General features: G+C 47.7%; 3 protein-coding genes across 12 annotated transcripts; 1 reads left to right on the forward strand and 2 right to left on the reverse strand.

Moving 5' to 3' along the window:
* Positions 1 to 1,103: 1,103 nt before the first annotated feature.
* On the reverse strand, positions 1,104 to 89,933 carry ERICH3 (glutamate rich 3). Of its 3 annotated transcripts, XM_072129054.1 has the most exons (16): positions 89,686 to 89,933; positions 61,364 to 61,457; positions 60,883 to 61,008; positions 52,674 to 52,745; positions 51,559 to 51,684; positions 49,603 to 49,764; positions 48,261 to 48,458; positions 47,669 to 47,849; positions 45,910 to 46,096; positions 42,650 to 42,957; positions 21,819 to 22,049; positions 19,552 to 19,650; positions 17,100 to 17,522; positions 6,467 to 6,583; positions 3,065 to 6,182; positions 1,104 to 1,385 (listed from the first exon to the last, which is right to left on the reverse strand). In XM_072129054.1, the coding sequence occupies exons 1-15, from the start codon at positions 89,703 to 89,705 to the stop codon at positions 3,097 to 3,099; spliced, it is 5,430 nt and encodes a 1,809-aa protein (XP_071985155.1). In that variant the 5' UTR covers positions 89,706 to 89,933; the 3' UTR covers positions 1,104 to 1,385; positions 3,065 to 3,096. The 3 variants fall into 3 exon arrangements, with proteins under 3 accessions (XP_071985155.1, XP_071985156.1, XP_071985157.1); XM_072129055.1 differs by lacking the exon at positions 19,552 to 19,650 and having other exon boundaries at positions 89,686 to 89,932; XM_072129056.1 differs by lacking the exon at positions 17,100 to 17,522 and having other exon boundaries at positions 89,686 to 89,932.
* A 3,729-nt stretch (positions 89,934 to 93,662) lies between these two features.
* On the reverse strand, positions 93,663 to 101,835 carry CRYZ (crystallin zeta). Of its 7 annotated transcripts, XM_072129244.1 has the most exons (10): positions 101,678 to 101,765; positions 101,550 to 101,591; positions 98,247 to 98,363; positions 97,963 to 98,115; positions 97,578 to 97,741; positions 96,803 to 96,854; positions 95,766 to 95,915; positions 95,570 to 95,671; positions 94,687 to 94,782; positions 93,663 to 93,898 (listed from the first exon to the last, which is right to left on the reverse strand). In XM_072129244.1, exons 3-10 carry the CDS (start codon positions 98,355 to 98,357, stop codon positions 93,737 to 93,739), a joined length of 990 nt encoding a protein of 329 aa, XP_071985345.1. In that variant the 5' UTR covers positions 98,358 to 98,363; positions 101,550 to 101,591; positions 101,678 to 101,765; the 3' UTR covers positions 93,663 to 93,736. The 7 variants fall into 7 exon arrangements, with proteins under 7 accessions (XP_071985345.1, XP_071985347.1, XP_071985346.1 ...); XM_072129246.1 differs by lacking the exon at positions 101,550 to 101,591 and having other exon boundaries at positions 101,713 to 101,835; XM_072129245.1 differs by lacking the exon at positions 101,550 to 101,591 and having other exon boundaries at positions 101,636 to 101,716.
* Positions 101,836 to 101,847: 12 nt separating this feature from the next.
* On the forward strand, positions 101,848 to 108,656 carry TYW3 (tRNA-yW synthesizing protein 3 homolog). 2 transcript variants are annotated; one of them, XM_072129252.1, is made up of 7 exons: positions 101,848 to 102,457; positions 102,566 to 102,774; positions 103,064 to 103,144; positions 103,302 to 103,400; positions 103,541 to 103,612; positions 105,267 to 105,400; positions 108,142 to 108,656. In XM_072129252.1, exons 1-7 carry the CDS (start codon positions 102,394 to 102,396, stop codon positions 108,353 to 108,355), a joined length of 873 nt encoding a protein of 290 aa, XP_071985353.1. In that variant the 5' UTR covers positions 101,848 to 102,393; the 3' UTR covers positions 108,356 to 108,656. The 2 variants fall into 2 exon arrangements, with proteins under 2 accessions (XP_071985353.1, XP_071985352.1); XM_072129251.1 differs by having other exon boundaries at positions 101,848 to 102,774; positions 108,142 to 108,655.
* Positions 108,657 to 144,179: the final 35,523 nt, after the last annotated feature.

Raw genomic sequence — 144,179 nt, forward strand, 5'->3', positions numbered from 1 at the left:
GTCATCCCAGAAGTTTATATTAGAGACCCCGAGAAAGTTCTACAAGGTCATCCCAGAAGTTTATATCATAGACCCGGAGAACGTTCTACAAGGTCATCCCAGAAGTTTATATCAGAGACCCGGAGAACGTTCTACAAGGTCATCCCAGAAGTTTATATCAGAGACCCGGAGAACGTTCTACAAGGTCATCCCAGAAGTTTATATCATAGACCCGGAGAACGTTCTACAAGGTCATCCCAGAAGTTTATATCAGAGACCCGGGGAAAGTTCTACAAGGTCATCCCAGAAGTTTATATCATAGACCCGGGGAAAGTTCTACAAGGTCATCCCAGAAGTTTATATCAGAGACCCGGGGAAAGTTCTACAAGGTCATCCCAGAAGTTTATATCAGAGACCCGGAGAAAGTTCTACAAGGTCATCCCAGAAGTTTATATCAGAGACCCGGAGAAAGTTCTACAAGGTCATCCCAGAAGTTTATATCAGAGACCCGGAGAAAGTTCTACAAGGTCATCCCAGAAGTTTATATCAGAGACCCGGAGAACGTTCCACAAGGTCATCCCAGAAGTTTATATCAGAGACCCGGGGAAAGTTCTACAAAGTCATCCCAGAAGTTTATATCAGAGACCCGGAGAACATTCTACAAGGTCATCCCAGAAGTTTATATCAGAGACCCGGGGAAAGTTCTACAAGGTCATCCCAGAAGTTTATATCAGAGACCCGGAGAAAGTTCTACAAGGTCATCCCAGAAGTTTATATCAGAGACCCGGAGAAAGTTCTACAAGGTCATCCCAGAAGTTTATATCAGAGACCCGGAGAAAGTTCTACAAGGTCATCCCAGAAGTTTATATCAGAGACCCGGAGAAAGTTCTACAAGGTCATCCCAGAAGTTTATATCAGAGACCCGGAGAACGTTCTACAAGGTCATCCCAGAAGTTTATATCGGAGACCCGGAGAACGTTCTACAAGGTCATCCCAGAAGTTTATATCAGAGACCCGGAGAACGTTCTACAAGGTCATCCCAGAAGTTTATATCAGAGACCCGGAGAAAGTTCTACAAGTTCATCCCAAGGTCTATTCCGAGACATTCAGAGAAGATACAAGTAACATTTGTATGACATTGATTCATTTATTTCATTGGACCCTTAGACTTCATATAGAAAACACGGGAGGATTTGTAAACGTATAGAAAGTGCTTTTAGTCTGCGGTTTCATAAAAAGACGGAATAATTCATATAGAATATAGATTTCTCATCTGGTAAACAGAACAATCTATAAATACTTATTAAAAATAGATATTTTCGGGATTGTGCTTCTCCTTCCTGATTCTCTTATATTTCTTCACCCAGAATCCTCTGCTCTTCTCCATCTTCTCCTCAATTTAGAGACTGGAAATAAACATAATGATAATTGTAGACACATTTTATAATAAGTGATCGCTGTATGAGCCGTGTGGGGCCCTTAGACGCTCTGTTCTCCTTACATCCGTTAATAGTTGCCGCTTCTCACAATACGACACAGTTGGAATTGTCTCTCTATCCATCGCCCCCTCCTGAGGGATCCTAAATATTCTCTCTACTGTCAGGTGGGTGGTCCTTGGCTGGATCAATCAACCTGGCACCGCCCATCTGACTATAGAAAGCATAATAAGCCGATTTGGGCTGAAACTAATTACATTGATTGCTCTGGATGATTGGAGAAAAAATTCCAACTAATGCAGAATGGGGGGGGGGGGGCATTGCCTATTTTCTGATGTACAGAAGGCGTTAAATGTTAACAGTAATGTAATTAGGCAAATCCCCTCCTCAGCTGTTGTCATAGGTTTCGAAACGCAATTAAAATGCAACGTGTGACCTCACCCTTACAAGTGACCGATACATTTTTAAAAAAATGTAAATGCAAAAATTTCAGAATTTAAAAAAATAATAATAATAATACTTTATTATCCCAAAAGGAAAAAACAGGTTACTGTGCAAAATTATAAACATTTAAAGCAGGTGAAATAATTCCAATTTACATGTTAAAAAAGGGTCCATGAAAAAATCCTTCCTTTGCACCTGCCCTGGACCAGGTGCAGATTTTTGCCTAAAAAGTCGCAAAAATAGGCCAAAAAAGTGATACATAAGTGAAAAGTCGCACGGAACATCTGGGAAAATATGATACATAAGGCACAAGGTGCAGACCAAGGCGGACTTGAAAAATGACAGAATAAAATGTTGCAAAAAAGTCGCAAATACGACAAAAGTGAAAAAAAAATGAGACAATTTGACCAGCAGAATGAATGATACTTGCCCCCCCTATGTGTCTCTGTACATATTGGGGCAGATTTACTTACCCGGCCCATTCGAGATCCAGCGGCGCGTTCTCTGCGCTGGATTCGGGTCTTCCAGCGATTAACTAAGGCAGTTTCTCCGCCGTCCACCAGGTGTCGCTGCTGCGCTGAAGAGCATCGGAACGCACTGGAGTTCACCGAGCCGGGCTGAGTGAAGGTAAGCGCGTGCCGAGCAACACTTTTTTTTTTTAAATGCGGCGAATCCGAATCCGTCGGGTTTTCGTTCGGCCACGCTCCCCGATTGCCGCCGCGTGCATGCCAGCGCCGATGCGCCACAATCCGATCGCGTGCGCCAAAAACCTGGGGCAATTCAGGGAAAATCGGCGCAAATCGGAAATATTCGGGTAACACGTCGGGAAAACGCGAATTGGGCCCTTAGTAAATGACCCCCAATATCTCATGTACATGATCTATAATGACGCCTTCCTTTAGGGTTGAATCAGTTCTTAGCTGCACAGACGTGGCTTAGGCTTGAAGGCCACATTTGATGCTGCATATGGATGATTACCGATTCTTTGAACCATTGACTATGGATGTTGAAGATGATGGGAGCTTGGCTTCAGGGAGTGCAAAGGTAGTAGACACCCCAGAACCTAAACACCCAGGGAAAGAGCTCAAAGCAATCCTGAGGAGAACATGGTGCTGTAATACGAAGGACCACCTCAACTAGGTATGAGACAATGTGTGGCATTGCTATTTTAAACCGCCCCATATTGTAGACCCCTCGATACTCACATTCTTCACCTCGTTGTCCTCTCCATATAATATTATCCCTCTGGGTGTTCGGGACCATTTGCTTCTTCTCCCGATGTCACCACGGCAGGTTCTTCCTTGCTTGATACTTCCTCTGGCTCCATTGTTAGTGGTGTGAGCTCCTCCACGTTATCCACGGCTTCCTCCGGAGGTAGATCAGGTACAGTGTCGCCTTTAGGTTCATCACTTGACTCCCCAGCTAGCTCCATCTTATTACTGCCGTCTTCAGTTTCTGTGGATTGCTGACCTTCCTCTCCTTCATCTTCTCCATTACCTATAGGTTCCACTAAAGTGACAGTGTGCTCAGTGCCACCATCTTCAGTGTATCCACCACCATCAATAGGATTATTATCGGGTTCCTCATTATGATTATCTGGGCCCTTAGGTTCTGCACCATTAACGTCGGTAGGAGAGTCTACATTCTCAGAAGGGCCTTGGTCACCACCCAAAGCTTCTCGCAATTCTTCATTTTCAGCAGTCACTTCACCAGGAGCATCTTCACTCTCAGCAGCCGCATCACCAGGTGCATCTTCACTCTCAGCAGTCGCCTCACCAGGTGCATCTTCACTCTCAGAAGCCGCATCACCAGGTGCATCTTCACTCTCAGCAGTCACCTCACCAGGTGCATCTTCACTCTCAGCAGCCACCTCACCGGATGCATCTTCACTCTCAGCAGCCACCTCACCGGATGCATCTTCACTCTCAGCAGCCACCTCACCAGGTGCATCTTCACTCTCAGCAGCCGTATCACCAGGTGCATCTTCACTCTCAGCAGTCACTTCACCAGGTGCATCTTCACTCTCAGCAGTCACCTCACCAGGTGCATCTTCACTCTCAGCAGTTACCTCACCAGGTGCATCTTCACTCTCAGCAGCCGCATCACCAGGTTCATCTTCACTCTCAGCAGCCGCATCACCAGGTGCATCTTCACTCTCAGCAGCTGCATCACCAGGTGCATCTTCACTCTCAGCAGTCGTGTCACCAGGTGCATCTTCACTCTCAGCAGTCACCTCACCAGGTGCATCTTCACTCTCAGCAGTCGTGTCATCAGGTGCATCTTCACTCTCAGCAGTCACCTCACCAGGTGCATCTTCACTCTCAGCAGTCACCTCACCAGGTGCATCTTCACTCTCAGCAGTCACCTCACCAGGTGCATCTTCACTCTCAGCAGTCACCTCACCAGGTGCATCTTCACTCTCAGCAGCCGCATCACCAGGTGCATCTTCACTCTCAGCAGCTGCATCACCAGGTGCATCTTCACTCTCAGCAGTCGTGTCACCAGGTGCATCTTCACTCTCAGCAGTCACCTCACCAGGTGCATCTTCACTCTCAGCAGTCGTGTCATCAGGTGCATCTTCACTCTCAGCAGTCACCTCACCAGGTGCATCTTCACTCTCAGCAGTCGTGTCACCAGGTGCATCTTCACTCTCAGCAGTCACCTCACCAGGTGCATCTTCACTCTCAGCAGTCACCTCACCAGGTGCATCTTCACTCTCAGCAGTCACCTCACCAGGTGCATCTTCACTCTCAGAAGCCGCATCACCAGGTGCATCTTCACTCTCAGCAGTTACCTCACCAGGTGCATCTTCACTCTCAGCAGTCACCTCACCAGGTGCATCTTCACTCTCAGAAGCCGCATCACCAGGTGCATCTTCACTCTCAGCAGTCACCTCACCAGGTGCATCTTCACTCTCAGCAGTCACCTCACCAGGTGCATCTTCACTCTCAGCAGCCGCGTCACCAGGTGCATCTTCACTCTCAGCAGTCACCTCACCAGGTGCATCTTCACTCTCAGCAGTCACCTCACCAGGTGCATCTTCACTCTCAGCAGTCACCTCACCAGGTGCATCTTCACTCTCAGCAGTCACCTCACCAGGTGCATCTTCACTCTCAGCAGTCACTTCACCAGGTGCATCTTCACTCTCAGCAGTCACCTCACCAGGTGCATCTTCATTCTCAGCAGTCACCTCACCAGGTGCATCTTCACTCTCAGCAGTCACCTCACCAGGTGCATCTTCACTCTCAGCAGTCACCTCACCAGGTGCATCTTCACTCTCAGCAGCCGCATCACCAGGTGCATCTTCACTCTCAGCAGTCACCTCACCAGGTGCATCTTCACTCTCAGCAGTCACCTCACCAGGTGCATCTTCACTCTCAGCAGTCACTTCACCAGGTGCATCTTCACTCTCAGCAGTTACCTCACCAGCTGCATCTTCACTCTCAGCAGTCACCTCACCAGGTGCATCTTCACTCTCAGCAGTCACCTCACCAGGTGCATCTTCACTCTCAGCAGTCACCTCACCAGGTGCATCTTCACTCTCGACTTTCTCTTCACCAGGTGCATCTTCACTCTCAGCAGTCACCTCACCAGGTGCATCTTCACTCTCGACTTTCTCTTCACCAGGTGCATCTTCACTCTCAGCAGTCGCGTCACCAGGTGCATCTTCACTCTCAGCAGTCACCTCACCAGGTGCATCTTCACTCTCAGCAGTCACCTCACCAGGTGCATCTTCACTCTCAGCAGTCACCTCACCAGGTGCATCTTCACTCTCAGCAGTCACCTCACCAGGTGCATCTTCACTCTCAGCAGTCACCTCACCAGGTGCATCTTCACTCTCAGCAGTCACCTCACCAGGTACATCTTCACTCTCAGCAGTCACCTCACCAGGTGCATCTTCACTCTCAGCAGCCGCATCACCAGGTACATCTTCACTCTCAGCAGTCACCTCACCAGGTGCATCTTCACTCTCAGCAGTCACCTCACCAGGTGCATCTTCACTCTCGACTTTCTCTTCACCAAGTGCATCTTCATTCTCAGCAGTCACCTGACCAGGTGCATCTTCACTCTCAGCAGTCACTTCACCAGGTGCATCTTCACTCTCAGCAGTTTCTTCACCAGGTGCATCTTCCTTCTCCACAGTCTCTTCACCAGGTGCATCTTCCTTCTCCACAGTCTCTTCACCAGGTCCATCTTCCTTCTCCACAGTCTCTTCACCAGGTCCATCTTCCTTCTCCACAGTCTCTTCACCAGGTCCATCTTCCTTCTCCACAGTCTCTTCCTCTACACTGGGTAAATCTGATAATGTCGCGTCCACCAGATCTGTAAAACACACATCACACCGTTACTACTCATATGTCTTTGAGAAGAACTAAAATAATCCTACAGTATAAAACCAGTAATGTCCTGGAGACACCAATTGGCAATTTTAGGACAAATTTCCCAATTTTGATGTTGAAATGATTGAACGATTGTGTCCCAGCCAGAACCACCATGGCAGGAGTTCAATGGGCTGGAGGACTGACAGGAGGACATCGAAGATTCCTGGTCCTAAGTTTTGCTATTGGCCCCTTCAGGTCTGTAAATGTAATAACACTTAATCTTACGTGTGACTTTGGAGTTCTCCTCTTCATCGGTACTGGAGTCACTGGGCTCAGGCTCAGAGTCCAGTTCTGCCTCATTGTCCATGGCTTCCGCTATCTTCTCCTGGACGGATTTGCAGTCTTTAAGAGAAATGGATGATGAGAGGAGAAGTCGTCTTGGTGAATGCACGCACAAGCAGAAGCGGTGCAGCGGGGTCAACGTTACATCCATGCGGGGGAGGAGGCAGAAGCTCATGCACAAACCATGCAGAGAGATGTGTGAGATCAGGGCCCCCTGGGGTGAGCGTCCATTCATGTCATCAGCCCCATAGTCATAAAACATGTGACCAAATTTTCAGGTATTGCGAGATCTTGAATACGCACCTTGAGTCCTTGACCTTGTGTCCTTGACCTTGAGTCTGCAGTAAGTACATCGAGAGGCGAAGGAGTCTCTTTAATATTTTTGATACCCCTGAAAGTAAGATGAACCTTCCATATCTGGCGGATGTGATCCCCGTGATCACCTCTATCCTGCGGAGGGACTGGGCAGCAGCCATGGCCTCCCCCTGCAGCGCCTCCACAGGAGAACTAATACATTACAATTCATTGGCTGAAGGAAAGGGTCACACATTTTTCAGTAAACTTCTGTTTTGGGTTCACAGCTTCTCTGCAGATTTATGTGTTAGATTAACAAACCTTGTGCCGTCTCATCCTACGGCCGTGAGATATTCCAGTTATTCTTCTTTACCTAAACTACCGAAGTTTCAAAAAAAAAGTCGGTTATTACTGCAGGACTACACAAGGTTTGTTTGTAGTCTGTCACTATGACGACACGAGTATTCAACCAATTGATACGGGGAAGGAACTTGTTACAATTAAATCTTTTTGTGTCGACCTTTATCGGAAGGGGGGGGGATCTCTCCCAAACTTTTTCTTCTATTTCTTATCTTCACTCTCAATTTATATTGACATTCAAGGAATCTGCCGAGTTCTATAATTTGGTGGTTGAAGCGAAGAATATAGAGAAAATTTTTGAATTAATTAAATCAAGTCAGTGGCCTCGATATCCGTTACATCTCTAAGTTCATAAATAACGGTTGGGTCTGTATTCAAAGAATTTCTGAAATTGAAGAGTTTTTGGGTTTCTTCTACACTTTGGGAAAATTACAATTTTAAAGAATGACAATGGAAACGTTAGGCGACACTTTTTGGGAAAATATGGTCTCACAAATCTTTATCCTCGATAATTTATTATCACTAGATGCCACCAGTCATGGGTTTGGTATTCAGCGAGATTTTGCTTCCTTTTTGGTATCTTCAATTTAAAAAATATGCATTTTAGAATTAAGAATAAAGATGTATTTTGTATAAAGTCTGAAGGATTGGAAACACTGGATTAGTTTCTCGTTTGTATAATTTATTAACAAAATATTAAATAATGTATTAATTTAAAAAATCAATTACAGGCGGTCCCCTACTTAAGAACACCCGACTTACAGACAACCCCTAGTTACACGCGGACCTCTAGAATTTGGTAATTTACTGTACTTTATCCCTAGGCTACAATAAAGACTTAGGTGTCTGCAACTAAGATTTAGTGTTACTCCTGGTTCTTATGACAACCCAACATTTTTAAAATCCATTAGTCATATAGACCCAAAAAATTTCGCCTGGAGCTACAATTGTAAAATATACAGTTCCGACTTGCATACAAATTTAACTTAAGAACAAACCTACAGACCCTATCTTGTATGTAACCCGGGGACTGTCTGTAATTTAATTCACTAATTTAAAACAAATTTATAATAAAATATGAAATAAAAAGGAAGCAAACATACCTGGAGAATGCTGTAGCTACACTGATGCAGAAACATATCTTCGTTAATCCCTGAATTGAGTGGTTTTGCTGAAAAAACAATTATAAAATGATGATAATGAGGCTCTGTCGCTCCTGTGGCTGCCCCGGTAAATCTCCTCTCACTCTAATCATACATTGCCCCAGAATACGTCATCATTGTGTTATCCCTGACAGGCAGAAGTAATCAATCGCTTCACAATCCCCCTGCTGTCTATGAGTCATCCAGCTCAGGTTGATTAGTCCTGTCTGGACAATGGAGACAGCTCCCTGTAATCTGTTTCTGAACTGCAAGCAGCATGCAACCCAGCTTTCCCAAGGTCCTAAGTGTTATTATTGTTTTTTTCAGCAAAATCACTCAGTTCAGGGATGAAACAAGATGGGATAATGTTTTGGGTAATATTGGGACTATTTCTGTGAATATTGTGCACAAGTTGTATTATTATCCATCATTGCTGATGACATCTTATCCGGCAGCATTTTCTGAATGTAATACGTGTTTACATATGACTTTATCATGCACTGAAATCTTTCATTTTTGGGAGATACTTCATAAAATGGGATAAAATCTAAACCCCTTTGAGGGGGGAATATTCTGTATGAGGTCGTCCTCAGGGCTCGGCAGGATCCGAGTGAATATTATTAAAAAGCGATGGTTTATGGACGGATTGTTATTGGTGAAAAAGCGGAAAAATGCTAAAGCCCCGACACGTGGGGGATAAATACCGGTATCCGATATCACTGCCGGGGATAAGTGGGAAAAGCTCTGGAGCCTAGAATACGGGCAGAGGCCGCCATTTCCTTCTTCTCCTCCTCCGGGTATTGATGGGTTTTTAGTAACAGTTTTTATGGAAATGATTGTCTATTGAATTTGTGAAATATTTTATTATTATACTTTGTGTATGACGGGAGAAACTGATTTCATAAAGATTATATGAACTTAAAAAACCGTGACGACAAAACCATCGGCTTAGAAACTGCATAAACACAAAACGGCAAGAGATTTTTTCATAAAAGCTATTGACAGATGAGAATTTTTGTAGTTTAGATACATCGGAGGACAATTACAGGGCCTTGGGTGCCAGTTACTAGCTAACAGCTTTCTCCCTTACATTACCACCAGGAGGGGCATGAAGGGGGCATGTCAGGTAATGGAGGGACATGGAGGGACATGAAGGGGCACGGCAGGTCATAGAGGGACATGAAGGGGCATGGCAGGTCATGGAGGGACATGAAGGGGCACGGCAGGTGGTGGAGGGGCATTAAGGGGCACGGCAGGTGGTGGAGGGGCATGAAGGGGCACGGCAGGTCATGGAGGGACATGAAGGGGCACGGCAGGTGGTGGAGGGGCATTAAGGGGCACGGCAGGTGGTGGAGGGGCATGAAGGGGCACGGCAGGTCATGGAGGGACATGAAGGGGCACGGCAGGTCATGGAGGGACATGAAGGGGCACGGCAGGTGGTGGAGGGGCATGAAGGGGCACGGCAGGTGGTGGAGGGACATGAAGGGGCACGGCAGGTCATGGAGGGACATGAAGGGGCACGGCAGGTGGTGGAGGGGCATGAAGGGGCACGGCAGGTGGTGGAGGGGCATGAAGGGGCACGGCAAGTGGTGGAGGGGCATGAAGGGGCACGGCAGGTGGTGGAGGGGCATGAAGGGGCACGGCAGGTGGTGGAGGGACATGAAGGGGCACGGCAGGTCGTGGAGGGACATGAAGGGGCACGGCAGGTGGTGGAGGGGCATGAAGGGGCACGGCAGGTGGTGGAGGGGCATGAAGGGGCACGGCAAGTGGTGGAGGGGCATGAAGGGGCACGGCAGGTGGTGGAGGGGCATGAAGGGGCACGGCAGGTGGTGGAGGGGCATGAAGGGGGCACGTCAGGTCATGGAGGGACATGAAGGGGCACGGCAGGTGGTGGAGGGGCATGAAGGGGGCACGTCAGGTCATGGAGGGACATGAAGGGGCACGTCAGGTCATGGAGGGGCATGAAGGGGGCACGTCAGGTCATGGAGGGGCATGAAGGGGGCACGTCAGGTCATGGAGGGGCATGAAGGGGGCACGTCAGGTCATGGAGGGGCATGAAGGGGGCACGTCAGGTCATGGAGGGGCATGAAGGGGGCACGTCAGGTCATGGAGGGACATGAAGGGGCACGGCAGGGGGTGGAGGGGCATAAAGAGGGGCACTGCAGCTGGTGGAGGGACACGAAGGGGCACGGCAGGCGGGGGAGGAGCATGAAGGAGCACGGCAGGCGGGGGAGGAGCATGAAGGGGCACGGCAGGCGGGGGAGGAGCATGAAGGAGCACGGCAGGCGGGGGAGGGACATGAAGGGGCACGGCAGGCGGTGGAGGGGTCCGGTGGGGGGCGTTCCTGTGATCTTGCTTTTGTCTGTGACAATTCAAGTCTGAGCGGTCGCTGGCTACAGTGCAATTCTGGAGAAGAATTGAACACCAGGGCAATAATAAATGCCCCCCACTTGTATCACAATGTTTGTATAATTATTCATCCCCGTTCTGTGTATCGGGGTGTAGGACGGGGGCAGGTGAGGGGGGAGGCCGGTAAGGTTGTTATTGACCTTCTAGTATTTCAGGGCGACAATGAGACCAAATTGTTGCTGAAGCTTTTACCTATTATCCTTCTCCAACTGAAGCTTTTCCTCTAACTACATAATTGCAAGTTCTCTCAGTAATTACTTGGCAATCGCTGTGACTGTGAACGAGGAGCGATTGTACACCACCCAGTTACTGTATTGTGATAACCTGCAGTCCTATGTAAACCCATAGACAGTAGTTACATTGTAATAATACACTGAGATGACAAATCCCAGAATGTAACATTGTCTATTACACGGCAGTTTACAGGATACAATCTCCATAGACATGTGATAGATGGATTCATCCTGCTGTCCTGAAGAGATCCAGACCCCTCAGTCACTGTCACATGCTCTGAGCTGCTGAACTGCGCCTGCGCCTCTCTGTATGTGCACGGGACCTCCGGCAGCTGCACTTTCTCTGCCTGTAACACAACGTTTAGCACTTTTTGTAGCCTAGAACTTTTCCTTTTTTCTCCACCTTCTAAACCTCTTCCTCCTCTGGACTGACCTCGGGGTCCTGGATCCCCTTCAGTCAGATATTTATCCCTTATCCTGTCCATAGGGGATAACCCCCCCCCCCTCTATGAATATGGAAAACCAGGAGGGGTAAGAACACAAACTTCCCCCACTCCAGCTCGCGTGTTGCTCCTGACTAGGGATCAGTGCACCCACTTAAGTTCTTGTTGGCTTAACCTAAAAATTCTGTTTGGGCCTGGGTTCCGGTACCGAACCTGGATTTGGACCAGGAAAATGTCCTCCATAAAAACGTGTAACTATTTAAATGTCTCCGGCATTAACTCAATGTGGCGCACATCATTGGGTAACGCAGATCCTGCCCTGTAAATACCGATCCAGCTCAGCACCGCCCATCTGACAGTTGGGAGCCTAATTAGCATATTCTGTATAAAAATTTTCGGAAATGGTGGGGGCTAGAGAAAAAATTCTGCTGGTGCTGGATACGTGGAGTAATGAGGGGGCTGTACAGTGACAACAAGATCCAATCCTACACCTATCCATAGGATCGGGGGGCTAGCTTATCAGTAGGGATCTCAGTTGTATTCCCAAAAAGAATGGAGTGACCGGATGCACATACTCGCTGCCGCCCCATTTACTGTCTGTAGAACTGATAGATGTAGCGGAGCGCGGCTCTTGGCATCAGTCAGCGCCATATGGACCATTAGAGCCGCCGGCCCATGCACGATGGCTGCTCTAATCATCTGGGGTACAACAGGGGTACAGCGCCCCCCAATCTAGTGATCTGTGGGGGTCCCATCACTGAAACCCACAACAATTAGCAAATTAGCCCCAATCCTATTTGCAGGGGCTATTTTGTTGTCCCTGGATAACCCCATAAAGGGAGCCAAGAGTTGGGGGGGGGTAAAGACCCTCCGGTAGTCGCTGGTCGACTTCCCGTGAGATTTGGTTATTTATTAGTCTGAGTCCCATATGTGCGACTTCACCCGCCGCAGGACGTCGCACGGGATCACTAGATTCATCGCGCCAATGAAAGTGCGTCCGGAGACATTCACTTCCATCACCTACAATAGATGCAGCGCCGCGCCGCCATCTTTGGTCATGTGACCGGTGATGTCACTAAAAATCGCATCCTGAGAGATCAATTCTAAAGATAAAAAAGACTTAATGGAGGTAAAAAAATTATGAAATTCTTTGTTAATCTCCATAAATGAGAGCAAATAACATTTCTCTTATCCATAAATAGAATATTTCACTTGAAAGATAAAAAATTTTCAAAAATCTTCGAAGTAACATCTGTATGAGGGATTCTTTTATATCTTGCCGTTATCCCCGTATCTCAGCCTTTAGATACATTCTTGTCACATTCAAATTTTTCATGGAAAATACATAAAACTTTCAGGCAAATTTTGTAGGATTTAAAAAAAAATAAAATAAAATTTGTGCTCCTTTTTATAACCATGAAAGCCTCCAACATTGTATCTCATCATCAAACATAGCGTCACATGTTTATATTTGGAAGATAAATCGCTATGAGTTTTTAAGGCGATTTTTAAAGGAAACCTACCATTTGATTTGATGCATTATGAACCAAATATACCTTGAGAATGCTGTAGCGACACTGATGCAGACACATATCTTGTTTGATCCCTGAGCTGAGTGGTTTTTCTGAAAAAAACAATTATAAAATGATGATGATGAGCGCTGGGGCTCGGCGCTTCTCCTCTTACCCTAATTATCCACTGCTCCAGAAAATGATGTCATCACTGTGTTGTCGCTGACAGGCAGAAGTAATCAATCGCTGTCCCATCCCCCAGCTGCTGTGTATGAGTCATCCAGCTCAGGTTGATTAGTCCTGTCTGGACAGTTCAGTAATGTGTTTACGTACGGCAGCCAGCCTGTACCCAGCTTTCCCAAGGTCCTGAATTTTTTAATGTTTTTTGATCAAATCCACTCGGATCAGGGATTAAACACGATATGTTTCTGCATCAGTGAAGCTACAGCATTCTCAAGGTATGTTTGGTTCACAATGCAAAAAAACAAATGGTAGATTTCCTTTAAGGATTAAGGATTACAAATTCTAAGACAAGTTTAACCTTTTTCATGTTAAATAATAATTTTATCAAAATTTTTAATTCACCAATGTATCACATCCTTAAAGGGAATCTATCAGTAGTTTTGACCATACAAATCTGCAGCCAGTGTTAGGTATTGTCCCTGGAGAGATGTGTAATCAGACCGTTTTGTAGCAAGACTGTGTAAAGTGAAGTTAGAATCCAACTCTGCAGCTATTGCAAGGGCTCTGGGCGGGTCTTTCAGCCTGAAGAGCTTTCTGTTCTCTGCTGCTCCACAGCCCCTCCCTCTGCTAAGAGTAAGAACTGTATGGATTTTGATTGGATACTTACAACAGTCAATAAGATCAGAGGGGAGGGGCTGTGGGACGGTTTATTGCACAGAGTAGAAAGCTCTTCAGGCTGCAAATCTGGATTAAAATTCACTTTTCACAGTCCTGCTGCTACTTACTACACACACAAATGTATGATGACACAGGCTCTCCAGGGCCTATATATAGCACTGTCTGCAGTTATGGTCACAACTCTGTTTAAACATCATTTTGTCACATTAAAATTGTTATTCTTAAAAGAAAACTCTTCATAAACCTTGGAAATTTTGATTTTGTTTTTTTTTTTTTTGCATTTCAAAAAATATCTCATGTAAGTATTTTACCTTTTTATATTCTCTACTTTTTTTATACCTGTGAAAGCTTTTACTGTTTTTTTTTAACTTGAAATGTAATTTTATTGTCACATCGGAATTTTACCTGGAAACAATTTCTGAATGTTTTTTTTTTAATCTTTAGATGTTTTTTTTTTTTTTTTGCTTTTCACCATTTCGTTTTTCCTCTTCACATCGTTAAATAGCAGAAGACGTAACGTGCAATCTGAGAAACTAATGGCAAGAAAATGGGCCGACACTCAATAATTTATTCGGTACAAGCCGCACTAATTCACACGCGGGGAAAGAACAATAAGACACAAAAGAGCAAACAAAGAGAGAAGCGAAACAGCGTAACCAACAACACAAAGACGCTGATTACATAACATGTGCATCGCAATTTACAAAACCGTGACAGCGACTTAACCCTGAGCAGCCACAAATCTTATTTCTCAGAGTTTATATTTTTGGCAAAAAAAAAATTGGAAGATTTTTGAAAGATTTTTGTTGGTTTTGTTTAAAAGAGCTTAAAGTCTGCGCTCCCAGAATACAGACTAAGAGAGGAGATGGAAGTTGTCTGTTGGGGGTTGTAGTTATTATAGTAAATATTATTCCTTCAAACAGTATTTTAGCATTTTTTTTATATTTTTGAAAAAAAAATCTTTTTTTTGATAACAAGGAGCTATAGGGGTTCTCCATGGGACATAAAACCCTAGAAGTGTATACACCTACTAGATGCTCCTTCCCCATTGGTCGTCTTTGTACCCCAAATAGTTGTAATGATGTGTGAGCTATAGGTCATGTGACATTGCATCAGGTGACACGACAATGCATCATGTGACCAGGGACTAGATCAGAGCCGAAATTAAGTTTTTTTGGGTTCAACCTTTATCAACCCTTAGGAAATAGACCCTAAAATCTTGGGTTGTTTCCTTCTGTACCTCTGGAGTCCAGTATTGGGTTAGAGCCCGGGCACACCGGAGTATCCTCTAATACGCTGATGATAGCCTCCGACACTGGGCTGGATCTAAGCTGCAGTACTAAAAGGTAAGTGGCCGCACTACAGGAAGTTAATAGAGCACTCATAGATCCGGGCACCGGGACTGTGGTAACCTTCTTATATTTGTTATCTATGATCTCCTTCCTTCTAAATGAAATTTTTTTTAATTATGCTAATGAGCCTGAGGGGATACCCTAGCCCCTCTATGATCTGGCTTTACAGGCTGTTAAAGGAAACCTACCACTGCTTGCATGATGAAATTATGGGAGCAGACCACCCAGTGATGCCGGCACATACATCGCGCGGCGATCTTTAGTTTAGCTAAAAAAACTGATTTTTTTACATATGTAAATAGCTCTCCGGTGCTGCCCCTACATCATCTTCAGAAGGGCGATGGCTTCCGATCTTTAAATATTCCCGCCTCCTTCATTGTACCCGTCCTCCTTCAGGTGCCGAGAGCCGTGATGTCACCAAGCTCTCGGCACCTATCTCCACCCGGCTGTGCGAGACTTAGTGTTTGCGCATGCGCGAAAGGTGCCAAGAGCTCGGTGACGTCACGGCTCTCGGCACCTGAAGGAGGACGGGTACAATGAAGGAGGCGGGAATATTTAAAGATCGGAAGCCATCGCCCTTCTGAAGATGATGTAAAGATCGCCGCGCCTAGCTACAGTATGTGCCGGCATCAGCATTAAAGGGAACCTACCACCACAAATCTACCTATAAAGGTAGATCGGGTGGTAGGAGGATCAATGGGACGTGAGGATAGACCTTTTAAGGGCTAATCCTCACGTCCCTGCACTTTTTTGATAACTTTAATTTGATATTTATTCAAATTTACTTATAATAATAACTTATGCGGCTACCGGGGCGTGGAGTAGCCGCATATGAGATTACACGAGGCGGCTACTACACGCCCCGGTAGCCACTTTACCCCTCCTACTCACCCATCTTCGGCGCGCAGCTCCGCGTAGCTGCGCGCCCTCGTCCGGCGATCCTGCCGTCTGCGCATGCGCAGAAGAGCAGGCCCGCGCCTGCGCGGTCACAACTCCGAAACAGGCGCGGGCCTGCTCTTCTGCGCATGCGCAGACGGCAGGATCGCCGGACAAGGGCGCGCAGCTACGCGGAGCTGCGCGCCGAAGATGGGTGAGTAGGAGGGGTAAAGTGGCTACCGGGGCGTGTAGTAGCCGCCTCGTGTAATCTCATATGCGGCTACTCCACGCCCCGGTAGCCGCATAAGTAAATTTGAATAAATATCAAATTAAAGTTATCAAAAAAGTGCAGGGACGTGAGGATTAGCCCTTAAAAGGTCCACCTACCACCCAATCTACCTTTATAGGTAGATTTGTGGTGGTAGGTGCCCTTTAAATAGCCTGCAGGGTGGTCTCCTCCCATAATTTCAGTGGTAGGTTTCCCCAGTGGTAGGTTAACCCTTCCTGTGCTAGCGACAGTGCGCAGGATGTGCTCAAGTGCTGAAAAAGCAGGGGGGAGGGTTAAACAGTGCAAAAGCCTGTGAAGTTAAAGCTCAGAGGGGCTTTGGTAACACCCATAGAGCCCTTCTGACTCACTGTGATAATTATAAAAGTTGATTGAGTTGAAAAATTGGGTGACAAATCTATGACGATTACCACAGTCCTGACTCCCTACCACAAAGTTTGGGTAAAGTTGATGCCTTTTTTGTTTGAATGGTCCTCGGATGCCCAGTTGTCCTGCTATTGGAACGCTCTGTGGTGAAGATGTCTATGTGCTCAGTGTCACTGTAGCGCCCCCACAGGACAGACACAGTATGACACAGTTCCGGAGATGTGTGGCCGCGCTCCGGCTAATAAAGGTTGGGCTCCCGTTCCCTTTGTTATAACCCGAGTTCCCTAATAGGAAGTTTGTTCTTTGTCTCCTTTCATGTAACGGTTTCCCCTCTTACAATATTTAGTTGCCATTGATGGAGATCTGGGACACTGCTCGGCATGCTGGGAAACACACTGGGTGGCATGCGGGAGGGCACAGCACACATCACTGCCTGTACTCACCACCCTCCTCATCACTGCTCTGCTTATGGTCTGAGGGATCTTCTGCCTCAGACGTGTCCTCGTCCATGCGACCCAAGTGTCCACCACCATTTACCTGCTGCTCGTCAGGACAGTCCACATTCCTGTCCTCTTCTGATCTATCAGATAGACGTTCATCTACATTATCATGACCTTCAATGTTCTCATCAACAATCGCATCGTGTTCCTCCAGACGCGTCTCCATCAGCTCCTTGTCCTCCTCTTCTGGTCCTTCCTCCTCATGTTTGTCGTCGTCTCCATTAGTTTCCTGGTCTTCCTTCTCCGGGTCACTTTCGGCCTCGCTGTCCCCATCTCTCTCAGGACTGTCCTCGTGGTCGGAGCCTTCATCACTGGAGGAACTATCTACTGAACTTCTGGATGATGTGGATTCTTTGCGCTTCCTTTCTACAATGGGGAAAGAAATGTGAAATCTTAAAATATTTTACTAAAATCTGTGAAATGTTTGAGCACCAGTAGTGATGAGACGACCCATTAAAATGCCAGAACCTTTCGCGGGCGTTGAGCGTTGAGCGTGGTGGTGGGGATTGACCTTGAGCCAGACCCAACCTTCTCATGAACTTCGCGGTTCGGGTCTGCTCAACACTAAACACCAGGTAACCTGCCAAAGTTTCTTAAATATTCTGACCGTAGCGGCCAAACATGACCCAAAGAGGTCCTTGTGCTTCTAACCCTTGACCAGTGTTTGCCCAAGAATTTTTTGCATTTTTAGAAACATATACAATAAAACTGAACATGTGCAAGAACCATTCAAACCAAGCGGAGCAGAGAGTAAGAATCTTTTAGTGTCGTTGGCTTTTCTTGAGGGCCAAATATCTGTGGCCCCTGGTGTTGGATCCAGTCATTGCTGAGGTTCATATAGGACTGCATTGAGAACAAACTTCTTTCCAGAGTATTAAAGGGATTGTCCATTTTCATACTTTGGTGGTTTAGACTCATATCAGAACCTCCATGACGGTACTTGGTCCCATGTTTATATATTCTGCCATCTTTAAAAGGACACCTTATTCAATCACCTTTAAAGGGAACCTGTCACCAGGGACCTCATTTTCACTAAAGACAGGTTACAGGAGCCCATCACACCTGCAGTGCACATCTGCCTGTCTTCCTTTTATAAGCACTTGCATTACAATATAATTGTGTGTTATAACTTACCTTGCACCCTGATAGAATCCTGGGGTAGTCACAGGGGCTGGGCTTTGGTTTGGATGCATTTCAAAAAACAACATGTGACTTGTCTGTGTTACTCACTCCTCAGAGCTTGCCCCCACCTTTGTGCTCCTGTACAGCTCATCCCTCCTGCTCCTTCTCAGAGGTCACAGCCTGGTCAGCCGGACATCAGCCGGGGGAGGGAGGAGCTGTACAGGAGCACAAAGATGGAGGCAGTCTGCAGCTCAGACAAGTCATATGTTGTTTTTTGAAATGCATCCAAACCAAAGCCCAACCCCTGTGACTACCCCAGGATTCTGTCAGGGTGCAAGGTAAGTTATAACGCACAATTATATTATAATGCAAATGCTTAGAGAAAGCAGAAAGACATATGTGCACTGCAGATGTAATGGGCTTCTGCAACCTGACTTTAGTGAAAATGAGGTCCCTGGTGACAGGTTCCCTTTAATAGAGCATTGGGGGTAATTGATGGAAAGTACCTGTCATAAAGGAACACCCCAGGCAGAACATATAAACTGTTAAATGCCTATAGTAAGGGAAGAATGACAAGACGTTCTTGTTTCATGCTCCACCTTTGAGGGCCTGGGCGGATCACCAGGCAAACTGTTACTATATGTTACATCTAAAGTATTTCCTCAGGGGCGGAGCTTGACATAGGGATACTTAGTTCTTTATCTGCCACTGAACACCTGAGATGGAACACTAAGCAGAACAGATACTCTATGTTTGGCCTAAAACAAGTCCCAGGGGAGGAGCATAGCTAAAACATTTCATAGAAGAACAAATAAAGAATCTTTATGTCAAGCCCCGCCCCTGAGGATCTGCTTAAGGCTTAAAGTGCTGTATATAATGTTTCTTTTATAGAACCCTTTACAGTAACTTACCTTAATCAGTAAGTCAGCTAATAATTCAGCCAATCGAGGTGGATTGACCCATGTATGACGCGGTTCTATTAATTTTAGATAATTTTTGACTTTCAGCAGTAATCATACAGTACGGGGTTTTATTCCTCAGCGTCATGTCTCATGTGCTAATGCAAGCTGTGATTAGGCGTTTAATTAGCTGGATAATTGAAATAAGGCAAAAACTCAATCACAGGGAATCGCTGATTGTAGAACATGCAGATTTGTGTCATCTTAGATTTGCAATTTTTTAAGAAAATGACGAGATTGGCCCCAAATCTCCCGGTCAATTAGCGGAGGCAATCAAAGGCTGATTGTAGCCCCTTGATTCTGTGATTCCAAACCTTTCTTCGTGTGACTGTTCAGCTGCCGCTCTCTGTGTTCTCTATAGAGAGTCTGGATTTTTCTCGCAGCCATTTCCTCGTCAGCTACGAAATGTTTTCCTATTCAATATGGAAAATACAATATCAAAGGGAACGGCCGAGTTCAAAGGAAAGAGAATTTATGTGAGGAAGCAAAGAAAGAAATCTGAACAGTCTGCGAACCCTTCATCATTAGATGTGTCAATAGCCGAGCCTGAAGAATAGCAATAAATATGATAACGAGATGCAAATGCAAAATCGGGGACATTATACAGACACCTGCTTAAAGGGATGACGACCGGTGTAACAAATGATAATGGAAATTACCGCTACCTTATATAACCTTACGCTACGTACGGGCTCCTGCCGGTGGCCCCAGCATGCTTTGCCTTCACCTTGAGCTACATCATAGACGGCACTGATAATGGGCCCCATAGTATCTTTATAATCCATCTGTACATTGAGTCATATACATATATACATATAAGAGCCTCTCATTGTAGCAGCTCCCTATAAAGAGTAATATGGGGTCTTTACACTATCATAGGAGTCCTGCAGTCAGTGTAAGGTATTGCCCTTGGAAAGATGTGTAATCATATCACTGTGTAAGCTGTTAGTGGCAGCAGGACTGTGATATATGTATTTATATTCCAGGATTGTAGCTTTTCCTAGTACACGAGGGGTGTGTCCTCACACTGCAGTGCCCGGTGCTCTCTGCAGTCATTGGGGGTCATTTACTAAGGGCCCGATTCGCGTTTTCCCGACGTGTTACCCGAATATTTCCGATTTGCGCCGATTGTACCTGAATTGCCCCGGGTTTTTGGCGCACGCGATCGGATTGTGGCGCATCGGCGCCGGCATGCGCGCGACGGAAATCGGGGGGCGTGGCCGAACGAAAACCCGACGTATTCGGAAAAACCGCCGCATTTAAGAACCGAAAATGTGTCGCTCGGGACCCGCTTACCTTCACTCAGACGGCCTCGGTGAATTCCGGCGCGTTAAAATGCTTTTCAGCGCAGCAGCGCCACCTGGTGGACGTCGGAGGAACTACCTTATTAAATCCCGGCCGGACCCGAATCCAGTGCAGAGAACGCGCCGCTGGATCGCGACTGGACCGGGTAAGTAAATGTGCCCCATTGTGAGGTATTGTCCCTGGAGAGATGTGTAATCATGCCTCTGTGTATGTTGTTAGTAGCAGCAGGACTGTGAAATATACATTCCTATTCCAGGATTGTAGATTCTCCTAGTACACTGGAGGAAGCTCCTCACACTGCTGTGCTCTCTGCAATCAGTGTAAGGTATTGTCCTTGGAGAGATGTGTAACACATCACTGTGCAGGTTGTTAGTGGCAGCAGGACTGTGATATATGGATTTTATATTCCAGGATTGTAGCTTTTCCTAGTGCACTAGGGGTGTGTCCTCACACTGCTGTGCTCTCTGCAGTCATTGTAAGGTATTGTCCCTGGAGAGATGTGTAATCAGACCTCTGTGTAAGTCATTGATAGCAGCAGGACTGTGAGATGTGGATTTATATTTTTAGATTGCAGGTTCGGCAAATCCCCTGGTGTGTTACCCCTCCCATCTAATCTGAGTGACTGCCAGTATTGTACAAGGAACGTGCTTTAACTCAGAGCAGAATGAGGGGGCTGTGAAGTAGTTCAATGTAGAGAGCAGTGATGACACACCCAGAGTGCACCTGGAGAAGCAATATGGGAATATACCATATATACTCGAGTATAAGCCTAGTTTTTCAGCACAAAAAATGTGCTGAAACCCCAAACTCGGCTTATACTCGAGTAAAAAAATATAGGTTTTACCAGGTTTTTGTGGTAAAATTAGGGGCCTCGGCTTATACTTGGGTCGGCTTATACTCGAGTATATACGGTAAATCCATTTTTTACAGTCCTGCTGCTACTAACAACATACAATACCTTACAAACCTAGGACGGATTCAGGAACTGTGTGTATCTTGATGATAAATTATACTTAGTGAAATATTCTGCAGTGAGCTCCCTCTAGTGGCAACTGCAAAAAGACAGAATTTTCTTAACTATCATTGCAGGGGATTTGGAGCTCTGTATCAGGAAATAACGGCAGGACATTAGACTTAATGATGACCTGATGTTGTCAAGTGGAACTTTTTCCAATTTTTTGGTGAAGAACATCTCTACGTGATGAATCAAAGTGCAGGAACATGGAGAAGAATCTATTTTAGTAACGATTCATTAAGTAGTAAGAGAATCCCCCACCTTGTTTATCGTCTTCCTCGTCGCTGTCACGTTCCCTTTCATCTCGCTCCCTGTCAGGAGCCTCTGGAGCCGCGTTTGATGGTGTGATACTTCTCCTCTCCTGGTGTAAATCATCTTTTTCATCATCCGACGGTGACTTTGACTTCTCATTCACTTGATCATCAGCCGGTCCTTCTTCATTACTTTTCTCATCAGGTTTGTATTCCTCTGCCTCAAAATCCTCATCATAGTCTGTGGGGAGAAAAAACAAACAAGAAAAATCATCGAGGTTCGTTCAAGTTCGGTGTCTACTTCTCGTATTAGACCAGTTATATATGTAGATATTCTCAGCTTCAGGGGGATCTGCTACTAAAACATTGACCGTATGACCTCAGGTCATGGCCGCTGTCTCCCTGATCAATTTGGTTTTTGTTCTGTCAAAATCCGTCCATCCGTTCTAAAGATATGACCCTCAGAAGTAAAGCTCATTCTAGTCAAAGGGGGCGGTAACCTTTTATTTGTGACACGCCCCAAATAAAGATTGACAAATATGAGCATCTAAACTTCTGGGGGTCATATCTTCTGAAGCGATGGAGGGATTTTAACAAAACAAACGCCAAATTAATCAGGGGCAACGAGGCAATCACGTGAGGTAGGTCATTAAGCATTTTGAACTTGGTAGAACATCCCCTTTAACTCACACTCAGCTTATTCAATTCTTTGCTGCTACTGTTCTGACACTGCCTGGTCCTTTACTGGTCTAGTTTTCCTTCTCATGTGGGGATGTGCCCACTGTAGGGACCGCTGTAGTGTATCACCGGCTGTAGCAGGTCACTGGTTTGGCCAGGGATTGTCTTTCTGTGACATATCATCATTACACCAGGAGGCAGGGACAGATGTGGAAACAAGAGCAACAAGGGAAGAAGAAAGGGAGAGTTTATGTGAGTTCTGATACTGCTTGACCATGACCTTACTTACTTTCCTATCCCAGTCACTCAGCTAAACCAGTATCCTGAACTGTACTGACGAGATGCAGAAAAAGGAAAAAGCTCTGTCTGGAGTTGGGAATCTGAGAACAAATACAGACGGTTCCTGACTTAAGGACACCTGACTTACAGAAAACCCTAGTTACAGATGACCTCACTTCCCCCAGTGACCTATCTGTCCCCTGTGACCTCTGGTGACCTACCTGTCCCCTGTGACCTCTCTGCCCCCTGTGACCTCTGGTGACCCCTCTGCCCCCTGTGACCTCTGGATCTCACTTTAATCCCAGGCTGCAATGATCAGCTGTAAGGCGTCTGTAATGAAGCTTTATTGATAATCCTTGTTCCTGTGACAACACAAAATCGTGAAAATCCAATTGCACAAGAACAAAACATATTTTATAATTCTAACTCCAGACAAAATATCAGCTCCGACTTACATAGAAATTCACCTTAAGAACAAATCTAAAGAACCCATCCTGTACGTAACCCAGAGACTGCCTTATGCTGATTTGGCTTTAATCCTACATCATGTCATTAGGCTTCCTGAAAGTCATGCTTGATGTCAAGGGGGCTGCCTTACAAAGTAATCAAGACGCAATGCTTTCCTTATCCCATCCTGGAAAATGTATTTGCATATTTCCCAGAATCCCCTAGTGGAGCATCAATGGTCGTAAGTCTCCACACACCTGCAAGGCAGCCTTAAATGGCAAAGTCTCCCTAAGGAGTCTTCTTATTTCCCAATATTTCAGCTATGTTAGGGTTCTACTTAAGTCTCCTTAACCTTCTCTTGGACCCAAATACATAAGTGCTCTCCTAGTAACTCTGTACATGGCATGTGTCAAGGACTATTGGGTCTCTTAGGCACCAGGACCCAGAGCATCTTCTTTATCTACAACCCGAACTGCAAGAATGATGAACTCCTGCCTTATAGAGGGGTCTGGTGCTGATCATGTGATCAGGATGTAACTCAGGATCAGTACAGGATAAGTAATGTCATGTATGTACAGTGACTGCACCAGCAGCAGAATAGTGAGTGCAGCTCTGGAGTATAATACAGGATGTAACTCAGGATCAGTACAGGATAAGTAATGTCATGTATGTACACAGTGACTGCACCAGCAGCAGAATAGTGAGTGCAGCTCTGGGGTATAATACAGGATGTAACTCAGGATCAGTACAGGATAAGTAATGTCATGTATGTACACAGTGACTGCACCAGCAGCAGAATAGTGAGTGCAGCTCTGAGGTATAATACAGGATGTAACTCAGGATCAGTACAGGATAAGTAATGTCATGTATGTACACAGTGACTGCACCAGCAGCAGAATAGTGAGTGCAGCTCTGGGGTATAATACAGGATGTAACTCAGGATCAGTACAGGATAAGTAATGTCATGTATGTACACAGTGACTGCACCAGCAGCAGAATAGTGAGTGCAGCTCTGGAGTATAATACAGGATGTAACTCAGGATCAGTACAGGATAAGTAATGTCATGTATGTACACAGTGACTGCACCAGCAGCAGATAGTGAGTGCATCTCTGGTGTGCCTCGTTACCTCGTTAACTCTCTGTTGCTGTGAGAGGCTGTGTGCTGTTGCTGCTCCTGAGCTCCAGGGAAAACCACCTCCACCTGGGGCCTGCTCTCTCCTCTCCCAGGGAGGGAGTGGGTTTTCAGGCATGAGCCAGGGCAGCAAGTCCCAGGCTCCTGCTTCCCGGTCTAGGCCGGCGGGAGGCAGGGGTAGCCAGGAACCGGCCAGCGCTGCGGAAGCTTTGGGGGTAAGAAGATCTGCAAGGAACAGCAGCAATGCTGCTCCAAGTACCCCCAGGCCAGCTAAGGCTTCAAAAAGCTCCAAAACCCCAGGAAAGCTGAATACCTCGGGAAAGCTGGGTACCTCGGAAAAGCTGGATACCGCGGGAAAGCTGAGTGCTCAGAGAGGTGAGGCTGACCTCAGTGAAGAGGGCTGGGGAATGCTGAGGACCCGGGAGTCTATTTCCAGCTATGCCTCCCGGGCTCTGGGCCACCTCTCTGAGTACGAAGAAGCCAGCAAGACGGTGAGGAGGCTGCGGGAGGAGCTCAGGTGCGCCCATGCCAGGGCAAGCTCTGCCCCAAAGAGGAAGAAGGAGCAGATTATGGCAGAGATTTCCAGGCTCCAGACTAACATCCAGGCCTTGGAGGAGAGGAAGGCGTATCTGCTAGAGAGGAGCGGTCCGTTTAAAGAAAAAATTCTTAATGATGAGCGGTTCCGGGAGATGGAGGAGGAGAAGCAGAGGCGGCTGATGGGGCTTCAGCCTGAGAGTCAGACGGAGGAGGAAAGCCCGGTGCCGTACAGTGGGCCCCCTGCAGGACAAGCGGCCTTGTCATCTGGCTGCGGTTCTGCCGGCCCGGGTGAGGATAGTGACAGCCACCAGGGAGGGGCGCTGATGGAGGAGATCAGACGGCTCGAGTCCCCTGTGCACCTCCAGGACTTTACTTTTGGAGACGATCTGCCGGAGGATGCACCGGGGGGCAGCAAACCACGAAAGAAGAAGACCAAATCCGTGGAAGTGGTGAGTCTAGTCTACAGCCCCCTCCCCGTAAAACCCGAGTCGGCCGCAGGGTCAGCTCACTGTGCGAGCCCCGTTACCCAGCCCAGCACGGGTCCTGCAGTGGACTCAGTGCCAGGGAGCGGGGAGATTACAGGTGTGACATCTGATGTGGCGATGGGCTCCGTCTCTGTTTGTGGTAACAGTGGGGGAGCAGGGGAGGCATCGGCCGCGAGGCCGGACAGTAAGGGCGGCTCGGCAGTGGCGATACCATCCAAATCCAGTGCTGTGGTGCGTCCCCCGGTGGGAGGGGGGGATAGCCCGGCACTGGTGGCAGCTTCCGGTGCCTCGGCGCCTCTTCATGCTGTTGCCGCTGATCACATGGTTATGGGGCGGCGGCAGCGTGGAGGGGTCGCTGAGGCTGAGGGCTCCGAACCTCCCAAACCTAAACCTAAAGTCCTGTTTTGCGTAGGAGTTGGAGATAATCTGCAGAGAAGTGCTGAGGAAGGTGGGAATCAGCGGCGCCTCACACCGGCCAAAGATCAGCGGCGACTCTTACCTTCCCCTAAGAAAAGTAAAATAACATCTGCTACCGATGATGCGGAGGGCACAAGTGTGACACAAGTCGGGGTCCCCTCTGGGCGATGCTCTGCGAGGGGACCCCCGTCCCTTGTGCCTGAAGATGCGGAGGTGGTCATGTCCCCTAATGTTGTTGCTGGTCCAGCCAGTGTGAGTGGAGTCAGTAATGTTGTGGTGGATAATGTGAATGGTGTGAATGGTGGAGAATCTTTTCCAGCTTTGGGGGTGGGTGATGGAGTGACTGGTGGTGTGGGTGGCGCGGCTGAGTGTAACATGCAGGTGGGTAGTGTTAATGTGGTGGGTGCAGGGGTTGGTCCGGTTGCTCCCCCAGTGGCGGCCCCTATTAAGAGCTATGCCAGTGTCGCTGCTGGGGGAAGTAGGGTTCCATCATCCTCGTCTCTGGGCTCTGGGGACGGCTTTTTGCAACGGCGCCTCCTGCAGGCCTTACAGAAGGGAGAAAGGACGATCAATGTAGCGGGGCAGGAGGTTGATTTGTCGTTTTGGATAGAGAGGCACGGCCTGTCTGCCTTCCGAGAGCAAAGAGGCAGGGAGACATCATGGTCGCTCCCGACAACCGGGCCGGGTGCTAACCGTAGGAATGTGGTCCGTCTTCGGTGGCGTGGCAGTGATGTGTGTCCCCCTCGGGCACGGGTAGTTGAGCTGCTGCTGAAGATGGACTTCAAGGCGGCTGACATCTTTGCCTTGATCCATCCCTATGGTACATCTGAGTTTGATATCAGCTTTGTTCGGCCGGAGGGGCTTGAGCTCTTCTGGTCCAACTATGAGCTGAGATACAACGAGCCCGAGTGGCGGGACTTTGCTGTACAAGCAGTGTCCCGCCAGAGCGAACTCAAGAAAGTGACCGTTCTTACCCGTAACGAATCATTATCTTGCTTTGACATCATGACCTGGATGAATCGTTATGGAGAGGTACTGGGAGTACCCGAGAAAAATCGAGACGAGTTTGGTATCTGGTCAGGGGCCTGGACCTTCATGGTAAAGTTGAGGCGTTCAGGTAACTCAGTCGCCCACATCCCTTCATCAGCCTTCCTGGGGAGGGATCGGATCCTGATCTTCTACCGGGGGCAGCCTAAGCTGTGTCACAGGTGCGGTGACCCCACACATTTCAGCGCAAACTGCACCGTGCAGAAGTGTGCGTTGTGTGGGGGTGTCGGCCATCTCGCTGCATCCTGTACAGGGCAGATTAGGTGTAACCTGTGTGGTGATCTCGGTCACCCGTACAGTCGTTGTCCTCTTTCCTTCGCTAATGCGGGCTCAACCTCAGCGGATGAAAGCCATGAGGCTGAATCTGCTGGGGAGGGGACTAGCAGAGGCGGAGGAGTGGAGGGGCCAGGGAAGAAAGACAGGAAAAAGACGCCTGCCCAGCTAAGGCGTCTAGAGAAGCGTCAACAGGAGAGAGAGCGGGGGGAGTCTCGGGCTGCTGGGACAACCTCTGGCGCTATCCTGGAGACCACACCTGTCGCTGAGGCCCCAGGGGATGATGTACTGGATGAGGAGGTCAGGAGGATCGAGAGAGAGGAAGGTGCCACGTCCTCAGACTCCTCCCATTATGAGAGTATGGATGAGGATAATAGGGCGTGGCTAGAGGAAAAGCGTAAGCGTGGCGCCAAAAAGAAGAAAAAGGGTAAAAAGAAGGGAGGTGTAAGATCTTCTCCCTCCCTGACTAAGGTACCCAAGGAAGGTGCAACCGACCCCCCGCTGGTCGAACTTTCAAATCGATTCCTGGCCCTGGATGGAGCCTCTCCTGCCGATGGAGGGGCTGAGGGTGAAGGGCCAGAGGTGGCGGAGCCTGCAGGGGGTGCCGAGTCTCCCCCTGGGGAGTCAGGGTCCTCAGGAGGGGAGACTGGCCCAGAGTCTGGAGACGAGGATGAGGGGGCAGGTCCTGGATCTGCCCCTGAAGCATCAGAGGTGCGGGAGATGGACACCACAATATGTCTAAAAAGGGGGTGTTCATTTCCCGAGGGTGGTGGTAAGATGGGTAAAAAGAAAGCCGTCTAACTCAATCACTCATGATGGCGGCACCCACTCCGTTGACGCTGGCGTCCATTAATGTCGCCAGCATTAAGTCTGATGCGGCTAGATTTGCGGCCTTTGATTTTCTCGGCCGTGTTGAAGCCGACATTTTATTTTTGCAGGAGACCAGGCTGCCAGATTTGGCGGCCGTGTTTAAAGCTAAGAGGGAATGGAGACACGGGCCTTCCTATTGGTCTCTTGCGGCCGAGCCGTATAGCGGAGTGGCGGTCCTTTTTACCGCACCGGTAGAATGCCGACGAGTTATTGAGTTAGAAATGGGGAGGTGCCTGATCCTGGATGTCCTCATGAAGGGACAAGAACTTCGCCTAATTAACATCTATGGTCCCCAGTCCAAGTGGGACAGGAAGTGTCTCTTTATGAGGATCAAGCCCTACCTTTTTACAAGTCGGCAGGTGGTCTTTGGAGGGGACTTCAATGCTGTCACGAGGTCCCAGGATAGGGGAGGTTCCAGAGACAAGCTGACTTATGATAGCGTCGCTCTTAATAGCATAGCTAGTGAGGCTCGCCTGGTGGATGTCCACATCCGGCACACCCCAGGCCACGCGGGGTTCACCTATTATAGGGGTAGCTGCAGGTCTAGAATAGACAGGTTTTATTTAAAGGAGGAAGCCATTTCTTCAGCAGTGTCCGTTGTTGAGGTGGAGTTCTCCGACCACTGTTTAATTTTGTTTTCTCTGAATGTTACAGAGACCCCCCGGATGGGAAGAGGCTACTGGAAGCTCAATTCGTCTCTCCTGGAGGAAGCGGAGATCAGACAATCCTTTGAGGACTTTCTTCAGAGCCAGGTACCATTGCTGGGCCTTTGTAGCAGTAAGTCAGAGTGGTGGGAGATGCTCAAGAAAAGGGTGGCGAGATTCTTCCGCCAGCTCTCGAGCCTCAGGAGCCTGGACAGGTACCGCCTGTATCAGGGCCTGAGGAGGAAACTCGAGCATCTCGTCTCGACTGGGGGTAGTCGTGAGGACATCTCCAGAGTGAAATCCTTGCTGAAGAGGTGTCAGTACGATAGACACGCATCTTTGGTTTTTGAAAGGGATTACGGGAAATACCGCTCGCCCGACCCTTACAGAAACTGCAAGATGTCAGTGAATGGTAAAGTTGTCACGGGACTGGTTGACAGTACGGGATCCCTGAAAAGGTCCAGATCAGGGATTCTGGAGGTCGTCAGATCCTTCTACTCACACCTCTTGGGCAGGAAGGATCTAGATCGGGATGTGATGTCGGCTTTCCTGGCTGAAACTGTCCCTGAGCCAGGAGTAGACCCCTCTCTTGATGTTTTGACAGAGATGATCAGGGAAGAGGAAGTCAGCCGGGCGATTGAAGGGCTCGCCCTCAAGAAATCGCCGGGTCCGGATGGCTTAACATCTGAGTTTTATAAGACCTTTAAGGACGCCTTGGTTCCCCTCTTGACTGAGGTATTCAATGAGTGTCTTTCCTCGGGCGCTCTGCCGAAGTCAATGAGGAGGTCTGCCCTGATCATCCTGTCAAAGGGTAAGGACCGATCTCGTATTGAGAACTGGCGTCCCATAGCGCTTCTCAATACGGACAGAAAGGTTTTGGCAAAGGTGCTGTTTAATCGGCTGGTGCAGTTTGCGCCCCGGCTCCTTTCGGGGACTCAGCACTGCTCTGTTCCAGGCCGCAGTACATTTAGTGCTGTGCTTTGTGTCCGGGAGGCAGTGGAGCAGGGCAGGGCTGGTAACTGGAAGGGGTACTTGCTGTCCTTGGATCAGGCAAAAGCGTTTGATCGGGTTAACCACGAGTACCTCTGGTCTGTCCTTCTGAGGTATGGCCTGCCTGGGGAGTTTGTCAATTGGCTGAAAGTTTTGTATGCAGGGGCAGAGAGTTTCCCGCTTGTGAACGGTTGGATTGGCCGCTCTTTTGAGGTCGGGTCTGGTGTTCGCCAGGGTTGTCCTCTGAGCCCACTTTTATACGTGTTCGCGATTGACCCATTCCTTAGGAGGGTTGATCGTGGGCCGTTGGTGGGAGTCGGGATGGATCGGGCAGCACCGGAAGCCACTCTTAGAGTGGTAGCATATGCCGATGATGTCACCGTTTTCGTGTCCTCGGGAGGGGAGGCGCAATGGGTGATGTCAGAGGTTGACCGCTACTCAGAGGTTTCTGGGTCCAAGATTAACCGGGATAAGTGTGAGAGTCTCTGGCTGGGAGAGGGGGATCCAGGCTTTGATCTCCCGGACACTCTTCCAGGGCCCCAGGACTCCGCCAAAGTTCTCGGCATCGAATTCGGCCAGGGGGATTACCCCATGCAAAACTGGGACGGCAGGCTTAAGATCGCCGCTCAGAAGGTGGACCAGTGGAAGGGTTGGTCTTTGACCCTCAGAGAAAGGGTTAATCTGATCAAAACTTACCTGCTCCCGTTACTGATTTATCTGGGCAGTGTGTGCATGTTGCCAGAACCCCTCTGGACTCGGGTGTACAGTCTGTTCTTCCAGCTGTTATGGGGGAATAGGCTGAACCTTATCAAGAGGGAGGTTACTTACCGCACGAGGAGACAAGGAGGGTTGTGTATGGTCAACCCTGTGGTGTTCCTAGTGAATACCTTTCTTAAGATCAATGTAGCAAACCTCTGGAAAGAGAGGGCTCCTCCGTGGGTATACTCCTGCAGGGGATGGTTTCGGCCTTTCTTCCAGGAATGGGAGACAGGAGGGCGAGTGAAGGATCTTCGCACACCGCATGGGCATCTTCCGGCTTACGCTACCCCGGTTCTGAAGGTGATTCGCCGGTGGGGTCTGGGAATGTGGGAGATCAGGACCATGTCGAGGAAAATCCTTGACAAAAGGGTTCTGTTGACCCATTTCCAGAAGCCTCTGGCCCTCAGGGATTGCCCAAGTCGGGATCTGGGGGTGGGTTTGAGTTTATTGAATTCTATCAGGATCCCCTTGAAGTTTTGGGACGTGACTTGGCGCTGCTTCCATGGAAAGCTGTGTGTGAGGGACAATCTGAAGTGTAGGAGCTCTGAGGAAAGGGGTTGTCCCCGGGAGGAGTGCGGTGGCCTGCTGGAGAGCATGGACCACTTCCTGCTTCAGTGCCCCTTTAACACAGAGGTGTACAACCGGGTGGGCGCTTCCATCCATTGGCCCGGGTTGGCCGGTCTCTCCTATGCGGAGTGGGCCTATGGAGCATTCAGAGGCCTGGGTGGCCGGGACCGCTGCACGTTATTCCTAGTCAGTCTAGTGGTCAGGTACCACACGTGGAACGCACGGTGTTTAGTTTCGACGCAGCGTAAAATCCTCCCGGTGGATGAGGTGGTTAGGAACATTCTGGGTGACCTGGTGAAGGTGCGCTCTCTGGAGTATGAGGGGCTGGGCACGGGGAGGGCCTCTCTCCTTTGGAGGGGGTTCTCCTTTAGTGTCCCTTAGTCTGTCATCTCCGCTCCTGGTGTTGGGCTGATGCTGCACTGTAGATTTTTGTTTTGTATCTGGGCATGTAGTGAAGTTGGGCTTGCAGGCACCGAACCTGGGCTTTATGTGGTTTGGATTGATGTTGTTTAGACTTTATTTGTATTGTGTTTTCTTTATGTTATGTTGTAATTACTGTATATATTGTATATATTGTATATAGTGGGGTTTGGGACATAGTGTTAGGTTGGGAGGGGGGTGATGGTGGTGGGACTTATGAACTGACCTGGGCACTGGTCTGGACTACTTAACGCAAACTTTGGACGTTAGACCAGTGTCTGGGGGGAAGGGGAGGGTGCGGGCGAGGGATTTAGTTTAGTGTAGTGTTATGTGTATTATGTGTTTGTTATTATATATATTTAAAAAAAAAAAAAAAAAAAAAAAAAAAAAAAACGGGTGTGGGATGTGATCTGTGTGGGGTGGTTTGTTATTAGAGGGTGTGGGGTGGGTTTATGTATATTTATGGTCATTTATGTTTATTTGTGGGTGTGGCTTGTGTTTGTTATTGGTTTGGTTTAGGATGTAATAATCGGTTGGGTGGGGGTTGTGGTATTTGGTGTTTATTCATTTTGGTGTATTGTAAGTTATTATTTTTGCTAGGTATGAATGGGGCTGGACCAGCAGGTAAGATATTGTATATAGTTTGTATATATTGTATATAATTTTTTGTTTGTATTGTTATGTTTTTTACTTTTATATAAAATAAAAGATCTACAGGATGTAACTCAGGATCAGTACAGGATAAGTAATGTCATGTATGTACACAGTGACTGCACCAGCAGCAGAATAGTGAGTGCAGCTCTGGGGTATAATACAGGATGTAACTCAGGATCAGTACAGGATAAGTAATGTCATGTATGTACACAGTGACTGCACCAGCAGCAGAATAGTGAGTGCAGCTCTGGGGTATAATACAGGATGTAACTCAGGATCAGTACAGGATAAGTAATGTCATGTATGTACACAGTGACTGCACCAGCAGCAGAATAGTGAGTGCAGCTCTGGGGTATAATACAGGATGTAACTCAGGATCAGTACAGGATAAGTAATGTCATGTATGTACACAGTGATTGTACCAGCAGCAGAATAGTGAGTGCAGCTCTGGAGTATAATACAGGATGTAACTCAGGATCGGTACAGGATAAGTAATGTCATGTATGTACACAGTGACTGCACCAGCAGCAGAATGGTGAGTGCAGCTCTGGGGTATAATACAGGATGTAACTCAGGATCAGTACAGGATAAGTAATGTCATGTATGTACACAGTGACTGCACCAGCAGCAGAATAGTGAGTGCAGCTCTGGGGTATAATACAGGATGTAAATCAGGATCAGTACAGGATAAGTAATGTCATGTATGTACACAGTGACTGCACCAGCAGCAGAATAGTGAGTGCAGCTCTGGGGTATAATACAGGATGTAACTCAGGATCAGTACAGGATAAGTAATGTCATGTATGTACACAGTGACTGCACCAGCAGCAGAATGGTGAGTGCACCTCTGGGGTATAATACAGAATGTAACTCAGGATCAGTACAGGATAAGTAATGTCATGTATGTACACAGTGACTGCACCAGCAGCAGAATAGTGAGTGCAGCTCTGGGGTATAATACAGGATGTAACTCAGGATCAGTACAGGATAAGTAATGTCATGTATGTACACAGTGACTGCACCAGCAGCAGAATAGTGAGTGCAGCTCTGGAGTATAATACAGGATGTAACTCAGGATCAGTACAGGATAAGTAATGTCATGTATGTACACAGTGACTGCACCAGCAGCAGAACAGTGAGTGCAGCTCTGGGGTATAATACAGGATGTAACTCAGGATCAGTACAGGATAAGTAATGTCATGTATGTACACAGTGACTGCACCAGCAGCAGAATAGTGAGTGCAGCTCTGGAGTATAATACAGGATGTAACTCAGGATCAGTACAGGATAAGTAATGTCATGTATGTACACAGTGACTGCACCAACAGCAGAATAGTGAGTGCAGCTCTGGAGTATAATACAGGATGTAACTCAGGATCAGTACAGGATAAGTAATGTCATGTATGTACACAGTGACTGCACCAGCAGCAGAACAGTGAGTGCAGCTCTGGGGTATAGTACAGGATGTAACTCAGGATCAGTACAGGATAAGTAATGTCATGTATGTACACAGTGACTGCACCAACAGCAGAATAGTGAGTGCAGCTCTGGGGTATAATACAGGATGTAACTCAGGATCAGTACAGGATAAGTAATGTCATGTATGTACACAGTGACTGCACCAACAGCAGAATAGTGAGTGCAGCTCTTGAGTATAATACAGGATGTAACTCAGGATCAGTACAGGATAAGTAATGTCATGTATGTACACAGTGACTGCACCAGCAGCAGAATACTGAGTGCAGCTCTGGGGTATAATACTGGATGTAACTCAGGATCAGTACAGGATAAGTAATGTCATGTATGTACACAGTGACTGCACCAGCAGCAGAATAGTGAGTGCAGCTCTGGAGTATAATACAGGATGTAACTCAGGATCAGTACAGGATAAGTAATGTCATGTATGTACACAGTGACTGCACCAGCAGCAGAATACTGAGTGCAGCTCTGGGGTATAATACAGGATGTAACTCAGGATCAGTACAGGATAAGTAATGTCATGTATGTACACAGTGACTGCACCAGCAGCAGAATACTGAGTGCAGCTCTGGGGTATAATACAGGATGTAACTCAGGATCAGTACAGGATAAGTAATGTCATGTATGTACACAGTGACTGCACCAGCAGCAGAATAGTGCGTGCAATCTCATTCTGCTGTGTGCTACTGAAGGGTGTGGTTGTGTGCTGCTGAGCTCCTGCACCACCTGGAGCAATCTCCATCCACCCAGGCCTGCTCTCTCCTCCCCAGGGAGGGAGTGGGTTCTGTGGGATGAATCCTGCAGGAAAATCCCAGGCTTCTGCCTCCCGGACCAGGCCGGCGGGGGGCAGGAGAAACCAGTTACCGGCCAAAGCAGAGGGGGTAAGAAGATCTGCCCGGAGCCAAGGACGCAGCGATGTGACCTCGGCTGCCACCCCCAAGACCCAGGGAAGCCGCAAGGTCTCCGGAACACAGAAGATCAAGGCAAGTGACATCAGCCTGAGTGCTCCTCCTGGAAAGCTGGATGTGTGTGCGGGAAAGCTGGGTGGTTCAGCTGGAAAGCTGGGTGCTCACGGAGGTGTGCAAAAAGCATGGGGTGATCTTAAGGCCCGGGAGTCTGCTTCCATCTATGGCTCCCGGATTGCTGAGCACCTCCGTGAGTACGAGGAAGCTGGCAAGGCGATGAATAGGCTCCAGGAGGAGATAAGGGAGACCTTGGCCCTAGCGGGGGTGGCCACTAAGAAGAAAAAGTCTGACTTTCTTACCACCATAGACAGACTAAAAGCCGAGGTCACCGCTCTGCAGGAGAAGCGACATCTAATCCGCGAGCACAGTGGTCCGTTCCGTGAAAAGTTGGAGAATGACGCCCGGTTTGATGACATGCGCCAGGAGAAGCTGAGAAAGCTGAAGGGGCTTCAGATCCAGGCGGATGATGGCGATGATGAGGAGGATGAGGAAGACCTGCCGTGTCCGTCTGGTGGCCTGCACCAACACCAGCAGGCCTCGCACGACAGGCTGCCTGCGGAGCAAGCGCCATTACCATCAGGCTGCGGCTCTGCCAACCTGGAGGAGGAAAGTGATGACAGCGGCCAGGGGGGGGCGCTAATGGCTCAAATACGTCAGCTCGAGTCCCCAGTTCACCTCCAGAACTTTTCCTTTGGTGATGAGATCCCGAGTGACGACCAAAAGAGGAAGAAGACGAGACCCAAGAAGACCAAGGCGTCTCAGGAGGTGAATCTGGTGTTTCGTCCCCTCCCTGTTCCCTCCGGGCGGGCAGCAGTGCCAGCCTGTCGTGTAGGCCCCGTTGCCCAGCCCAGCACGAATCCTGCAGTGGACTCGGTGCCAGGGTGCGGGGAGATTGCAAAGCCACGTTCTATCATGGCGCAGAGCACCAGCCTTGTTTGTAGTAGCAAGGATGGTGCAGGGAAGGCATCGGCCGAAAGGCCGGACAGTGAGGGCGATCCAGCAGGTCCTGGTACTGTGCGCTGCCCCCCAGTGGGAGGGGGGGGTGGCCCTGTGCCAGGGGCAGTGGCGGTGGCTCCTGTGGCCCCTAGCACTGTGGCTGCATCTGGCTCCGGTGGGCAGCGGCAGTGTGATGGGGCTGCTGGGGCTTGTGGTGCAGCGCCTCCCAAGAATCCTGCAGAGAAAGGCGCAGGAAAAGTGTTGTTTTGCATTGGATCATCAGACCCTGGAGAGGGCACAAAAAGACTGTCCGGAGTCTGCAAGGGCAAGTGGCCTCTTGCATCCAGCGAGCAGCAGAGCAGAAATATTAAAAAAACTACTGGACAACAAGGGGTTAATGCCAATGAGGCAGAGGGCACCTTTAAGATCGGGGTTGGAGCTGCCTCTTCTCAGGCTGTATCAGCTATGGAGGTGGCTCTACCCCCAGTGCCCAGTGACGCCGAGGCAACCCCAGGTCCTCCTGGCCCAGCTGGTGTGAGTGATGCAAGGAAGCGAGGCAGTAATGTATATAGTGTGGTGAATGTGGGGGTGGTGAATGGTGCTGAGGGGGGTGATCCTGTTGTGCGTGCTGGACCTTCTGCACCCCCAGTGGTGGCCGCTCCTATAAGGAGCTATGCGAGTGTCACCGCTGGGGCAAGTGGGGTTAACTCCTTGTCTCCTGACTCTGGGAACAGCGTTTTGCAAAGGCGTCTTCTGGAGGCTCTCAGGAGAGGGGAAAAGTCAATCACTGTAGAGGGGAGAGATGTTGATCTGTCCTTCTGGACAGACAGGCATGGCCTGGCAGCCTTCCAAGAGAAAAGGGGGGGAGAGACTGTATGGTCTTTACCCACAACCGGGCCCGGAGCTGCCCGTAGGAATGTGGTTCGTCTTCGCTGGAGGGGCAGTGACGCATGCCCACCCAGGTCAAGGGTGGTGGAGCTCCTCCTGAAGATGAACTTCAGGGCTAGTGACATCTTTGCCCTGATACATCCTTATGGTACTCCGGAGTTCGATGTCAGCTTTGTTCGGCCGGAGGGCTTAGAGCTCTTCTGGTCGAATTATGAGCTGGCAAAGAACGAGCCCGCATGGCGAGACTTTGCTGTGCAAGCAGTGTCTCGCCAAAACGCAGTCAAGAAGGTGACCGTTTTGACTCGTAACGAGTCACTTTCTTGCATGGACATCATGACGTGGCTAAGTCGTTATGGCGAAGTAGTTCAGGTACCTCAGAAAAACCGCGATGAATTTGGCATTTGGTCTGGGGCCTGGACCTTCATGATGAAGTTGAAGTGTTCAGGCGGCACAGTCGCCCACATTCCTTCTTCAGCCTTTCTTGGGCGGGACAGAATCCTGATTTTCTACCAGGGGCAGCCGAAGGTCTGTCACAGGTGCGGTGACCCCACACACTTTAGCGCCAGCTGCCAAGTGCAGAAGTGCGCTTTGTGTGGTGGGCTAGGTCATCTCGCTGCATCCTGTAAGGACATTAGGTGTAACCTGTGTGGTGAGCTCGGTCACCCTTTCAGCCGTTGTCCTCGCTCCTTTGCCAATGCGGTTGTGACCCCAGTGGAGGAGAGCCATGAGGTTGCTTCTGCTGGGGAAGGTACCAGCAGAGGTGGAGGAGCTGAGGGGCCTGTGAAGAAAAGTAAGAATAAGTCACCTTCTCAGTTGAGGCGGCTTGAAGCCAGACAAAAAGGGAGAGAACTGGGGAAGCCTCAGGTTGCTGGGGTGACCCTGGGTCCTTCCTCAGAGGCTGGTCTTGCTACTGAGGCCCTGAGGGATGATGAGTTGGATGAGGAGGTCAGGAGGATGGAGCGCGAGAAAGGTGCCATGTCCTCCACGTCCTCCCATTATGAGAGTATGGATGAGGATAACAGGATTTGGCTAGAAAATAAGCGCAAGCAGAAAAAGAAAAAACGCGGTGTATCTAAGGTACCTAAGGAAGGGAAAACTTCCTCCCCTCTGGTTGAGCTTTCCAACCGGTTCCTCACCCTCGATGAGATCGCCTCCTCGGAAGGAGAGGCTGAGGGTGGGGTTCTGGAGGTGGCGGCGGAGCAGCCTGCAGGGGGCGCCGAGTCTCTATCCTCTGGGGAAGCTGGGTCCTCAGAGTGGGAGACTGACTCAGAGTCAGGAGACAAGGACGAAGGAGAGGGTGGTCCGGGTGGGTCCTTGGGGTCCAATAATAACATGGACACCTCGATTTCGTTAAAAAGAAGTTGCCCCAATTCTGAAGGGAAAAGGGAAAAGGGATCATCCTCAGAGGACAGTAGAGGGAAGGGAGGTAGTAAGAAAAAAGCCGTCTAGCTCAATCACTCATGATGGCGGCACCCACTCCGTTGACGCTGGCGTCCATTAATGTCGCCAGCATTAAGTCTGATGCGGCTAGATTTGCGGCCTTTGATTTTCTCGGCCGCGTTGAAGCCGACATTTTATTTTTGCAGGAGACCAGGTTGCCAGATTTGGCGGCCGTGTTTAAAGCTAAGAGGGAATGGAGACACGGGCCTTCCTATTGGTCTCTTGCGGCCGAGCCGTATAGCGGAGTGGCGGTCCTTTTTACCGCACCGGTAGAATGCCGACGAGTTATTGAGTTAGAAATGGGGAGGTGCCTGATCCTGGATGTCCTCATGAAGGGACAAGAACTTCGTCTTATTAACATCTATGGTCCCCAGTCCAAGTGGGACAGGAAGTGTCTCTTTATGAGGATCAAGCCCTACCTTTTTACAAGTCGGCAGGTGGTCTTTGGAGGGGACTTCAATGCTGTCACGAGGTCCCAGGATAGGGGAGGTTCCAGAGACAAGCTGACTTATGATAGCGTCGCTCTTAATAGCATAGCTAGTGAGGCTCGCCTGGTGGATGTCCACATCCGGCACACCCCAGGCCACGCGGGGTTCACCTATTATAGGGGTAGCTGTAGGTCTAGAATAGACAGGTTTTATTTAAAGGAGGAAGCCATCTCTTCAGCAGTGTCCGTTGTTGAGGTGGAGTTCTCCGACCACTGTCTAATTTTGTTTTCTCTGAATGTTACAGAGACCCCCCGGATGGGAAGAGGCTACTGGAAGCTCAATTCGTCTCTCCTGGAAGAAGCGGAGATCAGACAATCCTTTGAGGACTTTCTTCAGAGCCAGGTACCATTGCTGGGCCTTTGTAGCAGTAAGTCAGAGTGGTGGGAGATGCTCAAGAAAAGGGTGGCGAGATTCTTCCGCCAGCTCTCGAGCCTCAGGAGCCTGGACAGGTACCGCCTGTATCAGGGCCTGAGGAGGAAACTCGAGCACCTCGTCTCGACTGGAGGTAGTCGTGAGGACATCTCCAGAGTGAAATCCTTGCTAAAGAGGTCTCAGTACGATAGACACGCATCTTTGGTTTTTGAGAGGGATTACGGGAAATACCGCTCGCCCGACCCTTACAGAAACTGCAAGATGTCAGTGAATGGTAAAGTTGTCACAGGACTGGTTGACAGTACGGGATCCCTGAAAAGGTCCAGATCAGGGATTCTGGAGGTCGTCAGATCCTTCTACTCACACCTCTTGGGCAGGAAGGATCTAGATCGGGATGTGATGTCGGCTTTCCTGGCTGAAACTGTCCCTGAGCCAGGAGTAGACCCCTCTCTTGATGTTTTGACAGAGATGATCAGGGAAGAGGAAGTCAGCCGGGCGATTGAAGGGCTCGCCCTCAAGAAATCGCCAGGTCCGGATGGCTTAACATCCGAGTTTTATAAGACCTTTAAGGACGCCTTGGTTCCCCTCTTGACTGAGGTATTCAATGAGTGTCTTTCCTCGGGCGCTCTGCCGAAGTCAATGAGGAGGTCTGCCCTGATCATCCTGTCAAAGGGTAAGGACCGATCTCGTATTGAGAACTGGCGTCCCATAGCGCTTCTCAATGCGGACAGAAAGGTTTTGGCAAAGGTGCTGTTTAATCGGCTGGTGCAGTTTGCGCCACGGCTCCTTTCGGGGACCCAGCACTGCTCTGTTCCAGGCCGCAGTACATTTAGTGCTGTGCTTTGTGTCCGGGAGGCAGTGGAACAGGGCAGGGCTGGTAACTGGAAGGGGTACTTGCTGTCCTTGGACCAGGCAAAAGCGTTTGATCGGGTTAACCACGAGTACCTCTGGTCTGTCCTTCTGAGGTATGGCCTGCCGGGGGAGTTTGTCAATTGGCTGAAAGTTTTGTACGCAGGGGCAGAGAGTTTCCCGCTTGTGAACGGTTGGATTGGCCGCTCTTTTGAGGTTGGGTCTGGTGTTCGCCAGGGTTGTCCTCTGAGCCCACTTTTATACGTGTTCGCGATTGACCCATTCCTTAGGAGGGTTGATCGGGGGCCGTTAGTGGGAGTCGGGATGGACCGGGCAGCACCGGAAGCCACTCTAAGGGTGGTAGCGTACGCCGATGACGTCACCGTTTTTGTGTCCTCGAGAGGGGAGGCGCAATGGGTGATGTCAGAGGTTGACCGCTACTCAGAGGCTTCTGGGTCCAAGATCAACCGGGATAAGTGTGAGAGTCTCTGGCTGGGAGAGGGGGATCTAGGCTTTGATCTCCCGGACACTCTTCCAGGGCCCCAAGACTCTGCCAAAGTTCTCGGCATCGAATTCGGCCAGGGGGATTACCCCATGCAAAACTGGGACGGCAGGCTTAAGATCGCCGCTCAGAAGGTGGACCAGTGGAAGGGTTGGTCTTTGACCCTCAGAGAAAGGGTAAATCTGATCAAAACCTACCTGCTCCCATTGCTGATATATCTGGGCAGTGTATGCATGTTGCCAGAACCCCTCTGGACTCGGGTCTACAGTCTGTTCTTCCAGCTGTTATGGGGGAATAGGCTGAACCTAATCAAGAGGGAGGTTACTTACCGCACGAGGAGACAAGGAGGGTTGTGTATGGTCAACCCTGTGGTATTCCTAGTGAATACCTTTCTTAAGATCAATATCGCCAACCTCTGGAAAGAGAGGGCTCCTCCGTGGGTATACTCCTGCAGGGGATGGTTTCGGCCTTTCTTCCAGGAATGGGAGACAGGAGGGCAAGTGAAGGATCTTCGCACACCGCATGGGCATCTTCCGGCTTACGCTACCCCGGTTCTGAAGGTGATTCGCCGGTGGGGTCTGGGAATGTGGGAGATCAGGACCATGTCGAGGAAACTCCTTGACAAAAGGGTTCTGTTGACCCATTTCCAGAAGCCTCTGGCCCTCAGGGATTGCCCAAGTCGGGATCTTGGGGTGGGTTTGAGTTTATTGAATTCCATCAGGATCCCCTTGAAGTTTTGGGACGTGACTTGGCGCTGCTTCCATGGAAAGCTGTGTGTGAGGGACAATCTGAAGTGTAGGAGCTCTGAGGAAAGGGGTTGTCCCCGGGAGGAGTGCGGTGGCCTGCTGGAGAGCATGGACCACTTCCTGCTTCAGTGCCCCTTTAACACAGAGGTGTACAACCGGGTGGGCGCTTCCATCCATTGGCCCGGGTTGGCTGGTCTCTCCTATGCGGAGTGGGCCTATGGAGCATTCAGAGGCCTGGGTGGCCGGGACCGCTGCACGTTATTCCTAGTTAGCCTAGTGGTCAGGTACCACACGTGGAACGCACGGTGTTTAGTATCGACGCAGCGTAAAATCCTCCCGGTGGATGAGGTGGTTAGGAACATTCTGGGTGACCTGGTGAAGGTGCGCTCTCTGGAGTATGAGAGGCTGGGCACGGGGAGGGCCTCTCTCCTTTGGAGGGGGTTCTCCTTTAGTGTCCCTTAGTCTGTCATCTCCTCTCCTGGTGTTGGGCTGAAGCTGACACTGTAGATTTTTGTTTTGTATCTGAGGTTATAGTGATGTAGGGGCTTGCAGGCGCCGAACCTGGGCTTTATGTGGTTTTGATATATGTTGATATGTTTAATGTGTTTGTATCTTGTGTACAGTGTGATATAGTTATATGTAGTTATAGTTAATGTGTATATAGGTTGGTTGGTTTTGGGGTGTTGGTGTTAGGGTGTTAGGTTGGGAGGGGGGTGGACGGGACTTGGACTGTACGATCCTGGGCACTGGTCTGGACTATATAACGCGAACTTTGGACGTTAGACCAGTGTCTGGGGGGGGAGGGTGATGGGCGTGGGATTTAGTTAGTTATATTTTAGGTTATTTAATGTTATTAATGTTATTTCCGTTATATTCATTGTTATTTCTGTGTTTATTTATTGTTTATTTATTTATGTGTATTTTGATATATAAAAAAAAAAAAAAAAAATAATAATTTAGGTGGTGGGACTGGGTGAAGGTTTTGTTTATTCTTATGCTGAGTATGTGGTGTGTGTGTGTGGCTGGGCCAGGAGGTTTTGTAAGTTTATTTTCGTTTATATTTGTTCTTTTGTAATTCTTTTGCCAGAAGTTATGGCTTTATTTATGTTTATTATTGTTATGTTTTTCACTTTTATATAAAATAAAAGATTTACAGGATGTAACTCAGGATCAGTACAGGATAAGTAATGTCATGTATGTACACAGTGACTGCACCAGCAGCAGAATAGTGAGTGCAGCTCTGGGGTATAATACAGGATGTAACTCAGGGTCAGTACAGGATAAGTAATGTCATGTATGTACACAGTGACTGCACCAGCAGCAGAATAGTGAGTGCAGCTCTGGAGTATAATACAGGATGTAACTCAGGATCAGTACAGGATAAGTAATGTCATGTATGTACACAGTGACTGCACCAGCAGCAGAATAGTGAGAGCAGCTCTGGGGTATAATACAGGATGTAACTCAGGATCAGTACAGGATAAGTAATGTCATGTATGTACACAGTGACTGCACCAGCAGCAGAATAGTGAGAGCAGCTCTGGAGTATAATACAGGATGTAACTCAGGATCAGTACAGGATAAGTAATGTCATGTATGTACACAGTGACTGCACTAGCAGCAGAATAGTGAATGCAGCTCTGGAGTATAATACAGGATGTAACTCAGGATCAGTACAGGATAAGTAATGTCATGTATGTACACAGTGACTGCTCCAGCAGCAGAATAGTGAGTGCAGCTCTGGAGTATAATACAGGATGTAACTCAGGATCAGTACAGGATAAGTAATGTCATGTATGTACACAGTGACTGCACCAGCAGCAGAATAGTGAGTGCAGCTCTGGGGTATAATACAGGATGTAACTCAGGATCAGTACAGGATAAGTAATGTCATGTATGTACACAGTGACTGCACCAACAGCAGAATAGTGAGTGCAGCTCTGGGGTATAATACAGGTGACATTTGTACAATTTACCATCCTTGGCCTCATCGTCGGCTTCATATTCGTCCGTCTTACATTCCTTATTCTCTCCTTCCTCCTCTTCTTCTCCTTCTTCCTCATAGTCCATAGTTGATTTATCCTCGTTCTTCTCTTCATCGTCCTCACAGTTGGAGCTTGTATGCTCCTCCTTATTGTCCACTTCATCCGGGTACCTGGGGCTGCTCTCGTCCTGAGGTCCTTCCTCCTCCTCCTCCTCCTCCTCCTCCTCGCTGTCCCTCTCCTTTATCTTGCTCCTCGGGGGAGGTGACGGCTTCTTGTCCAGGCCCATGGAGATGATGCATCTGGGGGTGGGACACATAATGGTGACATCCTGATACATCTGAGTCTATTCTGTGATACTTTGTATCTGTTGTTGCTTCACTAGTTTTCTCCTATAACCAGGACCCCCCAGGAGATGCCGAGCCGTCACTTGTCTGGGACCCTCTGACTATCGCTGTTCTGGGGTATAATGGGCGCAGGAGCTGATGGAATCAGTGGGATATCCTATAGTATTAACTACATGGGGACCTGCTAATGGGCTCCATCACTGTCATTACTATGGGGGCACCGTGTCTATCACTGCTATGGGGGCACCGTGTCTATCATTGCTATGGGGGCACCGTGTCTATCATTGCTATGGGGGCACCGTGTCTATCATTGCTATGGGGGCACCGTGTCTATCATTGCTATGGGGGCACCGTATCTACCATTGCTATGGGGGGCACCGTGCCTACCATTACTATGGGGGCACCATGTCTATCATTGCTATGGGGGCACTGCATCTACCATTGCTATGGGGGCACCGTGTCTATCACTGCTATGGGGGCACCGTGTCTAGCATTGCTATGGGGGCACCGTGTCTATCATTGCTATGGGGGCACCGTGTCTATCATTGCTATGGGGGCACCGTGTCTATCATTGCTATGGGGCACTGCATCTATCATTGCTATGGGGGCACTGCATCTACCATTGCTATGGGGGCACTGTGTCAATCATTGCTATGGGGGCATCGCGTCTATCATTGCTATGGGGGCACCGTGTCTATCACTGCTATGGGGGCACCGTGTCTATCATAGCCATGGGGGCACCGTGTCTATCATTGCTATGGGGGCACCGTATCTACCATTGCTATGGGGGCACCGTATCTACCATTGCTATGGGGGCACCGTATCTACCATTACTATGGGGGCACCGTGTCTATCATTGCTATGGGGTCACCGCGTCTATCATTGCTATGGTGGCACCGTATCTACCATTGCTATGGGGGCACCGTGTCTATCACTGCTATGGGGGCACCGCGTCTATCATTGCTATGGGGGCACCGTGTCTATCATTGCTATGGGGGCACTGCATCTACCATTGCTATGGGGGCACCGCGTCTATCATTGCTATGGGGGCACCGTGTCTATCATTACTATGGGGGCACCGTATCTACCATTGCTATGGGGCACCGTGTCTATCATTGCTATGGGGGCACCGTGTCTATCATTGCTATGGGGGCACGTATCTACCATTGCTATGGGGGCACCGTGTCTATCATTGCTATGGGGGCACCGTGTCTATCATTGCTATGGGGGCACCGTGTCTATCATTGCTATGGGGGCACCGTGTCTATCATTGCTATGGGGCACCGTGTCTATCATTGCTATGGGGGCACCGTATCTATCATTGCTATGGGGGCACTGTATCTACCATTGCTATGGGGGCACCGTGTCTATCATTGCTATGGGGGCACTGTATCTACCATTGCTATGGGGGCACCGTGTCTATCATTGCTATGGGGGCACCGCGTCTATCATTGCTATGGGGGCACCGTGTCTATCACTGCTATGGGGGCACCGTATCTATCATTGCTATGGGGGCACCGTATCTATCATTGCTATGGGGGCACCATATCTATCATTGCTATGGGGGCACCGTGCCTATCATTGCTATGGGGGCACCATATCTATCATTGCTATGGGAGCACAGTGTCTATCATTGCTATGGGGGCACAGTGTCTATCATTGCTATGGGGGCACAGTGTCTATCATTGCTATGGGGGCACCATATCTACCATTGCTATGGGGGCACCGTATCTATCATTGCTATGGGGGCACAGTGTCTATCATTGCTATGGGGGCACCATATCTATCATTGCTATGGGGGCTTGTATCTACCATTGCTATGGGGGCACCGTGTCTATCATTGCTATGGGGGCACCGCGTCTATCATTGCTATGGGGGCACCGCGTCTATCATTGCTACGGTGGCACCGCGTCTATCATTGCTACGGGGGCACCGCGTCTATCATTGCTATGGGGGCACCGCGTCTATCATTGCTATGGGGGCACCGTATCTACCATTGCTATGGGGGCACCGTATCTACCATTACTATGGGGGCACCGTGTCTATCATTGCTATGGGGGCACCGCGTCTATCATTGCTATGGGGGCACCGTGTCTATCACTGCTATGGGGGCACCGTATCTATCATTGCTATGGGGGCACTGTATCTATCATTGCTATGGGGGCACCATCTCTACCATTGCTATAGGGGCACCGTATCTATCATTGCTATGGGGGCACCATATCTATCATTGCTATGGGGGCACCGTATCTACCATTGCTATTGGGGCACCGTGTCTATCATTGCTATGGGGGCACCGCGTCTATCATTGCTATGGGGGCACCGTGTCTATCATTGCTATGGGGGCACCGTGTCTATCATTGCTATGGGGGCACCGCGTCTATCATTGCTATGGGGGCACCGTATCTACCATTGCTATGGGGGCACCATGTCTATCACTGCTATGGGGGCACCGTGTCTACCATTACTATGGGGGCACCGTATCTACCATTGCTATGGGGGCACCGTGTCTATCATTGCTATGGGGGCACCGCGTCTATCATTGCTATGGGGGCACCGTGTCTATCATTGCTATGGGGGCACCGTGTCTATCATTGCTATGGGGGCACCGTGTCTATCATTGCTATGGGGGCACCGTGTCTATCATTGCTATGGGGGCACCGTGTCTATCATTGCTATGGGGGCACCATGTCTATCATTGCTATGGGGGCACCGTGTCTATCATTGCTATGGGGGGCAGTATGACCGTCTTATCACATGGTAAATGTGGCTGCCATTATGGTGTCTATGGGATTCCATGCCGGGGTATAAAGTGGGGTACATGCCCCCCATAAATAAGTAGGGTTCCAGTCCACAGACAAGCCCATTGAGCAGCTTCTGATAGTAGAGCGGTTCTATGGATTGTACCTGTAGCACGGAGATGCGCCCTCAATATTCATGAATCCGAAATATCCGTTTTTGCCCCCGAGCCGCGCTCCCTTGCGGTGCTTGTACTCGCAGCACGAGCTCAGCCGCTCCACCTGGATCCCATTAATGTAGAAGGTCAGGCTGAAGGGGAAACCGCGGTGACGTCTGGAGACCAGGCTGAAGCTTTCTGCAACAAATCCAGAGCGGGTCAGAACCTGCAGATCTACAGGAGGATTAGTCCAATTTATACCAATTACCACTGATCCGAATATTCCCAGCTCATAGACACTGACACAGGGGGCGAGATCCCAAATATCATTAACTCTTTATAGTGAGAAGAAAATAAATCATCACTATAGAGGTCACATCTTACCTACAGTGTCACCAGAACTCCTACAGCTTTACTTCCTGTGTATAATATACATTTTGTCCATTGTAAGAGCTTATTGATAGCTTGTTTTTTGTAGGACGAGTTTTACGTTTTCATCAGTGTATTATTCAACTTTTGTTACATTTTATCAGTGACGATGGGAATCACATGGGAACGCAACGGCAAAGGGGGGATACATTTATTTATTTTAACATTGTAAGAGCTGCCTGATGGCTTGTTTTTTGCAGGGCGAACTTACATTTTGCATTGGTGTAGCCCTTTATGTTGGAGGTTGTGCAACCTTTGTTCCATTTCATCAGTGAAAGTGTGAATAACATGGGAGCGCAATGGAAAAAGCTGATTAATTAATTTATCTTAACATTGTAAGTTTGTAAGAGCTGCCTGATGGCTTGTTTTTTGCAGGGCGAACTTAAATTTTAAGTGAACTATTAAATTTTTTGTGGTGTATCTCTTTCTGTTGGAGTTTATGCAACTTTTGTTTCGTTTTATTGGAGACATTGGGAGAGAAGGCATAAAAATCACCCCTCCGCTCCCCCAATATCCTGACTTCTCTGGCCCACACATGTTTTGAGCGTGTCGGTGGCCGGGGTGTGAACATTCTGGCCGCTGCATTTACTATACTTTTAATAAATACAGGTGCCGGAGCACCAGCGGGGTAAATTTTAGGAATGGCATCTAAAACCTAAATTCCCCTCAATGTGGATAACATGAGAATACAATAGAAAATGGCGCTTCATTTCTTTATTTTAATATTTTTAGACACTTTTTAGCGGGGGACGAAATCCTGCATTTCTCCTCACCTGACCTGATAGAGTAAATAGCCCCCTCCCCCTTATACATTAGATGGTCTCCCCGTCCGGCCATCGATGCAGCTGACACTAATGTCTGTACAGGCGGTCCCCAGGTTACGTACAAGGTCCGGAGGTTTGTTCTTAAGTTGAATTTGTATGTAAGTCAAAACTGTATATTTTATAATTGTAGATCCAGACCAAAAAAAAAATTGTCCCAGTGACAATTGGAGATTATAAATTTTTTTCTGTAATGGGACCAAGGATTATCAATAAAACTTCATTACAGACACCTTACAGCTGATCACTGCAGCCTGGGCTATAGTAACATCCAGAGAGGTCACCAGAGGTCACAGTGGGCAGAGGGGTCCGTCTGTAACTATGGGTCGTCTGTAAGTCGGGTGTCCTTAAGTAGGGGACCACCTGTATATATGTTGTGACCATAGACTCCAATGGACAATGCAGTGTGATCACAGCCGCCATCTAGTGGAGGAAATCTAAACTGCAGCTCATACTGAAGCCACTTGAGCCGCTCCTTGCAGGTATTATCCCCTGTATATGACCCATCCCTTCCCCTCACCGTCCTCCAGGAGCCTCCCTCTATAGACGCAGAGGTTTTCCCCCCCGCAGTGTTGCTGGAAGACCTTGATCTCGTCCCTGTAGTCGCTATCTTCATGTGATAGATGGACCTTCTTGCCCAGGTAGACCATAGTGATCTTCACGTTACTGTGCAAGGACGTTTTGTGAAATTTTCCTGAGTCCTAGAGAGAAGGGGAGATAAATCAGTCCAATCCTCCAGTAAATCACCGCAGCAGTGGGCACCAGCATCACAAGGCGTCACCTACCAAGTCCGGTCCAGGGAACTTTAATAATCGAGTTCTGCTCCTGTCTATTGCTCTGAGGATTTATTTATTGTCAGTCTAAAGGATAAATCCTGATAAACCCGGGACATCACTCATAGATCCAGGCACCAGGACTGTGGGATCTTATTATATGTGTTATCCATCGCTTTCTGCCTTCTATCAACTTTCAAAATTATGCTAATGGGGGGATTATCAGAGGACAATGAGGAAACTCTGTCTGCCTGCAGCCACCACTAGGGGGAGCTTCTATGTGTACATAGTAATATGTTATCTATGATATAAATCTCTGTCATAGAACTTTCTTCTTACCTTCATAGGGACATCATTAGGGGCGGTGGTGGGGCGATAGCGCCTCCCTCTGGACGATGTGCTCATGGTCTGTTTATTGTGCTTCTGGGGAGGTGGTGGAACAGGAATCACAAAATTGTTGATGATAGGAAGTCGATAAGGAGATATTCCCACCGCGCTGTCAGTGCTGTGCATGATCCGCAGGATCTCCTTGTCTGCCTGAAAGACGGAGGAAACCCCAGAGGATAATACAAAGACAAAGCGACTCGTCTGATGTTACTTTACTTATCTTTCTATTTACCTCATATCCAACCCCTTTGTGTGTATTTATCTCCTATCTATCTATCTATCTATCTATCTATTATCTATCTCCTATCTATCTATCTATCTATCTATCTCCTATCTATCTATTATCTATCTCCTATCTATCTATCTCCTATCTATCTATCTATCTATCTATCTATCTATCTCCTATCTATCTCCTATCTATCTATCTATCTATCTATCTATCTATCTATCTATCTATCTCCTATCTATCTATCTCATATCTATCTATCTATCTATCTATCTATCTATCTATCTCCTATCTATCTATCTATCTATCTCCTATCGATCTATCTATCTCCTATCTATCTATCGATCTATCTATCTCCTATCTATCTATCTATCTCCTATCTATCTATCGATCTATCTATCTCCTATCTATCTATCTATCTCCTATCTATCTATCTATCTATCTATCTATCTATCTATCTATCTCCTATCGATCTATCTATCTCCTATCGATCTATCTATCTATCTCCTATCTATCTATCTATCTCCTATCTCCTATCTATCTATCTATCTCCTATCTATCTATCTATCTATCTCCTATCTATCTATCTATCTATCTATCTATCTATCTATCTATCTCCTATCGATCTATCTATCTATCTATCTCCTATCTATCTATCTATCTCCTATCTATCTATCGATCTATCTATCTCCTATCTATCTATCTATCTCCTATCTATCTATCTATCTATCTATCTATCTATCTATCTATCTATCTATCTATCTCCTATCTATCTATCTATCTCCTATCTATCTATCTATCTATCTATCTCCTATCGATCTATCTATCTCCTATCGATCTATCTATCTATCTATCTCCTATCTATCCATCTATACTCATTTGAAATATATAGAAAGTATTGATAGATATGGGATAGATATATCTATATCTCATGTATATCTCTCTATCTATCTCCTATATATGTCTATACTCTTCTATCTATGGGGCAGCGCTAACGATGTGACTTCTTTATATAATAACAGATACTTCTCACGATGTACATATTGGATATATATATATTCCTCTTACTGTGCTGGACAGTCGATGCTCGTCCTCATCCGCCGAGTGTTTCTGTCGTGGAGCTGCGGATGTTTTGGGGACATTACCAGAAGACGAGTACACGGGCAGCGGCTGGAGACGTACGGGGCGCTGCATGTTACCCGGGGCAGTGTTTGGACGGAGAGATGAAGCCTTTAAGATTATTAAAAAAATAAATGAATTAACAACTCCATGTATCCGACTCTTTTACATTGTTATAGTTGGGTTTTTGTAATATTTTTGAATCCAGTTGCATTTTTCTTTATGACCACCAGGGGGCGCAGGAGAGCATGGCTTTTATTTTGCCTGTTACTGAAATACTATAACAATCCCAGCACGTGCCTGCGCAGGAATCGGAGCGCCGGGGCCGCGCAGACAGCGTAGTGTCGGAGCGCAGAGACCCAGCCGGCGCCCACTTTCATGAGACTGGGGAGATGGTACACGTGCCTGCAGAGAGTGCTCTGCGTGCCCTCTCTGGCACGCGTGCCATAGGTTCGCCACCACTGGTATATGGTATAGTACCCTATAGATGAGGCAGGATTATGGAGGGGTCGGGGGGGGTTGACCTCAGTAATACGGGTTCGCAGCAGTGTTGTCTCCTGTTGTTTAGGGAAGTAAATCACATAATTGCGTTAATCTCAGTCCGTCTATTGTGTAATCCTCACTATTATATTGTGGAGACGTTCCGCTACGTTCCATCTGATGTCCGCACTGCAGGAGTAAATATTTATTCGGGTTTCGTTATTTATGAGGACAAGTCATAGTCCTGGGAATTAGTCAGAAAGTAACAAGGAAGAAACAAACGCTCAGAGATTGTTGCTGTTTGTAAAGGTTTTTATCAGATCACTGAGATCGGGGCGATCGGGGTGCGGGCGGGCGGAGAGCCAAGGGCGTTACATTCCAACGGAACAACAACAATGAAACAATGTATAACTGTATCCGGACACCAGGACTGGGAATTCCATCTATATTCTGCGCCCAATATCTGATATACAGGCCTCATAATACCGCCATATAGTGCAGAGGGGAAGCCAAACTGGTGCATGAGGTCAGTGCCACAATGACATTACATTCTAATATTTCAGAGTACAGGCAGTCCCCGGGTTACATACAGGATGGGTTCTGGAGGTTTGTTCTTAAGTAGAATTTGTATGTAAGTCGGAACTGTATATTTTATAATTGTGGCGCCACAATTGGATTTTAAAAATGTTGTATAGTCATAAGAACCAGAATTACCAATAAATCTTCATTACAGACGCCTGTGATAACTGTTACAGCTGTTTATTGTAGCCTAAGGTGAAAGTACTGGAAATTACCAATATCCAGAGGTCCGTCTGTAACTAGGGTTCGTCTGTAAGTCGGGCATTCTTAAGTAGGGGACGGCCTGTACACTGCTGGGGCCTTCCATTGTAATTCCAGGGTCAGACTCTGGAGGGGAGGACCTGCCCGTGTAATACTCCATTCCTCCTGCGGAGGTGCTGTGGGGATATCTCACATTCTCTGTAAGGTCTCCCCACAGTTTACTGTCTTTCACCATCAGGGTCTCAGATCCTATGATCAGCTTAGGGCCACGGGATCTTTCTATCTTAAAGGGATTGGTCGATGCAATAATTTTTCTTGTGTCCTCTTGAATAGTAAGCTGTTGGTGATGCACATTTGTCTGTAAACCCCTAAAAAATGTAGGAAGTGTAGATGATGACTATAGAAGACTCTACAGCAATGCACCAAGGCGGCGTCAGACTGGACCTCCAGAGCATCAGAGGGTCCTCCGATCCCTGTCCATTGCTGGACCCCTGGTGACAGGAGATGATCACCGGATTTGGAGACCTCTAAGGTCCGTTTATTAGGGGTTCATGGAAAATGGGCCCGATTATAAATTTTACATTGGAGCCTGAAGCTTCCAGGGTCACTTCAAGCACCTACATACATTGTTGTGTCTCCACTTACAGACTCAGAAGAATCGGAGCTTCCATGGTTCCCCAGACGCCGGTGGGCCCCACTTTTAGGTCCTGTAGGAGGGCGAGGGGAGAAGGCTGGAAACGTCTCCTCTTCCGCTCTCCGGGAATGATCCCCCTGTAACAGAAATGGTTTCACTTCAGTATTTCCAGGTGTTTAATCAGTAAAAGCCGAGAGGAAAATGCAACTTTTTGCTTACACGTGGCAGGAGCGCCGCCTAGTGGCTGTGAGTAGGATTACACGTGGTATAAATCCCGGCTCCGCAGGATGGGGAGGAGGTTTATCTTTCATTTCTACAAACCTCGATGTTTATTAAGAGCTTTTGATAATTTGACAATCAGGTAATAATAATCGTAGACTAACTGAACCAAAAAAGCCACAAAGTCCTCTGAACGCTCCTAATGAGCCCCATAATGTCGCCTCCTGTGCGCTGAGTGCCCCCTCAGTATTGTATGAATAGCCCCTTAATATTAATATTGATCCCACCATCAGTGTCCTATCTCATTTGTATCACCTCTTAATGCCCCCCTAGATAATGCCCCATTATATATAAAGCAGAGGCTCAGATGCTGCAGGTGATCTTCGTTCTCGATCTGATTTTTTTCTGAAGGTTTAGATTTGCAAAAAAAATTACTTTAAATTATGCTAATGAGCCTGAGGGGCTTTGGGGGAGTTACTATCATCTCACAATTATTCATGCTCCTTTGTAGAGTTTACTGCCCACCTTCTCCGACAGCCATAGATCCGGTGATATTACCGGACTCTCGGCAATTCCTGCGCATGTCTAGTCGCCTCTTCCATGCGCAGCAGCACTGAGCACATGCGCAGGAATTGCAGAGAGCCGGGTGATGGAGGCGGGAGGAGGCAAGCAGTAAGACCCACAAAGGGATGTGAATAACCCCTTTGAGAGATTATGGAGCCTGGAAGTGCTCTGGTTACACCCCCTGAGTCCTTGAGGCTCATTAGCATAATTGTAAAAGTTATTTAAAAGGCCCCCAGTGATGTGTGAAATCAGTGGCCCAGCCAGAAGCCCCAGAAAACTGACAAGGGGGCGTCTCCTCCTGTTTTCTACCCACAAATTACACCCCCCCCCCCCCTCCCCTCACCTTAAATCTTTGCACCCGTTCTCTTCTGGCAAACGTTTCCAGTTTCCTTTTAATATCAATCTGATGACGTCTCTGGAAAAACAAAACAAATTCCTTATAAATTTGTTACATTCCAACAAAAGTTCCAAAAAATATGTTACAGGATAGAAACATTATAAAACTCTCATAGCGGAATATTTTTATATTGAAGCACATTACCCCCGTCCACCACTGGGGACAGTAGACTATCGTAGTTTGTTCTATTATCCCATCTGTAGTCTCTGTGATCGAGGCCGATCTCTTATCTGTCATGTGTGATCACTTTATCGTGTAGCATCTCCCAGGTCCAGGGTTTTTATCTGAATTTTTAGCTTTATATCATTGGCTTATATGTGATGCAACTAAAACTTCCTTCTACAGCCGCTCTCCAGTTTTTATTATTCATTATATCTTATCTATGTCTATTTATATCCTATGGGCCGGATGTGTCGCTGTTCTGCGCTCAAGTCTCCCACCAGAATTATCACCAGTTACAACCATCTGATGAGTTTGGTTCCTGCTTATTAATCACTTTACTTTAGGTGCAGTTTAGGCGCAATGTTAAATTCGGGCTCTTACATGTGACCCTCCTACAAGCTCCTCTCTGCTTCTCCCCTGCACCCCAGCATGAGAATGACCCCCACAGCAGCACCCAGGTGTGTGACACCCAGCACCCAGTGACCTCCTCAGCAGGGGCTTCTCCTGGAGGGGATCCCCCAGTGCTGGTCTCCTGCTGCCCCCCTGTAATTCTGGCCAGTATCCCCCTCACACACCAGTGTGGTCATCCTGCTACACGGGGACACTTCTCTGTCCTGTCTACAGCTACCACTCACTTCTCTTCTATCCTGCTACACGGGGACACTTCTCTGTCCTGTCTGCAGCTCACACTCACTTCTCTTCTATCCTGCTACACGGGGACACTTCTCTGTCCTGTCTGCAGCTCCTACTCACTTCTCTTCTATCCTGCTACACGGGGGCACTTCTCTGTACTGTCTGCAGCTCACACACACTTCTCTTCTATCCTGCTACACAGGACACTTCACTGCCCTGTCTGCAGCTCTCACACACTTCTCTTCTATCTTGCTACACGGGGACACTTCTCTGTCCTGCCTGCAGCTCCCGCTGACTTCTCTTCTATCCTGCTACACGGGGGCACTTCTCTGTCCTGTCTGCAGCTCACACTCACTTCTCTTCTATCCTGCTAAACGGGGCACTTCTCTGTCCTGTCTGCAGCTCCCACACACTTCTCTGCTATCCTGCTACATGGGGACACTTCTCTGTCCTGTCTGCAGCTCCCACACACTTCTCTACTATCCTGCTACACGGGGCACTTCTCTGTCCTGTTTGCAGCTCACACTCACCTCTCTTCTATCCTGCTACACGGGGCACTTCTCTGTCCTGTCTGCAGCTCCCGCACACTTCTCTTCTATCCTGCTACACGGGGACACTTCTCTGTCCTGTCTGCAGCTCCCACACACTTCTCTACTATCCTGCTACATGGGGACACTTCTCTGTCCTGTCTGTAGCTCCCACACACTTCTCTACTATCCTGCTACACGGGGCACTTCTCTGTCCTGTCTGCAGCTCCCACACACTTCTCTTCTATCCTGCTACACGGGACACTTCTCTGTCCTGTCTGCAGCTCTCACACACTTCTCTTCTATCTTGCTACACGGGGACACTTCTCTGTCCTGTCTGCAGCTCTCACACACTTCTCTTCTATCCTGCTACACGGGTACACTTCTCTGTCCTGTCTGCATCTCCTACTCACTTCTCTACTATCCTGCTACACGGGGCACTTCTCTGTACTGTCTGCAGTGCCTACACACTTCTCTTCTATCCTGGTACACGGGACACTTCTCTGTCCTGTCTGCAGCTCTCACACACTTCTCTTCTATCTTGCTACATGGGGACACTTCTCTGTCCTGTCTGTAGCTCCCACACACTTCTCTACTATCCTGCTACACGGGGCACTTCTCTGTACTGTCTGCAGTGCCTACACACTTCTCTTCTATCCTGGTACACGGGACACTTCTCTGTCCTGTCTGCAGCTCTCACACACTTCTCTTCTATCTTGCTACATGGGGACACTTCTCTGTCCTGTCTGCAGCTCCCGCTGACTTCTCTTCTATCCTGCTCCACGGGGACACTTCTCTGTCCTGTCTGCAGCTCCCGCTGACTTTTCTTCTGTCCTGCTCCACGGGGACACTTCTCTGTCCTGTCTGCAGCTCCTGCTGACTTTTCTTCTATCCTGCTACACAGGGCACTTCTCTGTCCTGTCTGCAGCTCCCACACACTTCTCTTCTATCCTGCTACACGGGGACACTTCTCTGTTCTGTCTGCAGCTCCCGCTGACTTCTCTTCTAGCCTGTTACACGGGGACACTTCTCTGTCCTGTCTGCAGCTCCTGCTGACTTCTCTTCTATCCTGCTACACGGGGACACTTCTCTGTCCTGTCTGCAGCTCCCGCTGACTTCTCTTCTATCTGGCTACACAGGACACTTCTCTGTCCTGTCTGCAGCTCACACTCACTTCTCTTCTATCCTGCTACACGGGGACACTTCTCTGTCCTGTCTGCAGCTCCCGCTGACTTCTCTTCTATCCTGTTATACGGGGGACACTTCTCTGTCCTGTCTGCAGCTCCTGCTGACTTCTCTTCTATCCTGCTACACGGGGACACTTCTCTGTCCTGTCTGCAGCTCCCGCTGACTTCTCTTCTATCCTGCTACACGGGGACACTTCTCTGTCCTGTCTACAGTTCCCGCTGACTTCTCTTCTATCCTGCTACACGGGGACACTTCTCTGTCCTGTCTGCAGCTCCCACTGACTTCTCTTTTATCCTGCTACGCGGGGACACTTCTCTGTCCTGTCTGCAGCTCCCACTGACTTCTCTTCTATCCTGCTACACGGGGACACTTCTCTGTCCTGTCTGCAGCTCCCGCTGATATCTATCCTGCTCTGAGCTGAGGCTTTTGCAGGTTGTTTGTAAATAGAAGGGCAATACGTTGCGCTTGCTTGTGCTCTGCTATTGTTGAGCTGTAAATCCTGTGTCGTGAGATCTCTCTGAAGAAGAGATGAGCCCAATGTATTATTAACCACCGTCCAATTATAGGAGGAAGAACAAACCCTGAATGACGGACGTGTCACTTCTCTGACAGCGCGGTCAGGTTACTCCTCATTCCTGCCCCACACCGTAAGCTGCAACGGCTGCGAAACGCAACAAGCAATGTTATGTGTATGTTATGTGTTATGTGTATGTTATGTGTGTGTTATGTGTTATGTGTATGTTATGTGTGTGTTATGTGTTATGTGTATGTTATGTGTGTGTTATGTGTTATGTGTATGTTATGTGTGTGTTATGTGTTATGTGTATGTTATGTGTGTGTTATGTGTGTGTTATGTGTATGTTATGTGTGTGTTATGTGTGTGTTATGTGTGTGTTATGTGTTTGTTGTGTGTGTTACGTGTGTTTTGTATACGTTATGTATACGTTATGTGTATGTTACGTGTGTGTTATGTGTATGTTACGTGTGTGTTATGTGTATGTTACGTGTGTGTTATGTGTATGTTATGTGTGTGTTATGTGTGTGTTATGTGTGTGTTATGTGTGTGTTATGTGTGTGTTATGTGTGTGTTATGTGTGTGTTATGTGTGTGTTATGTGTGTGTTATGTGTGTGTTATGTGTGTGTTATGTGTGTGTTATGTGTTATGTGTATGTTATGTGTATGTTATGTGTGTGTTATGTATATGTTATGTGTATGTTATGTGTGTGTTATGTGTTATGTGTATGTTATGTGTATGTTATGTATATGTTATGTGTATGTTATGTGTGTGTTATGTGTGTGTTATGTGTTATGTGTATGTTATGTGTGTGTTATGTGTGTGTTATGTGTTATGTGTGTGTTATGTGTGTGTTATGTGTGTGTTATGTGTGTGTTATGTGTGTGTTATGTGTGTGTTATGTGTGTGTTATGTGTTATGTGTATGTTATGTGTATGTTATGTGTGTGTTATGTATATGTTATGTGTATGTTATGTGTGTGTTATGTGTGTGTTATGTGTTATGTGTATGTTATGTGTATGTTATGTATATGTTATGTGTATGTTATGTGTGTGTTATGTGTGTGTTATGTGTTATGTGTATGTTATGTGTGTGTTATGTGTGTGTTATGTGTTATGTGTATGTTATGTGTATGTTAAGTGTTTGTTGTGTGTGTTACTTGTGTGTTATGTGTTTGTTGTGTGTTTGTTAAATACATACAACATAAACAGCCTGACCCCTGGGGGAAATTACAGCCTAAATATATCGCCCCCCGGGGGTTAGTAGCTGGAAGGAGTCAGATGATGATAAAAATAAGAACTCGATTCTACAAGGAAACTTGAAAGAATGTAATAGAATCCGCCGGAGGCAGTGATGACCCAACTGTGCATTGTACATGATATTTTTAATTACAGTTTTTTTTTTTGCTTTTTTTATCTGCTAGCTGTCATTCTTCCTGTGGATAAACACCAGTCCCTGGTCAAGTGATGTCACACAGGTGCACGGCTCATTATATCCCTGGTCATGTGATGGATGTTCGTTATATCCCTGGTCATGTGATATCACACAGGTGCACGGCTCGTTATATTCCTGGTCATGTGATGTCACACAGGTGCACGGCTCGTTATATCCCTGGTCATGTGATGTCACACAGGTGCACGGCTCGTTATATCCCTGGTCATGTGATGTCACACAGGTGCACGGCTCGTTATATCCCTGGTCATGTGATGTCACACAGGTGCATGACTCTTTATATCCCTGGTCATGTGATGTCACACAGGTGCACGGCTCATTATATCCCTGGTCATGTGATGTCACACAGGTATGCGGCTCGTTATATCCCTGGTCATGTGATGTCACACAGGTACACGGCTCATTATATCCCTGGTCATGTGATGTCACACAGGTGCACGGCTCATTATATCCCTGGTCATGTGATGTCACACAGGTGCACGGCTCGTTATAGCCCTGGTCATGTGATGTCACACAGGTGCACGGCTCATTATATCCCTGGTCATGTGATGGATGTTCGTTATATCCCTGGTCATGTGATATCACACAGGTGCACGGCTCGTTATATTCCTGGTCATGTGATGTCACACAGGTGCACGGCTCGTTATATCCCTGGTCATGTGATGTCACACAGGTGCACGGCTTGTTATATCCCTGGTCATGTGATGTCACACAGGTGCACGGCTCGTTATATCCCTGGTCATGTGATGTCACACAGGTGCATGACTCTTTATATCCCTGGTCATGTGATGTCACACAGGTGCACGGCTCATTATATCCCTGGTCATGTGATGTCACACAGGTGCGCGGCTCGTTATATCCCTGGTCATGTGATGTCACACAGGTACACGGCTCATTATATCCCTGGTCATGTGATGTCACACAGGTGCACGGCTCATTATATCCCTGGTCATGTGATGTCACACAGGTGCACGGCTCGTTATATCCCTGGTCATGTGATGTCACCCAGGTGCACGGCTCATTATATCCCTAGTCATGTGATGTCACACAGGTGCACGGCTCGTTATATCCCTGGTCATGTGATGTCACCCAGGTGCACGGCTCATTATATCCCTAGTCATGTGATGTCACACAGGTGCACGGCTCGTTATATCCCTGATCATGTGATGTCACACAGGTGCACGGCTCGTTATATCCCTGGTTATGTGATGTCACACAGGTGCACGGCTCGTTATATCCCTGGTCATGTGATGTCACACAGGTGCACGGCTTGTTATATCCCTGGTCATGTGATGTCACACAGGTGCACGGCTCATTATATCCCTGGTCATGTGATGTCACACAGGTGCGCGGCTCGTTATATCCCTGGTCATGTGATGTCACACAGGTACACGGCTCATTATATCCCTGGTCATGTGATGTCACACAGGTGCACGGCTCATTATATCCCTGGTCATGTGATGTCACACAGGTGCACGGCTCGTTATATCCCTGGTCATGTGATGTCACCCAGGTGCACGGCTCATTATATCCCTAGTCATGTGATGTCACACAGGTGCACGGCTCGTTATATCCCTGGTCATGTGATGTCACCCAGGTGCACGGCTCATTATATCCCTAGTCATGTGATGTCACACAGGTGCACGGCTCGTTATATCCCTGATCATGTGATGTCACACAGGTGCACGGCTCGTTATATCCCTGGTTATGTGATGTCACACAGGTGCACGGCTCGTTATATCCCTGGTCATGTGATGTCACACAGGTGCACGGCTTGTTATATCCCTGGTCATGTGATGTCACACAGGTGCACGGCTCGTTATATCCCTGGTTATGTGATGTCACACAGGTGCATGGCTCGTTATATCCCTGGTCATGTGATATCACACAGGTGCACGGCTCGTTATATCCCTGGTCATGTGATGTCACACAGGTGCACGGCTCGTTATATCCCTGGTCATGTGATGTCACACAGGTGCATGGATCGTTATATCCCTAGTCATGTGATGTCACACAGGTGCACGGCTCATTACACCGCTCTATGATACTAACAATCTATGCACCTTAGTCAGATCTCTGTCCATTGGGGTAAACACAGAAGCTTCCTATAGAATGACAGCAAGCAGAGATCTAGAAACCCTGAGGAATTGATACAGAAAGTATTTTGGAAAATTGTAGAACTTTTCGTTGCACAAACAATACCAATAATTTGCTGTGGGGCTCAGGAGTCACAAGCCGTGACGGGTCTCCACAGTCGGATCAGGAGAGCCGGGTCTGTAGTAGGGATCTTGCTGGACTCCTGGGAGGTGGTTCTGAATAAGTGATTGATCGGCAGCTACAATAAGACTATGAGGGACCCAAAAAACCCAAATCCTGACACATTAGCGAGTCAGCGGTGGATACAATCACTGGACGTGTAAGACGGAGAGAATGAGGAACAGTTTTATCTGCTGTTACACTGTACAGTGATGGTAAAACCTGTGAGTCATTGTTTGATACATATTATTCTATTCATCTGTGATCTCTTAGGGATAATTATTATTTTGTGTCTGCGCTATTGTCGTGTCATTCATTGTGTTCTTCTTCTATGGAGTAATGTGCAATAACTGGATTTCCTCTTCCAGAATAATAAAGGGATTATTATTTATTATTATTATTGTTATTATTATTATTATCATTATTATTATTATTGTTATTTTTATTATTATTATTATTATCATTATTATTGTTATTATTATCATTATGGATATGTGTGGCCCTTAGGTGTTGGCGGATACTCGATAAGCCGCACTGAGAGGGTCACACTGACCCATCGGAGTGTTAGAAGCGGCTCCACTGGATCAGTACAAGGTCCTTGGAGGTCCCAACCCAAGTATGAAATGTCAAATCACAAGCGATAATTCATTGTGGACCTACAGATGCATTTTTTCTAGTAGGTCCAAGATATGTCTGACAGGCCCACCGGAGAATCAGAGGATCCCCCGGTGGGCCCAGGCTCTAGCCGAGTATTGGACCCATAGATACTGGAGAAGACAACATTTTGGAGATTGGTCGACTATTTTCTGGGGGATGATGAATAATTTTTATCTGGTGGGCTCAAGGAACTTCTCTGAGACATTGGGGCTCATTTACTAAGGGTCTGAATCACACGAATCTGTCGGGTATTCCAACGATTTCCGATTTGCGATGAATACCGCCGGGATTTTGGCGCAACCGCGATGGCTTGCATGCGACGGAAACCCCGACGGAATCGGAAAAAAAGCGGTATTTAAAAAAAAAGTGACGCTAGACACGCACTTACCTGCACCAAGAAATAGAAGGTGAACTCCAGAGGAACTCGGCGCAGCAGCGACACTTAGTATATATCGGCGCACTACCTTAGTGAATCCCGGCCGGACCCGTTGGGGAATCCGCCGCCGGATCGCGACTGGACCAGGTAAGTAAATGTGCCCCATTGGGTCTAAGAAACCCCCGTGTGACAGCCACCTACAGTATCTTGGTCCCCAGGTGGAAGGGACAGCACAGTATTTCTGTAGGCTCCTCCCATAATGAGGAGTCTATTATTGGGGGTGGTGCCTATTCTTAAATAGCTGATAACCTATCTAATATGGGCCAAACTGTTATTGCCCAACAAGCTTGGGGCCTAAGTGACCCCAGAGGAGAGGTGCAGGGCCTTACCTCCATATCCAGGACCTTGTGGAATATAGCCTGGGCCAGACATTCCCTGATGTACTTCTGATGGTCCCGTCTCATGGCGTTGATCCTGTATTCCTTTTCCGTCAGTATTCTTCCGCTTCTTGTGATCTGGAGAAGAGGAAAAAATGGTTCAGGCCACAACAAATACATTTGTGATGCAATTTAGGCACGCCCTCATCTTCCAGAGGCCACACCCTCATCTTCCAGAGGCCACGCCCCTTTGTCATTCTACACAAAGAATGTTAGCAACTTTTTGTTACAAATTACAGCAGCCGTTTGTTGTAAGCGGATAAATCTCCCCCTGCTCCTGGATTAACCAGCCTCAATGTCTATACAGTAATATGAGACCCGGAGACCAATAATCATATAACAGTAACAACACCAGAAGGAGGAAAAGGAAATCCACCGATTTATACAAAATTTCACCCAAAAAGCTGCTATATCTGTACTAAATGTCTCTTACCAGTCCGGCTCTCTGCAGATGTTTCCGTATCCTTGTATTATTGAAATATCCCGTCAGGTGTTTGTCTGTGAGGCTGTTATATGCGGACAGCGGTCTGTAATAGAGACACAGAGAGAAGGTCACAAATATTCTTGTACATAGGGGGGCAGTATTATAGTAGTTATATTCCTGTACATAGGGGGCAGTATTATAGTAGTTATATTCCTGTACATAGGGGGCAGTATTATAGTAGTTATATTCCTGCACATAGGGGGCAGTATTATAGTAGTTATATTCCTGTACATAGGGGGCAGTATTATAGTAGTTATATTCTTGTACATAGGGGGCAGTATTATAGTAGTTATATTCTTGTACATAGGGGGCAGTATTATAGTAGTTATATTCCTGTACATAGGGGGCAGTATTATAGTAGTTATATTCCTGTACATAGGGGGCAGTATTATAGTAGTTATATTCCTGTACATAGGGGGCAGTATTATAGTAGTTATATTCCTGCACATAGGGGGCAGTATTATAGTAGTTATATTCCTGTACATAGGGGGCAGTATTATAGTAGTTATATTCTTGTACATAGGGGGCAGTATTATAGTAGTTATATTCTTGTACATAGAGGGCAGTATTATAGTAGTTATATTCTTGTACATAGGGGGCAGTATTATAGTAGTTATATTCTTGTACATAGAGGGCAGTATTATAGTAGTTATATTCCTGTACATAGGGGGCAGTATTATAGTAGTTATATTCCTGTACATAGGGGGCAGTATTATAGTAGTTATATTCCTGTACATAGGGGGCAGTATTATAGTAGTTATATTCCTGTACATAGGGGGCAGTATTATAGTAGTTATATTCCTGTACATAGGGGGCAGTATTATAGTAGTTATATTCTTGTACATAGGGGGCAGTATTATAGTAGTTATATTCTTGTACATAGGGGGCAGTATTATAGTAGTCATATTCTTGTACATAGGGGGCAGTATTATAGTAGTTATATTCCTGTACATAGGGGGCAGTATTATAGTAGTTATATCCCTGTACATAGGGGGCAGTATTATAGTAGTTATATTCCTGTACATAGGGGGCAGTATTATAGTAGTTATATTCCTGTACATAGGGGGCAGTATTATAGTAGTTATATTCCTGTACATAGGGGGTAGTATTATAGTAGTTATATTCCTGTACATAGGGGGCAGTATTATAGTAGTTATATTCCTGTACATAGGGGGTAGTATTATAGTAGTTATATTCCTGTACATAGGGGGCAGTATTATAGTAGTTATATTCCTGTACATAGGGGGCAGTATTATAGTAGTTATATTCTTGTACATAGGGGGTAGTATTATAGTAGTTATATTCCTGTACATAGGGGGCAGTATTATAGTAGTTATATTCTTGTACATAGGGGACAGTATTATAGTAGTTATATTCCTGTACATAGGGGGCAGTATTATAGTAGTTATATTCTTGTACATAGGGGGCAGTATTATAGTAGTTATATTCTTGTACATAGGTGGCAGTATTATGGTAGTTATATTCCTGTACATAGGGGGCAGTATTATAGTAGTTATATTCTTGTACATAGGGGGCAGTATTACAGTAGTTATATTCTTGTACATAGGTGGCAGTATTATAGTAGTTATATTCCTGTACATAGGGGGCAGTATTATAGTAGTTATATTCTTGTACATAGGGGGCAGTATTATAGTAGTTATATTCCTGTACATAGGGGGCAGTATTATAGTAGTTATATCCCTGTACATAGGGGGCAGTATTATAGTAGTTATATTCCTGTACATAGGGGGCAGTATTATAGTAGTTATATTCTTGTACATAGGATAGGGGGCAGTATTATAGTAGTTATAATCCTGTACATAGGGGGCAGTATTATAGTAGTCATAGTCTTGTACATAGAGGGCAGTATTATAGTAGTTATATTCCTGTACATAGAGGGCAGTATTATAGAAGTTATATTCTTGTACATAGGGGGCAGTATTATAGTAGTTATATTCCTGTACATAGGGGGCAGTATTATAGTAGTTATATTCTTGTACATAGGGGGCAGTATTATAGTAGTTATATTCTTGTACATAGGGGGCAGTATTATAGTAGTTATATTCTTGTACATAGGGGGCAGTATTATAGTAGTTATATTCCTGTACATAGGGGGCAGTATTATAGTAGTTATATTCCTGTACATAGGGGGCAGTATTATAGTAGTTATATTCCTGTACATAGGGGGCAGTATTATAGTAGTTATATTCCTGTACATAGGGGGCAGTATTATAGTAGTTATATTCTTGTACATAGGGGGCAGTTTTATAGTAGTTATATCCCTGTACATAGGGGGCAGTATTATAGTAGTTATATTCCTGTACATAGGGGGCAGTATTATAGTAGTTATATTCCTGTACATAGGGGGCAGTATTATAGTAGTTATATTCCTGTACATAGGGGGTAGTATTATAGTAGTTATATTCTTGTACATAGGGGGCAGTATTATAGTAGTTATATTCTTGTACATAGGGGCAGTATTATAGTAGTTATATTCTTGTACATAGGGGACAGTATTATAGTAGTTATATTCCTGTACATAGGGGGCAGTATTATAGTAGTTATATTCTTGTACATAGGGGGCAGTATTATAGGAGTTATATTCTTGTACATACGGGGCAGTATTATAGTAGTTATATCCCTGTACATAGGGGGCAGTATTATAGTAGTTATATTCCTGTACATAGGGGGCAGTATTATAGTAGTTATATTCCTGTACATAGGGGGCAGTATTATAGTAGTTATATTCCTGTACATAGGGGGCAGTATTATAGTAGTTATATTCCTGTACATAGGGGGCAGTATTATAGTAGTTATATTCCTGTACATAGGGGGCAGTATTATAGTAGTTATATTCCTGTACATAGGGGGCAGTATTATAGTAGTTATATTCCTGTACATAGGAGGCAGTATTATAGTAGTTATATTCTTGTCCATAGGGGTCAGTATTATAGTAGTTATATTCCTGTACATAGGGGGCAGTATTATAGTAGTTATATTCCTGTACATAGGGGGCAGTATTATAGTAGTTATATTCTTGTACATAGGGGGCAGTATTATAGTAGTTATATTCCTGTACATAGAGGGCAGTATTATAGTAGTTATATTCCTGTACATAGGGGGCAGTATTATAGTTGTTATATTCCTGTACATAGGGGGTAGTATTATAGTAGTTATATTCTTGTACATAGGGGGTAGTATTATAGTAGTTATATTCTTGTACATAGGGGGTAGTATTATAGTAGTTATATTCTTGTACATAGGGGGGCAGTATTATAGTAGTTATATTCCTGTACATAGGGGGCAGTATTATAGTAGTTATATTCTTGTACATAGGGGGGCAGTATTATAGTAGTTATATTCCTGTACATAGGGGGCAGTATTATAGTTGTTATATTCCTGTACATAGGGGGCAGTATTATAGTAGTTATATTCCTGTACATAGGAGGCAGTATTATAGTAGTTATATTCCTGTACATAGGAGGCAGTATTATAGTAGTTATATTCTTGTACATAGGGGGCAGTATTATAGTAGTTATATTCCTGTACATAGGGGGCAGTATTATAGTAGTTATATTCCTGTACATAGGAGGCAGTATTATAGTAGTTATATTCCTGTACATAGGAGGCAGTATTATAGTAGTTATATTCTTGTACATAGGGGGCAGTATTATAGTAGTTATATTCTTGTACATAGGGGGCAGTATTATAGTAGTTATATTCTTGTACATAGGGGTCAGTATTATAGTAGTTATATTCTTGTACATAGGGGGGCAGTATTATAGTAGTTATATTCTTGTACATAGGGGTCAGTATTATAGTAGTTATATTCTTGTACATAGGGGTCAGTATTATAGTAGTTATATTCTTGTACATAGGGGGCAGTAGTATAGTAGTTATATTCTTGTACATAGGGGTCAGTATTATAGTAGTTATATTCTTGTACATAGGGGGCAGTAGTATAGTAGTTATATTCTTGTACATAGGGGGCAGTATTATAGTAGTTATATTCCTGTACACAGGGGGCAGTATTATAGTAGTTATATTCCTGTACATAGGGGGCAGTATTATAGTAGTTATATTCTTGTACATAGGGGTCAGTATTATAGTAGTTATATTCCTGTACATAGGGGGCAGTATTATAGTAGTTATATTCTTGTACATAGGGGTCAGTATTATAGTAGTTATATTCCTGTACATAGGGGGCAGTATTATAGTAGTTATATTCCTGTACATAGGGGGCAGTATTATAGTAGTTATATTCCTGTACATAGGGGGCAGTATTATAGTAGTTATATTCCTGTACATAGGGGGTAGTATTATAGTAGTTATATTCCTGTACATAGGGGGCAGTATTATAGTAGTTATATTCCTGTACATAGGGGGCAGTATTATAGTAGTTATATTCCTGTTCATAGGGGGCAGTATTATAATAGTTATATTCCTGTACATAGGGGGCAGTATTATAGTAGTTATATTCCTGTACATAGGGGGCAGTATTATAGTAGTTATATTCCTGTACATAGGGGGCAGTATTATAGTAGTTATATTCCTGTACATAGGGGGTAGTATTATAGTAGTTATATTCCTGTACATAGGGGGCAGTATTATAGTAGTTATATTCCTGTACATAGCGGGCAGTATTATAGTAGTTATATTCTTGTACACAGGGGGGCAGTATTATAGTAGTTATATTCCTGTACATAGGGGGCAGTATTATAGTAGTTATATTCTTGTACATAGGGGGGCAGTATTATAGTAGTTATATTCCTGTACATAGGGGGCAGTATTATAGTTGTTATATTCCTGTACATAGGGGGCAGTATTATAGTAGTTATATTCCTGTACATAGGGGGCAGTATTATAGTAGTTATATTACTGTACATAGGGGCAGTATAATAGTAGTTATATTCTTGTACATAGGGGGCAGTATTATAGTAGTTATATTCCTGTACATAGGGGGCAGTATTATAGTAGTTATATTCCTGTACATAGGGGGGCAGTATTATAGTAGTTATATTCCTGTACATAGGGGGCAGTATTATAGTAGTTATATTCTTGTACATAGGGGGGCAGTATTATAGTAGTTATATTCCTGTACATAGGGGGCAGTATTATAGTAGTTATATTCCTGTACATAGGGGGCAGTATTATAGTGGTTCTATTCTTGTACATAGGGGGCAGTATTATAGTAGTTATATTCTTGTACATAGGGGGCAGTATTATAGTAGTTATATTCCTGTACATAGGAGCAGTATTATAGTAGTTATATTCTTGTACATAGGGGGCAGTATTATAGTAGTTATATTCTTGTACATAGGGGGCAGTATTATAGTAGTTATATTCTTGTACATAGGGGGCAGTATTATAGTAGTTATATTCTTGTACATAGGGGGCAGTATTATAGTAGTTATATTTCTGTACATAGGGGGCAGTATTATAGTAGTTATATTCCTGTACATAGGGGGCAGTATTATAGTAGTTATATTCTTGTACATAGGGGGCAGTATTATAGTAGTTATATTCCTGTACATAGGGGGCAGTATTATAGTAGTTATATTCCTGTACATAGGGGGCAGTATTATAGTGGTTCTATTCTTGTACATAGGGGGCAGTATTATAGTAGTTATATTCTTGTACATAGGGGGCAGTATTATAGTAGTTATATTCCTGTACATAGGAGCAGTATTATAGTAGTTATATTCTTGTACATAGGGGGCAGTATTATAGTAGTTATATTTTTGTACATAGGGGGCAGTATTATAGTAGTTATATTCTTGTACATAGGGGGCAGTAGTATAGTAGTTATATTCCTATACATCGGGGGCAGTATTATAGTAGGTATATTCTTGTACATAGGGGGCAGTATTATAGTAGGTATATTCTTGTACATAGGGGGCAGTATTATAGTAGTTATATTCTTGTACATAGGGGGCAGTATTATAGTAGTTATATTCCTGTACATAGGGGGCAGTATTATAGTAGTTATATTCCTGTACATAGGGGGCAGTATTATAGCAGTTATATTCTTGTACATAGGGGACAGTATTATAGTAGTTATATTCTTGTACATGGGGGCAGTATTATAGTAGTTATATTCCTGTACATAGGGGGCAGTATTATAGTAGTTATATTCCTGTACATAGGGGGCAGTATTATAGCAGTTATATTCTTGTACATAGGGGACAGTATTATAGTAGTTATATTCTTGTACATGGGGGCAGTATTATAGTAGTTATATTCCTGTACATAGGAGGCAGTATTATAGTAGTTATATTCCTGTACATAGGGGGCAGTATTATAGTAGTTATATTCCTGTACATAGGAGGCAGTATTATAGTAGTTATATTCCTGTACATAGGGGGCAGTATTATAGTAGTTATATTCCTGTACATAGGGGGCAGTATTATAGTAGTTATATTCTTGTACATAGGGGGCAGTATTATAGTAGTTATATTCCTGTACATAGGGGGCAGTATTATAGTAGTTATATTCCTGTACATAGGAGCAGTATTATAGTAGTTATATTCTTGTACATAGGGGGCAGTATTATAGTAAGTATATTCCTGTACATAGGGGGCAGTATTATAGTAGTTATATTCCTGTACATAGGGGGCAGTATTATAGTAGTTATATTCCTGTACATAGGGGGCAGTATTATAGTAGTTATATTCTTGTACATAGGGGGCAGTATTATAGTAGTTATATTCCTGTACATAGGGGGCAGTATTATAGTAGTTATATTCCTGTACATAGGGGGCAGTATTATAGTAGTTATATTCTTGTACATAGGGGGCAGTATTATAGTAGTTATATTCCTGTACATAGGGGGCAGTATTATATATTGTTTTTACATGACTCTGCTCCCCCTGGATTTTAGAGCTGCAGATACTGAATTTTCCAGTTAGTATATTTTCCATCGTGTGCTGGGATTGTGGAGGTGGATAGAATCTGCCTTGTTATCATTTCTTCCACTTATTGACGCAATGAAGATTATTTTAGGGAATCACGATTTCTGGAGAAATTATGGACATGAGCTGAATAATAGTGAGATAAATATTAACAATCCACATGATGTCAGATAACGTTGTGTAACATGGATCAGGTGGACGTGTCTGTCGCTCGCTGCTCCTGGGCATGGAGATCGCTCTGCGCTGATGTGTTAGGATGGAGCATCATAGCATGAAATGTTATTGTTCTGCCTATAGATCATATACCAGGATGACTGCGCAACATTGTATCCGTCTTTCACTTCCAAAACTGTATTCAAAGTCCCTGATATTTTTCTGCCTCATATCTCAATGCAACCCCTGCTGCTTCAGTGTCTATTATAGGAGAGAATATTCTGTATGTAACCAATGATTCTAGTAAATGTCTGGTGTTTTTTACATATTGGGGATCATTTACTAAGGGCCCGATTCGCGTTTACCCGACGTGTTACCTGAATATTTCCAATTTACATCTGATGTTTCATTTATTGTTGATTTTATCTTCCAAAAAGACAAAGATCCCAAACATAAAGCGAGATCTACAATGGAAGGTTCACAAATAACCGTCTCCAGGTGTTAGAACGGACAAGTCACATCCAGACCCAAATCCAATCACAGACACTTCATCCAATCTCCCTGAGCTCCAAGGAGGAACGGGAAGAATTTCAGCCTCTCCATGTGCAGAACTGATGGAGACCTGATACCCCAAGCGCCTGCAGCTGTAATCTCAGCAGGAGGGGGCGCTACAAAGTATTAACTTAAGGGGTGAATAATATTACACCCCCACTTTTCAGTTTATTATGTTTAACAAAAGTTTAAAATATCAATTAACTGGGTTCCACTTCACAATTGTCTCCAAATTGTTGTTGATTCTACACCAAAAAAAAATTACAATTTTATATCTTTATGTTTGAAGCCTGAAATGTGGCAAAAGGTAGAAAAGTTCAAGGGGGCAGAATATTTCGCAAGGCTCTGTACCAGAGTCTACAGAGACACTACAGACCGGCCCCGTACCTGGAGAGACTACAGACCGGCCCCCTACCTGGAGAGACTACAGACCGGCCCCCTACCTGGAGAGACTACAGACCGGCCCCGTACCTGGAGAGACTACAGACCGGCCCCGTACCTGGAGAGACTACAGACCGGCCCCGTACCTGGAGACACTACAGACAGGCCCCGTACCTGGAGACACTACAGACAGGCCCCGTACCTGGAGAGACTACAGACCGGCCCCGTACCTGGAGACACTACAGACAGGCCCCGTACCTGGTGAGACTACAGACCGGCCCCGTACCTGGAGAGACTACAGACCGGCCCCGTACCTGGAGACACTACAGACCGGCCCCGTACCTGGAGACACTACAGACCGGCCCCGTACCCGGAGAGACTACAGACCGGCCCCATACCCGGAGAAACTACAGACCGGCCCCGTACCCGGAGACACTACAGACCGGCCCCGTACCTGGAGAGACTACAGACCGGCCCCGTACCTGGAGAGACTACAGACCGGCCCCGTACCTGGAGAGACTACAGACCGGCCCCGTACCTGGAGAGACTACAGACCGGCCCCGTACCTGGAGAGACTACAGACCGGCCCCGTACCTGGAGAGACTACAGACCGGCCCCGTACCTGGAGAGACTACAGACCGGCCCCGTACCTGGAGAGACTACAGACCGGCCCCGTACCTGGAGAGACTACAGACCGGCCCCGTACCTGGAGACACTACAGACCGGCCTCGTACCTGGAGACACTACAGACCGGCCCCGTACCTGGAGACACTACAGACCGGCCCCGTACCCGGAGACACTACAGACCGGCCCCGTACCCGGAGACACTACAGACCGGCCCCGTACCTGGAGACACTACAGACAGGCCCCGTACCTGGAGACACTACAGACCGGCCCCCTACCAGGAGACACTACAGACCGGCCCCGTACCTGGAGACATTACAGGCCGGCCCCGTACCTGGAGAGACTACAGACCGGCCCCGTACCCGGAGAGACTACAGACCGGCCCCGTACCCGGAGAGACTACAGACCGGCCCCGTACCTGGAGACACTACAGACAGGCCCCGTACCTGGAGAGACTACAGACCGGCCCCGTACCTGGAGAGACTACAGACCGGCCCCATACCCGGAGACACTACAGACCGGCCCCGTACCTGGAGAGACTACAGACTGGCCTCGTACCTGGAGACACTACAGACCGGCCCCGTACCTGGAGACACTACAGACCGGCCCCGTACCTGGAGACACTACAGACCGGCCCCGTACCTGGAGACACTACAGACCGGCTCTATATCTGAAGAAACCACCGGACCCCAGAGACCTTCAGATACAGACTGAGCACCCAGATCCTGGCTATGGAGTCTGGGCAGAGTACGTGCCCAGGGATAGGAGACTGTGCCAACAGCACCAGAACCAGGAGGCCACTGAGGAGGAGGAAGAGAAGATCCATCCAGCCCGGGGAAGAGGAGACCACTGTGGCCATAATGATCTCTTTCACTGACAGCAAACAGAGATGCTGAGGCATCAAATCATAAACTATATTGTACGGAATTGCGACTGTTCTTATTAATTTGATGCATCCATAACATGAGGTTTGCGCTGAGATTCAGAGATTTTTGCCTTGACATTGACCATGCTAGAGGGATCGCGGCTGGAGATGACACCCCGGGGCCGTGACCTCCTCCTCCCCTTTAATAATACACACTGTTTGCCCTGCATTGTTTATGGGCGGCTCAGACACTATAGTAACAGTATAGAGTTTCCTTGGTTCGTGTTTGCAGGTTGCCAAGAATTGTGCCGAGTGTTTACATTGTATCTGAATGGTCAGGAAACAAATCTATCGATGTACAGGATTATAGAGCACAGGTAATACCCCCATTGTCCCTCCATCATCCCCCGTGTATTACAATAGATTATTAGAATGTATAAATATTATAAGTCAATATTCAGAGCAAGGAAACGCCCAAATGTATTGTATTATGTGGGGATTTCCATCCTGGGCTGTAATACGGCTTTACTACATTCCTGACATGTCCTCATATTCACAATCACAACCAGAACATGATAACAAGATAAGAGCCATGACTCTGCCACACTCCAGCCCCGCCCCAGTGACTCCCCACGGGTTGTGTAGTAATTATAGTAGTAGTTATATTATTGTGAATAGTTACAATGTTGCAGGGTCGGACTTGCCCACCATTGTACAGGTGAAAACACAGGGGGCCCTAACGCCTCTTGGCTTTACCCATGTGGCCAATGACTCCGCCCCCTGGAGCTGCTGTGTCGGGATTTCAATTCTAGCTGCGTCCTGCGGACACATATAGCGATGGATGAGATGATGCTGCATCATCCCTCTCCCCTGCTGCAGTTGTGTGTAAAGGCAGAAGGGGAGATGAGTGGTAGACAAAATGGAGGGGTATGGGGTGGCACATTATGAGGGTGCGTTTATGGGAGCCCACAGGATGAGGGGAAGATGAGAGGAGACAAAATAGGAGGGATGATGAGTGGCCACAATATGAAGATGAGATGAGAGAGGCAACAATATGAGGGGGATGGGAGGAGACGAAATATGAGGGATGATGGGGGACCACAATATAAGGGGGAAATGAAAAGCCACAATATGAGGGTGATATAAGAGGAGACACAATATAAGGGATGATGAGGGGCCACAATATGAGGGTGATATAAGAGGAGACACAATATAAGGGATGATGAGGGGCCACAATATGAGGGTGATATAAGAGGAGACACAATATAAGGGATGATGAGGGGCCACAATATGAGGGTGATATAAGAGGAGACACAATATAAGGGATGATGAGGGGCCACAATATGAGGGTGATATAAGAGGAGACACAATATAAGGGATGATGAGGGGCCACAATATGAGGGTGATATAAGAGGAGACACAATATAAGGGATGATGAGGGGCCACAATATGAGGGGGAGATTAGAGGGGAAGTCCATGTTCACACAATGCAATTGTATTGCATGTAAAAATGTATGTAAAATGCAACAAGTGTTTTATTCTTTAGCGCAGCGATGTACTTGTTGCACTGTTGTTACTTGTTGCTACACAGTATTTGCCGGCGTTCAGCTCTCAGCTCATCCGCACTCAGGGAGGAGATTCTCCAGATGAAGATGATCTTAGGCTGCGTTCACATTATGTCCTTGTAGCGATGTCTAAACAACGTGCAGCGTTTTCCTGTTGGTCGGTTGTTACTAGTTGGATGCAGACGTCTCGGTTTTACAGGTGAATAAGTCATTTACCCCGTACAAAGGCTGAAGAATTATAAGTAATTGTAGCGTCTAATCAGAGTAATTACATTCATCGCCGTCTCCCCCGCTGAGGTTTTATCGTGTCGCCAGGACGGTGGCGCATAACTTGGTATCCATGGGGGCACAGCGCACAATCCTGTCATTATATCCCAAGTATCAGAACAATCATTCTGTTACAGGGCAGGATTAAAGGAGGGGCTCATGGGGCTCGAGTCCCGGGGCCCCCACCACTTTCACTTTTAAAGGGGCCCCCACCAGTTTCCGACCATCAGCGACTCAGCTCAGCTGGTGGCTATATAGTACTGGAGGCTGGCTGTATACTACAGGTGGCTGGAAGGCTATATACTTCAGGGGGCTGGCAGCTATATACTACTGGGGGCTGGCAGGCTATATACTACAGGGGGCTGGCAGGCTATATACTACAGGGGGCTGGCAGGCTATTTACTACAGGGGCTGGCAGGCTATATACTACAGGAGCTGACAGGCTATATACTACAGGGCGCTGGCAGGCTATACACTACAGGGGGCTGGCTATATGGTACAGGGGGCTGCAGGCTATATTCTACAGGGGGCTGGCAGGCTATATACTTCAGGGGGCTGGCAGGCTATATACTACTGGGGGGCTGGCAGCTATATACTACTGGGGGCTGGCAGGCTATATACTACAGGGGGCTGGCTATATGGTACAGGGGGCTGGCTATATGGTACAGGGGGCTGGCAGGCTATATACTACAGGAGCTGGCAGGCTATATACTACAGGGCGCTGGCAGGTTATATACTACAGAGGCTGGCAGGCTATATACTTCCAAAAACATTATTGGAAGGGCCCCCACCAGTTTGCGCCCAGGGACCCCCACCACCCGTAATCCGGCCCTGATTCTGTACATTATAAACCTCTTCCATGATGGAATAAGAGACTTATACATACAACATACAGGAGGAAAATATTATATAGTAAAGAGGAATAAGGCTACATTCACACCAACGTATGGGGGACATATATATACGTCCCCTATACACTTCAATGGCCTCGCGGCTGTCATACGGGAGCGGTACAGTGCAGCACATGTGCGGCACTGTACCGTTCCATAGCCTGTAGAAAGATATACACCCGTCCTATGTTTCTATGGAATACGGAGCCGTGCGCTGTGTATTCCTATGGAGAGGGGCGGGGTCCAGCGGCGCTTTCCCCTGGCGACGATTTATGCCCACCGTACTACGGTACAGCGGGCATACATGGCACACATGGTCCTACCAGGCATGGAAATACGCCCAATCCCCCATGGCCCCCCCCCCCCTTTATGACCCTCCACACCCTCTTGAGTGGAGATGGGGTAAAGGGGATAAGAATCAGAATTGCTGACAGCTACCAATTGCGATTATTTCCGTGTTCTGGCAGAGAAGTCCAGGTAAGTGTCCCCCATAGACTCTGTTACAGGGGGACAGTCTCCCCTCCATGTGCCAAATTCTAAGCACTTGTGAAAATAGGGGCACGAAAAAACCCATCAAAGCCGTCGTCTACAGTTAACTATCTCCTTTCTGTATATTATTAGATACAATGAAGGCCGCGGCTTCCACTGCCAGAAGATTAATGACCCCATTGGAAGACGTTCAGGAGCCGTCCGTGAAAAGAGCGTATAATTAACATCCTGGCGACACCGGCGTCGTCTTTCTACTAAATAGGTTGATCAAGTGTCTCCGGGTGATTGTTCCTTGTCAGCTGAGCGCGGCTTTCCAGGTAGCCGTATCCTGCCCTGTATACAGTATAAGGGGAGCCCTTCCAGAGCCCTTGCAGATCACAGTCATCTCCCTCATGCTTTATACTGCGGCTCATTCTGTAGTTGCTGCATTGGGAAATCTATTCTATTGCAATGTAAAACTGATAGAAACATAAGGAAACGATACTGATGGCAGAGATACCCCGACTCTTCACAAGAGGGGACCCCCTTTTGCTCACATATTGTATTGCATACCTCCCAACATTTGTGAAAACGAAAGAGGGACAAAATGGCGGCGATCCCCCTAAGCCACACCCCCAATCACTCCCTGGCCACGCCCCAAATTTTAGCCATATTAAAATAATAAAAATCATCTCAATAAAAAAAAATATATATATATCCTCATTGGGATTTGAACCCAGAACCTGCAGTGTCCATGTACAATAATGACACAGCGCCTCAACCCACTGAGCTATAACCTCTGTGATTAACAAGGTGGAGAATTTTGGTAACTAAGAACTATGACTATATACTGCCTTGGTATATAGGGAGGGATCTTCTCAGATTATTGTAATTATTGAGACTATTATTATTATTATGGAGATTATTATTATTATTATTATTATTATTATTATTGAGATGATTATTATTATTTTTACTATTATTAATAATCATCCCCATAATAATAAAAATAATAAAATTTATAATAATAATAATAATAATAATAGTCTCAATAATTACAATAATTTCTGAGAAGATCCCTCTCTATATATCAGTGCATTAGTCTGTGTCACAGTGTAACACTGGCAGATAACATGTCTTAGTTACCAGAAATCATCAGCTCTGTATCACTGGGCTTATAGCTCAGTTAGTTAAGCTCCTGTCTATGGTGCACAGGGTCCCAGGTTTGAATCTCAGCCTGGGCAAAACTTTATGTAATTTAATTATATAAATAGCTTGTGTCTGGGGAAGCCCTGGAGACCATATATGGAGAGATGGTGATCTGACCTGATGACGTGGTCCCTGCTCTCCGCTAAGCCCGACACTTCTCTGAAAAGGATTCCCTCCCGATGTCTGCTCTGGGGAACCCTAGGAGATGCAGTGACCATATATGGACAGATGGTGATCTGACCTGATGACGTGGCCCCTGCTCTCCACTAAGCCCGACACTTCTCTGAAAAGGATTCCCTGCCCGATGTCTGCTCTGGGGAACCCTAGGAGATGCAGTGACCATATATGGACAGATGCTGATCTGACCTGATGACGTGGTCCCTGCTCTCCTCTAAGCCCGACACTTCTCTGAAAAGGATTCCCTCCCGATGTCTGCTCTGGGGAACCCTAGGAGATGCAGTGACCATATATGGACAGATACTGATCTGACCTGATGACATGGTCCCTGCTCTCCGCTAAGCCGACACTTCTCTGAAAATGATTCCCTCCCGATGTCTGTAGAAGCCATTCTGTACTGTGAGTTCAGGCTTTCAAAGTATTTACTATGCGGACACAGCGCCGGGACAAAGCGGGACCTGGGGGGAGAATCCGTGACAATCTCATAGCTGCCCGTGACGCGGGGCAGAGGTAAGAAAAACAGGAAAGTTCCGTCAAAATCGGGACGGTTGGGAGCTATGTGTATTGTAGCTGTTTCTTATACTAATATAGGCCTTATGTAACCTGCCTACATGTCCATGTCCAGAGCTGCCCCCGGCCGATCCCGTTATACCCCATGTCTCCAGCGCCGTGTACAAGCAGCGGAGATCTGACGGCTCCGAGCCAGTGGAGGGACACAAGAAGAGATGATAGAGGATTACAAGGTCCAGGGCACTGGCATCTCTCTGGGGACATCAATGCCAGTACCTACCTTACCCCGGATACCCCGGACATATGTCATGTATAAAAAACCGAACACAAAAGGGAGCCGAAAGTAACAGCCACAATAGGGGCGGGACCAAAAAATACACAGCAGCCACAAGAGGGGCGGGACCAAAAAAACACCAGCCACAATAGGGGCGGGACCAAAAAAATACCAGCCACAATAGGGGCGGGGCCCAAAAATACCAGCCACAATAGGGGTGGGACCAAAAAATACACAGCAGCCACAATAGGGGCAGGACCCAAAAATACCAGCCACGACAGGGGCGCGGCCCAAAAATACCAGCCACAATAGGGGCGGGGCCCAAAAATACCAGCCACAATAGGGGTGGGACCAAAGAATACACAGCAGCCACAATAGGGGCAGGACCCAAAAATACCAGCCACAATAGGAGGAGGATGTGATGGAAGTAGGTGGTATATAGGGTTGCCATCTTTGCAACTCAAAAATACTGGACACAATAGGGAGCAAGACCCCAAAACACCAGCCACAACAAGGGGCAGGACTCAAAAATATCACCCACAATATGGTGTAGCACTGACCACCGGCCACATTAAGGGCGGTACTCAAAAATACAAGCCTTAGGCTGGTGCCACAGCTTGCGTACACCGGGGCTGCGTTTTCAAAGCAGTGCGTGTGGCACCAGCCTCAGTGGGCAAACTCTTTGCAAACTTTCAGCCAAAAAGCAACAGAGGCCGCGGTCACACGTACCGCTAGGCGTCCGTTCATAACGCGACGCTAACACACAGGGGGAGGTCCTTGGGGAAACGCATGTGATTGATAAGCCAATCGCATGCGTTTCTCTGGAAACGCATTTTCGTTCGGGCCGAGGACCTCCCCCTGTGCGCTAACGTCGCGTTATGAACGGACGCCTAGCGGTACGTGTGACCACGGCCTTAAGCCGTAACTTATTGATCCCTGCTGTATCACAGGTTTTAATCGTATTGGCGTCCTGAGGACACCAATACAATAGAAAGATGATGGGAAAAAATTGGATTGCATCTTCCCTCCAGGGTCCCCTGAAGAGGAAGAATCAGGGGGCCCAGAGCTGGAGCTCCAATGACAATCCATCTCTATCCAGCCCTTCCCGCTCCTCCTGTAGTCCTGGCAGCCAAGGATGTTGCTTTAAAATACCACTGAGCATGGCACGTCCTGGGCTGTATTGGATCATAGGAGAAAGCCTTGAGTCCTAACTGGCAAACTCTGTGCTGGGGCGATGGCCCGGGTGCCCACAGAAAGGGCTCTGAGTGCCACCCCTGGCACCTGTGCCATAGGTTCGCCACCGCTGGTCTAGGTGATGCCACAGGAGTTTTCTTACAAGGAGCTGATAGAGGCGCGGTTTTCCTTATCCCATCCAGGAAAACTTTGCATATTTTCCTGACATCTATTATAAGCAGAGGAGATAAGCGTGTCAGGCAGTCATGGCGCCGCTTATCTCGCAGGGTAAGTGTAAAATCAGGTATAAACCTTCCTCTCATCAGTGCACAGACCGTAAACCCAGTACAGGAGCCATGTGATATGTATGGTCACCTTCATGGTGCGGGCAGGTAACAGATCCTGGGAATATCAGTGCGGAAGAACAAAAGGAACTCCGGAGCTGTTACCTGACACAGGTAACTACAACATCCATCCTCCATGACCACAACAAGTAGGAAGATGAGAGTCTCCACAGCAATTGTCTATAAACTCTGGATATTAAAGCTCTCACCAGGTCTTCACTGCATACTGGCCCACATTTATCATTGTGTGTACTATGTGCAGTGTGTACTATGTGCAGGGTCCTGTGTACTTTGTGCAGTGTGTACTATGTGCAGTGTGAACTATGTGCAGTGTGTACTATGTGCCCTGTGTACTGTGTGCAGTGTCCTGTGTACTATGTGCAGTGTGTACTATGTGCAGGGTCCTGTGTACTATGTGCAGTGTGTGTATTATGTGCAGTGTGTACTATGTGCAGTGTGTACTATGTGCAGCGTGTACTATGTGCAGGGTCCTGTGTACTATGTGCAGTGTGTACTATGTGCAGTGTCCTGTGTACTATGTGCAGTGTGTACTATGTGCAGTGTCCTGTGTACTATGTGCAGTGTGTACTATGTGCAGTGTCCTGTGTACTATGTGCAGTGTGTACTATGTGCAGGGTGCTGTGTACTATGTGCAGCGTCCTGTGTACTATGTGCAGCGTCCTGTGTACTATGTGCAGGGTGTGTACTATGTGCAATGTTGTGTACTATGTGCAGTGTCCTGTGTACCATGTGCAGTGCCCTGTGTACTATGTGCAGTGTGTACTATGTGCAGGGGTCCTGTGTACTATGTGCAGTGTGTACTATGTGCAGTGTGTACTATGTGCAGGGGGTGTACTATGTGCACTATGTACTATGTGCAGGGGGTGTACAATGTGCAGGGTGTACTATGTGCAGTGTGTACTATGTGCAGTGTGTACTATGTGCAGGGGGTGTACTATGTGCAGTGTGTACTATGTGCAGTGTGTACTATGTGCAGTGTCCTGTGTACTATGTGCAGGGTCCTGTGTACCATGTGCAGTGCAGTGTGTACTATGTGCAGTGTGTACTATGTGCAGGGTCCTGTGTACTATGTGCAGTGTGTACTATGTGCAGTGTGTACTATGTGCAGGGTGTACTATGTGCAGTGTGTACTATGTGTAGTGTGTACTATGTGAAGTGTGTACTATGTGTAGTGTGTACTATGTGCAGGGTGTACTATGTGCAGTGTACTATGTGCAGTGTACTATGTGCAGGGGGAGTACTGTGTGTACTGTGCAGGGTGTGTACTATGTGCAGTGTGTGTACTATATGCAGTGTGTGTACTATGTGCAGTGTGTGTACTATGTGCAGGGGGTGTACTATGTGCAGTGTACTATGTGCAGGGGGAGTACTGTGTGTACTGTGCAGGGTGTGTACTATGTGCAGTGTGTGTACTATATGCAGTGTGTGTACTATGTGCAGTGTGTGTACTATGTGCAGGGGGTGTACTATGTGCAGGGGGTGTACTATGTGCAGGGTCCTGTGTACTATGTGCAGGGGGTGTACTATGTGCAGGGGGTGTACTATGTGCAGTGTGTACTATGTGCAGGGGGTGTACTATGTGCAGGGGGTGTACTATGTGCAGGGTCCTGTGTACTATGTGCAGGGTCCTGTGTACTATGTGCAAGGGGAGTACTATGTGCAGTGTGTGTACTATGTGCAGTGTGTGTGCTATGTGCAGGGTGTGTACTATGTGCAGGGTGCTGTGTACTATGTGGAGGGTCCTGTGTACTATGTGCAGGGTCCTGTGTACTATGTGCAGGGTTCTGTGTACTATGTGCAGTATGTACTGTGTGTAGGGTCCTGTGTACTATGTGTAGTGTGTGTACTATGTGCAGTGTGTACTATGTGCAGTGTGTACTATGTGCAGGGTCCTGTGTACTATGTGCAGTGTGTACTATGTGCAGGGTCCTGTGTACTATGTGCAGGGTGTGTACTATGTGCAGTGTCCTGTGTACTATGTGTAGTGTGTACTATGTGCAGTGTCCTGTGTACTATGTGTAGTGTGTACTATGTGCAGGGTTCTGTGTACTATGTGCAGTGTCCTGTGTACTATGTGCAGGGTCCTGTGTACTATGTGCAGTGTGTACTATGTGCAGTGTGTGCTATGTGCAGTGTCCTGTGTACTATGTGTAGGGTCCTGTGTACTATGTGCAGTGTGTACTATGTGCAGTGTGTACTATGTGCAGTGTGTACTATGTGCAGGGTCCTGTGTACAATGTGCAGGGTGTGTACTTTGTGCAGTGTGTACTATGTGCAGTGTGTACTATGTGCAGTGTGTGTACTATGTGCAGTGTCCTGTGTACTATGTGTAGTGTGTACTATGTGCAGTGTGTACTATGTGCAGGGTCCTGTGTACTATGTGCAGTGTGTACTATGTGCAGTGTGTACTATGTGCAGTGTGTACTATGTGCAGTGTCCTGTGTACTATGTGTAGTGTGTACTATGAGCAGTGTGTACTGTGTGCAGGGTCCTGTGTACTATGTGCAGGGTCCTGTGTACTATGTGCAGTGTGTACTATGTGCAGTGTCCTGTGTACTATGTGTAGTGTGTACTATGAGCAGTGTGTACTGTGTGCAGGGTCCTGTGTACTATGTGCAGGGTGTGTACTAATCAATTAATTTTATGTACGGCAAAAAACTTCAACTCAGCCTACAAAAAACAAGCCCTCCCACGGCCAGGACATAAAAAAAAAAGGTGAAAAAATACTTGGACAATTTAACCCAACGTAAGCTGGTCACTGATAAGTTAAATGTCTGATTGCTGAGAATAAGATGACCGGGAATCCCAGCAGTCACAGGTCAATGCAGATCTGCCCCTGGTCACACAGGTGCGCGGCTCGTTATATCACACAGGTGCACGGCTCGTTACATCACACAGGTGCGCGGCTCGTTATATCACACAGGTGCGCGGCTCGTTATATCACACAGGTGCGCGGCTCGTTATATCACACAGGTGCACGGCTCGTTATATCACACAGGTGCACGGCTCGTTATATCACACAGGTGCACGGCTCGTTATATATCACACAGGTGCACGGCTCGTTATATATCACACAGGTGCGCGGCTCGTTACATCACACAGGTGCGCGGCTCGTTATATATCACACAGGTGTGCGGCTCGTTTTATCACACAGGTGCGCGGCTCGTTATATCACACAGGTGCACGGCTCGTTATATATCACACAGGTGCACAGCTCGTTATATCACACAGGTGCACGGCTCGCTATATCACACAGGTGCACAGCTCGTTACATCACACAGGTGCGCGGCTCGTTATATATCACACAGGTGCGCGGCTCGTTTTATCACACAGGTGCGCGGCTCGTTATATCACACAGGTGCACGGCTCGTTATATATAACACAGGTGCACTGCTCGTTATATCACACAGGTGCACGGCTCGCTATATCACACCTGTGCACGGCTCGTTACATCACACAGGTGCGTGGCTCGCTATATCACACAGGTGCACGGCTCGTTATATATCACACAGGTGCACAGCTCGCTATATTACACAGGTTCACGGCTCGCTATATATCACACAGGTGCACGGCTCATTATATCACACAGGTGCGCGGCTCGTTATATCACACAGGTGCGCAGCTCGTTATATATCACACAGGTGCACGGCTCGTTATATATCACACAGGTGCAAAGCTCGTTATATATCACAAAGGTGCACGGCTCATTATATCACACAGGTGCACAGCTCGTTACATCACACAGGTGCGCGGCTCATTATATCACACAGGTGCACGGCTCGTTACATCACACAGGTGCACGGCTCGCTATATCACACAGGTGCACGGCTCGTTACATCACACAGGTGCACGGCTCGTTATATCACACAGGTGCACGGCTCGTTACATCACACAGGTGCACGGCTCGTTATATCACACAGGTGCACAGCTCGTTACATCACACAGGTGCGCGGCTCGTTATATATCACACAGGTGCACGGCTCATTATATCACACAAGTGCACAGCTCGTTACATCACACAGGTGCGTGGCTCGTTATATATCATACAGGTGCACGGCTCGTTACATCACACAGGTGCATGGCTCGTTATATATCACACAGGTGCGCGGCTCGTTATATATCACACAGGTGCACAACTCGTTACATCACACAGGTGCACGGCTCGTTACATCAAACAGGTGCGCGGCTCGTTATATCACACAGGTGCTCGGCTCGTTATATCACACAGGTGCTCGGCTCGTTATATATCACACAGCTGCACGGCTCGTTATATATCACACAGGTGCACAACTCGTTACATCACACAGGTGCAAGGCTCGTTATATATCACACAGGTGCACAGCTCGTTATATATCACACAGGTGCATGGCTCGTTATATATCACACAGGTGCACAACTCGTTACATCACACAGGTGCAAGGCTCGTTATATATCACACAGGTGCACAGCTCGTTATATATCACACAGGTGCACGGCTCGTTATATATCACACAGGTGCGCGGCTCGTTATATATCACACAGGTGCACAACTCGTTACATCACACAGGTGCACGGCTCGTTACATCAAACAGGTGCGCGGCTCGTTATATCACACAGGTGCTCGGCTCGTTATATCACACAGGTGCTCGGCTCGTTATATATCACACAGGTGCACGGCTCGTTATATATCACACAGGTGCACAACTCGTTACATCACACAGGTGCAAGGCTCGTTATATATCACACAGGTGCACAGCTCGTTATATATCACACAGGTGCACGGCTCGTTATATATCACACAGGTGCACGGCTCGTTATATATCACACAGGTGCACAACTCGTTATATATCACACAGGTTCACGGCTCGTTGTATCACACAGGTGCACGGCTCGTTACATCACACAGGTGCGCGGCTCGTTACATCACACAGGTGCGCGGCTCGTTACATCACACAGGTGCACGGCTCGTTAGAATCATAGTGTTTTATAATGAGCTGTGCCTACAGGGAGTCTAAAAGGGGTCACTTGGCGATGCCGGCTCATTGTAATAGGAGAACTGGATAATTGTAACTACATTACAATGAGAAGAAACATTTATACAGTAAGAAAACTACATGAGATGTTGATGCTCCTGGTGACGCCCGGGTTCTAGGTTATGTCCAGGACATGGTTAACATCTTGAAAGCCGCCATATCGGGTTAGGGTAGGGGGTCATGGAGCAGACCAGAGATTTGGCTAATAAATTCATAGCTGCAATCAGTTCTATAATGTGTCTTGTACAAAAATGACACACACAATGATTCTCCATAGATCCTCATGTGGGTCCAGGATGCCCTCAGCGCTGGGCTCAGCACCAGGGACCACATGTCACATAGCTGCGCTTCACAGGGAACGTTCCTGGTTGTTGCAACTTTCTGTGTTGATGTCCGGGAACATATAAAGGATTTAGAGCGTTGGCTGGAGCCTTCATTACCCTCATACAACCTGAGAACCACTTTTACTCCCTCACAGACCAGGTACGCGATGGTTTCATCAGTCGTATTAATCCCATCACTTCTCTCCACAGACACTAAGAAATTATTCACCCCAGTATCTCGGATCTCCCGGGAGGGACAGTAAATCCCTTAGATATGGTCTTGCTGCTATGATTATCCCTACACATCACTGCACGGCTATCCCTCCCGACTCCCCTATGTACATGCACACTCAGCTGCGACAAGTGTGCAGGTCCTTTCATTCGGAACAGGAGAGTAGTTTCCCCAATGTCTCATGAGGTGGTAGAGACGCCCCTATACACACTGGGGGTCCTAATATCAGGTACAATGTGGTGTCTGTGCTTTGTCAGGACTATTGGGAGAAGGAGTAAAAAGCCGTTTACTGGTGGGAAGTGAATGACAACACAAAGGACACTGAGTGTAATATTGGGGCAGATTTACTTACCCGGTCCATTCGCGATCCAGCGGCGCGTTCTCTGCGGTGGATTCGGGTCTTCCAGCGATTCACTAAGGTAGTTCCTCCGACGTCCACCAGGTGGCGCTGCTGCGCTGAAGTTCCCCGGCCTATTCAAGGTGAAGGTAAGTGCAAGTCCAGCGACACTTTTTTTTTTTTTTTAAATGCAGCGGTTTTTCCGAATCCGTTGGGTTTTCGTTCGGCCACGCCCCCCAATTTCCGTCGCGTGCATGCCAGCGCCAATGCACCACAATCCGATCGTGTGCACCAAAATCCCGGGGCAATACAGGGAAACTCGACTCGGCGCAAATCGGAAATATTCGGGTAACACGTCGGGAAAACGTGAATCGGGCCCTTAGTAAATGACCCCCATAGTATCCTGGAGCTACTCGGGTCCGTCCTTATGGATCACAGGCCGGAGCTGAATATTGTACACGTTCTCACGCTTTATCCTTTATAATCATCTGCTGCTTGGAATTAGATCAGATTTATAGATGCTCATGGAAGAATATTAACCCCTTAATGACCGCCCTATCGGGTTTTTACGGCGGTCATTAAGGGTACTTCTTCTGATGCGACGCCTTTCTACGGCGGCGCATCAGAAGAAGTTTTCGGGACATCGGGTCAGTTTAGTGCCGGTGTCGGGCTGTGATATCTCAGCCCAGACCTGGCACTAACACCCGGGATCGGAAAAACTCCAATCCCGGGTGTTTAACCCCTTGCACGCCGTGGTCAAACATGACCGCGGCGTGCAAGTGTGTCCCCCGTGGATCGGACCCCCCCCGGTGTGCTTACCGGGGGATCCGGTCCCTCCTGCCGCTGCCCCGGGTTCCGACGAGTGACCCGGGGCTGTCGGCTCCTCTTCTCACCGGGTCCTGCCTTCCTGGCAGGACCCGGCTGTAAGTAACTGAGCATGCGCAGCATCATCCACAGCGCGGCATCATCCACAGCGCGGCATCATCCACAGCGCGGCATCATCCACAGCGCGGCATGCTCAGTTACTTTCACTATACACTGCAATACAAGTGTATTGCAGTGTAAAGGCTTGAATAAGCGATCGGATGATCGCTTATTCAAGCCAAAAAGTAAAAAATGTAAAAAAGTAAAAAAAAAAAAAATTTAATCTTTTTATAATATAATTAAATAAATAAATAAAATAAAAGTCCCATAATCTCCCCAGTAACACATAAAATGCAAATAAAGTATATAAAACACAAAACACGTACATATTTGGTATCACCGCGTCCGTATTAATCTGTACAATAAATCTAAATCAATATTGAACCCGCTCGGTGAACTACGTAAAAAAAAAACTCGAAAAACTTCCCATAATATACAATTTTTCATCAAACACCATCACAAAAAATGTTCTAAAAAGTGATCAAAAAAAAAGTTACGGTACCTAATATGATACGACTGAAAAGAACAACTGTTTTCGCAAAAAATAAGCCCTCAACCAGATCGGACAACAGAAAAATACAGAAGTTATGGCCCTGAAAAGTTGTCAATAGTAAAAACAATGCGATTTTCTCCAATATTGGTTTTGCTCAGGAAAATTGAGCAAAATAAGAAAAACTATATAAATGAGGTATCACCGTAATCGTAGTGACCAGAGAATAAAGATAAAATATTATTTTTACGTTACGGTGAGTGGGGGGGGGGGGGAGAAATGCTCACAATCCAAAATAAAAATTGATGATTTTGTTTGTGTCCCCCTTGAAATAGTTAATAAAATCTCATGAATAAGCTTTAGACTCCCAAAATAAATTATTTATACATTGTATCTCATCCCATAAAAAATAAGCCCTCATATGATCGCATTACCAAAAAAAATAAAAATGTATAGGTTCTCCAATGTGACAATACAAATCTGCTGTGAATGGCGCCTCCATTCATTCTATGCTCGGCCGTGCACCCGTACAGCAGTCACCACCACATATGGGGGATCAGCACTCGGGAGGAATTGGGCATCAAGCGTTGCAGTGCGTTTCATCATTTAATTTATTCTGAAAATGTCAGTTTTGGCCTAAATGAATGTATTTCCAAAAAAATTCCATAGTTTCTAAATCGCAGGTCCATATTTTTTAACCCATGTGAAACACTTAAAGGGTTAATGGACTTAATAGAAGTTGTTTTACATACGTTGAGGGGTGAAGTTTCTATAGTGGGGTAATTTATGGGGTTTTACTATTATTTAGGCCTCAGTTACTTGGAAGCTGAGTTTTCCCTCAAAATGTGAGTTATGGCAATTTTCATGAAAATAAGAAAAATCGCACCTAAAGTTCTGCGCCTCATAACATCCTAGAAAAATGACCGGAAGCATAAAATATCATCCCAACATAAAGCAGATATTCTGGAAATGTTAATTATCAAACTTTTTGGGTAGATTTACTTCCTGTCTGGAAACCAGAACATTTCAAACTTGGAAAATGAAGAATTTTTACAAACTTTTGCCAAATTTTCACTTTTTTTCAGAACGAAACGCAAAACTTATCACTTAAATTTTATAACTAACATGAAGTACAATGTGTCACGAGAAAACATTCTCAAAATCACCAGGATATGTTAAAGCGTTCCGAAGTTATAACCAATTATCGTGAGACATGTCAGATTTGAAAAATCGAGTCTGGTCATTGAGCTGAAAACTAGTGTCGGTGATAAGGGGTTAATGAAGTCTCTTGTTGGTCACAATCACAAAGGCCCAATTACTGGGATCTTCAATAATTGTCTGTAACATTAAGGGAACCCGTCAGCGAGGGCTCAATTTACCTGCAGCGCCCCCACAGGCGAAATAAAGTATCACACAATGTACTTTCCTATCAATGGGATTCATTACAAGTCCTCCAGAGGAAGAGACTCTTCACCTATAGCTATAATGCTTCTAATATAAGACTGCATGGGGCAGATTTACTTACCCGGTCCAGTCGCGATCCCGCGGTGCGTTGTCCGACGAGGATTCGGAGCTGCCGGGATTCACTAAGATCGTGCGCCCGATATCCTGCATGTGTCGTTGCCGAGGTCCGCGGGAGTTCACCTTCTTCTTCCCGGTGAATGTAAGTGCTTGTCTTGTGACACAATTCTAAATGTTAAATCTTGCGCGTTGTCCAAATCCGTCGGGTTGTCAGACGCACCCCCCCCCCCATTTCTGTATTTCCTCACATTATACCCCTACCCTCTTTGTATCCCTCCTCTACCCTGGTCAAGAGATGACGATCAGGTGTAGAGGACTTCCCCATTACTAACCCAGAATTTCCGTGTATGTCGTACGGAAATAGATCAGAGTGAAATCATTCAGGGGGGGGGGGGGTCTAGAATATATTTTTTGATATTGGCCTAAGGTGGTGTAAAAATTAGAAAAAACCTGTAACTTGCACTGTGGTCCAAAGGCAGCTGTGACCACCAAAGCCACCAAGACAGGGTCTGCCACGCTATGAATTATTCTGATCTTTACATTTCCTGGGGCCAGTATTGAAGAAAATAACTGGATTCTGGACAACCCCTTTAAGATCATTAGATATGGTGCATATCCGTTTCTGGCTCTCCCTGATCTCTGGCAGGTCCCTCAGCTATGAGCCATGTGATGGATGTAGTGTGACGCTGACACGCACCGGATCTGATACTTTATTTATTAGCCGTCGCACAAGACCGTGTTACACAGCGATCAGTATTCTCGGGATACTCGAGACTCCGAGTGATCTGAAATCCATATCCGAGACTCAATAGTTATCCTGCACCAGATTCATTAACACAGGGATAAATCTGGCGCAGAAAATGACGAGGGTTTTCCTCCACTAAACTGACGGAACCTGCGACACAATGATAAATCCCCCCCAATGTGATAATAGGAGTCAGAATGTCACTGCTGAAATGTGTGACCTCGTTTGTGGCGGTTCTTGATGAATCTGGCGCCCCCTGCGCTGCTCAGGAAGTGGACGCCATATTTTTACTGCACTTTGTTGATGTTACAGAATTGTGGCGCTCGTCAGTAATAAATGTGCCGCAAACTTGGACTTAGGCTGGATTCACACGACCGGTGCCCGCCGTACCGTAGCACGGCGGGCACACGGCAGCTCTGCTCACCCCCGCCCCTCTCCATAGGGATACACGGCGCCGTATGCCCTGAAAAAATAGGACATGTCACGTGTGCGGCACCGTACCGCTCCCGTAGGGCGCCGCGCGCCCATTGCCCTCTAAGGGGGACGTATATCGGCCGTATATACGCCCCCCCCCCTGCGGTCGTGTGAATGCAGCCTTAGGGTGATGTCACACATGGCGGTTTTAGGCGATTTTTCAGATCATAAAAAACCCTAACCCTAACTAAAAATGGCCCAAAAATTGCCTAAAAACGCCATGTGTGACATCACCCTAAGCAGTAACAGCCGCTTTACCTGCACATTGTTCTGTCTTGTCAGACACAGAGCAGCCGCGACACTTTATAAATACCTGTACTAGCAGTTTGCACCTTCTTTTCAGTGTAAGGTCAGACAGAGACATTTCTAACAGCGCAAGGAAATGACATGTCTATGCCAGGAGAAATTTAAAGGGATTGTTCACCTCAAACACATTTCAACAAATAATTGATATTGTTTGTGTAATGAAAAGTTATCAAATTTTCCAATATACTTTCTGCACCAATTTTTCATGGTTTGCAAGATCTCTGCTTGCTGTCATACAACAGGAAACTTCATCATAACTTCCTGTAGATAAACGCCGGTGCATGGTCATGTGATGTCACACAGGTGCACGTCTCGTTATATATCACACAGCGAGCCTTACTAACGAGCCGTGCACCTGTGTGACATCACATGACCATGGACCAGTGCTTATCTACAGGAAGGAAACATAGGAGCTTCCTATAGAATGACAGCAAGCAGAGATCTAGAAAACCGTGAGGAATTGATATAAATTATTTGCTTTTATGCGCTAAAAGCGGACAACCCCTTAACCCTTTCCTTTTATTCCTCCCAGTAGATTAGTCCTGAAATCTTTCCTCTTTGCAGACCCCACCCACTTGTACATAAATATTTATTGTTTCAGTACCTGATGGAACCTACTGATATTATCTGAAAGTAACTGTATTATAGCAACATGAATACATTGTATCTCCGTGTAACTTGCAGGTTACAACAAGTCCTGGAAAGTAGCAACATAAGGAAGTTACATGTGAACAAAGGCAAATCCCTAGATAAACATTATACTGTGGGGTATAGAGGTAATTGCTTACATAGCAATCGCCATGTGGTCTCCCTAGTAAAAAATATACTTAACCACAAGCCTTGATGGTCACTGATTTCCAACCTGTGACTCTCCAGCTGTTGCAAAACTACAACTCCCAGCCGGTCCTGACAGTCACATGCTGGGAGTTGTAGTTCTACCGAAGAACGGACTGGTCTGCATGATCATCTATAAGGAACAGATCACATACTGGTACTAGTGTGGGATCCAGGAGCCCCGGGGGCCCATCAGGTGTCTCTTCCCATAAGATGACTTATTATTTACACTGATATTTGGGATCCTGTATCTTCAATGGGGAAAACCTCAACCGAAAAAATCACTTATAATCACAGTTTGGTTCTTAATGAACTGATGCTTTATAATAGCCTAATATACCGTCATCTATATATCGCACAATCTATAAATATCTAAGAACTTTTCTTCACTTTAAGTAAAAGTTATTTTCCCCCTCCCTCCCCCTAAAAAAAAAAAAACAACAAAAAACTTAGCATCGCAACCAAAAGACCATAACATTAGTATCAATGTATAATTCTTACACCCCTGCCAATGCAGATATTGTAGGAGACACAATCGGACATGCTGGGTGTAGTAGTTCTTCATGCATTCCTATCGGTGACCTTGAAATCCCTGATAGCGGGAAATGATTACACGGCATAAAATTAGATGGAGAAGGGTTTTTTCGGAGGGTGACCCCTATTTTGTGCAGACATATGCGGTAACTTACCCTATGTAGGGGTGACTCATGTTTGCAGGCGGAGGTGCAGCCCCCTTGCAGGATTCCCCCTGAATGTCTGGCAGTCCTCCCCTCTCTCTGTACGGATGGCACCCTGGTTGCTAGGGTGAGACACATAATGATGCTTTTGCACAAGGTGGGCAGGAGATTGCACAACCAATCATAGTGTGAAGCGGCCTCTCCCTCCAGTCATTGTGTGAGCACCCAATGAGCAGCCATGTTCCGGGTGCTGGGCTGAGCCGCCTGTGTCATTCATCTGTTCCCTAGGAGCCGGATACAACAATTGACTATTTACAACCTGCAACCAGATCTCAGCAGATTTACTGCACACGGCACCCACCCCCTGACCACAGGAGCTTGCAATCTATATTTGGATACACAGACGCTAAGTAGTTACATAGAAGTCAATCTGATGAATTTTGGAGAAATTCTTTTTTTTTTTTTTTTAAACTGAGATTCTGTTAAACCGGCATCTAATAATCTGGAAATAATATATGATATTGTATTATTCCTATGGGGAGAATGAAGATCTAAGAACAACACGAGTCTGACACCAGATCTAAGGCGCAGCTTAAAGGAGCTTATAGATGTAACTCTTAAAGGAAATGTCCCATCAGACTCCATCCTGATAAACCCGGGACATTACTCATAGATCCAGGCACCGGGACTGTAGGATCTTCTTATATCTGTTATCCATGGTCTCCCTTCTTCTAACATTAACTTTTAAAAATTGTCTAAGAGGCAGAAGGACTCTGGGGTGTTACCAGAGCACCTCCATGCTGCAGCTTCACAAGCTGTTACACCCTCCTCTGCACTCCCCCCCTCTCTACCTCTGCTGTAATTTTACACAGTGTGCTGTAGCTTCAGAGGCTGTTATACTGTGCAGGAGAGCTTACCCTCCCCTGCACAGTATAACAGCCTCTGAAGCTACAGCAATTTCCCTGGGTTATCAGGATGGATTCTGATTTCCTATAATGAAACCACGAATGTTGTGACCCATTTCCTGAATTGATCCATATGTATTACAGGGACAGGGGTTCTCTGTTTTCATGATATTGATTACCTTTCCATAGGATCAGATAACACGTGTGACCCCCTCAGATCAGCTGATGCACAAGTCCCATCCATTCAACATCTGCAAAGAGTTTTTTATGTTCTCTCTGTGTTTGTGTGTGTTTCCTCCGGTTTCCTCCCACACTCAAACATACGGTTAGGTTGATTAGATTGTGAGGGGACAGGGACTGATGTGGCAGCTCTGTGCAGCGCTACAGAATGTGTGTGCGCCATATAAAGGAATATTATATGTCCATACTGCTGATTTTAAAGGGCAAGTCTAAGACCGAAGACTATAAGACATAGAAAGACTACATTATGAAATTCTAGAACTTTTTATTCTCCCAGAAAATAATTTGACTGTTATATATTAAACCTACTACCACATATATATATACACATATATACTGTATCCATAGTACCCGAGCAATTACTGCCGGAACAGGACCCTAAGGCTGTGGGTAGGGAACAGATGTGGCCGCTCTATATGGGAGTCGATAAACCGCATCATCAGAGGCGATGGTGTTCTCCTAAGGATCCCAGAAAAATGTATTAGTCCAAAACATTCATGAAACAACCGTCATCCAGTGACATAATAGAGAAACTGACTAGCAACAGCGCCACCAAGTGGCCACATAAACGTAAAATGCCTCTGCGAGATCTGACTATGAACCCAAGACCAAGCCAGACCTCAGCCTGTGACTAATGTGTGTCCCCTGGTCCTGTATAACACCTACCCCTGACCCGCCTGGGCTACCACCATCACCAGAGGGGTAGGTCCTTGTACTCCTGACCCGCCTGGGCTACCATCACCAGAGAGGTAGGTCCTTGTACTCCTGACCCGCCTGGGCTACCATCACCAGAGAGGTAGGTCCTTGTACTCCTGACCCGCCTGGGCTACCATCACCAGAGAGGTAGGTCCTTGTACTCCTGACCTGCCTGGGCTACCATCACCAGAGAGGTAGGTCCTTGTACTCCTGACCCGCCTGGGCTACCATCACCAGAGAGGTAAGTCCTTGTACTCCTGACCCGCCTGGGCTACCATCACCAGAGAGGTAGGTCCTTGTACTCCTGACCCACCTGGGCTACCACCATCACCAGAGAGGTAGGTCCTTGTACTCCTGACCCACCTGGGCTACCATCACCAGAGAGGTAGGTCCTTGTACTCCTGACCCGCCTGGGCTACCATCACCAGAGAGGTAGGTCCTTGTACTCCTGACCCGCCTGGGCTACCATCACCAGAGAGGTAGGTCCTTGTACTCCTGACCCACCTGGGCTACCATCACCAGAGAGGTAGGTCCTTGTACTCCTGACCCACCTGGGCTACCACCATCACCAGAGAGGTAGGTCCTTGTACTCCTGACCTGCCTGGGCTACCACTATCACCAGAGAGGTAGGTCCTTGTACTCCTGACCCGCCAGGGCTACCATCACCAGAGAGGTAGGTCCTTGTACTCCTGACCCGCCTGGGCTACCATCACCAGAGAGGTAGGTCCTTGTACTCCTGACCCGCCTGGGCTACCACCATCACCAGAGAGGTAGGTCCTTGTACTCCTGACCTGCCTGGGCTACCACCATCACCAGAGAGGTAGGTCCTTGTACTCTGGACCCGCCTGGGCTACCACCATCACCAGAGAGGTAGGTCCTTGTACTCCTGACCCGCCTGGGCTACCATCACCAGAGAGGTAGGTCCTTGTACTCCTGACCCGCCTGGGCTACCATCACCAGAGAGGTAGGTCCCTGTACTCCTGACCCACCAGGGCTACCATCACCAGAGAGGTAGGTCCTTGTACTCCTGACCCGCCTGGGCTACCACCATCACCAGAGAGGTAGGTCCTTGTACTCCTGACCCGCCTGGGCTACCATCACCAGAGAGGTAGGTCCTTGTACTCCTGACCCGCCTGGGCTACCATCACCAGAGAGGTAGGTCCTTGTACTCCTGACCCACCTGGGCTACCACCATCACCAGAGAGGTAGGTCCTTGTACTCCTGACCTGCCTGGGCTACCACTATCACCAGAGAGGTAGGTCCTTGTACTCCTGACCCGCCAGGGCTACCATCACCAGAGAGGTAGGTCCTTGTACTCCTGACCCGCCTGGGCTACCATCACCAGAGAGGTAGGTTCTTGTACTCCTGACCCGCCTGGGCTACCACCATCACCAGAGAGGTAGGTCCTTGTACTCCTGACCTGCCTGGGCTACCACCATCACCAGAGAGGTAGGTCCTTGTACTCTGGACCCGCCTGGGCTACCACCATCACCAGAGAGGTAGGTCCTTGTACTCCTGACCCGCCTGGGCTACCATCACCAGAGAGGTAGGTCCTTGTACTCCTGACCCGCCTGGGCTACCATCACCAGAGAGGTAGGTCCTTGTACTCCTGACCCACCTGGGCTACCATCACCAGAGAGGTAGGTCCTTGTACTCCTGACCTGCCTGGGCTACCACCATCACCAGAGAGGTAGGTCCTTGTACTCCTGACCCACCTGGGCTACCACCATCACCAGAGAGGTAGGTCCTTGTACTCCTGACCTGCCTGGGCTACCATCACCAGAGAGGTAGGTCCTTGTACTCCTGACCTGCCTGGGCTACCACCATCACCAGAGGGGTAGGTCCTTGTACTCCTGTATGGGGCTTAAACACTGAAACCAGGGTCACTGGGGTAACACCACCGGCCAAAACCAGTCAGGAGGCTCAGAGGACTGACAGCCGTTACACTGATACAATGTATCGCTGCATATTCTATGCTCAGGGCTGCTGTTACACCGGGTTATTACATCATGTGACACAATCCTGGTTCATGGATCTTCTGGATACAATGTAACGTGGTCACATCCAGGAGAAGCTTCCGGCCATAATACACACTGTCCCTCCCCTGCATGAATATAACATAACGGAGAATGAGCCTCCTGAAAAATGCACATTTTAGGGCAACGTTTATTGACATGTTGTTCGATTTAAGTTTTGATCAAGCTCCAAGAACATGAAGCAAATCACAGGACAAAGATCATCTTGCCGGTGGCTCCGCTGTTCTGGATGATGTCCACGTGGGCCTGTGCCGCTTTCTCCAGTGGATACTCAGGTCCAATCAAAGGTTTTAGCCATCCGCTCTCCATCCCCCCATAGAGAGCAGCCGCAGCCTCCCTCCACTCCTCCTAAAATAGAAAACGCCCCTATTATAATACATAAACAAGGAGGCAGCACTATCTGTGCCCATTTATTTTCTATGTAGAGACTGGGAAGCAGTGCTATCTGTACCTATATATTATCCATGTAGAGACTGGGAGGCAGTGCTATCTGTACCTATATATTATCCATGTAGAGACTGGGAGGCAGTGCTATCTGTACCTATGTATTATCCATGTAGAGACTGGGAGGCAGTGCTATCTGTACCTATATATTATCCATGTAGAGACTGGGAGGCAGTGCTATCTGTACCTATGTATTATCCATGTAGTGACTGGGAGGCAGTGCTATCTGTACCTATATATTATCCATGTAGAGACTATGAAGCAGCAATATCTGTACTTATATATTTTTAATGTAGAGACTAGGAAGCAGTGCTATCTGTACCTATAACAATTATAGAGAGACAAGAATACCTGCACATCATTTACTAGGGAGACACTGGAGTCAGCATAATTCCTACTGGTGTAATGTACACAGGAAGACAGGATTGCAGCACTATCTAGACCTATTTTATTGAGAGACAGGGATGCAGCACTATCTAGACCTATTTTATTGAGAGACAGGGATGCAGCACTATCTGTACCCATTTCATTTACATGGAGAGAGATAGAGAGGGATGGAGCCGTAGCAAGATCATCCATAGGGAAAGACAAGGAGGCAGCACTATCTGCACCCATATCACTTACATGGAGAAACAACTGACCTATAACTATAGAGGAAGACGCCTGCGCCCCCTGCATTGTGATGTCATTACCTTGGTGGAGCTGAAGAGCGAGACCCCGATGATACTGGACTCCTTGGCCATTGTGTCCCTGGGATTTATTTCAATAGATCCTCGACAGCCAATGATCTAGAACATAGGAGCCTCGTATGTTACCAGAAGAACCGCACAGGGAACCCGTCACCAGATTTTACCGCACAAACCTACTGGTTCCCTTAGGCCGGGGATGAAATGTCCTTTCCAGAATTCCCTCTTTTATGTGAGATCTCACACATTTACCTATAAAAATCTCCTCTAAAATCAGGAAAATATGACTCGTCTCCCCTCATTTTCACATGAATCAAGTTTAGTGGTTTCAGAGCTAATGGCAGTTAATAAGTCCCTATCTTTAGTTCTATAGCACTTATTACTGGTGTCATATTAAAGATAAGGCTCTGGTTCTGTGAGCTACAGAAATGGACACAAAGGGAGTTAAAAAAAAAAAAAAAAAAAAAAAGCGAGAGGTGGGGACTGGATCTTTACCTGCAGGTTGTTTTTAGCTGCCTGCATCCCTGGTTCTGTAGCCATAATCCTCATGCGGTCTTAAAGATGAGATCCTTTTCTTTAATATGAAACAAAAAGCTGCTTTCTATGTGCTATTAAGCAAAAGATAGGAGACTCTCCCCCGGCAGCCTCTAGACTTGACTCACTTCATGTCAAAATAGGAAGAGAAGAGTCATATTTGCCTGACTTTGGGGGAGATTTTTTATAGGTAAATGGGGGAGATTTCACATAAAAGAGGGAATATTATAAAGGACCTTCATCCCCGACCTAAGGGAACTGGTAGTGTAGTGGGGTAAAACCCTGCTGACAGGTTCCCTTTAAGAGAAACATGATGACCCTGGGCCTGCACCAGATGGGACATCCAGCTACTTACAACCACTCGGCCGCCACTTGTCAGGAGCTTCAGGTCATTGCTGAGGTTCACGTTGGACAACATCTCCAGGATGACATTAACCCCTTCACCTCCTGCGGCCTCCTAAATATTAGAGAGCACAACAATCACTAAATCCTGCGCCCCTCCCCCCCCCCCATGTAATCTATGAGCATAACACGAGACTGTGGCCACTTACCTGGATCTTCTCCATATAATCCTGGTCCCGGTGGTTGAACGCTTTGTGGGCTCCGTTCTGTAAAACCAGATTTAACCCTTCAGGGCTGCCGGCGGTGCCGAATACCTTGAATCCATGGGCCCTGGCGATCTGACAAGCCGCAATCCCGACCTACCAGGATAGACAATGAGAGGTAATGCGAGCAGAGAGACCGCGCCAACCTGTGCCCAGTGTCTACATACTACAGATGTCACCTATCATTGCCCTAGCCCACCAGGAAAGCATTAAAGGGGCTCTCTCATGAGGAGGATCCCTTCCAACATGCAGACTTGTTGTTTCCCTATATTACTGTATTAACTAGGCGCAATAATATACTACATTTGTAAGGGTAATACCTGCTTGGCAGTGGTCAATGAAACCCCTAGACCACCAGGGAGGCAGATTTCATATCAAGTGGTCATCAGGTTTTAGCCCACTAAATTACTAGTCCCCTCAGGTCGATTATGAAATGTCCTGTGTAGAATTCCCTCTATTATGTGGAATTTGCTCCTTTTACCTATGGAAAAAAAATCTCCTCCAAAGTCGAGAACATATGATTTTGGGAGCGACAGAACCAGAGTCATAGGCAGCTAAATACATAGTTGGAAATAAGAGCTGCAGATAAAGATCCAGGTCCTACCTATTGTTTAACTCTCTTGTGTCCAGTTCTCACAGAGCCACATAAGATGATTCTTATCTTTAACATGACACAAGCAACATGTTTCTAGGTGCTATAGAACAGATAGAGGCTCCTGAAGTGACACCAAAGCAACTACTAAACTTGACTCATCTCATGTACAAATAGGATGAGAAGAGTCATATTATCCTGACTTTGGAGGAGATATCTATAGGTAAACCAGTGAGATTTCACATAACAGAGCGGATGCTAGAAGTGACATTTCATACTAGTAGTTCAGTGGGGTAACGCCTGCTGACAGGTTCCCGTTAAGCCCCCACTACCCAGGATATTTTATGAATATGGTATAAACCCATTCTCTAGGCAGGATTCAGTCTCTTACCCCTCCGCTGGCGCCGTGTATGAGGACCACCTCCCCTGGTTTGCCATGGGCTCTAAGTAACAAAAAGAGAAAGGTGCAATGTTCTGCAGAGCAATTATAACAATCGGTAGGTTACAAAATTACAGGATCCAAATTATACACCTCCTTCTACCTCGCAGCTCCCCCCCACCAAGCAGCTCCCCCCCTACACCCAAAGCTTCCCCCCTACACCCGCAGCTTCCCCCCTACACCCGCAGCTTCCCCCCTACACCCGCAGCTTCCCCCCTACACCCGCAGCTTCCCCCTTACACCCGCAGCTTCCCCCTTACACCCGCAGCTTCCCCCTTACACCCGCAGCTTCCCCCTTACACCCGCAGCTCCCCCCCTACACCCGAAGCTTACCCACTACACCCGCAGCTTACCCACTACACCCGCAGCTTCCCCCCTACACCCGTAGCTTCCCCCCTTACCTGTAGCTTCCCCCTACACCCGTAGCTTTCCCCCTTACCTGTAGCTTCCCCCTACCCTGTAGCTCCCTCTTCCTCATTCCGGTTCTGTAGCAACTTGACAATTTAATGGGAGATTATCCTCTTTAAAAAGAAATCAGAACTGTGCCTTGGTACAAAAGAGAGATATATATATATATATACACACACATACACACACATTGTATATATAAGTCTGAAGTGTGCTCCTCTGTAACTAGAACTTTTCATTATAACCCTACCCCTAAAAGGCTGTAACATTTTGGGGCTTATGTTTGGGGGAAACCCTGTATTACATTTCTAGCACTTACTTGTGAAACAGGGCCCTGTAGGCAGTGAAGTAGGGAACAGATATGGCCGCTCCTTGCCTAAAGCTCAGCTGCTCGGGAAGCTGATACACAGTTTCTTCGGAGGCGATTGTGTATTCTGCGTAGCCCCCGGTGATTGTGGAGGTGGTGAACACGCGGTCTCCTTTCTGTACATCACACAACAGATAAAAATGAGAAGTAATTCTAGGACTCGCCCGGGTGTAATGCGTCACTTCACCTGCGGGGGCGCTGCAGGGGAATGAGCTCATCCTGAAAGTTTCCCCCCAGATCCCAGCTGATCATTCCGGACACTCTGATTGGCTGATGGACATGTGACCCTCCCAAGAACTTCTGGGGCGTCCGAATCCGAATCAGACTCATTTCTTACCTTAAATCCGGCCACGTTTTTGCCGACTTCCTCCACAGTTCCTGATATGTCAGAGCCGGGTGTGTAAGGTAAGTTGGGTTTCCGGGCGTAGACGCCGGCTCTGATGTAAGTGTCCACGGGGTTAATGCCGCAGGCGTGCACCCGGATCAGAACCTTAAAATATGAGACGAGTAAAAATATAAAATATAGAGACAAAGCGGCTCCATCATTCCATCTCCAGCCAGACGTGGCAGATACCAGAGAACAATAGATAATGGGGGAGTTGTAGACCTTCATACATGTACCTGGTGGTCTCCTGGGGACGGCACCGGGACATCTGTAAGAAACTTCAACACCTCCGGCTTCCCGAACTCCGCAACCCGAATCGCTCGCATCAACCTCCCCGCAGCGGCCATGACCACCTACAGGGAAGACATCAGAACACTCACAACTAACACAGAACTCCCGGAGCCGGCCCCGCCCACGCAGAGCGCCCAGAGCCGGTCCCGCCCACGCAGAGCGCCCAGAGCCGGTCCCACCCACGCAGAGCGCCCAGAGCCGGTCCCACCCACGCAGAGCGCCCAGAGCCGGTCCCACCCACGCAGAGCCCCCAGAGCCGGTCCCGCCCACGCAGAGCGCCAAGAGCCGGTCCCGCCCACGCACACCTCCTGGATCTGGTTCTGCTCACGCAGCTGATGTTTGTTACAATGTATCCACTGATTCCCTACACTCGGTAAGAAAATAATAATAATTGTACCCATACGTCACAGTCCTGCTGCTACTAACAATATACATAAAGGTCTCATTACACGTCTATCACTGGCTGCAGAGAGCACAGAGCACAGCAGTGTAACTTGCAGCCTTGATGTTACGGTGTCATGAAACTTCCACCCTGAGGTCACAGATTGTCACGACTTTGTAAACCCCGGATTTCTAGCAATGCCTCACAGGATGCCGGAGCCTTAGTGTCATAGAATGATAGAAAGTTTCCATTCACTGACAGCAAGAAGGGCAGTGGTCATCGGCAGGGACAGATGTGACTGTTGTACAGTGTGCGGCACATGACGTGTGACCCGGTCAGCTCTGCTACATCCCAGTAATAAGTTACTGATCCTCTCTGTACACATGACCTTTGCCTGGAGCTTTCTCCTAGTAGTACTGCACACTATGGCGGCAGCTCCGGTGTAAGGTCCTGTGCACAGAGGAGGCTGCAGCACATAACTGGGGGAGACTGCTGGGACTTGTAGTGCTACAGATAGATGAGTCCAACACAACAGATCTGTTATTGCAGAACCACAAGTCCCAGCAATCTCCTCCAGTCCAGCAGGACACTCCTGTCCCAGTACCTGCTCTCCCCCTCCAGTCCAGCAGGACTCTCCTGTCCCAGTACCTGCTCTCCCCTCCAGTCCAGCAGGACTCTCCTGTCCCAGTACCTGCTCTCCCCTCCAGTCCAGCAGGACTCTCCTGTCCCAGTACCTGCTCTCCCCTCCAGTCCAGCAGGACTCTCCTGTCCCAGTACCTGCTCTCCCCTCCAGTACAGCAGGACTCTCCTGTCCCAGTACCTGCTCTCCCCCTCCAGTCCAGCAGGACACTCCTGTCCCAGTACCTGCTCTCCCCTCCAGTACAGCAGGACTCTCCTGTCCCAGTACCTGCTCTCCCCCTCCAGTCCAGCAGGACACTCCTGTCCCAGTACCTGCTCTCCCCTCCAGTACAGCAGGACTCTCCTGTCCCAGTACCTGCTCTCCCCCTCCAGTCCAGCAGGACTCTCCTGTCCCAGTACCTGCTCTCCCCTCCAGTACAGCAGGACTCTCCTGTCCCAGTACCTGCTCTCCCCCTCCAGTCCAGCAGGACACTCCTGTCCCAGTACCTGCTCTCCCCTCCAGTACAGCAGGACTCTCCTGTCCCAGTACCTGCTCTCCCCCTCCAGTCCAGCAGGACACTCCTGTCCCAGTACCTGCTCTCCCCTCCAGTCCAGCAGGACTCTCCTGTCCCGCTACCTGCTCTCCCCTCCAGTCCAGCAGGACTCTCCTGTCCCAGTACCTGCTCTCCCCTCCAGTCCAGCAGGACACTCCTGTCCCAGTACCTGCTCTCCCCTCCAGTACAGCAGGACTCTCCTGTCCCAGTACCTGCTCTCCCCCTCCAGTCCAGCAGGACTCTCCTGTCCCAGTACCTGCTCTCCCCTCCAGTCCAGCAGGACTCTCCTGTCCCGCTACCTGCTCTCCCCTCCAGTCCAGCAGGACTCTCCTGTCCCAGTACCTGCTCTCCCCTCCAGTCCAGCAGGACACTCCTGTCCCAGTACCTGCTCTCCCCTCCAGTGCAGCAGGACACTCCTGTCCCAGTACCTGCTCTCCCCCTCCAGTCCAGCAGGACACTCCTGTCCCAGTACCTGCTCTCCCCCTCCAGTCCAGCAGGACTCTCCTGTCCCAGTACCTGCTCTCCCCTCCAGTCCAGCAGGACACTCCTGTCCCAGTACCTGCTCTCCCCCTCCAGTCCAGCAGGACTCTCCTGTCCCGGTACCTGCTCTCCCCCTCCAGTCCAGCAGGACACTCCTGTCCCAGTACCTGCTCTCCCCCTCCAGTCCAGCAGGACAATCCTGTCCCAGTACCTGCTCTCCCCCTCCAGTCCAGCAGGACTCTCCTGTCCCAGTACCTGCTCTCCCCTCCAGTCCAGCAGGACTCTCCTGTCCCAGTACCTGCTCTCCCCTCCAGTCCAGCAGGACTCTCCTGTCCCAGTACCTGCTCTCCCCTCCAGTCCAGCAGGACTCTCCTGTCCCAGTACCTGCTCTCCCCCTCCAGTCCAGCAGGACTCTCCTGTCCCGGTACCTGCTCTCCCCCTCCAGTCCAGCAGGACTCTCCTGTCCCGGTACCTGCTCTCCCCCTCCAGTCCAGCAGGACTCTCCTGTCCCGGTACCTGCTCTCCCCCTCCAGTCCAGCAGGACTCTCCTGTCCCAGTACCTGCTCTCCCCCTCCAGTCCAGCAGGACTCTCCTGTCCCAGTACCTGCTCTCCCCTCCAGTCCAGCAGGACACTCCTGTCCCAGTACCTGCTCTCCCCTCCAGTCCAGCAGGACACTCCTGTCCCAGTACCTGCTCTCCCCTCCAGTCCAGCAGGACTCTCCTGTCCCAGTACCTGCTCTCCCCTCCAGTCCAGCAGGACTCTCCTGTCCCAGTACCTGCTCTCCCCCTCCAGTCCAGCAGGACTCTCCTGTCCCGGTACCTGCTCTCCCCCTCCAGTCCAGCAGGACTCTCCTGTCCCGGTACCTGCTCTCCCCCTCCAGTCCAGCAGGACTCTCCTGTCCCAGTACCTGCTCTCCCCCTCCAGTCCAGCAGGACACTCCTGTCCCAGTACCTGCTCTCCCCCTCCAGTCCAGCAGGACTCTCCTGTCCCAGTACCTGCTCTCCCCTCCAGTCCAGCAGGACACTCCTGTCCCAGTACCTGCTCTCCCCTCCAGTCCAGCAGGACACTCCTGTCCCGGTACCTGCTCTCCCCCTCCAGTCCAGCAGGACTCTCCTGTCCCGGTACCTGCTCTCCCCCTCCAGTCCAGCAGGACACTCCTGTCCCAGTACCTGCTCTCCCCCTCCAGTCCAGCAGGACTCTCCTGTCCCAGTACCTGCTCTCCCCTCCAGTCCAGCAGGACACTCCTGTCCGGTACCTGCTCTCCCCCTACAGTCCAGCAGGACTCGCCTGTCCCGGTACCTGCTCCCCCCTCCAGTCCAGCAGGACTCTCCTGTCCGGTACCGCTCCGGTACCTGCTCTCCCCCTGCAGTTCTCACCAGCAGCTCCGCCTCCCAGTTGCTGCTCTCCAGTCTCCACCACTGGGGGGCGTGTCCTCATCTGACATGTGACCACATGACCGGCTCTGGCACCGCCCCTGGCAGGTCACATGCTCCTGGGATCACATGGATGGAAGGGCAGAGGCTGCGGATGAAGGTGATGAGGACAGGGCGGGGCTCCAGCAGCTGTGACCACTTACCTGCTTCTACCACCAGGGGGCGTGTCTAGCAGCTGGACGGCAGCCGCCATGCTTGTTGAGGGAACAGTCAACGGCTGTGACACTTCCAATAGTAAAGCTGAGCATTCTGTCCCGTCCGAGCCTCCGTACCTGTCATGGCGACCTCCAGGGTGTAATGTGCAGTCGAGGCAGTCGACCCCATGGAAAGATGTTATTGGTGGGCCCTACACTGCGTGGCCCCTACATGTAGTACATGACCTGGAACTCAACGTCTTCTGATTCCAACTTTGCAGAAATTATTTTGAGTCGTCTTCTTATTGCTGAACCTTGTGACTTCATGGTCTACATCTTCTGCACCCCCAGATAGAGGTAGAGCGCCCCCCGACTGCTATACGGAGCGGGTGAAGTTCTATGAAGCTGATGGTTGTTTCTCTCCGCATTAGAGGAACTCTTGGATTCTCATTGGGTCTGACACCGTCTATCATCTGACCCTTCCTGAATCATGGAGGACTCCGGTCCTGAGCTGGAGGACTCCAGGAGGGTGGACAATGGAGAGGGTCACATCACGTCCTCCCACCAGGAGAATCCACAGGCCCCGTCCTCCCACCATCCACAGGCCCCGTCCTCCCACCATCCACAGGCCCCGTCCTCCCACCAGGAGAATCCACAGGCCCCGTCCTCCCACCATCCACAGGCCCCGTCCTCCACATCTCAGCCCCATGGACTCTTCATGCACTGGAAGCTCCAGGCCACCCGCAAGACTGACCTCAGTAAGAAGGGCAGTGTGGACAAGGACATAGAGGACATTGTGAGGGACATCAACCTCCAGGACTGCTTCTTCACCACCAGCTCCTGCTCCGGGAGGATCATCCTCATAGACGAGGTGACGGCAGGGGAGGTCAATGGGGGTATTCCAAGAGAAATAGAAGGAAAACAGGCGTCATGTGACAGCTGTTCTCTTATCTGATAGGAGGGCATGTGACAGCTGTTCTGGGCTCTGATAGGAGAGGCGTCATGTGACAGCTGTTCTGGGCTCTGATAGGAGCGGCCGTCATGTGACAGCTGTTCTCTTATCTGATAGGAGAAGCGTCATGTGACAGCTGTTCTGGGCTCTGATAGAGATCTGCGCTTGTGTCTCATCTCTTATATAATCTCTTTCTCTTTTGTCTCAGAGTCCTGATGCGTCTATAGTGCAGAAGCAGAACTGTTCCTGGCTTTTTGTAACTCATGATCTGTGCAGGAAAGAAGACGCGGTGAGGACTTATAATGGGCGATTATCAGGGGATTCTCTACTCCATGTGTTCTCAACCCCACCCCCGTCCTCCCCCTACTTATAGGATACGGTGCGATCCCTGTGCGTGTGGCTGCATCATAGACAAATAATCTGATTATTGATCCCCTTTTCTTCAGATTTCAGGTCTTCAAAAAGCCTCTGGAGATGCGGTGCTAAAATTTGAACCCTTCGTCCTCCATGTGCAGTGTCGTGCACTAGAAGATGCTCAGCTCCTGGTAGGAAGAGGGGGGGCGCGGGATGGAGAGGGGGGGGCGCGGGATGGAGAGGGGGGGGCGCGGGATGGAGAGGGGGGCGCGGGATGGAGAGGGAGGGCACAGGAGGTCTTGGGTAACTTGATGTTTCTCACACCTTACAGCACGGCGTCGCCATCGATTCTGGGTTCAGAAATTCTGGAATAACTGTCGGCAAAAAGGGTAAAATTATAATGGTAAGTTCACAGTATTGGTGATAATCTGTGCATTCACATCATCCTCCAGCGCTGTGTGTAGTGGGGGGTCATGTACAGTGTGAATGATGGGGGGGTCATGTACAGTGTGAATGATGGGAATAATGCACCCGTCTACATAGGAGCATAGGCACCCGCAGCGCTGCACCCGTCTACATAGGAGCATAGGCACCTGCAGTGCTGCACCCGTCTACATAGGAGCATAGACACCTGCAGCGCTGCACCCGTCTACATAGGAGCATAGACACCTGCAGCGCTGCACCCGTCTACATAGGAGCATAGGCACCTGCAGCGCTGCACCCGTCTACATAGGAGCATAGGCACCTGCAGCGCTGCACCCGTCTACATAGAAGCATAGGCACCTGCAGCGCTGCACCCGTCTACATAGGAGCATAGACACCTGCAGGTCTGCACCCGTCTACATAGGAGCATAGACACCTGCAGCGCTGCACCCGTCTACATAGGAGCATAGGCACCTGCAGCGCTGCACCCGTCTACATAGGAGCATAGGCACCTGCAGCGCTGCACCCGTCTACATAGGAGCATAGACACCTGCAGCGCTGCACCCGTCTACATAGGAGCATAGGCACCTGCAGCGCTGCACCCGTCTACATAGGAGCATAGGCACCTGCAGTGCTGCACCCGTCTACATAGGAGCATAGGCACCTGCAGCGCTGCACCCGTCTACATAGGAGCATAGGCACCTGCAGCGCTGCACCCGTCTACATAGGAGCATAGGCACCTGCAGCGTCTACCTGGATGCATACGTGTCTGCAGTGCCGCCCTGTGACTGTTAGCGTTAGAGAAAAATGTAGACAATTATTTATGAGCAATGTCCCGGTGCCTGGATCTAGGAGTGATGTCCCGATGCCTGGATCTAGGAGTGATGTCCCGGGGCCTGGATCTAGGGGTAATGTCCCGATGCCTGGTTCTAGGAGTGATGTCCCGGGGCCCGGATCTAGGAGCGATGTCCCGGGGACCGGATCTAGGAGCGATGTCCCGGGGACCGGATCTAGGAGCGATGTCCCGGGGACCGGATCTAGGAGCGATGTCCCGGGGACCGGATCTAGGAGCGATGTCCCGGGGACCGGATCTAGGAGCGATGTCCCGGGGACCGGATCTAGGAGCGATGTCCCGGGGACCGGATCTAGGAGCGATGTCCCGGGGACCGGATCTAGGAGCGATGTCCCGGGGACCGGATCTAGGAGCGATGTCCCGGGGACCGGATCTAGGAGCGATGTCCCGGGGACCGGATCTAGGAGCGATGTCCCGGGGACCGGATCTAGGAGCGATGTCCCGGTGCCTGGATCTAGGAGCGATGTCCCGGTGCCCGGATCTAGGAGTGATGTCCCGGTGCCCGGATCTAGGAGTGATGTCCCGGTGCCCGGATCTAGGAGTGATGTCCCGGTGCCCGGATCTAGGAGTGATGTCCCGGGGCCCGGATCTAGGAGTGATGTCCCGGGGCCCGGATCTAGGAGTGATGTCCCGGGGCCCGGATCTAGGAGTGATGTCCCGGTCCCTGGATCTAGGAGTGATGTCCCGGGGGGACGGATTCTGATGGGACATTTCCTTCTAGGGAAGATGTTATAGTATAATTAGTGACTGTGATGAATGTGATGCTCTTCTCCGGGTGCAGGCGGTGCGGAGCACCCATTGTCTGGAGGTGCCTCTGACTCGTGACGGGAAGATTCTGGTGAGCGATGAATATATCGACTTCTTGGTGCAAACCGCAAATCAGAAGATGGAGGAGAACAAGAGGAGGATTGAGAGGTAAAGCTAAATATTAGATATATCTGTACATCATGCGGGAGGGTCTGTAACACTCTGCTATAGGACTATCCTCTGGAGCGCTGACACTCTGCTATAGGACTATCCTCTGGAGCGCTGACACTCAGGCTCTGCTATAGGACTATCCTCTGGAGCGCTGACACTCAGGCTCTGCTATAGGACTATCCTCTGGAGTGCTGACACTCGGGCTCTGCTATAGGACTATCCTCTGGAGGGCTGACACTCTGCTATAGGACTATCCTCTGGAGTGCTGACACTCGGGCTCTGCTATAGGATTATCCTCTGGAGGGCTGACACTCTGCTATAGGACTGTCCTCTGGAGCGCTGACACTCGGGCTCTGCTATAGGACTATCCTCTGGAGGGCTGACACTCTGCTATAGGACTATCCTCTGGAGCGCTGACACTCGGGCTCTGCTATAGGACTATCCTCTGGAGCGCTGACACTCGGGCTCTGCTATAGGACTATCCTCTGGAGCTCTGACACTCTGGCTCTGCTATTGGACTATCCTCTGGAGCTCTGACACTCGGGCTCTGCTATAGGACTATCCTCTGGAGCTCTGACATTCTGCTATAGGACTATCCTCTGGAGCTCTGACACTCTGCTATAGGACTATCCTCTGGAGCGCTGACACTCGGGCTCTGCTATAGGACTATCCTCTGGAGCGCTGACACTCGGGCTCTGCTATAGGACTATCCTCTGGAGCGCTGACACTCAGGCTCTGCTATAGGACTATCCTCTGGAGCGCTGACACTCGGGCTCTGCTATAGGACTATCCTCTGGAGCGCTGACACTCGGGCTCTGCTATTGGACTATCCTCTTGTGCGCAGACACTCTGCTATAGGACTATCCTCTGGAGCGCTGACACTCGGGCTCTGCTATAGGACTATCCTCTGGAGCGCTGACACTCAGGCTCTGCTATAGGACTATCCTCTTGAGCGCTGACACTCGGGCTCTGCTATAGGACTATCCTCTGGAGCGCTGACACTCAGGCTCTGCTATAGGACTATCCTCTGGAGTGCTGACACTCGGGCTCTGCTATAGGACTATCCTCTGGAGCGCTGACACTCGGGCTCTGCTATAGGACTATCCTCTGGAGCGCTGACACTCGGGCTCTGCTATAGGACTATCCTCTGGAGCGCTGACACTCGGGCTCTGCTATAGGACTATCTTCTGGAGCGCTGACACTCGGGCTCTGCTAGAGGACTATCCTCTGGAGCGCTGACACTCGGGCTCTGCTATAGGACTATCCTCTGGAGCGCTGACACTCGGGCTCTGTTATAGGACTATCCTCTGGAGCGCTGACACTCTGCTATAGGACTATCCTCTGGAGCGCTGACACTCGGGCTCTGCTATAGGACTATCCTCTTGTGCGCTGACACTCGGGCTCTGCTATAGGACTATCCTCTGGAGCGCTGACACTCGGGCTCTGCTATAGGACTATCCTCTGGAGCGCTAACACTCGGGCTCTGCTATAGGACTATCCTCTGGAGCGCTGACACTCGGGCTCTGCTATAGGACTATCCTCTGGAGCGCTGACACTCAGGCTCTGCTATAGGACTATCCTCTGGAGCGCTGACACTCAGGCTCTGCTATAGGACTATCCTCTTGTGCGCTGACACTCGGGCTCTGCTATAGGACTATCCTCTGGAGCGCTGACACTCCTGCTGTGCTATAGGACTATCCTCATGGATGGGGCATAACTTGCGGACAACCCCTTTAGTGCTGAGTGGAGTTGCAATCGCTGAGCCCTCATCATACAGACATGGGGTTTGCTGCATATTGCATCAAACACTCAGCGCTTATACCGCTCGCACCAAACGTTGGTGCTAACTCTTTGATTGCCGCCATTGCCGTTATCACTTCCTATATGGTAGGAAAGATCAGACTGTCTAGGGTTAAAAAAATGTTAAAAAACTAAAAGTTCAGATGACCCCCCCCCCCCCTTTCCCTAGAACTTGAATAAAACAAAATAATCAGTAAAAATCCCCAAATGCCCAATCTATCCAAATATAAAAACTGTTATTCCCAGTGGTGACCCCAAAAAAGGAAAATAGCGCCAACGTGTCCGAGCGCCACTTTTACACCATTGTTTTAATTTTGGAACATGTTTTGTAACACAATGAAACCCGTATAAATTTGTTACCGAACAAAAAAGTAAAGTGCAGATGTTATGTGGAGCAAGAAAGTGGCGCAAATGCGTTTTTGTTTTGTTTTTTGCCAATTTTGCAACATTTTGGAATTCCCAGCTTCCCGGCAGACTGCTTAGAATATTAAATAACATTGATGACAAGTAAAATTTGTTCTGCAGAGAATAAGCCTCGCACAGATCTGTACAGTGAAAACTTATAGATTTTTGGGAAGAAAATAAACAAAAAAAAACCTACGACGTGAAGGGGTTAACTGCCAATTTCTCGCGCCCTATTGATCACAGAACCTGATCTGAAAGATTATTTTTATCTTTAGCATATTTCTAGGTGCTATAGAACTGAACTGGGGCATCTGAAGTGACCCTCCTCAACCTCTAAACTTGACTCATCTTAGTCAAAATATGACTCTTCTCTGCTCATTGTAACATGACATTGAGGGAGATTTTTATAGGTAAATGGATGAGTTTTCACATAAAAGGACACTTCATCCCCCACCTGAGGGGCGGGGAGTTTAGTGGGGTAGAAGCTGTGGGGGTCCCTTTACTAGTCCATGCACCATGTTCTCTTTCTGCAGGTTTTACAGCTGCCTGCTGTCGGCTTTCCACAAGCGACGCCATGTGACCCGTGACGCCGCAGACAGCGATGAGAAGCCGGGGCGGCCGGTATACACCCGGCGGAGGAGGAGGGGGGCGGCAGATGTGGACCGGAGACGGGAAAGTGACCCGAGTGAAGACTCTGAGGACGAGGCCGGGACCAGCATCTCGTTATTTCATGATACGACTGTGTGAGGGCGACCAACCTGGTGAAGAGAAGAGCGTCCATCACATACATCATCCATGTAGTCTGTCCCACCGCCAGCAGGTGGCGCTCTACTACTGCACAATGCAACAAAGTATTTCTCATAGAATTAAAGGGATAAAACATTGATGATCGATCGACCACTGATCAGGGAGGGTCCGGCACTAGTGAATGAGCCCCAGTACCAACCACACCCCCTCTGTACTATAGTGCTGCATGCGGCAGCTGTACCGTGTCCTGACCCCGGGTAGACGGATCTGTACATTTTTAATACAAATAAATATGTTTTTTCGATAAAAGAGAAATATTTTGTTGTAAATGCTGCTCAGTCCTTTCCTTCTTTAGAGAATGAGGCTCCAAATGTCACTTATATCATAAAGCTAAGAGGAGACCTGAGGGGTCACATGAGCGCGCTGGTCTCTTCGCACACTGCCATGCACGGGATAGTGGTGGCGCTTGGTATTGCAGCTGAACTTGTCATCACTGCTGCAGCGCCTCCTCTCATCGGGTTCCCAAATGTTAGACCTTTCGCAAATATCACATTGAAATCGTAGATAGATAAGCGGCGCTTACCGGAATCTTGGGTGCGGGGGCAGGCGACGGGGGGTTTAAAGGCGTTCAGATATCAGATTGATCACCCGTCCTGAACATGGGTGATAAATCTGTACTACACTGGACAGAACCTTTAACTGCGCTTTAGTGAGAAGTTTCCTGAAATAAAATGACAATAATCTTTATATATATATATATAGCGCCATCGTATTCCGTAGCGCCTTACAAATTGTTCATAACTTCAGTCTGTGGCCACAAGGAGGCGTTGTTTAAGCTGTTCCCTGTATGGTGGCTCCGGCTGTGGCCACACATTGCAGCGCTGACCCTGACGAGAACCAGAGAGGATCCGCAGCGATAATGTACTGTAAATACAGATGCAAAGTTTTACGAAAGTATTTGCCCCCTTGAACTTTTCTTCATTTTGCCACATTTCAGGTTCAAACATAAAGATCTAAATTTGCCATGTCCTGTGTGTCCTGACCCCTTTCTATCATAGCCAGCAGTGATCAGGGGTCAGCATGGGTGCTCTGACCTCTCTGTGACTACACCCCCATACACAGCGAGCTGCCATGTCCTGTGTCCTGACACCTTTCTATCATAGCCAGCAGTGGTCAGCATGGGCGCTCTGACCCCTCTGTGACTACACCCCCCATACACAGCGAGCTGCCATGTCCTGTGTGTCCTTACACCTTTCTATCATAGCCAGCAGTGGTCAGGGGTCAGCATGGGCGCTCTGACCCCTCTGTGACTACACCTCCCATACACAGCGAGCTGCCATGTCCTGTGTGTCCTGACACCTTTCTATCATAGCCAGCAGTGGTCAGGGGTCAGCATGGGAGCTCTGACCCCTCTGTGACTACACCCCCCATACACAGCGAGCTGCCATGTCCTGTGTGTCCTGACACCTTTCTATCATAGCCAGCAGTGGTCAGGGGTCAGCATGGGTGCTCTGACCCCTCTGTGACTAGACCGCCCATACACAGCGAGCTGCCATGTCCTGTGTGTCCTGACACCTTTCTATCATAGCCAGCAGTGGTCAGGGGTCAGCATGGGTGCTCTGACCCCTCTGTGACTACACCCCCCATACACAGCGAGCTGCCATGTCCTGTGTGTCCTGACACCTTTCTATCATAGCCAGCAGTGGTCAGGGGTCAGCATGGGCGCTCTGACCTCTCTGTGACTACACCCCCCATACACAGCGAGCTGCCATGTCCTGTGTGTCCTGACACCTTTCTATCATAGCCAGCAGTGATCAGGGGTCAGCATGGGCGCTCTGACCCCTCTGTGACTACACCCCCCATACACAGCGAGCTGCCATGTCCTGTGTGTCCTGACACCTTTCTATCATAGCCAGCAGTGGTCAGGGGTCAGCATGGGCGCTCTGACCCCTCTGTGACTACACCCTCCATACACAGCGAGCTGCCATGTCCTGTGTGTCCTTACACCTTTCTATCATAGCCAGCAGTGGTCAGTGGTCAGCATGGGTGCTCTGACCTCTCTGTGACTACACCCCCCATACACAGCGAGCTGCCATGTCCTGTGTGTCCTGACACCTTTCTATCATAGCCAGCAGTGATCAGGGGTCAGCATGGGCGCTCTGACCCCTCTGTGACTACACCCCCCATACACAGCGAGCTGCCATGTCCTGTGTGTCCTGACACCTTTCTATCATAGCCAGCAGTGATCAGGGGTCAGCATGGGCGCTCTGACCCCTCTGTGACTACACCCCCCATACACAGCGAGCTGCCATGTCCTGTGTGTCCTGACACCTTTCTATCATAGCCAGCAGTGATCAGGGGTCAGGATGGGCGCTCTGACCCCTCTGTGACTACACCCCCCATACACAGCAAGCTGCCATGTCCTGTGTCCTGACACCTTTCTATCATAGCCAGCAGTGGTCAGCATGGGTGCTCTGACCCCTCTGTGACTACACCCCCCATACACAGCGAGCTGCCATGTCCTGTGTGTCCTGACACCTTTCTATCATAGCCAGCAGTGGTCAGCATGGGCGCTCTGACCCCTCTGTGACTACACCCCCCATACACAGCGAGCTGCCATGTCCTGTGTGTCCTGACACCTTTCTATCATAGCCAGCAGTGGTCAGGGGTCAGCATGGGTGCTCTGACCCCTCTGTGACTAGACCGCCCATACACAGCGAGCTGCCATGTCCTGTGTGTCCTGACACCTTTCTATCATAGCCAGCAGTGGTCAGGGGTCAGCATGGGTGCTCTGACCCCTCTGTGACTACACCCCCCATACACAGCGAGCTGCCATGTCCTGTGTGTCCTGACACCTTTCTATCATAGCCAGCAGTGGTCAGGGGTCAGCATGGGCGCTCTGACCTCTCTGTGACTACACCCCCCATACACAGCGAGCTGCCATGTCCTGTGTGTCCTGACACCTTTCTATCATAGCCAGCAGTGATCAGGGGTCAGCATGGGCGCTCTGACCCCTCTGTGACTACACCCCCCATACACAGCGAGCTGCCATGTCCTGTGTGTCCTGACACCTTTCTATCATAGCCAGCAGTGGTCAGGGGTCAGCATGGGCGCTCTGACCCCTCTGTGACTACACCCTCCATACACAGCGAGCTGCCATGTCCTGTGTGTCCTTACACCTTTCTATCATAGCCAGCAGTGGTCAGTGGTCAGCATGGGTGCTCTGACCTCTCTGTGACTACACCCCCCATACACAGCGAGCTGCCATGTCCTGTGTGTCCTGACACCTTTCTATCATAGCCAGCAGTGATCAGGGGTCAGCATGGGCGCTCTGACCCCTCTGTGACTACACCCCCCATACACAGCGAGCTGCCATGTCCTGTGTGTCCTGACACCTTTCTATCATAGCCAGCAGTGATCAGGGGTCAGCATGGGCGCTCTGACCCCTCTGTGACTACACCCCCCATACACAGCGAGCTGCCATGTCCTGTGTGTCCTGACACCTTTCTATCATAGCCAGCAGTGATCAGGGGTCAGGATGGGCGCTCTGACCCCTCTGTGACTACACCCCCCATACACAGCAAGCTGCCATGTCCTGTGTCCTGACACCTTTCTATCATAGCCAGCAGTGGTCAGCATGGGTGCTCTGACCCCTCTGTGACTACACCCCCCATACACAGCGAGCTGCCATGTCCTGTGTGTCCTGACACCTTTCTATCATAGCCAGCAGTGGTCAGCATGGGCGCTCTGACCCCTCTGTGACTACACCCCCCATACACAGCGAGCTGCCATGTCCTGTGTGTCCTGACACCTTTCTATCATAGCCAGCAGTGGTCAGGGGTCAGCATGGGCGCTCTGACCTCTCTGTGACTACACCCCCCATACACAGTGAGCTGCCATGTCCTGTGTGTCCTGACACCTTTCTATCATAGCCAGCAGTGGTCAGGGGTCAGCATGGGCGCTCTGACCCCTCTGTGACTACACCCCCCATACACAGCAAGCTGCCATGTCCTGTGTCCTGACACCTTTCTATCATAGTCAGCAGTGGTCAGGGGTCAGCATGGGTGCTCTGACCCCTCTGTGACTACACCCCCCATACACAGCGAGCTGCCATGTCCTGTGTCCTGACACCTTTCTATCATAGCCAGCAGTGGTCAGGGGTCAGCATGGGCGCTCTGACCCCTCTGTGACTACACCCCCCATACACAGCGAGCTGCCATGTCCTGTGTCCTGACACCTTTCTATCATAGCCAGCAGTGGTCAGGGGTCAGCATGGGCGCTCTGACCCCTCTGTGACTACACCCCCCATACACAGCGAGCTGCCATGTCCTGTGTGTCCTGACACCTTTCTATCATAGCCAGCAGTGGTCAGGGGTCAGCATGGGTGCTCTGACCCCTCTGTGACTACACCCCCCATACACAGCGAGCTGCCATGTCCTGTGTGTCCTGACACCTTTCTATCATAGCCAGCAGTGATCAGGGGTCAGGATGGGCGCTCTGACCCCTCTGTGACTACACCCCCCATACACAGCGAGCTGCCATGTCCTGTGTGTCCTGACACCTTTCTATCATAGCCAGCAGTGGTCAGGGGTCAGCATGGGTGCTCTGACCCCTCTGTGACTAGACCGCCCATACACAGCGAGCTGCCATGTCCTGTGTGTCCTGACACCTTTCTATCATAGCCAGCAGTGGTCAGGGGTCAGCATGGGTGCTCTGACCCCTCTGTGACTACACCCCCCATACACAGCGAGCTGCCATGTCCTGTGTGTCCTGACACCTTTCTATCATAGCCAGCAGTGGTCAGGGGTCAGCATGGGCGCTCTGACCTCTCTGTGACTACACCCCCCATACACAGCGAGCTGCCATGTCCTGTGTGTCCTGACACCTTTCTATCATAGCCAGCAGTGATCAGGGGTCAGCATGGGCGCTCTGACCCCTCTGTGACTACACCCCCCATACACAGCGAGCTGCCATGTCCTGTGTGTCCTGACACCTTTCTATCATAGCCAGCAGTGGTCAGGGGTCAGCATGGGCGCTCTGACCCCTCTGTGACTACACCCTCCATACACAGCGAGCTGCCATGTCCTGTGTGTCCTTACACCTTTCTATCATAGCCAGCAGTGGTCAGTGGTCAGCATGGGTGCTCTGACCTCTCTGTGACTACACCCCCCATACACAGCGAGCTGCCATGTCCTGTGTGTCCTGACACCTTTCTATCATAGCCAGCAGTGATCAGGGGTCAGCATGGGCGCTCTGACCCCTCTGTGACTACACCCCCCATACACAGCGAGCTGCCATGTCCTGTGTGTCCTTACACCTTTCTATCATAGCCAGCAGTGATCAGGGGTCAGCATGGGCGCTCTGACCCCTCTGTGACTACACCCCCCATACACAGCGAGCTGCCATGTCCTGTGTGTCCTGACACCTTTCTATCATAGCCAGCAGTGGTCAGGGGTCAGCATTGGCGCTCTGACCCCTCTGTGACTACACCCCCCATACACAGCGAGCTGCCATGTCCTGTGTGTCCTGACACCTTTCTATCATAGCCAGCAGTGATCAGGGGTCAGGATGGGCGCTCTGACCCCTCTGTGACTACACCCCCCATACACAGCAAGCTGCCATGTCCTGTGTCCTGACACCTTTCTATCATAGCCAGCAGTGGTCAGCATGGGTGCTCTGACCCCTCTGTGACTACACCCCCCATACACAGCGAGCTGCCATGTCCTGTGTGTCCTGACACCTTTCTATCATAGCCAGCAGTGGTCAGCATGGGCGCTCTGACCCCTCTGTGACTACACCCCCCATACACAGCGAGCTGCCATGTCCTGTGTGTCCTGACACCTTTCTATCATAGCCAGCAGTGGTCAGGGGTCAGCATGGGCGCTCTGACCCCTCTGTGACTACACCCCCCATACACAGCGAGCTGCCATGTCCTGTGTCCTGACACCTTTCTATCATAGCCAGCAGTGGTCAGGGGTCAGCATGGGCGCTCTGACCCCTCTGTGACTACACCCCCCATACACAGCGAGCTGCCATGTCCTGTGTCCTGACACCTTTCTATCATAGCCAGCAGTGGTCAGGGGTCAGCATGGGTGCTCTGACCCCTCTGTGACTACACCCCCCATACACAGCGAGCTGCCATGTCCTGTGTGTCCTGACACCTTTCTATCATAGCCAGCAGTGGTCAGGGGTCAGCATGGGCGCTCTGACCCCTCTGTGACTACACCCCCCATACACAGCGAGCTGCCATGTCCTGTGTGTCCTGACACCTTTCTATCATAGCCAGCAGTGATCAGGGGTCAGGATGGGCGCTCTGACCCCTCTGTGACTACACCCCCCATACACAGCAAGCTGCCATGTCCTGTGTCCTGACACCTTTCTATCATAGCCAGCAGTGGTCAGCATGGGTGCTCTGACCCCTCTGTGACTACACCCCCCATACACAGCGAGCTGCCATGTCCTGTGTGTCCTGACACCTTTCTATCATAGCCAGCAGTGGTCAGCATGGGCGCTCTGACCCCTCTGTGACTACACCCCCCATACACAGCGAGCTGCCATGTCCTGTGTGTCCTGACACCTTTCTATCATAGCCAGCAGTGGTCAGGGGTCAGCATGGGCGCTCTGACCCCTCTGTGACTACACCCCCCATACACAGCGAGCTGCCATGTCCTGTGTCCTGACACCTTTCTATCATAGCCAGCAGTGGTCAGGGGTCAGCATGGGCGCTCTGACCCCTCTGTGACTACACCCCCCATACACAGCGAGCTGCCATGTCCTGTGTCCTGACACCTTTCTATCATAGCCAGCAGTGGTCAGGGGTCAGCATGGGCGCTCTGACCCCTCTGTGACTACACCCCCCATACACAGCGAGCTGCCATGTCCTGTGTGTCCTGACACCTTTCTATCATAGCCAGCAGTGATCAGGGGTCAGGATGGGCGCTCTGACCCCTCTGTGACTACACCCCCCATACACAGCGAGCTGCCATGTCCTGTGTGTCCTGACACCTTTCTATCATAGCCAGCAGTGGTCAGGGGTCAGCATGGGTGCTCTGACCCCTCTGTGACTAGACCGCCCATACACAGCGAGCTGCCATGTCCTGTGTGTCCTGACACCTTTCTATCATAGCCAGCAGTGGTCAGGGGTCAGCATGGGTGCTCTGACCCCTCTGTGACTACACCCCCCATACACAGCGAGCTGCCATGTCCTGTGTGTCCTGACACCTTTCTATCATAGCCAGCAGTGGTCAGGGGTCAGCATGGGCGCTCTGACCTCTCTGTGACTACACCCCCCATACACAGCGAGCTGCCATGTCCTGTGTGTCCTGACACCTTTCTATCATAGCCAGCAGTGATCAGGGGTCAGCATGGGCGCTCTGACCCCTCTGTGACTACACCCCCCATACACAGCGAGCTGCCATGTCCTGTGTGTCCTGACACCTTTCTATCATAGCCAGCAGTGGTCAGGGGTCAGCATGGGCGCTCTGACCCCTCTGTGACTACACCCTCCATACACAGCGAGCTGCCATGTCCTGTGTGTCCTTACACCTTTCTATCATAGCCAGCAGTGGTCAGTGGTCAGCATGGGTGCTCTGACCTCTCTGTGACTACACCCCCCATACACAGCGAGCTGCCATGTCCTGTGTGTCCTGACACCTTTCTATCATAGCCAGCAGTGATCAGGGGTCAGCATGGGCGCTCTGACCCCTCTGTGACTACACCCCCCATACACAGCGAGCTGCCATGTCCTGTGTGTCCTTACACCTTTCTATCATAGCCAGCAGTGATCAGGGGTCAGCATGGGCGCTCTGACCCCTCTGTGACTACACCCCCCATACACAGCGAGCTGCCATGTCCTGTGTGTCCTGACACCTTTCTATCATAGCCAGCAGTGATCAGGGGTCAGGATGGGCGCTCTGACCCCTCTGTGACTACACCCCCCATACACAGCAAGCTGCCATGTCCTGTGTCCTGACACCTTTCTATCATAGCCAGCAGTGGTCAGCATGGGTGCTCTGACCCCTCTGTGACTACACCCCCCATACACAGCGAGCTGCCATGTCCTGTGTGTCCTGACACCTTTCTATCATAGCCAGCAGTGGTCAGCATGGGCGCTCTGACCCCTCTGTGACTACACCCCCCATACACAGCGAGCTGCCATGTCCTGTGTGTCCTGACACCTTTCTATCATAGCCAGCAGTGGTCAGGGGTCAGCATGGGCGCTCTGACCCCTCTGTGACTACACCCCCCATACACAGCGAGCTGCCATGTCCTGTGTCCTGACACCTTTCTATCATAGCCAGCAGTGGTCAGGGGTCAGCATGGGCGCTCTGACCCCTCTGTGACTACACCCCCCATACACAGCGAGCTGCCATGTCCTGTGTCCTGACACCTTTCTATCATAGCCAGCAGTGGTCAGGGGTCAGCATGGGTGCTCTGACCCCTCTGTGACTACACCCCCCATACACAGCGAGCTGCCATGTCCTGTGTGTCCTGACACCTTTCTATCATAGCCAGCAGTGGTCAGGGGTCAGCATGGGCGCTCTGACCCCTCTGTGAGTACATCCCCCATACACAGCGAGCTGCCATGTCCTGTGTGTCCTGACACCTTTCTATCATAGCCAGCAGTGGTCAGGGGTCAGCATGGGCGCTCTGACCTCTCTGTGACTACACCCCCCATACACAGCGAGCTGCCATGTCCTGTGTGTCCTGACACCTTTCTATCATAGCCAGCAGTGGTCAGGGGTCAGCATGGGCGCTCTGACCCCTCTGTGACTACACCTCCATACACAGTGAGCTGCCATGTCCTGTGTGTCCTGACACCTTTCTATCATAGCCAGCAGTGGTCAGGGGGTCAGCATGGGCGCTCTGACCCCTCTGTGACTACACCCCCCATACACAGCGAGCTGCCATGTCCTGTGTGTCCTGACACCTTTCTATCATTGCCAGCAGTGGTCAGGGGTCAGCATGGGTGCTCTGACCCCTCTGTGACTACACCCCCCATACACAGCGAGCTGCCATGTCCTGTGTGTCCTGACACCTTTCTATCATTGCCAGCAGTGGTCAGGGGTCAGCATGGGTGCTCTGACCCCTCTGTGACTACACCCCCCATACACAGCGAGCTGCCATGTCCTGTGTGTCCTGACACCTTTCTATCATAGCCAGCAGTGGTCAGGGGTCAGCATGGGCGCTCTGACCCCTCTGTGACTACACCCCCCATACACAGCGAGCTGCCATGTCCTGTGTCCTGACACCTTTCTATCATAGCCAGCAGTGGTCAGCATGGGCGCTCTGACCTCCCTGTGACTACACCCCCCATACACAGGGAGCTGCCGTGTCCTGTGTCCTGACACCTTTCTATCATAGCCAGCAGTGGTCAGGGGTCAGCATGGGCGCTCTGACCCCTCTGTGACTACACCCCCCATACACAGGGAGCTGCCGTGTCCTGTGTCCTGACACCTTTCTATCATAGCCAGCAGTGGTCAGGGGTCAGCATGGGCGCTCTGACCCCTCTGTGACTACACCCCCCATACACAGGGAGCTGCCGTGTCCTGTGTCCTGACACCTTTCTATCATAGCCAGCAGTGGTCAGGGGTCAGCATGGGCGCTCTGACTCCTCTGTGACTACACCCCCCATACACAGCGAGCTGCCATGTCCTGTGTGTCCTGACACCTTTCTATCATAGCCAGCAGTGGTCAGGGGTCAGCATGGGCGCTCTGACCCCTCTGTGACTACACCCCCCATACACAGCGAGCTGCCATGTCCTGTGTCCTGACACCTTTCTATCATTGCCAGCAGTGGTCAGCATGGGCGCTCTGACCTCCCTGTGACTACACCCCCCATACACAGGGAGCTGCCGTGTCCTGTGTCCTGACACCTTTCTATCATAGCCAGCAGTGGTCAGGGGTCAGCATGGGCGCTCTGACCCCTCTGTGACTACACCCCCCATACACAGGGAGCTGCCGTGTCCTGTGTCCTGACACCTTTCTATCATAGCCAGCAGTGGTCAGGGGTCAGCATGGGCGCTCTGACCCCTCTGTGACTACACCCCCCATACACAGGGAGCTGCCGTGTCCTGTGTCCTGACACCTTTCTATCATAGCCAGCAGTGGTCAGGGGTCAGCATGGGCGCTCTGACTCCTCTGTGACTACACCCCCCATACACAGCGAGCTGCCATGTCCTGTGTGTCCTGACACCTTTCTATCATAGCCAGCAGTGGTCAGGGGTCAGCATGGGCGCTCTGACCCCTCTGTGACTGCACCCCCCATACACAGCGAGCTGCCATGTCCTGTGTCCTGACACCTTTCTATCATAGTCAGCAGTGGTCAGGGGTCAGCATGGGCTCTCTGACCTCTCTTTGACTACACCCCCCATACACAGCGAGCTGCCATGTCCTGTGTCCTGACACCTTTCTATCATAGCCAGCAGTGGTCAGCATGGGCGCTCTGACCCCTCTGTGACTACACCCCCCATACACAGCGAGCTGCCATGTCCTGTGTGTCCTGACACCTTTCTATCATAGCCAGCAGTGGTCAGGGGTCAGCATGGGCGCTCTGACCCCTCTGTGACTACACCCCCCATACACAGCGAGCTGCCATGTCCTGTGTGTCCTGACACCTTTCTATCATAGCCAGCAGTGGTCAGGGGTCAGCATGGGCGCTCTGACCCCTCTGTGACTGCACCCCCCATACACAGCGAGCTGCCATGTCCTGAGTCCTGACACCTTTCTATCATAGCCAGCAGTGGTCAGGGGTCAGCATGGGCTCTCTGACCTCTCTTTGACTACACCCCCCATACACAGCGAGCTGCCATGTCCTGTGTCCTGACACCTTTCTATCATAGCCAGCAGTGGTCAGGGGTCAGCATGGGCGCTCTGACCCCTCTGTGACTACACTCCCCATACACAGCGAGCTGCCATGTCCTGTGTCCTGACACCTTTCTATCATAGCCAGCAGTGGTCAGCATGGGCGCTCTGACCCCTCTGTGACTACACCCCCCATACACAGCGAGCTGCCATGTCCTGTGTGTCCTGACACCTTTCTATCATAGCCAGCAGTGGTCAGGGGTCAGCATGGGCGCTCTGACCCCTCTGTGACTACACCCCCATACACAGCGAGCTGCCATGTCCTGTGTGTCCTGATACCTTTCTATCATAGCCAGCAGTGGTCAGGGGTCAGCATGGGCGCTCTGACCCCTCTGTGACTACATCCCCCATACACAGCGAGCTGCCATGTCCTGTGTCCTGACACCTTTCTATAATAGCCAGCAGTGGTCAGCATGGGCGCTCTGACCCCTCTGTGACTACACCCCCCATACACAGCGAGCTGCCATGTCCTGTGTGTCCTGACACCTTTCTATCATAGCCAGCAGTGGTCAGGGGTCAGCATGGGCGCTCTGACCCCTCTGTGACTACACCCCCATACACAGCGAGCTGCCATGTCCTGTGTGTCCTGATACCTTTCTATCATAGCCAGCAGTGGTCAGGGGTCAGCATGGGCGCTCTGACCCCTCTGTGACTACATCCCCCATACACAGCGAGCTGCCTTGTCCTGTGTGTCCTGACACCTTTCTATCATAGCCAGCAGTGGTCAGGGGTCCGCATGGGCGCTCTGACCCCTCTGTGACTACACCCCCCATACACAGTGAGCTGCCATGTCCTGTGTCCTGACACCTTTCTATCATAGCCAGCAGTGGTCAGGGGTCAGCATGGGCGCTCTGACCCCTCTGTTACTACACCCCCCATACACAGCGAGCTGCCATGTCCTGTGTGTCCGACACCTTTCTATCATAGCCAGCAGTGGTCAGGGGTCAGCATGGGTGCTCTGACCCCTCTGTGACTACACCCCCCATACACAGCGAGCTGCCATGTCCTGTGTGTCCTGACACCTTTCTATCATAGCCAGCAGTGGTCAGGGGTCAGCATGGGCGCTCTGACCCCTCTGTGACTACACCCCCCATACACAGCGAGCTGCCATGTCCTGTGTCCTGACACCTTTCTATCATAGCCAGCAGTGGTCAGCATGGGCGCTCTGACCCCTCTGTTAATACACCCCCCATACACAGCGAGCTGCCATGTCCTGTGTGTCCTGACACCTTTCTATCATAGCCAGCAGTGATCAGGGGTCAGCATGGGCGCTCTGACCCCTCTGTGACTACATCCCCCCATACACAGTGAGCTGCCATGTCTTGTGTCCTGACACCTTTCTATCATAGCCAGCAGTGATCAGGGGTCAGCATGGGCGCTCTGACCCCTCTGTGACTACACCCCCCATACACAGTGAGCTGCCATGTCCTGTGTCCTGACACCTTTCTATCATAGCCAGCAGTGGTCAGGGGTCAGCATGGGTGCTCTGACCCCTCTGTGACTACACCCCCCATACACAGCGAGCTGCCATGTCCTGTGTGTCCTGACACCTTTCTATCATAGCCAGCAGTGGTCAGGGGTCAGCATGGGCGCTCTGACCCCTCTGTGACTACACCCCCCATACACAGTGAGCTGCCATGTCCTGTGTCCTGACACCTTTCTATCATAGCCAGCAGTGGTCAGGGGTCAGCATGGGTGCTCTGACCCCTCTGTGACTACACCCCCCATACACAGCGAGCTGCCATGTCCTGTGTCCTGACACCTTTCTATCATAGCCAGCAGTGGTCAGGGGTCAGCATGGGCGCTCTGACCTCTCTGTGACTACATCCCCCATACACAGCGAGCTGCCATGTCCTGTGTCCTGACACCTTTCTATCATAGCCAGCAGTGGTCAGGGGTCAGCATGGGCGCTCTGACCCCTCTGTGACTACACCCCCCATACACAGTGAGCTGCCATGTCCTGTGTCCTGACACCTTTCTATCATAGCCAGCAGTGGTCAGGGGTCAGCATGGGTGCTCTGACCCCTCTGTGACTACACCCCCCATACACAGCGAGCTGCCATGTCCTGTGTGTCCTGACACCTTTCTATCATAGCCAGCAGTGGTCAGGGGTCAGCATGGGCGCTCTGACCCCTCTGTGACTACACCCCCCATACACAGTGAGCTGCCATGTCCTGTGTCCTGACACCTTTCTATCATAGCCAGCAGTGGTCAGGGGTCAGCATGGGTGCTCTGACCCCTCTGTGACTACACCCCCCATACACAGCGAGCTGCCATGTCCTGTGTGTCCTGACACCTTTCTATCATAGCCAGCAGTGGTCAGGGGTCAGCATGGGTGCTCTGACCCCTCTGTGACTACACCCCCCATACACAGCGAGCTGCCATGTCCTGTGTGTCCTGACACCTTTCTATCATAGCCAGCAGTGGTCAGGGGTCATGTAGTTTTCTGTACACTTAGTTGTGAATGTGCATTTTGTATGACTTTGTTGTTTACCTTGAATATCCTATAAAATTGCCCTTTAATTCCTTCCCTTACACATGGACGTCAATGATCTTATTCTTGGTGAGGGGCTCTGGGCTCCGTTGATTCACTCTCTGGTGGGGACTGTAGCTAAGGCCTTGCTCCTATGGCCGGGTCTCTTGTTCTAATCTCAGATGATTTGTAAATTGTTTCCACCTGTTTTGTTGCACCTGATGTAAATCTCACAAGCTGATAATGCCAGGGGCGGGGGGCACTTACTTTTTCCAGCTAAGCTAATTGCATTTCTGTAGAATAAATAATTGCAGAATGCATTCTGTGTACCTGAGATTAGGTCACCTTAATCTACTGATTGCACAGAGATGAGGATCAGGTATCCATACAGTTAAACCCATTATGACTGACGAGCTTCCTCTCATCACTACACGATGCAAGGACTCGATCTGACATTCATGGAGTCCCCTGTGCCCGGTCTCCCTTCTGCAGAGTACAGCAGCCATTGTATTGTTCTAGATACATGAGTAAGGAAGACACAAAGCGACTTAGAATATATATTGATAAATGTAAAATCTCTTACCGTTTTGTGTACACAGCTCCGGTGCCGACCCATATGTATCAATGATTCTACACTACAGACACAACCTACTAAGACCGTTTTCTATTTTTTGCTAAATTAAAGTCTGAGGTTAAGCGGAAAAGAAGTACAGTGCAGATTACAGGATCAGACTACACAGAGTTTGCTTGTAGTCTGTTACCATAGAGACACTAAGACGCTGTAGGTCTTAGTCCGATGTCTTGTGGATACATTTTAACATCACAGACACAAGATTCCATGGAAAAATTAAGGTAATTGTAAAACCGAATGCAGACAGCAAAGTTCATTTGCTTTATGTGGGTCGCAGGGGTCGTTGATTAAAGTCAAATTATACCCAGGGACCTTAACGAGGGGCTGGTAAATATTAAGATGTTCTCCTACGGAAACTCCCAGGGTCAGTCTGAACTGTAAACATTAGGAGCGGTCACTCAGCCAATCACTGGTCGGCATGATGACCTGTCCCAGGATTGGCTGAGCAGTCTCTTCAAGTGCTTCCTGTGATGTCATAAGTTAGACAGGAAGTTACTGACAGTGGATCGGGACGGTGGAGCAAGAAGTTACGATCATCTTACTGTCTCCTGTAAAGCCCCTTTAAATATAATTTTCCTGGAATGCTTTCCGTAGTGTAGACTAGGGAACAGCTGGAGAGTGGGGGGGTCCGCTGACCCTTTTCCCCTGACCAGACTGAGCACAGTGTCTGCCACACACGAGCGGCCATTCTACATTCAAATCTATGGTGGTGCCAAAAATATTGGGGGCCAGTGGAATATATGGTGGCTGCGCATGCACCTCCATGTTCAGCCCAGGTGCAGGGAGGGTGTCAGAGGACTCCCGCTTAGACATGAGCGGACCCAATGTTTGCCGTCGTGTTTGTGGTTCGGCCCACATGACCCAAACATATAACCGGATGATGCTACAAGCCATGCCTAGGATTCCCCAGGACTTCCTGGCCAATCATATCTATGGCTCGTTGGTGGACAATTCGGGTTCGGGTTCCATGGGTCAGACCCTGAACCCAAACACAAAACAAGATGGGTGCAGTTCCCCGATGTAGGACGCTCATTGATCATGTATATAAAATATTTGGTATTTTAGGCAATTTGAGTGACGTTTGCAATAATGGAGCATGGCCTTGTGGGTGTGGCTTTAAGAAAAGTGGGCGGGAAATGTGCTGCTGCTCTCTGCCCCAAAATGTGAGCATTTCTTTTTTGATGGTGTAAACTTTCCCATCTCATAGGATGTGTAAAAAGACTGGAAGGAAAAGTTTTCCAGATTTATCATCCAGGTGCAGAGCCTGATTCCTGACGCATTTTGAGACTTTCGGACGCTGTTAGTACCTCTGCTCCCGTCTTGTGCTGGAGGCTCTCGGAGTTTCATGTACAGGAGGTCACTGGAGTTCAGTAAGGAAAAAGTATTCGCTGTGATTACAGAAACTGGAATAACGTGGAGTCCTATGGAGACGCGTTTCGCTGTGACTGCCTCCACTCGCCGCAGATGCTGCAGCCAAGCTGTTAGACCGCTGTGTAATTACCTGCAGGAACAGTCCCACGCGGTCATAAAGTGGCCTCATCCTACAGTTCAGAGACGCCTGGACCCGACGAGGCTGCACTGGAGTGACCTCAGCCAATGTCTTCATCACCTCAGCAGACCCCAGAGAGCTACTTCTCATTATCCTCCATGTACAGGATTGGGGCTTAATATCTGAACACCTTTGGTCCGGGCAGAATTTTGGATGAAGTCCCGCACAGCTGCCCATATACAAGCTTGGATTTCCAAGATTGGCCCATATAGGCGTCCCATAGAAAATAATGGTGTGAGATTTGTCTCATTGGTTTCTATGGGATTTTTGATGTAATAACTGGAGATCGGGGAGTCGGCACCTATAGAGATCGAGTGCTCAACCCTGAACAAGTAGAGATCCCTGGGAACAAAAGACAAGATAGTTGGAACGTTCATGCCAAAGTTTTCCTCTGCCCTCAGGGTGTGGCTTAGGTGGCGTTAATTGTCCTTTGTGTGTGTGAACTGTGGCCAGGTTGATGCTATAGGATTGTTTGAGCCACACCCGGCTCTCCGCAGCCCAGACCTGTCCAGCAAGGGTTACTAGAGTCAGCTTCCGGGGGCGGCGTCCAGGAACTCCTTTATATACTACACCTTGCTGGTTGTACTAGTCTCATTATATCTTTCCCTATTGCTGAATGTTATGGCTTTGTTATTCTGTGTATCCGACTTCTGCTACGTTTACTCGACCTCTCTCTAGTGAATCGATTCTGTACCTTCATCTTGGTTTTTGATCCGGTTCTGTCCGACTCCGTTTGTTTGTCTGCATCTGTTGTTTGTCCCTCTTTGTTGTTTATCTCCCGATGTGTCCCTGCTTTCCTGATCTCTGTTTTGTGTCATTGCTGTGATGCATTTCTGTGTCCGAGTGTGAACACTGGTCTATCTCAGTATTCCTGTTACCTGTCGGCTCCACCATCCAGCAGCTGCCAGACGAGATAAGTCTTCCCTGTCACCTTGCAGGGTGTCTCCGGCTCCCTTAGTTAGGTCCCTGATAGCAGGTCTGCCTATATTAGGGCGGTTTATCTGCTTTAGGCAGCTGTAGCCCGCAGGGACGTTGCAGGGTTTGCCACCACTTACCCGGTCTGACATGTGGCGCCTGGTTGTGGTTGCTCTGTTTGCTGGACAGGTTTGTGACATTAGCACAGATTCAAGTGCAGAAACTCGTGGCGTGGGGTGAGGATACGGCTGGAGGCTCCTCTATAGGTTATTTGGTGAGAAGCAGATGAGATAAGTCAGGAAGCTCCGCCCTGTGCCAGGATCACGGTATCGGCATTCCCGGAGTAAGATTACGGTGCAAACGCAAGTTAAGATAACTCCGATGCTTTTTCAAATTCATTGGTGCATTAAAAACAACGCGTTTTGAGTTCTGGCTGAAGCCTTTGTCAGGTTACGGCATAAAGATGGGATTTTTTGGATATTTTAATGGACACAGAAGTCCTTTGTGGTGTATGTCAGGCTATGGGAACTTGTGGACCCCTGTTCTGAGAATAGTGGGGGGGGGGGACTCAATTGTACCCACATGATCAGACTTTACCCCCTTTCCTATCCCCTTTTGATTACTTGGGGTCTTTTTGGATGGTTTCCAAGAGAAGCCAATCCCAGAAAACCAAAGGATATTGACTAGATACAACTTTTCTTCTAACTGCCAGTTCTGGCGTCTACCACTGGGTGGCGCAATATAACACGTTTTCAGCCTCCAGGCGCAATTAACCGTTCATTTGCTGCCCGTAGTAGATGTGTAACGCAGTCTTGTTTGTATTATGTCGTATACTGATGGAATTATAGATTCGGATTGTATATACAAGCCCTCGGTGTCCAGTTACAGGGGGAAAGTGTTTAACTTAAATATAGCCGCGCGTTTTCTGAGGATCTAGATGATAGCCCTGGAATGCGAGCGCCACATGTATGTATGGACCTAATCATATACATCACGTGTGTTCCCCTATGGCAGAGGGAGGGGGATCGTCCGGACCCTTCAGAAGTGGAACTTATGAAATCTAATAACTCCACATCTGATTAACATGTTCAATTAGCGTTGTCCGTAATCTGCCGCCGCAGCGCACAAGACGGCGCTGTAATAAGTTACATGTGTGTTTGGATACTTGTCCTGAAATATGTATCAGTATCTGGAACCACTAAAGCCGCTCCGTATGGATCGGGTACATTTCCCGTTTTTTTGTTTAGTAGCCGTTTCTCGTACAATAACATTTATTTAGTGTTTGCGGATTAGTTTCGTCTTGTTTATTTTGCTTTCGTCTTTCTCGGTTTAGTTAAGGGGGATCCCTGGTAACGCAGATTTTTTTTTTTTCCTTCTCAGCCTCCTCTTGGCTCAGGTTTGGAAAAGCTTCGATAGGGACCATTGAGTAAAAATAATACATAAAAATGTAACGAAGCAAGAAATGCATCGGGCGGGGCAGGATCAGCGGAGGGGGGGGGGGGCAGACTAATTCTTGTATGGAACCTATCGCTGGTCCATAATACAGCCCAACTGTAAAGCCCAACTGTGATGAAGCTTTACAGGCTTGTGTTAGATAACAACAGACAGAGGTAGGTAGGAAGTTTTGCGGGAGTAGAGGGGAGACAGTGTAACAGCCTGTGAAGCTTAATCACAGAGGGTCTCTTGTAACATCCCCCTTATACCTCATTAGCACAATTTTAAAGGTTGATATTAGAAGGACGGAGGCCATAGATAAAAGATATAAGAAGATCGCACAGTCCCGGTGCCTGGATCTAGGAGTAATGTCCCCGGTTTATCAGGATCGGTTCTGATGGGACATTTCCTTTAAGGATATTTATTATTAAATAAAATAGTTATACAAAAAATGTCAAAGTCTCCGCTCAGGCGTGGAATACATTTTATTCACTTAAACTTTTTAAATTCAATGACATTTCTGTGAATCTTTTGATGTTATGCAAGAAAATGAGATGTTTCTTCACTGGAGCAAAGACTGAAATGTAACTGACTTCTTCCATGTATGGACTATTGAATCGATTGGGTTTGTATTCTACTTCTACTGTTGCCTAACTGAGCCTCCGGTGCGGATGTCAACCATTGCCTACAGTGATGTCCAATCAGCTTCTAGTGGCGCCTAATGGAGCCTCCAGCACAGACGACCACCAATGACTACAATGAGGCAGATTTACTTACCATTCGCGATCCAGCGGCGCGTTCTGTGCAGTGGATTCGGGTCCGGCCGGGATTCATTAAGGTAGTTCCTCTGCCGTCCACCAGGTGGCGCTGCTGCACTGAAGTTCCCCGAGGTTCGCCGGAATGCACGAGCCTATTCCTGGTGAAGGTAAGCGCGAGTCCAGCGGCACAATTTTTTTTTTAAATGCAGCGTTTTTTCCGAATCCGTCAGGTTTTCATTCGGCCACGCCCCCCGATTTCCATCGCGTGCATGCCGGCGCGGATACGCCACAATCCGATCGCGTGCGCCAAAATCCCGGGGCATTACAGGGGAAATCAGCGCAAATCGGAAATATTCAGTTAACACGTTGGGAAAATGCGAATCGGGCCCTTAGTAAATGACCCCAAATGAGTTCCATCAGGCTTCTACTGGTGCCTAATGGGGCCTTCAGTACTGATGGGACCTATGGACCACAGTGAAGTCCATTTAGCTTCTACTAATGGAGCCTCCAGCACCGATATGAACCATTGACTACAACGGCGTCTTTCAAGCTTCTATCAGAGCCTGTTACTTTGTCCGACAAAAAGTCCTTCTTCCAGGAACTTCTTCACCCATAAACCTGGACAATAAAGCCTCCATTGTGTATGTGACCCCAACCTCATACTAAGCCTATTATTTGCATTCACTCACATTTTAGTATTTCTTCTCAAACCTAAAAATCTAAATGTGGAAAAAGTGTGAACTGACCACAGAACCCATAGAGATGCAGAAATATCCAGAACCGGCCCATTCATGGAAAAAGAACTGACAGGATCCAATGGACTTTCTGCAAACTCAACCCCGTTCAGATGAAAGAGACAAAGGGGCTCATTTACTAAGGGTCCAAATCGCGTTTTTCCACCGGGTTTCCCGAATTTTTCCGATTTGCATCAAATTGCCACGTGATCGGATTGTGGTGCAACGGCGCCGGGTTTCACGCCACAGAAATCGGGGGGCCTGGCCGTCAGTAAACCCGACAGATTCCAAAAAAACGCGGAATTTTAAAAAATATTTGTGTTGCAAAAATAGCACTCACATACACCGAGGCGGAGGACGTGAACTCCGGCGGACTTCAGCACAGCAGCGACACCTGGTGGTCATCAGGCGCACGACCTTAGTGAATCCCGGCAGAACCCGAATCAGTGTCGGAGAATGGACCGGGTAAGTAAATGTGCCCCAAAGTGTCCGAAATCTCCACAACAAATCTGCCGCGTGCCAATAAACCCGGAATAACTTTTATATCTCATCTACAGTTGCGTCTCTGCCCTATAGGACTCATCACAGAATATTAACAGTGACCTGTAAAAATCAGTCCCTCAAATCCGACAAATATTAAAGTAAAATAAATAAATCCCCAGGAAAAAAAAAACCTTAGAATTTTGCGCTGTCTGACGATTGTATCGATATTAGTCGGTTTATTACATTTTTTTTTTTTTTTATTCCGGACTTTCAAGGGTTAACAGCGAGATTCACAGAAATGTAAAAAAAAAAAATATGCAAAAAATATGAAAAGTGAAATTGAGTTATGTGTGAGCCGCTCTCCCGCTGAGCGCCGGGGGTTAAGCAGCTCCTTCACCAGTCTGAAGCATTTTAATATTTAATATATAGAAAGATAAAAGTATAAAAAGAGAAACTGGGGAAATGGGTTTTATCTCCGGGATGTTCCAGCGATGAGATAAGAACAGTCCGACCTCCTACAACCACCGGATGTGCTACTACTTATGGGGGTTTTTTAATTATTATTATTTTTTTAATATTTTATGTGAATTTTACAAGATTTTTATTTCCAGTGTCGCGTCGTCTCCCTAACGGCTCCACAGGTAAAAAAAATTCCATAATTTAAACTTTTTTACCAAATTGTTTTAACTATTGTTATTTCATGCAGAAATATAATCCTTAAAATCAATGGCGTAAACACATGTGCCATGCTGGAATCCTCAAACCCGCGACGCCTTGATTTATGCAAATTCATTTAATTATTTCCTGAAGATTTTTTTTTTTTTTGCATGAGCAAAACAAGAAAATTAATTTCTGTCTGCACTGAATAATATAAATCAACCATTTCAATGGATTAAAAAAAAAAATTCAGCCTGATTTTTGGTGGTTTGGTGCTAAGATTATGTCATATGTCCCCTAAATATGTAACTTGTACCAAAATATCCAACAAGCTTAAAAAAAATTGTTATGATGATGCAATGGCTCAAATAAAATTATAAGTTGTAAAAGACTGTTTTAAAACTTAAAAGTATTTTTTTTTTTAATTCTTAGATTCAGTGCTGTAAATATTTACATGCAGTGTCACTTTTTTGGTCTAAATAATATCAATTTTGAAAAAAATCCAGCATTGTTATAATAAATTATAATAAATACATTAATAAAAAAATAAATATATAAATAATAAATTATTAAATAAAAAGTTGTCATAACAATAAGAATAAAATAATATAAAATACACTGTATTATAGATATAATAAAAATATGAAGCATGGTCTAATATTCAATATCGAAAACATGAAAATATAGATTTTTTTTAATTATTTTTGTGTTGTAATATTCATTGAAAAATATACGAGATGGAGAAATATTCTTTCATGTACAAATGTGGAATTAGAATCATTTGTTTGTATCGTAATAATAATAATTGATATAAAATATATATCCCATGAAATAATTAAAGTGAATATAAAATATACAGTATATAATCAGAATTCATATTTTCATATAACATTATACAGTAGATAATAGCCAAATAAACATAATATATAATAGCAATATAAAATATAAGAAGGATTTATTTGTTCTTTAATAGAAAAAAAAATTACTAATTCTAAAACTAGAAAAAAAATGACTTATTACTAAAAATTACTAATTCTAAAATTACAAAAATTCAAAATTTATACCACAATAGGCAACCAATGACAATCCGACAGTAATAAATCCCCACGTAATAATCTATTTTCCCAAAGTTTGATGTCTACAAGTTGCCTGATACGTCAATCCTGCTAAAAATTACTTCCACGCATTTATATTATGCAATTTATTTTGGATTTTTAATTTATTTTATTATATTTATTAGATTTGATCCTATTCTTAGTCTCCCCCCGGGGGCTGCGTCTCCTCCTTGGTCCCGGTAATGGGCAGCATATTGCTGGCACATTGACTTATTACAGACAATTTCAGGCATTTAGTATAAGTAGTGGGAGTTTGTCTATTCCGGGCCGAGCAGATGAGCTGTCGCTGTTTACACAATTTATTTGTCACCAGCGTTTAGCGGCTGCACTTAATTCCCGTCTGGTCTGATTAGTGACAGTCGGCGCGCTCGCTCGCTCCTACGTGTTCAGTGCGGTTACTTTCTTCGCTCTTATTTTGTCTCCTCCAATTTACAAGCGAGAGGATAGAACGTGCGAGGGGGGGGGGGAAGGGCAACAAAATAATAGAAAACAAACATCTGGAAAGTTTCGACCTCATGGATACAATGTATCAATCTCCCAATACAAAAAACTAACAATGTATCACCGCGCCGCATCACATCTTACGGAGATCTGTAAAAACTTTATTGATGTACTAAGCGATTACAAATCCATTATATACTGATTTCTCAGGAAACCGACTTTCTAAATGTTTACGTTTTCTCCAATTTGGCTTCTAATTGGGCAAATCCGTTCAGTAAGGGGGTCAAGATCTAACACCTGACTGAGGCGAAGGCTTGTGTTGTTTTTGGGTGAATAAAAGCTAATTTGTTCTCTAAATCAAATGGAATAGCAAAGAAATGAGTTGTGATTGCCTGAACGCGGCCCCTTTAAAAAAAATCAGCAATTTTGCTGGGGGCGGGGGATATGTAGTATTGGGTGATGGCCATTAAGATGAATGACCCTTCTTGTGATACAATTATATAGAGTCCTAGACTTAGGTGTATAGGGCATAGGGATTGGGGTTCTCTTTATAGCCCACCCCTTTAATAGAGGATTGAGGTTCCCTTTATAGCCCTCCCCTTTAATAGAGGATTGGGGTTCTCTTTATAGCCCACCCCTTTAATAGAGGATTGGGGTTCCCTTAAAAGCCCACCCCTTTAATAGAGGATTGGGGTTCTCTTTATAGCCCACCCCTTTAATAGACCATATAAAATATAAAAACGGGGAATCAGCTGATCGCTTGGGTGGAAATCTGTTGAGAAGAGGTCACCACCTTTTCCACCGGGGAATGTCACATATTCCTAGTGGTTTCGGGCAGGAATCCTTTCCACTTATGAGGATTTATTCCAATAAACCTAATATCCTTTTTGGGAGAAGTTGCTGTTGTTTTATTGCTTTGAGCTCCGTGATGTTCCCTTCGTCCTCCATCGTATGGGTTTAGCCTCTGAGCCGGCCGTCTGCCGCCTCTTCTGACATCTTGAATTCTTGTGTTACTCTAATAATAGGATTTAGGGGTTTTATAAAGGTTAGTGATGTTTATGTTCCCATTAGGCCAAACAGGAATAATGTCTATATAAATGAGCAGGGAGAGACCTGTCCTTCACAATATGCCAAATGTCCCCAAAATGTTGGGCCTAACCCAAACCCCATGTCTTCAAAAAATGTAAAGGGAACCGGCCATTTAAATTCCTAAATAGTTCCTTTCCATGGCTGCAATACAGGCAGTCCCCAGGTTACATACAAGATAGGGTCTGTAGGTTTGTTCTTAAGTTGAGTTTGCATGTAAGTCGGAACCGTATACTTTATTATTGTAACCCCGGTCAAAATTTTTTTCGCCTCTGTGACAATTGGATTTTAAAAATGTTGGATTGTCATAAGAACCAGGATTAACAATAAATCTTAATTAAAGACACATTTGATAACTGTTACAGCTGTTTATTGTAACATAGGACTAAAGTACAGCAAATTACTAAAATCCAGAGGTCCGTTTGTAACTAGGGGTCGTATGTAAGTCTGGTGTTCTTAAGTAGGGGACCGCCTGTATTAAAAAATTGTTTTGTAAACTTATATGCAAATCACCAGATGTGAGTCCAATGATATTAATGGGGTCCTGCATATTATATTTGTCTTGCATGGCCCCGCCTCCTTGTTCCTGATTGACAGGTCTAGAACATGCTGCTGGATGGCACTAGTACTTAGGGGCCATCTGCCGATATTCAACTACAGACACACAGCTCTGATTACTTATCATTAGGGGTAAAAAAAATACAGTGTCAAATGTTACACGGTCCCTTCCTGGAACATTGAGAGAGAGTTCTTTTACATCATTGAGGTCCTTATGTCATGTGACCAGAGTGATGTCATCTAAGGTCCTTTACCTCATGTATTTATCTGATCAAATAAAATCACTTGATGCCTCCATGGAGGATGGGGAGACCTGAAGTCTATGGAGGATGGCGAGACCTGAAGTCCATGGAGGATGGGGAGACCTGAAATCCATGGAGGATGGGGAGACCTGAAGTCCATGGAGGATGGGGAGACCTGAAGTCCATGGAGGATGGGGAGACCTGAAGTCCATGGAGGATGGGGACACCTGAAGTCCATGGAGGATGGGGACACCTGAAGTCCATGGAGGATGGAGAGACCTGAAATCCATGGAGGATGGGAAGACCTGAAGTCCATGGAGGATGGAGAGACCTGAAGTTCATGGATCATGGGGAGACCTGAAGTCCATGGAGGATGGAGAGACCTGAAGTTCATGGATCATGGGGAGACCTGACGTCCATGGAGGATGGAGAGACCTGACGTCCATGGAGGATGGGGAGACCTGAAGTCCATGGAGGATGGGGAGACCTGAAGTCCATGGAGGATGGGGAGACCTGAAGTCCATGGAGGATGGGGAGACCTGAAGTCCATGGAGGATGGGGAGACCTGAACTCCATGGAGGATGGAGAGACCTGAAGTCCATGGAGGATGGGGAGACCTGAAGTCCATGGAGGATGGGGAGACCTGAAGTCCATGGATAATGGGGAGACCTGAAATCCATGGAGGATGGAGAGACCTGAAGTCCATGGAGGATGGGGACACCTGAAGTCCATGGATAATGGGGAGACCTGAAGTCCATGGAGGATGGGGAGACCTGAAGTCCATGGAGGATGGGGAGACCTGAAGTCCATGGAGGATGGGGAGACCTGAAGTCCATGGAGGATGGGGAGACCTGAAGTCCATGGAGGATGGGGAGACCTGACGTCCATGGAGGATGGGGAGACCTGAAGTCCATGGAGGATGGGGAGACCTGAAGTCCATGGAGGATGGGGAGACCTGAAGTCCATGGAGGATGGGGAGACCTGAAGTCCATGGAGGATGGGGAGACCTGAACTCCATGGAGGATGGAGAGACCTGAAGTCCATGGAGGATGGGGAGACCTGAAGTCCATGGAGGATGGGGAGACCTGAAGTCCATGGATAATGGGGAGACCTGAAATCCATGGAGGATGGAGAGACCTGAAGTCCATGGAGGATGGGGACACCTGAAGTCCATGGATAATGGGGAGACCTGAAGTCCATGGAGGATGGGGAAACCTGAAGTTATTATTTCATAATAATAGGATAAAAACTGTTTCTGGGGATTATGTCATTTGTAACCTGGGAAATATGCAAATACATTTTCCAGGATGCCTCTTGTAAAACAGCCCCTTACATCAAACATGACTTACAAGAAGCCTAATGCAATGATACGTGATAAATGCCAAACCAGTATTTGTATTCCAGAAGGAACAGATTCCCAGCTCTAGACAGCGCTGTGTGATATGTAATCTGCATTTCTCTCTCTAATAAGTTTCACACCCAACATCAACCATTGGAGGTCCCAAAACAAGCCATCAACCATGGAGGTCCCAAAACCAACCATAGAGATCTCAACACCAACCATTGGAGGTCCCACCACCAACCTTAGAGATCCCAACACCAACCATCAACCATGGAGGTTCCAACACCAACCATTGAAGATCCCAAAACCAACTATAAAGCTCCCAATACCAACCATTGGAGATCCCAACACAAACCATCAACCATAGAGGTACCAACACCAACTCTTGGAGGTCCCAAAACCAACCATTGAAGGTTCCAAAACTAACTATAAAGCTCACAACACCAACCATTGGAGATCCCAACACAAACCATCAACCATAGAGGTACCAACACCAACTCTTGGAGGTCCCAACACCAACCATTGAAGGTCCCAAAACCAACTATAAGGCTCCCAACACCAAACATTGGAGGGCCAAAAACAACCCATCAACCATGGAGGTTCCAACACCAACCATTGGAGGCCCCAAAACAAACCATTGAAGGTCCCAAAACCAACCATAGCGATCCCAACACCAACCATTGGAGGTCCCAACACCAACCATTGAAGGTCCCAAAACCAACCATAGAGATCCCAACACCAACCATTGGAGGTCCCAACACCAATCATTGAAGGTCCCAAAACTAACCATAGAGATTCCAACACCACCTGTTGGAGGTCCCAACACCAACCATCAACTATGGATATCCCAACACTAACCATGGAGCTCCCAACACCAACTATTAAAGGTCCCAGGGAGTGCCCACTGGTGAGATTTCTTATAACTAAGGGAATTATAGAGAGGCCATTTTATACCCTACCAGAGGGGGCAGATAGACCTCTAATGATTACATTTGTGTATATAGACCCACCACACTGTTTTCTGCCTGAAGGTTTTGAGGATTCTGGCTTTAGAGAATCCTGGGAAGACGCATGTGGTACTATTGGACCAGTCTACATGGCAACGTCTTTCCTTGAAGATCTGAGATGCCGTTATCTCTTCCTTCTTGCAATGATTTACTCTTGTTATTCCTGATGTCTAGCACCATGGTTGGTGTCGAGTGGTAAGGAACTTGTCTAGAATACTCCATGAAAATACAGATTGTAGCTAACCTCTGTCTTAGAGTACTGTAACAGTTTTGTAATCCATAGAGTTTTGATGCTTAAATGATCTTTAAATCTGGGCTGGTGGTGGTGGTGGCATCGGACCATCAGATGGTGGGAGCCCCGGGGCATCGTCTGGCTGCTGATGCTGAGTGAAATGTGAACCTACATGAAAATGAAAGGATGAGGAGTATCTCTAACAAGATCAACGTCTGTACATTTAGTGGAAGAGATGATTAAGAAGTTTTCTACTGATTGTCCCTATGGGTCCAAGTCCATGATGGAGCCACATGTGAGGCCTGGACAGCAGTGCACGGAAGCCATAATACTACGTGCTATACACATGTGCAACCACTAGTCACATTAATATTCATATCCAGACACAATTCTTCTTTATATTTTACATGGGAAAGGGTATCAGGCACAGGGCAAGGAGGCACTGAGTGCAGGTCCTCCAGTGCAGATTGCAGGTCCTCCAGTGATGAGCGCATGTTCTATTGTGCATCTTACAGGTCCTCAAGTTCAGGTTGGAGGTCCTTCAGTGCAGGTTGTAAGTCCTCCAATGTAGGTTGTACACCCTCCAGTGCAGGTTACAGGTCCACCAGCGCAGGTTACAGGTCCTCTAGTTGTAGGCCCTTCAGTGCCGGTTGCAGTTGTGATGAGCGCATGTTCTATAGTGCATCTTACAGGTCCTTTAGTTCAGGTTGGAGGTCCTTCAGTGCAGGTTGCAAGTCCTCCAATGTAGGTTGTACACCCTCCAGTGCAGGTTACAGGTCTTCCAGCGCAGGTTACATGTCCTCTAGTTGTAGGCCCTTCAGTGCAGGTTGCAGTTGTGATGAGCGCATGTTCTATAGTGCATCTTACAGGTCCTATAGTTCTGGTTGGAAGTCCTTCAGTGGAAGTTGCAGGTGTGATGAGCATCTTACAGGTCCTCTAGTTCAGGTTTGAGGTCCTTCAGTGCAGGTTGCAAGTCCTCCAATGTAGGTTGTACATCCTCCAGTGCTGGTTGCAGGTCTTCCAGCGCAGGTTACGGGTCCTCCAGTGCAGGTCCAGGCAATTTCTTCATCCTAGTTCTTTATGCTAACAAACTTTATAAAACCTGATATCACATCATGTGACTTTACATCCAGGTCCAAACAAACCCTTACAATGACCAATGAATCCTGATGGGTTAAAGGGTCTGAACTCCATCTATGGGCCGGAATTAGGGCCCGTTCACATTGGCGTTGGTGCTCCGCTTCATTTGCACATCCGTTGATAATTTCTTCCGTTTTTTTTCCGTGATGCATCCGTGATGCAACTGCGCCAATGTACAAGAGCCCTAAGGGGCACCCATGGACCCGGACCATCCACACACCATATTGTTGGCCAATTATATTTGGGCTAATGTGTAACCAAATGTCCCTCCCCAATCACCTACACAATTATTTAACACAGTTTTTTTTTATTGTATCAGTAATTTTCTAAGTTTTTCAATTATAATTATTTATTATTGTGTAATTTGGATGTTTTATTTTTTAAATGTTACATTACAAGCTAAAAGTCCAAATCACCTACAGGCCAAATACAGGCCAAATACAGGCCGAATACAGGCCGAATACAGGCCGAATACAGGCCGAATACAGGCCGAATACAGGCCGAATACAGGCCAAATACAGGCCGAATACAGGCCAAATACAGGCCGAATACAGGCCGAATACAGGCCGGTCGTGTCCTTTCAGAAAAGTGTCCAATGACTTTTTGTTTTGTTTTTTTCTTTTCTTAACTAAATGTTCCTTCTAAGTACTTCTGGCACAACCGTATAAAGGGATTGTAGGAAGGTCAAAGGGCGTGACCCATGCACAAGGTCACACAAGGCTTCCTAATAATCCTCTCATTTCTACGGTTTCCTTTACTTAACCCCAGGAAAGGTAAAACACCAACAATGGAGCTTTATCTAATCCATCAACAAGTGGGAAACGTCTTCAAATGATTCTGATTCTTGTAATTGACGAAGGTCGTGCGCAAAATCCTCCGGAGAGATTTCTTACAGTTATTGATTTTGAAGACACTTTTTTTTTATTTTCAATTTTTAAAAATTATTTTATTTATTCAAAATGAGATTAGAATCAGATTCTGTCAATTAAATGTCTTATGGATGAATAATTATAATTTGTTTTTGAGCTAAAGAACCGGTAACTTTTCTAAGTTTCATTTTTTCATCTGACGTTAGAACCATGGGGGAAACTTCCCATTTACTGGCTCTTTGTTCATACAACTCAATCCCCGCCTCCCCCCCCCCTCGCCGGATCTATCAGAAGTTTCTGGCCTCATGATAAATGATGCGCTCGTTGCACCATGGGCAGTTCTACACCCAGTCTGACCTGGCGTAAGAGTTGTGCCTTAGCCTGCCCTAGGATCTGGCGCAAGCTATGAGCCGTGCACAGGCGGGAGAATACCCGGTGTCTCCCCATCTACCGGCCGCCAGAACCCTTCACACCCTTCCACACGCACCTAGAAAGGAAGTGGGGTAAGGGGTAAAATAGGGGCAATTTCTGCCACCAGAAAAAGCGCCAATTTCAGAGCTTTAACCCCTGATTTCAGACGCACAAGCTCCGATAAATCCGACCCATATCTAAATTGCAATATGACAAACTTGATTTCACCAAAAACATCAACACAAAACATCTTGGTTCATCTGTGAGATTTATTGGTCCGCGCACTGACAACTTGTTGTCCATTATGTATTCTTTAAGGAAATCTAGCACCAAATTTAAACTAAATGTACGTACCGGTCAGCGCCTTCTTCCAGATCTCGGCAAATGTCTACGTTTGGCTTGACAAACCTACAAAACATTTGACAATCCTACAAAAAATTACTTTACGAAATATGTTAATTTTCCTTGGGTGCTCTGTGTACCTCACACAGGGGCTCCCGGATAATAATTATGGTTGTGCAGGGTTTTTTTGGTTGTATTTTTGCACCTCTTCAAGTACATTCAAGTTTTTGCTCAGCTTCTTGTGACTCTTTCATATGCACCGAGGATTTTTTGTATTTCCGCCTGCCTCCTGATGTTGGTGCTTGATTTACTATTGATTACTGCCTAAAAGATAAAACTGCAAAAAAAAAAATTACTGCAAAAAAACCTCTGGTCCCTACCATGGGGCATAAAAAGTAGCAATTTCCCTGTAGCCATTAGCACCTCATAAACCAGATGTATCAAACAGCCTGAGCTGCTGTGATACATGAAGGGAGTCTGAAAACTGTCGCAAGGAGGTGTCCTAATGAGACCCCCCACCAGTAGCTCCATGATGGGTTTTTCCAAAAATGTTTTAAAAAAAAAAAAACATCAAAAGATACATTTTTAAAACTGTCTAATATTACAAAACATTCCAAAAATTTGTGGGAAAAGGAATAAAGTAACACAAATGAATACGAATGATATTAAGATTTTTCCACATTTTTGTAATAATTTTAGGTTATTTGTGGCTGCTTTGGGAATCCGATTCTTTCCCCACTTTTTTTTTGTCCTCACTTCCCTGAATTTCTCTTTCATGTGCCATGATACAGTCGTATGTGAAGGAATAAGGGCAGCGATGCCTCACCAGCAGCGACGGCTTCTCTCGGGCCCCATAAAATAATAACCATTTGCTAAATTGTTGGGAAGTTGTTTTAATTCCTTCTCCAAATTATTGCTCGCCCTTCAGATTAGAAATGGGGCCAGGGTTAGCAATCAGCCTTCAATGGTTGGATTTTTAAAGTAAGAATCACTTGTCTGATTGTGAAGTGGAGGCCATTATAGTCTTGATTGTGTCTTTTTTTAGCCGGGGCTTTGATTTGCCGTCGAGAGAACATATTCACTACTGTATTCTAAGCAATCAGCCATTTCCTCACTATTTCTCCTACTTAACGATTTCGGGTCCACTACTTAGTTGTGCAGCTGCCACCTTTCAGCTCCTATCATTAAATACATTTTTAAAAGGTGGCCTTTGTTTTCTTTATGGGGCGATATGCGTTACCCTTCCCTACGCTGAATATTGATGAATTAGCGATGGAAAATGAAATGTAGATACGGTCCGAGTAATTGCTGTCACGCAGAGCGGTGCCTGGAGCCGGGGAGGGGGCTCCTTGTTCTTCTTATTTGTTTGCCCTGAGACGTAGTCCCCCTGTTTATGGATATATCTCACTTTAATACGTCCGGAACACGTTAACGATTGATCAAAAAATTTTAAATATTGACGCATTTAACTTATTATAATAAATTTTATAGCATTTTTTTTTTAAAAAAAACAATAATAGAAAAACAATCATGATAATAATAATGATGAAAACTGTAATATATATGTAATGTAATATATATTTTTTAATTTGACATATATTAACATATTACATGTATATTTGTCGCTAGCTTGACCAAAAAATTTGGATGAAATCATCCACATTTATTATAAATGAATGAATGGCGCGTGAATAATGTAAATACATATTTAGGTTAAAAAAATATCTAAATAATAAATTAAAATAAAATTAATATTGTATTATTACATTATATTTTTATACAATATAACATATTTTAAGGAACTTTATTATTATATTCTCTCTCTCTCTCTCTCTATATATATATATATATATATATATATATACCGTATATATATAGCATATCAAATATTTTGATTAGCACGATTATTATATCATTTATACAATGTAGAGTATTTAAAGTTACATTAATTATTATATTATTTGTATCATATCAAATATTTTAATTTACATTATTTATTATATTATTTAAATCGTAGAAAATATTTGAATGAACATTATCTATTATATTATCTAAAAAACGTAAAATAATGTTTTTATAATATTATTTATATATTGTAAACTACGCTAAGATCTTTCATTTGTTATTATTATATTATTTATAGCATATAAAATATGTTAATTAATATTGTTCATTATTATATTATTCATATAACGTAAAATATTCAAGTTTACATTATTTATTATTATAGTATTTATATCTATATATATATATATATCTATTATCATTTAATATAACATATTGAAATCAAGATTATTTATTATTATATAATTTACGTGAAGCTACCACCTAATTTGCGGCTTAATTTTTCGAATCAAATTTCAGTATTATTGATTAAATAGCATATTTGTAAGTAACACTTACAGGCGGTCCCCTACTTAAGAACACCTGACTTACAGACGACCCCTAGTTACAAACGGACCTCTGGATGTTGGTAATTTACTGTACTTTAGCCTTCGCTACAATAATCAGCTGTAACAGTTATCACAGGCGTCTGTAATGAAGATTTATTATTAATCCTGGTTCTTATGACAACCCAACATTTTAAAATCCAATTGTCACAGAGACCAAAAAAAATTTGGCTGAGATTACAATGATAAAATATACAGTTCCGACTTACATACAAATTCAACTTAAGAACAAACCTACAGTCCCTATCTTGTATGTAACCCGGGGACTGCCTGTATAATAAATTTTTCTAAAATTGACTAAAATACACGTGACGCTACAACTGTGGCCAAATTTTATCAGACAATTCTAGTATTAGTGATTATATGGACAATTTGAATGGATATTAATTCTGATTACTGAAAGCTGCTGCAGAATTTGCCTAATTTTTTTACATTATTGATACAATCTCATACAATAAATTCTATGTATCTGATTCGATGATATATTTTGTATGATAAAATAGTTATATTATCATTTTTTTTATAGAGAAGATTCTAACAATTAAACTCAATTGATCAGAAACAAAAGTTTGATACAATTAATGATTCTAAGAAACAGCAATAAATCATTTAGTCGTTTAGTATAAATATTTTACGTGGTGATGAAAGGTTCATGATATTTGGATATTTTGGTAAACACCAGAAGATAAAATCACAGCATAAACTTCTCCGATCTTTGATATGTGATCTTCTCATTACATAAATCACGGCAATGATAACAGTTGGTAAGAACAGAGGGAGGAATAATGTGTCACCTGGGGGAACTGATTTGCATAACTTTTTGAGAGGACGGTTCCTGCCACTTTTTGATTTCAATTACTCGGGATGTAATTTGAATACAGAATGCAAGGAAATGGGTGTCACGGGGTTAAGCATCTACATTACATGCAATAATTGCCGAGGTGTAGATGATGGGAGTAATTGATGCTACAGAGGCCCCGACGCTCCTATAATCTGCGCCTCCATGTTGTATCCCAATAGTAAAAAGTAGAGATGACTGGACCCGACATTAGGGGTTCAGGTTCAGCCGTGTGACTTGGACCTATTGCCGGCCAATCGTAGCCATGGCTCATTTCTAGGGGCGTCAATTGGCCAGTTTCGCAACCGATCCGGCAATATGACCGGTTCACCCAGCCAAACTCAGACCCCGAACATGAACGACGGGTCCGCTCATCTCTATTAGTAACTTAGAAAATTTCACCTTGTTTACAACAGCAGCCAATCACAATGCAGTTTTTTTAAAAATCAAAGCTGAGCTGTGATTGGTTGAGATACGTAGGACAGTTATCTTATAAGACAGCTCAAAAAGTACATATGGTTCTGTTCACACTACTCAACAAAATACTCTTGCCATATCCCTCAGGCGAAATATAATACCGTATGACATTGACTCCAATTATAGGGCGATCAATAGGAATTTCCGGAAAATCCCTTTAAGCAGGCCTCACTTATACATCAACAGTCTCCCCATGACTAGAGATGGGAGGTATTGCTTTTTAGGTTCAGATTTGGGGTTCGGGTGCATCTCGCAGGACACAGACATATTGCGGAGCCGTACGGCTAATCCGGTGAATTCAAGCCTCTACCTTTGAGCCACCGCTGTGAACATCCACCAATTCTGCAAGACGCCCCCGTGTCACACAGAATGCACCCGAATCCCCAGACCAAAGCCTAGAATTTGGGTCCTCAAACTGTCATCTCTACCCATGACTCCACTATATACATGCACACTCAACATGATGGAGCCTTCACCATCAATTCATTGAGGAGATGACTAAAACCTCCTCCCGGTGATACAGGGACATTGGAATGTAGAAATAATGCATAATAATGCAAATAATGTATAAAATGCATACAGCGTGCCACCATGTAGTATAAAATGCATACAGCGTGCCCGCATGTAGTATAAAATGCATACAGCGTGCCCCCAAGTAGTATAAAATGCATACAGCATACCGCCATGTAGTATAAAATGCATTCAAAGTGCCACCATGTAGTATAAAATAGATACAGCGCATCGCCATGTAGTATAAAATGCATGCAGCATGTCGCCATGTAGTATAAAATGCATACAGCGTACAGCCATGTTGTATAAAATGTATACAGCGTGCCGCCATGTAGTATAAAATGCATACAGTGTGCCACCATGTAGTATAAAATACATACAGCGTACAGCCATGTTGTATAAAATGTATACAGCATCCCACCATGTAGTATAAAGTGCATATAGCGTGCAGCTGTGTAGTATAAAATGCATACAGCGTGTCACCATGTAGTATAAAATGCATACAGAGTACCGCCATGTAATACATACAGCGTCCCCCCATGTAGTATAGAATGCATACAGCGTGTCGCCATTTAGTATAAAATGCCTACAGTGTGTCGTCATGTAGTATATAATACATACAGTGTCACCCCATGTAGTATAAAATACATACAGCGTGCCCCCATGTAGCATAAAATGCATACAGCGTGCCGGCATGTAGTATAAAATGCATACAGTGTGTCGCCATGTAGTATATAATACATACAGCGTCACCCCATGTAGTATAAAATACATACAGTGTGTCGCCATGTAGTATATAATACATACAGCGTCTCCCCATGTAGTATAAAATACATACAGCATGTCGCCATGTAGTATATAATACATACAGCATCTCCCCATGTAGTATAAAATACATACAGCGTGCCACCATGTAGTATAAAATGCATACAGCGTGCCACCATGTAGTATAAAATGCATACAGCGTGCCACCATGTAGTATAAAATGCATACAGCGTGCGCCATGTAGTATTAAATGCATACAGCGTGCCGTCATGTAGTATAAAATACATAGAGCGTGCCACCATGTAGTATTAAATGCATACAGCGTGCCACCATGTAGTATAAAATGCATACAGCATACCACCATGTTGTATAAAATGCATACAGAGTGCCACCATGTAGTATAAAATAGATACAGCGTGCCACCATGTAGTATAAAATGCATACAGCATACCACCATGTCGTCTAAAATGCATACAGAGTGCCGCCATGTAGTATAAAATAGATACAGCGTGCCACCATGTAGTATAAAATGCATACAGTGTGCCCCCATGTAGTATAAAATAGATACAGCGTGCCACCATGTAGTATAAAATGCATACAGAGTGCCGCCATGTAGTATAAAATGCATACAGCATACTGCCATGTAGTATAAAATGTATACAGTGTATTGCCATGTAGTATAAAATAAAAGCACTGATAAATATCACAAATACTACATATACATACAGCATATATACACACATATACAAACAGTATATACAGCATATACACACACTGCACGTATATACACATATACACACACATACATACACATATACATACACATACATATACACACACATACATATACACATACATACATACACACACACACACATATACACACACATACATACACATATACATACACATACATATACACACATTCATATACACACACATACAAACACATACACACACATACAGACAGACACATACATTTACATATACACATACACACACATATATATACACACATACACACACCCACACACACCATATACAGAATATACATAAACACTCATACAGCATACGCACTAATACACACACATGCACATACATAAGATAAGATAATCCTTTATTAGTCCCACAGTAGGGAAATTCACAGCGTTCCAGCAGCAGAGGGGGTACAGGGAGTGAAGTACAAACTATGACAACAATAATATTAGGGATAAATGAACAAAAAGAAAAGGGGGATAAAAAGACAAAAAAGAGACAAGCAATGATGGGCAGTTTGATGTTTAGTCTGTGGATGGGACCTGCAGGGACTGGTTAGGTGGGGGGCGCAGGTTACTTCTGTTTGGGCCTTGTTTGTTGAACAGCCTGATGGCAGCGGGGAGGAATGACACAATAACATATACACATATACATACACACACATGCATACACACACATGCATACACACACATGCATACACGCACACATATACATACACGAACACATATATGTATGCACAGATAAAG

Source organism: Engystomops pustulosus, chromosome 10 (genome assembly GCF_040894005.1).
Source record: "Engystomops pustulosus chromosome 10, aEngPut4.maternal, whole genome shotgun sequence".
NCBI classification, from domain to species: domain Eukaryota; kingdom Metazoa; phylum Chordata; class Amphibia; order Anura; family Leptodactylidae; genus Engystomops; species Engystomops pustulosus.

What these genes read in the sequence shown, in the direction of transcription:
- TYW3 (XM_072129251.1), top strand. Translation starts at nt 102,394, where the DNA reads ATGGAGGACTCCGGTCCTGAGCTGGAGGACTCCAGGAGGGTGGACAAT. An exon ending in TAGAAGATGCTCAGCTCCTG is followed by an intron (nt 103,401 to 103,540) that starts GTAGGAAGAGGG and finishes CACACCTTACAG; the next exon opens with CACGGCGTCGCCATCGATTC. An exon ending in AAAAGGGTAAAATTATAATG is followed by an intron (nt 103,613 to 105,266) that starts GTAAGTTCACAG and finishes CTCCGGGTGCAG; the next exon opens with GCGGTGCGGAGCACCCATTG.
- ERICH3 (XM_072129054.1), bottom strand. Translation starts at nt 89,705, where the DNA reads ATGAGTCACCCCTACATAGG. An exon ending in CTAATGATGTCCCTATGAAG is followed by an intron (nt 47,850 to 48,260) that starts GTAAGAAGAAAG and finishes CCTTCTCTCTAG; the next exon opens with GACTCAGGAAAATTTCACAA. An exon ending in AGGGAGGCTCCTGGAGGACG is followed by an intron (nt 46,097 to 47,668) that starts GTGAGGGGAAGG and finishes GATTTGTTGCAG; the next exon opens with AAAGCTTCAGCCTGGTCTCC.
- CRYZ (XM_072129246.1), bottom strand. Translation starts at nt 98,357, where the DNA reads ATGGCCGCTGCGGGGAGGTTGATGCGAGCGATTCGGGTTGCGGAGTTC. An exon ending in AAAACGTGGCCGGATTTAAG is followed by an intron (nt 97,742 to 97,962) that starts GTAAGAAATGAG and finishes TGTGATGTACAG; the next exon opens with AAAGGAGACCGCGTGTTCAC. An exon ending in TACACGGCGCCAGCGGAGGG is followed by an intron (nt 95,916 to 96,802) that starts GTAAGAGACTGA and finishes CTATCCTGGTAG; the next exon opens with GTCGGGATTGCGGCTTGTCA.